Source organism: Phodopus roborovskii, unplaced genomic scaffold, assembly GCF_943737965.1.
Source record: "Phodopus roborovskii unplaced genomic scaffold, PHOROB, whole genome shotgun sequence".
NCBI lineage: Eukaryota > Metazoa > Chordata > Mammalia > Rodentia > Cricetidae > Phodopus > Phodopus roborovskii.
Window position 1 is genome coordinate 55999356 of NW_026126511.1, and position 115325 is coordinate 56114680.

The following is a 115325-nucleotide window of genomic DNA, read 5'->3' on the forward strand; positions in this document are numbered from 1 at the left end:
ACAGCCATTCTATTATTATAGGGTTGTAAACTCAATATAGTTTTCATTTGCATTTCCTGATAACTGAAGATGAACACTTTTCATTTATTTATTGGCTATGCATGCTTATTCTGAAAACTGTTCAATTCATTTGCCATTTGTTGACTAGTTAACTTGAGGAGTTGGTATTCATTTTTTTGAAATTTTTTGATGTATTCTGGATACTAATCCCTGTTAGACAGATGATTAACAAAGATTTTCCCCCTCTGTACGATTTTACTCTTTTTTGTCTTTCTTTTGTTGTCCAAAAAGCTTTAACAAAAGTTTTATTCATTTCAGGGCTGGATAGAAGGCTTAGTAGTTAAAATCATAGGCTGCTCTTCCAGACAACAATTCCCAGTGCTCACATGGCATCTAATAATCACCTGTAACTCCAGTCCCAGGGGATCTAATGCTCTTTCCTAACCTCTGAGCACACTGCACAAACATGGTGCACATGTGTACAGGCAGGCAGAACACCCATATATATGAAATAAAAATAAATTAAGACTTGTTTGAAAAAAAAAAAAAAAGAGTTGTTTGGATGCTCTGGAGAAGCAACCAGTGCTCACAACTGTTGAACCATCTCTCCAGCCCCAAAAAGCTTCTTAAATTTCTTGCAGTCCCATTTGTCAATTCTTTTTTCTTTCCTTTTTTGGTTTTTGAGACAGGGTTTCTCTGTAGCTTTGGAGCCTGTCCTGGAACTCGCTCTGTAGACCAGGCTGGTCTCGAACTCACAGAGATCTGCCTGCCTCTGCCTCCCGAGTGCTAGGATTAATGGCTTACATTAATTTTTTTTAATCCATTTGGAATTTATTATTTTACTGGGTGAAACATAGGGACCTATTAGCATTCTCCTACATGTAGACATTTTTTCCCCAGAACCACTTGTTGAAGAGACTCTCTTCTATGTATTTTTGTATCTTTGTCAAGAATGAGATGGCAAAAAAAAAAAAAAAAAAAAAAAAAAAAGAATGAGATGGCTACAGCTGTGTGAACTTGGTCTCTATCCATTATGTCTGTTTATGCCAGCACCATACCATTTAAATTATTGTGCCTCTGTAGTTATAACTTAAAATCAGATATTGTGATACCTCTAACATTGCTCTTTTTGGTCAGTATAGCCTAGGTGATTCAAAGTCCTTGGATCATTCTCTTTCTTTTGGTTAGTCTGGCAAAGTATTTGAAACATACCAATTCAAAGAAACAACTTTTCTTTTATTGATTGTATTATTCTTTTTGTTTGTTTGTTTGTTTTTTGAGACAGGGTTTCTCTGTGTAGCTTTGGAGGCTATCCTGGAACTCACTCTGTAGATCAGGCTGGACTCTAACTCACAGAGATCTGCCTGCCTCTGTCTCCATTGTGCTGGGATCAAAGGTGTGCATCACCAACACCCAGCAACTGTATTATTCTTTTAGCCTCCACTTTATTAATTTCTTCCTTTTTGTTATTATTTCTTTCTATACTAATTGTGGGTTTAGAGAAGATCACTTAGACATGTATTCAAGTGTACAGAGAGTCTTTGTTATCCAGTCAGTGACTGCATTGTGTGCACACTGGGTGCTCGGGATCCCAGTGTACCCCCAAGCCTTCCTCAGGGTAAGCTTTAAGTGCAAAAATCACATCCTGGGTTGGTACACTTTAGTTAACAAGAACAATTAATCAGAATCAGAACTACAGAAGGCAAGAGGTAAGTTAGTACATTTAGAGACTTTTTCAGAATATGAGCTTTAATGGATTATATATTGTACAGGGTTGTTTTGGCTATCCTGAGTCTTTTGTTTTTTTCATATAAAGTTAAATATTGTTCTTTTAAGGTGTGTGAAGAATTGTGCTGAGATTTTGATGGGGAACTGCATTGAATCTGTAGATTGCTTTTGGCAAGATTACCATTTTTACTATGTTGATCCTACCTATCCAAGAGCATGGGAGATCTTTCTATTTTCTGATATCTTCTTTAATGTCTTTCTTTAAAGACTCAAAGTTCTTATTATATAGGTCTTCCACTTGTTTAGTTAGTGTTACCCCAAGACATTTTATGTTGTTTGTGGCTATTGTAAAAGATGGTATTTCTCTGATTTCTTTCTCAGCCCCTTTATCATCTATATATAGTAAGGCTATTGATTTTCCTGAGTTAATCTTGTATCCTATCACTTTGCTGAAGATGTTTATCAGCTGCAGGATCTCCCTGGTAGAGTTTTTCATGTCACTTATGTAAACTATCATATCATCTGCAGATAGTGACAGTTTGACTTCTTCCTTTCCAATTTGTATCCCCTTGATCCCTTTTGTTTTCTTATTGTTCTAGATAGAACTTCAAGTACAATATTGAAGAGATATGGAGAGAGTGGACAGCCTACAGAATGGATATGAATACAGAATCTATCTACTTGCTGCATACCAAAAACACACCTCAACTTCAAAGACAGACATTATGTTACGAGCAGTTTCCCGACAGCCTGGTACCAGAACCTTGTCAGTCCCAAAATAACACATAGAGAGGCTGTATTAGATATAAAGCTGTTGGCCAATGGCTAGAGCTTCTTATTGGTTAGCTCTGTCTTAAATATTACCCCATTTCTATCAATCTAAGTGTTTCCACGTGGTCTTTGCTTACCAGGAATGCCAGCTCTGCATCTCCTTTGCCTGCTATATCTCTGCAGAGAGGAGAGCGTTTTCTGGTTTGTCCCTGCTTATATTCTGATTATGCCCAGCTATGTCAGTTCTTGCCTGTCTGTACAGGCCTCCAGACCTCTATGGTTAGCTAGTGGCAGTATCTACCATGCTATGTCACTTCCTGTTTAACCAATCAGTGTAGATTCACTTTGAAATCACAGAGATTTGCTTGCCTCTGCCTCCTGAGTGCTGGAATTAAAGGTGTGCCACCACACTCAGCTACTCTCTCTTTCTATTTTTTTAAACCACTTTATCCTATTTCTTTTTCTTTCCCAAGTCTACATATATTTTAAAATACACTGTAAACCTTTAGAGGTTTTTCTTTATCTTAATCTGTCTTTACTGTAAATCTTTATCTTTTTCTGGCCACAGTCTTTTATCTGCTAAACAACATTGTTTTTCAATATAGCAGGAGTACATTTACTGCCAGCAGTGAGAGCTGTGCTCACCATCTTGGTCTAAGCTGCCATCAAGCAGCATGCTGCTGGCTTGGAGCCTTGGTCACTGCCACTGCTAGCTGCTCATACACATCATTGAGTTGTTAGCAGGGACTCTTTAAAGAGCCCTGTGGTTTTTTGTTGCTTATGCTGATTCAGGAAGACTCCCTTAAAGGAACTACTCGAGTCTCTGCTTGTCTCTAGCAAAACAGAGCCCACCTAAGAAAAAAATGCTGCTACCAAGAAGCCTTGTTTGTCTCTGTTATTTTGTTTTTGAAAATCCTTTCTTAAGCTTTTGTTAAGTTTTAAGTGGAAGTTCTTAGTACCCACATTGTATGAGCCATTTTGTTACGAGATGTTTCTGTCATGCTTCCTCACTTCCTGCCTAGCCAATCAGTGTTTTATTCATCAACCAATAAGACAAACATATATACATCCCCATCAACGTTACCTCAGAGTTAAGGGTTGGGAAAAGATTTTCCAATCAAATGAACAATCCTAATATCTAATAAATTAGACTTTAAACTAAAATCAATCAAAAGAGATGAAGAAGGTCATTTCTTATTCCTCATAAGAGAAATCCATCAAGATGAAGTCTCAGTTCTGAACATCTATGCCCCAAATACAAAGGCACCCACATTCTTAAAAGAAACATTACTAAAACTCAAATCCCACATAAAACCTCACACACTTATAGTGGGAGATTTCAACACCCCATGCTCAACACTAGACAGGTCAACCAGACAGAAATTTAACAAAGAAACAAAGGAACTAACAGAAGTTATGAGCCAATTGGGTTTAACAGACATTTATAGAACATTCCATCCAAACACAAAAGAATACACCTTCTTCTCAGCACCACATGGAGCCTTCTCTAAAATAGACCACATACTCGGCAATAGGTACAAAAAAATTGGAATAGTCCCCTGTATCTTATCAGACCACCATGCTCTAAAGTTAGAATTCAACAACACAAATTGCAGAAACCCTACGAACTTATGGAAATTAAACAATGTGCAATTGCACCATTCCTGGGTCAAGGAAGAAATAAAGAAAGAAATTAATGACTTCCTAGAATTCAATAAGAATGAAGACACAACATACCCAAATTCATGGGACATTTTGAAAGCAGTACTAAGAGGAAAGTTCATAGCATTAAGTGCCCACATGTAGAAATTGGAGAATAGTCACATTAGAGAAATAATAGCACAACTAGAACAAAAAGAAGCAAATTCACCCTAGAGTAGACTCTAGGAAATAATCAAATTGAGGGTTGAAATCAATAAAGTAGAAACATAGAAAACAATACAAAGAATCAATGTAAGGAAGAGTTTCTTCCTCGAGAATCAAGAAGACAGACAAAACTTTATCCACACTAACCAAAAGGCAGAGAGAGAACATACAAATTAACAAGATCAGAAATGAAAAGAGGGACATAACAATGAACACTGAGGAAATCAAGAGAATCTTTGGGTCATACTTTGAAAACCTGTACTCCACAACATTTGAAAATTCAATGGAAATGAACAAATTTCTGGATAGATATCACTTACCAAAATTAAATTCAGAACAGATAAGCAATTTAAATAAATCTATAACCCCTAATGAAATAAAAGCAGTCATCAAAAGTCTCCCAACCAATAAAAAGCCCAGGGCCAGATGGTGAATTCTACCAGACATTCAAAGAACAGCTAATACCTTCTTCTCAGCACCACATGGAGCCTTCTCTAAAATAGACCACATACTCGGCAATAGGTACAAAAAAATTGGAATAGTCCCCTGTACCTTATCTTAACTTAGTACAGTTACCTTAGTACCCAAGCCACACAAAGCCACAACTAAGAAAGAGAACTACAGACCAATATCCCTCATGAACATTGATACAAAAATACTCAATAAAATACTAGCAAATCGAATCCAAGAACACATCAGAGAAATCATCCACCTTGATCAAATAGGCTTCATCCCAGGAATGCAGGGATGATTCAACATACAAAAATCCATCAATGTAATGGAAAAAGCCACATGATCATCTTCCTAGATGCTGAAAAAGGCCTTTGACAAAATCCAATACCCCTTCATGATTAAAGTATTGGAGAGATTAGGGATAACAAGAACATAACTAAACATAATAAAAAACAATATACAGCAAACCAACAGCCAGCATCAAATTAAATGGAGAGAAACTCAATGTTATTCCTCTAAAATCAGGAACAAGACAAGGCTGTCCACTCTCTCCATATCTCTTCAATATGGATTAGGTCTTTTAGTTTTGGCAGGTGGTGATGAGGAACCTGTCTATCTTCATCTTAGGCTTAAAAATGATCTTAAAGACAAAGTAGGTTCATTCCTGTTTATAAATAAAGCTGTGTTTCTCAAAGATTGTGCTATTCCCAACTGTAACCTTCACTACAAATGTTTCTGTACTGCCTGTTGCAGGAATGGCAATCATGTCTTTGTTTCAAAAAGTTGCTTATAACTATGACTACCTTGTTATAGCTACCTTGCAACCACATCTCTGCCAGTTAAAGACTTAGAAGACAGGGAGTGGGAGTAGGGGGAGTGGAGATCTGAAGTACAGCAGGTAGCTGTGGAGAAATCTCAAGCACCACACATAGGGTCAGGAGTTAAAGGATGGCCTTTATTGGGGGTGAGAAACATCAACACCACAGACCAGACGTATAGAGGAAAAGATCCTCTGCAAAATAGAGGGGAGACATGGAATGCTGAAAATCAGTCTCTTCTCAAGGGCTGGGGGTTTTGTCGTAATTAAAAATAAATAAATAAATAAAACACACCTCAAAGAGAAGTCACACCATACAACAGGGCTCACATAGGAGGTTTATTGGAAGAGGAGAGAAAAGGGGCAGAGAGGGTGATGGGAGGATGGATAGAGACAGGTCCCAGGGGACAAGAGTAGGGAGAGTGAGAGAGAGATTCAGAAAGAAAACAAAAACAAACGGGTAACATATGTGTACATTAGTGCTCTTAGCAACTAAGGACAAATCCTGCCAGGTCCCCAAGGGCAGACCAGTACAGATGCCTGAATAGTAACAAGGTTTTAAAGTCTCTGAAGGGGTTTTCCTCTCTTAATTCGGTTTAAAGAAAGCTATGGTGGCCAGGAACTATGGTGTGACTTGTCCTGAATAGACCTTGAACTTGCTGAGTTGGCCCATCAACAACAGGAGGCCTGCTAGTGGAAGACAAAAGCCTAAAGAGCCCTTGTTTTGGTTTGTTTTTGCAGATAGGTTTTCTCTGTATATTAGCCCTAGCTGTCCTGGAACTAGCTCTGTAGACCAGGCTGGCACCAAACTCAGAAAGATCCACCTGCCTCTTCTTTGTGCTGGGATTAAAGACCTGTGTGCCACCACCTCCTGGCTATTCTTTTTTACTTTTTTGTTTTGTTTTGTAAGACAGGGTTTCCCTGTGTAACAGTCCTGCTTGTCCTGGAACTCACTCTGTAGACCAGGATGGCCTCAAACTCACAGAGATCTGCCTGCCTTTGCCTCCAGTACCACTGCCCAGCTCATTTCAGTTTTTGAGACAGGGTTTCTCTGTGTAGCCTTGGGTGTCCTGGAACTTACTATGTAGACCAGGCTGGCCTTGAATTCAAAGATTCCCCAGCCTCTGCCTCTGGAGTTCTGGGATAAAAGGCATGTGCCACTCACTTGTCCACAGTGTTTGTTTTAAGGTAACAGCCTTTTGTCTCAAGTGAGGAGGGCAGGGAAGTAGATGGCCATCTTGGAAATTTGACACCTTTATTACCTTGTTATGTCCCCTCTTCCTATTTGTCTGCTTCTCTAGTTGTCTAACTCCTAGTCTCTAGGGACAATAAATAATAGTGAAAGAGAACAAAATAAACCCAGGGAAGCAAAGCAATTTTTCTTTCTTTCCTTCCTTCCTTCCTTCTTTCTTTCTTTCTTTCTTTCTTTCTTTCTTTCTGCAATACTATTTCTAAAGTCAGTATTTGTTCCTTGGTCCAGAAGGAGATGGAAAAACTGCTGTTCCCACAGCCTGGTGTTTTTCAGCTGACTTGGTGTTGGGAGCAGCCATTCTCTCTTAAGTCAAAACAGGTTAAACCAGAAATGGCTGTTTCCAGGCTGAACCCAGTTCTGCCTTTCCTAACAGGGTGGGAGGTCCTAACTAAATTCCTGTGAGCACTTGGCAAGCAAGGAGTGAGGAGACATCTTCAAGCTTCTCCAGCCCCTGAGCCTGAGGACCCTCGGTGGATGGATGGATGCCAGTCTATTGCTTTTAATTGGCGACTGTGATTCGTTTAATTGTAAATAAATTACTGATAAAGACTTATAACTGGCATTTGCTCATTCTCCACATAGCTCCTATCTTGTTCTGTCGGTCTCCACTCTTCCTTCTGTTAATCCATCAGTCAACAAAGATTAAGACCACTACCACTGTTTAAAGCCAAATTTGAGGCAAGCTTTAATTAAATAATGGCCAGGTTCATCTCTGGGTTGTCAGAAATGGCCCAAGTCATGACTTGCGGGGGGCTTAAAGTATTTCCTATCAGATCCAATCAGGGGCAAGCATACATCCTGACATTCTTCCTGCTTGTGAATCTCCTACCCACATGTGATCGAGCACATCCGGTGCAGATGGGTCAAGCACACTTGTTTGGGGGAGTGAAAACATGTGGCATCTTATCTCTCATAAACAACAGCCTCCAGCATTTCAGGAACTATCTGTCCTTGGGCATGGGGCTTACAGATCAGAGGCATTTTTGTTTCATGGATTGCTTAGGCAGGGTAACTAAAACTGTAACTTTGGCTCTCACACTTCCTCTGCATAGCTGATTTCTATCTGTTCACACTCAGTCCTACTTCCAGGCAGCCACCATTCTGATTTTTGAATATGAATACTTTAAATATCTTATAAGGATGAAACCTTACAGTACTTATTCTTTTGTGATGCATAGTTCATTTAATGTGGCATCTTCAAGTTTCATCGTGCAACAGGGTCAGAATGCCCCCCTTTTTTAAATGGGTAAATATTGATCCATTGTATGCATATATCACATTCTGTGGGTTGACTTATCCACCTCTAAATAGAGAGAGACTCAGTCACAGCCACATTTTATCTAATGCGAATAGCAGTGGTACTGTGAACACATTTGTGAAGATACTAATATCATCCAGGTACATCTGGTCCAGTCCCTGGCCAAGAGTGCGCATGGCAAGCGGTACCCTGGCTCTGTATGCAAGTGCAAAGGGTCCTTTAAGAGACAAGCTCTGCCTATTCCTGTTCTCTTTCTGCTTTTCCTCTGAAGAAGCAGGCAGGTCTCTGTCTCTTTTTCTCTTTTCTCTCCCATCCCTTCTCTTTTCCCACTCTCTTCCCTTCCCCCAATAAAACTTCCCAAATTAAGTTCTGCCTGCATGGCATATTTGTCTCTCAACTGCCATGGGGCTTTCCACCAAGGTCCCACCCACTGCACATCATAATTTTGATACCAGACCCCAATTCCAAATATGGTAGTTTCCCTTTTCCTACCACCCAGGCCAGGGGAACCCTCCTGGGGACTGACTGGCACTTATTTTACTCACATGCCCACAAGTCCTAGGAGACACATTATCAGGTTGGATTGAAACTTTTCCAACTACTAACAAGAGAGCTCAAACAGTCTCTGACCTTCTCCAGGAATTTCCCCCCAATTTAGGATTCCTGCCTCTCTCCATTCTGACAATGACCCTATATTCGCCTCCCAAATTTCCCAAACCTTATCTAAAGCTCTCAACATCTCTTGGCATTTTCATATCCCATACCACTCCTGGTGCTCAGAAAAGAGAACAAACTAACTGCTCCTTAAAAATATTCTTGTTAAAACGTCACAGGAACAGCTGGGTGGTGGTGGTACACACCTTTATTCCCAGCACTCGAGATGGTGAGTTAGGCAGAACTCTTGTTAGTTTAAGGCCAGCCTGGTCTACATACAGAGTGAGTTCCAGGACAGCCAGGAGTATTTCACAGAGAAACCCTGTTTTGAAAAACAACAACAACAACAAAAAACCAAAAAAAAAAAAAAAAAAAAAAAAAACAAGAAAACAAAAACAAACAAAGAACCACAGGAACTTCACTTGACTGTATAAAACTCTTGCCTCTGGGACTCTCCCCAAATGACCCCTTTAAATCTCACCCTTCAAACTCATATATGGGGGTTCTAACCCCCAGTCTCTCATCTGAACCCTCACCTCTCCCTGATCACCTGCTCGAACTCTTACATTATCTCCTCTGTTCCTCCATATGGAAGTTTACTGACTACTCCCTACCTTGACCATGTGCCGACCCCTGCCCATGTCCAATCAACATTGGGAACCAGATCCTTCTCTTTCCCTCAGACCAACACCCCTCATTCCTTTTCCCTAAATGGCAGAGCCCCTTTAAGGTAATTCTTGTAACCCCCACAGCTGCTAAGCTTGAGGGCCTTCCCCATTGGATTCACCTATCTTACCTCAAACCTTTTACTCCTCTACATCAGGATAATCTCTCCTCATATACAGTGACTCAAACAGGGCCCCATCCCCTTAAGTTCCAGAGGATACCAAACCAATTGCTTTGTCTCCAATTCCAGAAGAAAGAGGTCTCACCCCACAACCATGCTCAACTTTACTGGATTGGGAACCCGATATGTTTTCCTTCTTGACTCTCCTCCAAATTCTCCTGTTTCTCTACTGAACATACTCTGCTTCATCAATTTCCCCTTTGTGTCTCAATGACATCTTCAAATTTCTAATTAACTACTCAGCTGTTGTTACAGGGACCACCATTAGCCACACATCCAGAGGTGCAAAGACTATCAGACATGCCCAGGCAGTAACAAACAGTAATACTCCAGAGATATTCATACCTCCCAGACTTGAAAGGGAGACTCAAAAAACAGATCTTAATATAACATGTTTATTATTGATTGCCCTCAGCAATTAACCACCTGTATCTTTTGAATGTTAAGGTGATACCACAATGATGGAAAAGGAACAGGTGCCTTAAGATTTGTTTCAGGTAGAAATTAGAAAGTTGGGACTGCATAAATGGCTCAGAGGTTAAGAGTACTGACCGCTCTTCCAGAAGTCCTGAGTTCGGTTCCAAGCAACCAACATGTTGGCTCACAACCATCTCTCTTCTGGCTTGTAGACATACATGCAGGCACAATACTGTATGCATACTAAATAAACCTTTTTAAAAAATTAGAAATTTGGGGGCTGGAGAGATGGCTCAGAGGTTAAGAGCACTGGTTACTCTTCCAAAGGTCCTGAGTTCAATTCCCAGCAACCACATGGTGGCTCACAGCCATCTGTAATCGGGTCTGGTGCCCTCTTCTGGTGTTGAAGCAGACATGTAAGCAGAGCATTGTAAACACAATAAATAAATCTTTAAAAAAACAAAAAATAGAAATTTGAATTGATTTCTCTATCTATCTAGCTATATATATGTCAGATATACACAACACACACACACACACACACACACACACACACACACACACACACACACATATATATATATATATAATAAACTATTAACCCAATTCTAGCAGAGTACTAAATCCTCCACTCCAATTTATTATCATAACAACAAGCTCAGGGTTGTAAATTCCCTTTGGTTGTTTCTTAATGTGTCTAAAACTTATCTATTTATAAACTTAAAAATTCTTGTAAGCTCCAGGGAACCTAATTGGCAACTCAAACAACATCTTGTCGGGTGCAAGTGGTTTCTATGATTCCACAGAGCTCAAACAACAGGAAAGACAACCAGCCACTTCAGGACAAGCCCTATACAGGATGACCAATGCCTACCAAGTCAGCTTGAAGCAGTTTTGAGAGACCCGATGCCCAAATTCCTAGTCATCTGCTTAACCTCTCACTTTTTATAATAAACAAAAGGGTAGAATGTTACCATTCACAGCATGTCTGGGGTCCCACGGCTGTGCATGCTGCCATCAGGATTCAGGCAAAATGCCTAGGCATGGGAAGGCCTTACATAATCTGTGGGCATGTGCACCATGGCCATGTAATCTATACATGGTGTGGCTACATAAGCCCCCATAGGCATGCACTGAGCAACCTTTAAAAGCAGACATGCCTGCCCCACTGTCTGTCTGCCATGTCTCTTCCAGGCAGACCTGCACACCCTCCCTTCTTCCCTTTCCCCATCTCCCCACTCTTTACTAATGAAACTGTTAAAGTGGGGTTTGTTGTATGTCTTGTGGTCCATTGTCATGTACAGTAAATAACAGACACCTCCTTGTGCCTCCGCTTGCAGTTCTTTTTGGTATGCATAGAGAAGAGGAATTGCCTGTACTAATTTAAATTTTTAAATTTTATTTATGTTTGTTTGTTTAATACAGGGTTTCTCTGTGTAACCCTGGTTGTCCTGGAGCTCCCTCTGTAGACCCGGCTAGCCTGGAACTCAGAGATCTGCTTAGTTTTACCTTCCCAGTGCTAGGATTAATGGCATGGACATCACCTTTTAACTTTATTTTTAATGTGTTGAAGAAAAGTCATGCTGCATGAACTCACAGCTTCTGAGCAGTATGTGTGGCCTATGTGGTCTGTACCATATAAGGCTTTTAATGTTTTTTTCTGGGACTCCTGAATTTGCAAATGAGCGAGTCTCTGATACTTATGTCTTCTCTTGAGCTCTTTTTTCCTCTTTGTCACAGCTCTGAAGTGGTAGGTTTTATGTATCTCATTATATTTTTGCTATATTTTATGATTACCCCTTAGAAGACTGTCTTCTAATGAAAGACAGAAAGGAGTAAGATCTTGATAGGAGGGAAATGGATAGCTGAGGGGAGCAGAGGGAGGGGAATTGTAAGCAGGATATATTATGTAAGGGAAAATCTAGTTTTGATAAAAGGAGGGGAAAAAAATTAAAGAAGGCTAGCCATGCTGTTTTTCACAGATGATGCCCCATTTTACCTTCTTACAGCCAACACACAAGAGTTCCCATTTCTCTACAACCACACCAAAACTTATTTCATAACTTACATATATAACATACTTGTACTACTATGTGTGTGTAAAATAGAATATTTAAAAATGTTTTATTTTATGGGTGTAGGTTTTTTGCTCACATATATTTCTGTGCATCGCATGCCTGCTGTGCCCATGGAGGCAGAGGAGGGCATTAGATCTCCCAGAATTAGAGTTACAGAAGATAGTGAGTCACCATATGCATGCTGGAAATCCTGCAAGAGCAGTTAGTGCCCTTAACTGCTGAGCCATCTTTCTAGCCACCCAGAACGTTTTGATTGGTGACTGATGTCATATACGAACACAGTCCCTAAGATTATAATGAAGCTGAGAACATTCTATCATCGATGACTCCACAGCTGTGTTGTTCACTGTTATATAACCCACACTTTGGTAGTGATGTAAAACATGTAAAAACATTCTACACTGCTATTCACATACAAGTACAGCATAAAATTGTCTACAGCACATAATACTTGGTAAGAATAATAAACTTGACAAAAAAGATAAGGTTACCAGTTTATTTACAACACTACATGTTTTTGTTTTGAATTTACCACATGTATTTATTTTATGTATGTTTGTCCTTGCATGCCATGGAACATGCGTGGAAATCAAAAGACAACTTTCCTGAGTTGTTTCTCCGATTCTACAATGTAGAGGATTGAACTCAAGCTGTTAGACTGGGCAGCCAGCACTGTTATCAGCTGAGCCACCACACCAGGACAGTACTTGTTGCTTTAAGAGATAAATTTAAAAAAATAAAAGATTTATTTATTATGTATATAGCGTTCTGCACGCCAGAAGAGGGCACCAGATCTCATCATAGATAGTTGTGAGCCACCATGTGGTTGCTGGGAATTGAACTCAGGACGTCTGGAAGAGCAGCCAGTGCTCTTAACCTCTGAACCATCTCTCCAGCACTAAGAAATAAATTTTATTGTTTGGTTTTGCTTTTTATTTTCTTACAGTGCTGAGAATTAAACTAAGGGCCTCACAAATGCTAGGCCAGTGTTCTAACACTGATTAATCCTCAGGTTCCATACTTTTTCTTCTTCTTCCTCCTCCTCATTCTCTCCTTCTTCTTCTTTTTCTTCTCCTCCTCCTTCTTTTTCTTTTGTTTGATGTTTCAATTTTTCAAGACAGAGTTTCTCTGTGGCTTTGGAGCCTGTCCTGGTACTAGCTCTGTAGACCAGGCTGGCCTTGAACTCATGCAGATCTGCCTGCCTCTGCCTCCCGAGTGCTGGGGCTAAAGGTGTGCACCACCACTGCCTGGCTCTTCTGCGTCTTCTTATTCTGTATTTTTTATTTTTGCTTCATTGGTTTTTTAGAATAGATCTCATTAAGTAGATCTGACTGGCCTTGAATTTGTAGCAATTCTCCTGCCTCAGCCACCCATGTTCTAGGATTTCTACTTATATATAAGAAAAGTTTAGTGAACCAGACATGGTGGCTCACACCTTTAATCCTAGCACTCTGGAGGCAGAAACAGGTAGATCTCTGTGAGTGGTAAACCAGCATGTTCTACAAAGTGAGTTCCGGACCAGCCAGGGCAAATGGTGAGAACCCATTCCAAATAAATAAATAAAATAAAATAAAAGTAAAATGAAATTTGCTGTAAAACCATGTGCAGTATTGCACCAATAGCTACCTCATACATATTTGCTGGTGCCTCCTGATTGTATCATGGCTCTTTAGCCAGGCAGAGTGCTAGACATTTTGGACACAGAAAAGGAGGATCCCAAGTGTGGATATCTAATGACTTTGATGCCAGCCTGTGCTACACAAGAGCTTGTCTCAAAATATTTACATAAATGACTAAAATTGAATCCTCAAGAAGTTATTGAATTATACAGTGTATGTTTTTATTTTAATTATGTGTATAGTGGGGGAGGGGTGTGGTAGATACATCCACATAAGTGTGGGTACTGGGGAGACCAAAGGAAGGTATTGAAGCACCTGGAGCAGGAGATACAAAAGGCTGTGAGCTTGCCACTATGGTTAGATATGGTTACTGGGAACTGAATTTGGCAAGGGCAGTGTGTGCTCTTAATCGCTGAGCTAACTCTCCAGCCCCTCTTCCCTTGTATGTTAACATGTAACCTATGATGTTCATACAATGACAATATCACCTGACCTTGCATATCTCTGAATGTTTCTCTGTAGTGAAGCTCTTCCCTCCAATTGGCCATAACCTGATTTGCAGCTATTCTAACTCACATGTGATATGGACTATTATAATTCTTTCCTGAGAATGAGATGGGGTGTGGCTTGTGAGACACCCAGGAGGCCTTCAATAGGTCTTTAACAGGAGACACTATAGAGGTTGCTCTCATGTATGGCTAACCAGATTTAGGAGGGTGAATAACGACCCACAAAAGATATCAGACTTAGTCCCTGGAATAGGCCAATGTTTTCCACTGAGTCAGAGATAAATGTGATTAAATTCAGGGCATTGAGTTAGGGAGAAAGTAGGATATGGAGTCTTGGCTGTCCTAACATTCATCATGGGAGTTGGGGATTTAGCTCAGAGATAGAGCATTTGCTTAGGGGTTAGGTCCTCAAGTTATGAAAACAAACAAACAAACAAAAAACTATGTATGCATGATGGTCCCAATTCCCAGCATTTGGAAGGAAGAGGCAGATGCATCTCTGTAAGTTCAAGGTTAACCTTGTCTACAAAGACAGTTCTAGGACAGCAAGGGCTGTTACACAAAGAAACTCTGTCTCAAAAAAACAAAAATAAAGAAAAAAGCAGAACAAAGAACTGAGTCAATGACTACCAGCAGGCTTTATTTTGATAAGGTCCATCTTAATTCTCTTCAACTTAAGTGATTATTCATTTCTCCATGCAATTATTTACATTTTCCAAAAAGTACACACATGGTTTTGTTTAACCATCACTTCCTAAATTCTGTTTTAGATTTTGATGAAAATTCATGCTTTCTGCAGTACAATTGGCTCTTGATATTCACAGGTTTTTGCATCTGTGGATTCAACTATACCAAATGGAAAACAGAAAAAGCAATGTACCTATACAAAATTTATGCAGACTTTCCATGAGGTTATTCCTTAATCAACACAGTATATTAACTGTTTTCATAGCATTTACATTGTACTGGATATTATAAGTCATTTAGAGATGATTCAAAGTATATAGGACAATGTGCATAAGTTCATTGCCTGCCATTTTTACTTCAGGGCATAGAGTGGACTTTATTTCACAAATCAGGACCTAGATTCAATCTCTCACAGACATGGAGGGATAGATGACAGCCTGTGAAAAATAAACTCATTTTTAAAGGTCTTCTTTGGGGCTTGGAGAAAGAGAGTTCAGTGGTTATGACGAGCATTTGCTGCTCTTCCACAGAACCTAAAATTGGTTTCCAGCATCCACTAATGGCAGCTCACAACTATCTGTAGGTGATCTGATGTTCTCTTTGGATCCCAGTGGGAACCATGCATGTGTACAAATCCACACACAGAAACATAGCCATATACATAATTAAAAATAAAATAACAAAGGACCCAAGTTCAATTCACAGTACCCTCATTAGGCAGCTCACAATGACCTACAACAAGAGCTCCAGAAGAGTTACACCCTCTTTTGGCTTCTCTGTTGGCCTTTTGGATAAAATTTTTGCCAGGAAGGTTGATCCAATCATACTTATGCTGGAACCAGCGCATGGCCTCCTCTTTGCTCATTCTGTGTTTGACCCCAATGCAGCATGTCCTGCGTTTCTTGTCTGTGATGCTGAAACCTGGCCTACCCAGAACCACATAGAAGTCAAGGCCATAGAGCCCAATGCTTGGGTCATATTTGATGCCCAGATCAATGTGTTCTTGAAACCCAAAGCCAAAGTTTCCAGTATCTGAGGAATTATTTTTCCGTAATTCATATTCCTGTACCTTCAGGCCTTTCTCCCGAATTTTTTCTGCCTTGGCTCCATGAACAGTGCAGTGAACAGCAATCTTTTCATTTCTTCTGATGCCAAAGGTCCTGACATTGTATCTAGCTTTGGAAAACACAGGTGTCTGACCTGTGAGCTGCTCCAACACCTCGGCTGCCCGGGTCAATCTGTCTCTGCTCTCCCCAACACAGGCAGAGCTTGCGGATGCACAGTTCCCGCATGGGGTTCTCCATTTCACCTTGATCTTGCAACATGATGGGGAACAGAAAGAGAGCACACACGCACAATTTTAATAATATAATATTTTTTAAAAAAAATGTTGGATATGGAGGCACATGCCTTTAATCCCAACACCTGGGAGGCAGAGGCAGGCAGAGCTCTGTGAGTTCAAGACCAGCCTACTCAACATAACAAAATCCAGGACAGCCAGAGCAATACAGTGAGACCTTGAATAACAAAACTTAAAAGGATGAATTTATGTATTGTGTATGGGTATTTTTCCTGCATGTATGTCTGCACACCTCAATTACACAGAACTCCTAGAGGCCAGTAACAGGTGTCAGATCCTTTGATGCTATGTTACAGATAGTTTTGAGCTGCCATGCCGGTGCTGGGAACTGGAACTTACTCCTATGCAAAAGCAACAAATATTTTTAACTGATAAGCCATCTGTCCATTCCCTACAAATAATATCTTTTTTGTTGTTGTTTTTTTGTTTTCAAGACAGGATTTCTCTGTGTAGCCTTGGCTGCCCTGGAACTCACTCTAGACCAGGCTGGCCTGGAACTCAGAGATCCCCCTGCTAGTTTCTACACCCCCCACCTCTTTTAGCCTGGTGTATTCCACTCACTAGTTAATTTAGCACCTGGGTGGTTCAGGCAAGAATATCAAAAATTTCAGACCATCCTGGACTGCACAGTGAGAGCTTGTCCCCAAAACCAAACAAATCTTTTCCTCTATCTTACATGGTCTGACATTTGGACATGGTTGTAAAGATTTGTTGGAGATTTATTTTTTATTTGAATAGGACCTCTTGATGTATCTGGACTGTCTTGGAAAGGGATTTGCTTTTAGTTATCCTATTTGGAATTGTTTTTCCATTCTGAATTCTATCATTCATTCACTCTAGAAAACTCTCATCTTTTTATTTCAGTACTGCCTGACATCAACTCCAGTCTGGAATGTCTAATAAACATAACCTCGCAACTTCTTGTCTGTGCATTACCTTAACTACTATCTTTTAATTTTTCTAACATTTCAGTATTTTATTGATAAAAAGACATTTTTAGGCAAGACCTCCTTACTTGGCACAGGGTTGGCCTCAGTCTTCCAGTTTCCTTCTTCAGTCTCTAAGAGTCTGGGTTACAAACCTGTGCCACTATACCTGGAGCTTATTGTGAAAAATTTACCATATACATTTTAAAATTATTTTTGTCTTTTGTCTTGAACTCTCAATCTTTCTGCTTCACTATCTCAAGTGCTGTTGTTATAGACATGCACCATCACACAGCTCCAAGACTCTAAATGCAGATTGCTAATAGGATGTTCAATCTAATTGAGCTGTATCATATTCTGTAGCTCTTTTAGGATCTTTGTGACTTTTAAAAAATTTTGTGATTTTATTTGCTTTGCTTTTTGAAACTGGGTGTCATTATGGAGCACTGGTGAGCCTGGAACACATTGTGTAGGCCAGCTTACCCTCAAACTCACAGAAGTATGTCTGACTCCGCCTACTGAGTGCTGGAAATTAAGAAGTGTGCCACCATCTGACAGTAAACTTATTTATTTGGTTTTTCGAGACAGGTTTCCCTGTGTAACTTTGGAGCCTGTCCTGAAACTAGCTCTTGTAGACCAGGCTGGTCTCAAACTCATAGAGATCTGCCTGCCTCTCCCTTCCAAGTGCTGGGACTATGAAAGTAACAATTATTGATAATGAAAAGAACTTTGTTACAGTTTCTCAAAACTCCATTATCCTTTGAACATTCTCTCCAAAACCTGTATTAAATTCTATCTGCTGCTGAGATTGCCCAGGAAATCAACACTGAGAAATGACTGTGTCATGAGCATTCTAACATTTTAATTGACATTATGGTGAAATTCTGGGAGTCAAGCATCTATTGCTGGAGTGGATTCATTATAAAAGTGAGTTTCCAGAGTACTGTTCCTGGTCTCTTTATCTAGCACTATGACACTTCAAGAGTTGCTCACCAGATGTGGCCCCCTGCTGAAGTAAGTAAAACCACTAGTCAAACTCCAGAAGTCGTCATTCTTTTCATTACTAGGGAAAACATGAACAGTACTAATGCTAAAAAATTGTGGAGATGGGGCTTCAGAAAACACATGACTTGTAGTTACCAAACCTAACATTTAATCTGGTCAAATTTAAGGAGCCCTTTTGTATCAACTCAGTGTACCTATAGTTTCATATTTCCAAGTTCCTAACAGAAAAAAGGATGGCTATCATCTTCAGCAGCCATGAGATGTTATTATGATTAACACATTTCCTAATAGTCATTGAAGACAAACTAATGCTGTTGATGCTGGGAATGTTCACAAAGTAAAATGTTATGCAATATAAAAGCTTACTCAACTCTCCTCAGCTCTCACATCGACCCATGGACAAGAACAGGACATAGGTTTATCTGCTTGCCATCGAATAAATGTGCTTTAAAAAATTATTTTACATATTGATCCCTTCTCCCTCCCTTCCTCTCCACCCCCCCCCCACACACACACACTCAGGGAGGGCTCAACAAAATCTGTCAAGTCATTTGGAGTAGGGACTAGGCCCTCCCTCCTGCCTCCAGGTTAAGGGAGTATCCCTCCATGGGGAATGTGCTCCTAAAGCAGTGCAGTGTCCTGGTTCTACTGTCAGAGGTCACTTAGACTGCCCAGGCCTTCTGAGACCCATGTTCAGGGGGGTCTGAGTTGTTCCAATGCTGGATTCCCAGCTATCAGTCTGAAATCCATTAGCTCCCCCTTGTTCGGGTCAGCTGTCTGTTTCTGTACCTGGTTTTGTCCTCCCTCTCTACATCTGGATTCCAGTTCAGTTCAGTGTTTAGCTCTGGGTGTCTGCTTCTGTTTCCATCAGCTACTAGATGAGGGCTCCATGATAGTGGATAAGTTAGCCATCGATCTCATTATCAGGGAAGGGTTTAAGGTAGCCTTTCCACTGTTGCTCAGATTGTTAGTTGGATTCAGTCTTGTAGGTCTCTGGACGTTTCTCTAGATTCAGTTTTCTCTTTAAAGCTATAATGGTATCATTTATGCTATCTTTTTTTTCTTTTCTCATCTATTCCTCCTGACTCAATCTTCGTAGACGAATAAATGCCTTTATTGTACTTCAGAAGAAGAAATAAAGGGGGATGGACTTGTGTTTTAAACGCTGAAATTTTTTTTCTTTTTTGGTAATTTGTATGCTTTATGGATGTGGCCTGCATGCATGCACACAACTATGTGTGTAGGTAGGCCAGAAGAGGGCACTGGCTCTCCTGGAACTGGAGTTGATGACAGTTAGAAAGTGCCACACAAGGCTGCAAATCCTGGACTCTAAGAACAGTGTGCACTTTTTTTTTTTTTTTTTTTTTTTTTTTTTCTTTTTTGGTTTTTCGAGGCAGGGTTTCTCTAAGGCAAAAACAAAAGTGGTGAAATCCTTACAATCCCATTATTCCAGAGGCAAGAAAAGGATCTAGAGTTCAAGGGCAGACTATGTTAGATAAACACTATCTAAAGAGAAAAAGAATCATATATTTTCGCACATAATATATATATCAACTTGGTCTATCATCAACTACTTCGATGCAACACAACAGTATCAGTTGTAATCCCGCTAACAACCGCCAGGGCGAGGCGCATCTCGTAGGTCTTCACTGGAGTCCTGGAAATCCGGCACCATGACATCCACCGAAGATGCAGGTGTAGACGAGGAACAAAAGACCCTCGTGCCTCCCTCCCCAGGCTCCGCTCAGAAGGCGTCCGGCGGGGCTCCCGGGCGAGAGTCGCTGCCCACGGGGCACGACGGGCAGGAGGGGCGAAGGGCGCGCGGTGGCCCGAGGCCCCGTCAACGTAGAGGACAGACGCCGGGCAGGCCCGGGAGCGCGCGCTCTGCCGGGCACCGACGGCCGAGCCCGCTCAGCCCGGGACCCGGGGCGCGAGCCCGCTAGGGGGCCCGCGGCTTCCGGCGGCTGCTCCTGGGCCCCCGCACCGTCGTGCGGCCCCGCGGCAACCTAGGCGCGCACGCCCTTAGCAGCCGAGCGCATGGCCGATGGCAGAGCGAGGTCGGGGTTGTCCCGGGCCAAGTTTCCCGGCCCCACGGGGTGCGGTTCTGATGGGCACCAAGTTCTCCCAACAGATCCCACAAAATGGAGGACGACGTCTCCTCCCGCCGCAGCCATGGCGGAGGTGGGGGGCCATTCCCACGGGCGAGGCAAGGTGGAAGCGCCCGCACGGCCGCCAGTGCCCTGCAGCCACGGCCCGTCCCGTCCCCTCGGCCCGCCGCAGGCACTGCGGGGCTCGGCCGTCTCCCGGGCCGTGGGGGCCTGGACAGGGAGGACGCTGGGGCCTCGAGGCCGCGTCTGTCCTCGGACAGAGTCGCGGGGGACCGCGGCGACCGTCTGGAGGCCAAGGCCCGGTGTCCCGATCCCGGCCCCGCGGGAAGCCTCGACGGAGATCCCCCCGCCCCGAGGCCGAACCGCGATCCGTACTGCGGGCCTCGCCACTCGGGCTCCTGACCCGGGCGGACCCGGCGAGTGGGGGCGGGGCGGGGCGGGGCGGGGGCACCGAGGGAGGGAGGGAGGGCTAAGCCCGAGGCTGGCGGCAGGGGGAGGGAACGGCAGGCCCGAGGGCGTGGCGCACGTTTGACGGACAGTCTGTCTGACTACCTCACCGAGGAGGGTCCTGAAAGAAGGCCGACTGAGCCAATGGACATGCCCGAGGCGTTCCGGGCCGCCTTCGGCAGCAGCCAATGAGCGTGCGGAGGGCGGGGCGTGCCCGGGCTCCGCCGCGCCGCCGCCTCCTCTACCTCCTCCTCACCAGCGCTAAAGCCGGGACTGGACCGAGCGGAGTTGTGCGTGTCGCCGAAGGGGGTGGGCCGGGGGAGGGGAGGTCCGCTCCGCGGAGCTGCAGCCAGAACCGGGTGAGGCTTATCCCCGCTGTCTTTCCTGTCGAGGGCCGCGGAGAGTGGGGGTGACTGGGAGCAGCGCAGCCTCGGGAGGAGGAGGCGGAGATGGGTGAGGGCAGCCTCGGGAGCCTCCCACCGACCCGGGCTCAGCAGCCCGAGGTGGCCGTTGTCGCCGCTGCCGCATCGGGGCCTCGGGGGGCGTTAGCGACCACGCCCATATCCCGGGCGTCTTCGCGTGTGGCCCTAGGGTTGAGGGAGCGCGCCGGCGCGGCGGGTGGGCTGGGTGGGGCGGACGCTGGGGCGGGTGGCGCGGGGCACGCAGGGCGGGGGCGGCGGCCACCCGAGGTCGCGGTAGGTCGCGGGGTGTTTTCCTTATGGTGCAGGCGGGTGAGAGGCCCGTTAGCCCTCCCGCCTGGTGGCTGCCCCCCCATATGCCGGATCGAGACCCCAAGTTTTCGGTGAAGGGACCGCTTTAGTCCTGCGACGTTTTCTCTTTCGCTGTTCTCCGCGGAGCTTCTAATCTTAGGTGAGGCAATTTCTCAAGATTGACTTGGTGCCAGTCGCGGGCCTCCGAGTCGTAGGAACCTTAGGTCCCGGGCAGGTGCTTGCAGCAATTGGGACCAGTTATCGAACCGCTTACCACTTTTTGGTACAGTGGTGGCGGTGACGCAGAATGGGCTCGGGAGAAATAGGAATCCCTTACTGGTTTGGAGGACGTGTTTATACTACTGCTGAGCTGTGCACTCTAATTCTGAAACTGGAAAGATTGATCTTGGTCTACTGTAGTTTTTTAATAGTTGATCCCTATTTGTTTGGTTGCTGGAAAAGCTCGGGAATGTCTTCGCCTTGTTTTATTTCCCCGCTGGTGTTCAGGGTTAATGCTACCTCCTCGATTCGCTATTGGTGCTAAAGGGATTTTTGTTTTGTTTTTTCCTCTTATTCTAGGACTTTCAAGCCATCTGCTGAAATATTTGGCAGAAGTAAGGAAAACATCTCCAACGTGAGTCATTTTGCATAGCTTTCTTGTTTAAGCTTATTAGGATTGACTGTGTTCCATATGAGGTTTGCTTTTCTGTTATGTCAAAAATTTGCCATTTGAGTGGTTTCTGCCCGGAAAGTCGAGTCAGTGACACCTGTGGGTACCACTAACATTGTTTTTTTCTCTTTCTTTTTTTTCTAGAACTCCTAAATAGGACTAAGCTTCAATTCATTAAAATCCTGTGCACTTAACATTTTTGTCTTCCTTTCCAACAGATAATTTCTTTATGTTGCATTTTTTAAACTACTAATTATTATTTAAAGTAAGATTTAAAATAAATATTAAATACCTAAAACTTACTGACAAATGTTTTAAGATTGAGGAAGAGCGAATTACAGTTCTTTTTGTTTTTAAAAGATTTTCTTTTACTTGTGTAGGTGTTTTGCTGCATGTATACATGTTTTGCTGCTCGAATGCAGTAATTAAGACGACCAGAAGAGGGCAGTGGATCCTTTGGCACTAGGCAGCAGGTTGGGAGCTACACTGGAAGTGTGGGGACTTAAACCCTGATCCCTTGGAAGAGCAGCCAGTTCTCTTAACCACTGAGCCGACTCTCCAGCCCCTGTGATTTCTCATATAGTACTTCTTAGCCATATCTTTTTTATAATTGAGAGAGAGAGAGACTTGGATTTGCTGGAGCTGGAGTTACAGGTATTTGTGAGTGGTACCATTTGGATGCTGGAATCTGAGCAAATGTTCTTATCTGCTGAGCCATCTTTCCAGCACCATCAAATGTACCTTTTTAAAGTCAGGGTAGTGTCAGACTGTAGAATTCTGTCTAGGTTTTAAGAATGGAGATTTGAAGCCAGGCATTGGTGGTGCATGCCTTTCATCCCAGCACTCAGGATACAGAGGCAGGAGGACCTCTGAGCTCAAGGCCAGCCTAGTCTACAGAGCAAATTCCAGGACAGACTGGGTTATACATAGAAACCCTGTTGGGAGCTGGGTGTTGGTGGTGCACACCTTTACTCCCAGTGCTTGGGAGGCAGAGGTAGGCGGATCTCTGAGTTTGAGACCAGCTTGGTCTGCACATCGAATTTCAGGACAGGCTCCAAAGCAATACAGAGAAACCCTGTCTCGAAAAACAAAAAACCAAAACAAAAATCCCTGTTGGGATGTGGTAGGGGAGTTGAAGGAGGTTGGGGAGATGGCTCAGCAGTTAAAAATATTTATTATTCTTGCAGAAGGCCTGGGTTTGAGTCCCAGCATTCAAATGGCAGCTCATAATAGTTTGTAACTCCCAATTCCAGGGGATTTGATTTTTCTGACCGACACAGTCCCCTGGGCACCAGACACTCACAAATAAATATTTAAAAAATCATACAACTAAATACGATTAAATGAACATTTAAAAGAACAAACACTTTAAAACAGTGGGTTGTGGTGATACACGCCTTTAATCCTAGCAGTTAGGAGTCAGAGACAGGTGAATATCTTAATTTGAGGTCAGGGATACACAGAGAAACCCTGTCTCAAAAAGAAAAAAATACAATGGTTTTGATAGAGGTTTGCCAGAGGTGTTGTGATCCACATGTTGCCCCCACTTTAGAAGTTCAAAGCCATGGGGCTAGAGAAATGGGTCTGCCATTAAGAACACTTGCACTTGAATATTAGTATCCACATGGTGCCTTACAACCACCATTGACTCCCTTCAGTGGATCTGATGCCCTCTTGTGACATCTGAGGCACACTAGATGTGCCTGTGATGTACATACATGTAGGCAGAATACTCACACATTGAATAAATCTAAAACAAATTTTTTTTAAGTTCAAAACCTCTTTAAAAATCTAAAATTTGGTAGCTAAAGAGATACTGCAGTGGTTAAGAGAAGTCAGATTGGTGGCTGTAGAGATGGCTCAGTGGTTAAGAGCCGTGGTTGCTCTTTCAGAGAACTTAGGTTCAATTCTCAGCACCCACATGACAGTGAACAACTGTCTGTCACTCTAGTTCTAGGGGATCTGACACTTCCATACAGAGACATACCTGCAGGCAAAACATCAATTCACATGAGATAAAAATAAATTATTTTTTTAAAAAGAGTAATGAATTGGGGATTTAGCTCAGTGGTAGAGCGCTTACCTAGCAAGCATAAGGCCCTGGGTTTGGACCTCAGTTTGCAATGGTGGGAGGGGTTATAAGTGGGGTTCAACTCCCAGCATTCATGTGGTGACTCAGAACTGTTTGTAACTCCAGGTTCAGGATATTGGGCACCAGGCCTACAGGTAGTGCATAGATGTTCATGCAGCAAAACACCCATGTAGGTTAATAATAAGTTTTAAGATACCTAAAATAAGTAAAGTCCACAGAATTTCTCAAGTGGGTACTCATAAATAAAACATAGTTACATGTTTATTATTCCAAGAGAGAAGAACCAGGCACAGTTACAATCTGATCAGAGCAAAATCAGAATTGGACAGTATAAATAAATAGTTCAGTCTGGCACCTGGAACTTGACTCATGATCTTTTGGGCTCCAGAGAACTTTGGACAGCCTTACTTCTGCAGCTCTGCCATTTGCACACACAGGGCTGTCTCCTGACTCAAGCCTGCTCCACTTCACAGCTGTGTCTGTCTTTGATCCACAGTCTTGAACTCTCCAGTATGCTGGGGTCTTTATTGCAACTAAGGCTACCTCTTCATCCATGTCCATTCTTAGGTTCGTGATGCCAAGCCTCAGTTTCTCTCTGTGATCTCAAGTACTTTTACATATTAAGTTCAGCTGTCAGCATGAGATGGAGCCTTGACCCCTCTGGATCACAACTTCTGTGTGCTGACCCTGAGGAAATACATTCCAGATTTCTTTTGTTATTGTTTGCTTTTTTTCAAGACAGGGTTTCTCTTTGTAGTCCTGACTGTCCTGGAACTCTGTAGCCCAGGCTATGCTCAATAAACTCAGAGATCCGCCTGCCACTGCCTCCCAAATTTGGAATCAGAGGCATGCACCACACACTTTCCAGATGCTTTCTTAGTGATGCTGGTCTCTTGTTAGTCACAGCTGACTTTTCAGCTCCAGCTAAGTCACAGATTCAAATAAGTCACAAGTCAGGCCTCTGTCAACTGGAGTTTTCTTCACACTCTTACATTTTACAGACTATCATGAAGGGAAGTTGGGGCAGGAACCTAAAAGCAGAAACTGAAGCTACTTGTTTGATTACTTCCCATGCCATCTGACTGTCTTCTATAACCCAACACCACCTGCCCCTAGGCTATCACCACTCACATTGGACTGGGCCTTCCTACATTATTCAGCAACCAAGGAAATGCCCAGCAGGCTTGCCTACAAACCAGTTTGATGGAGGATGTTTACCAATTTTGTTAATTAAAAGAAGTCATACAAATCACTACATAGCAAAGTAAACTGACTCAAAGTCTAAACAGCTCAATGAAAACTATTGAATGAAATGAGAACATGACTACTTCAAGGTGCGGTTAAAGAGAAGGTTTTTATTGTAGATATGAGGATAGTGAAGTCAGAGGCATCTGGAGTAGTCCAAAGCAAGGAGAGAGAGTAGTAGACTAAACATGGCCTTACGAATGGACCAAGCCATGGGGTTGGAGAGGGCAAGAGGGCACATAGCTAGAATGGCAAGGTTCCATAGGAATGGGAACCTGGGTAAGGGGAAGTGAGGTAAAGTAGGGTAGGGGCAGGGTGAGAAGAGTGGAGAGGAGCCCTGTGCATGGAGGTCAGCAGACATTTTTGGTATGCTAAGAGGCATCACTTGTTAGGCAGTTGTCCAGAGTTTCTTTTGAACATGACAACTTGAGATGTAATTTTAAATATTTGCATATCCATTATGCATTTAGAGACTTAGAGGACGTTTTCATTTTATGGTCTTTTTCTTTTCTTTTTTTTTTTTTTTGAGACAAGATCTCTTTATCCTGGAAGTTGCTAAGCCAGTAGTTTCTTAACCTTCCTAATCCTGCCACTCATTTTTTTGTTTGTTTTGAGACAGTATCTGCAGTCCTGGCTCTTCTGAAGCTTGAGGTGTGGACAGGCTGGCCTTGAACTCACAGAGATCCATTTGCCTCTGCCTCCTGATCCACACCCATCTCTGACTAGTTTTTTAGTGTCAGTTTTTATTATGTTGAAATAAGTCAGAATATTCCTTTTTAGCCTTTTAAAACACATATTACTATTTATCATCTATATCTAGGTATACTATTAATTGAAAGATACTACTATTTGCAGGTAAATTTTTCTGTTGTAAAAATAAAATTAGAGAACAGTAAGCCATCAAGATTTAAAATATCTAGGGCTGGAGGTGTAGCTCAGTTGTACAGAACTTAACTAGCCTCAATCTTGGAACATACTAAGCTATAATCTTTATATCCAGAAAATGTAATTCAATGAGATGTAGTAACTTGCTCAGTGTACCATAAGTGGTCAGATCGTAACATTTCTCTTTTGAACAGTATATTGAATGATTTTATGTCAGCTTGATACATGCTAGAATCACCAGTTAGTTGGGGACCTAAATTAAAAACAAATGTTTCAGCTGGGCAGTGGTGGTACACGCCTTTAGTCCCAGAACTTGGGAGACAGAGCAGGTGGATCTCTGTTGAGTTCAAGACCAGCCTGGTCTACAAGAGCTAGTTCCAGGACAGGCTCCAAAGCCACAGAGAAGCCCTGTCTGGAAAAAAAAATGTCTCTTAGCTAAGCTATGGTGGCACAGGCCTTTAATCTCAGCACTTGGGAGGCAGAGGCAGGAGGATCTCTGTGAGTTAAAAGACTGCCTGGTCTACAGAGTAAGTTCCAGGACCATCAGTGCTACACAGAGAAACCCTGTTTCAAAAATAAAGAAGAGAAGAAAAGGCTTTTGTCTGACTTAAGGATGTAAGTAAGGACTTAAGTAAGTTTTCTGAGGTGGTGAGCAGGGCAAACAAGAAAAATTTAAAGATAAAATTGCATTTTGGTATTTGGAGAGTATTTGGGAGAAAAAAATTGACAGCATGAGAGAAATAGGAGTTACAGTATTACACTAGTCAATATGAGCGTCTGGTATGGTAATTTAATATGTAAAGACGGTATGATAATTATGTAAGGACTTCGAGTTGTTGGTATTTAGTGGATTTTTTTCTTTTTAATTTTGGTTTCAGTTTTTTTGAGACAGGGTCTCTGTAGTTCTGTTTGTCCTGGAACTTTCTGTGTAGACCAGGCTGGCCTCAAACTTTGAGGTCCCCTTGCCTCTGCTTCTGCCTCACTAGTGCTGAGCACTGGCTGCTCTTCCAGAGGTTCTGTGTTCAATACCCAGCAACCACATGTGGCTCACAACCATCTACAATAGGTTCATAGGTTCTGATGCTGTCTTCTGGCCTGCAGCTATACATGCAGAGGACACACACACACAAATTAATAAATTAGAAAAACAATTTTTTTTTAAAAAAGGCTTGTACAATGGTACACGATAGATACAGTTTTTGTTTGTTTGTTTATGTTTGTTGGTTTGTTTTAACACGTATCTATGTGGACATATACAGTTGTGGATACAGATCCCTGTGGAGTCAAGAAGAGGGTATTTAATACCCTGGAGCTGAAGTTATGTGCAGTTGTGAGTCTCTTGGTATGGGTGCTGGAAACTGAATTCAGGTCTTATATAAGAGAACAATAGACCTTCCTAACTGCCAAGCAATCTCTCCAGCCCAAATTTGTTATTTTAAATTTAAAGAAAGTATATGCTATTTTTTGTTGTGAGTGGAGAGTAGTATAAAGTGAGCATAGTTACTACCAAACTACATAGTTTCCATCAAACTCCATAACGAAGTGGAATTTAACAAAGTGGTTAACAGGAAATCAGAATGAGTATCACATAAATGGTTTTCTGAAATTGCTTCTGTAAATGGAAATACCCTCTTTGTTTTCTGTCTGTTACAGATTCTTTGGCTTGGATAAATCTTCAGTGGGACGATTAGTTGACTGTACAGGCTCATGCTTTCCTAGGAAATTGGGCCATGGCAGCTCATCTCACAGATGTGGATTCATTTGCTGGTCCCACTAGTTCTTTAGTCAGTGCATCTAGGAACTCACCTGTGGAAGATGATGATGTTGTGTTTGTTGAATCAATACAGCCTCCAGTTTGTGCTCCAGCAAGAGATGAGGAAAGAAACTTTGTATTTTCATCTTCAAAACATGAAAATCCACAAGGAAATTATTTCATAATTCCTCCTTCTTTAAGAGATTTGACTTCTCAGAAGGGAAATACATATGAAACAATTGTTATTGATGATGAAGGGGACACAGAAACAAATGGAGGGGAGGAGAAAACTCCTACCAATTTTACTGATTGGGGACTTCTGGGAAACAAAGATAGTACCAAAAATTTGGATTTCTTCATTTCCAGTGTATCAAGAAGTAAGGTAAATTCGGGAATGGGTACTAATGGTATCGCTACAGATTGACTCTATTAATACTAATGTTACAACTGTAGAAGCAGGTGTAAGTCCTGAATGCTGGGTGAGATAGGAACTTAATGATCATATATCACTGTAGAGTACCAGCTTGGGAGATGTTGCTCAAGGGTTTGGTGTTAATGTACAAACATACACCCCATGTTTAACTTCACAGACCAAGACTGGAGTAGGACCTTTTAATCCTGGTAGGGTGGATGTAGCAGATGCACTCCAGAATGGAAGATTTGCAGTACACCACAATCCTGGTATGCAGTAAGTTGTATGAAATTTCTGTGTGAATCTGTACATACGTTCCTGGAGGCCAGAGCTGTCTTCTTCTGTTGATCTCTACCTTATTTTATCTATCTATCTATCTATCTATCTTCTATCTATCTGTGTTAATTTTTTCTTTACATTCCAATCCCAGTTTCCCAGACCCCTCTTCTCTGGATCCCCTAGGATCCCAGACCCCTCCTTGGAAGTCTAAGTCTGTCCCATCATCTCGTTGAGGCAGGACCAAGGCTCCTCCCTTCCTCCCTACTCCCCACACCCCTGTGTCTAGGCTGAGAAAGGTATCCATATAGAATGGGCTCCATGTAGTCAGTTTGTGCATTAGAGTTAATGTTGGACCCACTGCCAGTGTCCTCATATATTGCTCTCATATATTGTCCCAATCACACCATTTTCACCTATATTCAGGGAGTCTAGTTCAGTCTATGCAGGTTCCCCAGTTGTAGACCTGAATCAGTGATCTCTCACTAGCTGGAGTCAGCTGATTCTGTGGGTTTCCCCATCATTTGTCTTGACTCTGTTGTTCATATTATCTCTCCTCCCTCACTTGGATTGTGCTCCAGGAGCTTGGCCCAATTGTTTGTTGTGGATTTCTGCATCTTCTTCCATCTGTTTCTGGATGGAAGAGGGTTCTAGCTTCTCAGGGATTGTGGATTGTAGGCTGGGTATGTTTTGCTTTATGTCTGGTATCCACTTATGAATCCACATGCTCATTCTGGGTCTGGATTACCTCAATCAGGATGGTTTTTGCTAGTTCTGTCCATTTGCCAGCAAATTTTATAATGTTATTGTTTCTTTTACTATTGAGTAGTACTCCACTGTGTAAATGTACCACATTTTCTTTATCCATTCTTTGGTTGAGGGGCATCTAGGTTTTTCCAAGTTCTGGCTATTATGAATAATGTTGCTATGAACATAGTTGAGCAAATGTCCTTGTGGTGTGAGGTATATATGCCTTTGGGTATATGCCCAAAAGTGGTATTGCAGGGTCATGAGCTAGGATGGCTTCTGATTTTCTGAGAAATTGCCATATTGATTTCCACAGTGGCTGAACAAGTTTGCACTCCCACCAGCAGTGGAGGAGTATTCTCCTTTCTCCCATCCTTTCCAGCATAAGCTGTCACTGATGTTTCTATTATAGCCATTCTGATCAGTGTAAGATGGTATTTCATCTACCTTATTTCTTTTTTTTTTTTTTTTTTTTTAAACTGACCCTGATGCTCACCAGTTCAGCTAGATTGGTTATCTGGCAAGTCCCAGGTATCCTTTTTTTTTTTTTTTTTTTTTTTTTTTCTGTTTACCCAACACTGAAATTATAGATGCATGATGTTTTTTTCTCTGTGTATTCCTGGCATCCTGGCACTCACTCTGTAGACTAGGCTGGCCTCAAATTCACAGAGATCTGCCTGTCTCTGCCTCCTGAGTGTTCTGGTTAAAGGAATGCACCACCACTGCCTAGCCATTAGCTGACATATTTAAAGACAGGGTGTCTAGAACTCAGCCAGTCATCTTGTCTCCGCAGCACTTGGGATCGCAGGCATGCAAAACCATACCCAGCTAAATGTTCTATTTAGGAATTTAAATATTTACATTCTAAAAATGGGCATACATGCATTAAGTATATGCCAAACCTAAAGTGATTTTTTTTTTCAGATAAATTACTATCTTAGGCAATATAAGGATATCTTAGTTTCCTAATTATGTATAGATATGCTTCCCTTAAGTATCAGTGAGTCCACAACTGTTTTGAGAGTTGTGATTTTATTTCTCCCATAGTATTAATAATGACAAATCTTGTAAAGATTACTGTTTTAGTTCTGCTGCTGCCTAAATCTGGTTTGTATCTGAATTAAAGTTAGCAAAGAAAGTTTAACCCCAGAGTATAACGTCTATTTACAGTTGAATATGTATTTCACTTATTCCTTATGTCACTGGGGAATTAGGTATAATTTCAGTATATAACAGGAAAAAAAAGCAATCCAGAGGGATGGGAATTTTACCTAGCAGGTATATCCCTAGCACTACAGAGAAATAACAACAAACCCATAGAGCTTATTGTACTTGCATAATCTAGTAAATTCAGGAGACAGATTTTGTCTTAGGAGTTTGACAGTAGTTGATGGTTTGCCACATGTTTTTATTTCCTGATTAAAAAGAAATTCCTTAGAATGCAAATGAAGTAGTTGTATTAGTTCCTTTTTAAAAGTAGTTGTTATTAAATACCTTGAAGCAGCTTGAGGTAGGAGGGACATATTTTGGCTCATAGTTTGAGGGACTACAGTCCACTGCAGCAGGGAAAGATGACAGGCATTCCCAAAGCTGGAGGAACCAGTGGCAGCTGCCAGTAACACTTTCCTTTAGAGGTAGTCTTGCCCAGGGTAGCCTCAAACTTGGGGTCATCCTACTGTTTATTTCCATCACACTATGATTATAGGTTACACCACTACACAGGATAATACTTGCTTGGCACCACAGAGAGCTTGAGCTTGAACCAAGCTAGTTCCCCTAACCCCTGTCTCTACCAGGTAGGCCCTGTATCCACCAGCTGGAGATAGCTGTTGAAACAAATGAACTCATGGGAAATATTTCATAGCCAGTCACACAGGAGAGGAATCCTGGATTGTCAAAGTTATTTTTGCCTTAACCATGTGCTTATGAATCTCTTAAAGTTTTAAATTCAAATGTGTCCTAATGTGTACTTTTATTTATTCCATAACTTTTTCTTAATGTGTTTCATTTTTTAAGATTCTTGGATCTCCCAATCAGCATCATTTCCTCGTAATCAGAAACAGCAAGAGATGGATTCTTTATCACCAGTGGCCTCACTTCCTAAACAGAATTTCCAGCCCTCAAACCAACATCTTAATAAACCTGCTAAAATCACTTGTGCAAACTGCAAAAATCCTCTACAAAAGGGACAGACGGCTTATCAACGAAAAGGATCGGCTCATCTCTTCTGTACAACCACCTGCCTTTCTTCTTTTTCTCATAAGCGTACTCGAAAGACACGGAATGTAACATGTAAAAAGTAAGCAGACCTCAACATTTCTCCATGTGGTTTAGTGCTACCAGTATTAATAAATACCGTGATATAAATGTAATCTAGACTTGTCGTAGATGCTACAGAGATGTTTTCAACTTTTAAGATTGTGTTATTCTAGAACTATGGGCTCATCTATACTGCAAGATTTTGTTTGTTGCTTGTTTGTTTTATTTTCCAGTTCCCCTATATACTATAGTTTAACAGAAGAATGTATGGAGGTACAGAAGTATAGTACCCTTCTCTTGGGTGCTACATTTGTCTTTCCCTTTTTACATGCGGGTTTTATTTTGGTCTACATTTTGTGTGTGTGCATCTGTGTGTCTGGGTGTGTGGTATGCTCATGAATAGGCCATTGGAATTGGTCCTTTCCTTCTACAATGTGGGTTCCAGGGATGGAACCTAGGTCATAAAGCTTGACAGTAAATGCCTTTTCTTTTTGTGCCATCTCTTCAGGCCCACTACCAACATTTTTTTAAGATTTATTTTTATGGGGCTTGAGGTATGGCTCAATGCTGTAGAGTACTGGCTGCTCTTGATTATTCCAGCATCCAGTCCCGGGGGATCCAACACCGTCTTCTGGCCCCTGTGGGCATTGCACCCATATGGTAAAAACAGACATACATGCAGACAAAATAACCATATACGTAAAATAAAAGTAAAGGCAAAAAATATTCAAGTTATGTGTGTTTGTGTGTAGGTACATGTGAGTACAGGTGCACCAAAGTCAGAGGTGTTATGTCACCCTGTAGCTGGGGTTGCAAGGCGGTATTGAGCTGCCTCTTGTAGGCTAGGCACCAAGCTCAGGTTTTCTATAAGAACAGTACATGCACCAATGAGCCATGTGGTTAGCACCATTGGAGTTGTTTCTTCCAGCATATTTTGTTTTGCCTATGTCTATGAAAGTATACTCTGTACATGCTTGGTACCCTCAGAGGCCTGAAGAAGATGCTGGGTTCACTGGAACTGGAGTTAAGGAGAGTTGTAAGCCACCATGTGGGTGTTAGGAACCAAATCTGGGTCGTCTGCAAGAGCAACCAGTTCTTTTTTTTTTTTTTTTTTTTTTTTTTTTGGGGGGGGGGGGTGCAGGTTTCGAGACACGTTTTTTGGATCCCTGGCTGTCCTAGAACTCACTCTGTAGATGAAGCTGGCCTTAAACTCAGATCCACCTGCATCTACCTCCTGAGTGCTGGGATCAAAGGTGTGTGCCCCCACCACCCAGTGCAGCTTATGCCCTAACACTAAGCTGTGTCTAGCCCCAGCTACCAGCATTTTTTAATCCTTCTTGAATTCTATGAACCTTAGTGCATTTCTGATGTTACAAAAAATTTTCTCCTGTATTATTTAGGAAATAGTGGAAGTAAGGTTGAGAGTGGATTTTAAAGTACAGTAATCTTAAGACATTCCTTTCTCTCTTATATTCCAGAGATTCTCCTGTGAAGACAGCAACCATGATTCCTCCAGTGGGGTCAAGCAAGTCCTTACCAGAACTTTATAGTGCATCTCTGTCTCCCTGTGAATACTCCCAGAGTCTCAGAAAAGAAGTTTTTACTAAGTCAAGATGTATAATGTGTAATAAATTAGGAGAGGTCTGGCTTTTTATACTACTATATTTAGGCTCCTAAGAATAATGCTGAGTTTTAAATATCAGTGTAAACTATGCCAACTATATAATGTCCATATTCTAAATTCTCAGGTTGGAAGAACTAATAAGATGTTAGAATTCTGTTTATTGAAATAATTTACCAATGAGTGGTGGTGCACATGTTTAATCCCAGAGAAGTAGGGGCAGGCAGATCTCTGTTAACTTAAGGCTAACCAGGTGTATATACATTGAGTTCCAGGACAGCCAAGGCTATATAAAAGTGAGACCTTGTCTCTCCCACCCCTCAGAAAATACTCATTTTCATAGTGTAGAAAGTACATGTCTGTTTATGTGGAATTAGTTATAATCAGTAATTTCAGGACAGTGAAAGAAGCAACATCCTATAAGAATGTGTGGGACAAATAGTTTAGTGCATGTTCAAGAGAAGAGAGATATTATTCAGGCAGTAATTTCTTTACATTGCCCTTGGTAACTCAGTCTGATGTTGGGTAACTCTGGGGGCCATTCAAATAAGACATACATTTACTTCAGTCATAGCTGTAGACCCACCTTACTGCTAGATGTATAGACACCATTCTAAGTATGGATAATGATTCCTTTCATCCTTCTCCCAAGTATTGTAAGGAAGGATCCACATACTGTAGGGCAGTAAATTGTATAATACTGTCTTAAGAAATTTTGTTTTCTTTTAGGTTCGACATGAAATCAGTGTTAACAATGTAACACATAAACTGTGTAGTAACAATTGCTTTAATGAGTACAGATTTACTAATGGTCTAATAATGAACTGCTGTGAACAATGTGGCAAGTATATGCCCAAAAATACTGGACACAGGGTCCTGATTACAGGTCAGCAAAAGAGCTTCTGCAGTCAGAATTGTGCCACTGAATATAAAGAGGTAATTCATTGTTTCATTTGTTCCTACAATGTTATTTTACCTACATGGCTGCTTTGCCTGCATGTTAGTCTGTGTATCACATGCATCCTTTATGCCCTCAGAGGCTAGTTCCTCTGGAACTATAGTTACAGACAGATGTGAGCCACCATGTGAGTTTAGGAATGTAAATCAGATCCCCTGGAAGAGCAGGCCAGTGTTCTTAATTGCTTAATTTCTCCAACCCCCAATTCTCTCTCCTCTTCCCCTTTGCTAATGTGTGCACACACATGCACATGCATGTTTCTGTGAGTGCAAGTGACTATAGGTGAAAGTTGGAAGACAGGAAGACAACCTGGGGTATCTGTCCTTGCCTTCTAGTTTGAGATAACATCTCATTATTTAATCCTGTGCACCAGGCTATCTGGCCTTAAAGCTTCTGGTGGTTCTCTTGTTGCCATCTCCCATTGTGCTGCAGAATACTCAGATTCGGAGCCCATGTCGGTTTAATACCTGTTATGATGGCACACGCCAGCACTAGGGAGTCAGGGGCAGGTGGATCTCTGTGAGGGGGAAGCCACTCTGTTCCACTTAGCAAGTTAGATCAGACCTTGTCGCAGAGATCTGGCAAAATAATATTATTAAATTTATTTTCTTTAACAATTACATAAATATCTGGGTGGTGGTGAATACCTTTAATGTCAACACTCGGGCAGCAGAGGCAGGTGGATCTCTGTGAGTTCAGAATGAGTTCCAAGACAGTCAAAGCCACACAGAGAAACCCTGTTTGAAAAACAAAATGAAATAAACAAACAAAAAATTTATAAATGAATATAGTGCATATATGTAATATATTTCATTACTCTAATTCCCTTATTTCCACTTTGTCAACTTCCCTGCCTCAAATCCCTTTCCTACATTCATGTTTGTATTAATTACTTTTTGTTATTGTTATAAAACACCATGACTAAGGCAACTAGAGAAGAAAGGGCTTATGTATTTGGGGCTTATGATTCCAGAGAGATAATAATAGTTCATGATGGTGAGTGAAGTGGAGATAGCTGGTGCGGTAGGTGAGTGCTCACATCTGATTCACAAACAGGAAGTTGAGAGAGCACTGGAAATGGTGGGAGTACTGTAACCTCAAAGCCTTTTTGCAGGGATATACTTCCTCTAGCAAGGCCACACCTCCAAATTCGACCCCAAACAGCCACCAACCAGGGACAACTATTTAAATGCCTGAGATTTACCATGGATATCTCTCTCATACAAACCACCACAATGTCTTTGTGTTATAACTCACTGAATTTATCTAGGGTTGCATGTGTTTAGAATAGGACACTTAATGTTCTGTGACTGTATGCACTCAAGAGTGCGTGCATCCACATACATGTGTGCATATGTGAATACACCTGTACATAAACACATTAGTAAAAATAATAAAGAACATAAGGTTTGAAGAAAAGAAAGCAAGATGGGGAAGTATGTGTAATCAAAATAGGCCTCAGCTGCATATACAAATCTGAATATACAAAGTGATTAGTAGCAGGTCTTCAGAGAAGAGCAGTAGAGAAACTTTAGCAGTACGTGGACATTTTAAGCAGAAGGCTTCCCTGGTATACAGACAGTCCTAGGTTAAGTCCCTGATGGCACCCCATACTGTCATTAATTGCTTATCACTGAATAATGAGTAGAATTCATAAAATATAAGCTGTCTTTTTTTTTTTTTTTTAATAAGGAGCCAGAAAGGTGGCTTAGTGATTAAGAGCATTTGCTGTTTTCCCAGAGGACACAAGTTCAATTCCCAGCACCCACATCAGGTGGATTACTACCACTTGTAACTCCAACACCAAGGCATCTGACATCAGGAGGCAGAGACAGGCAGATACCTGAGTTCAAGGCCAGCCCAGTCTACAAATCAGCCAAGACTGTTACACTGAAACACTGTCTTGAAAAAACAGAAAGAAAAGTAAATGAAGAATATTGAACTGAAATCAGAGATCCTTGTTACATACATGTATTTATGTACATGTGTAAATAGGGTTGTGGCAATTTTGCCATTAAATTGCTTTTGGGGGGATGGGTGTGCTGGGGAGGTAACTCAGAACTTTAGAGTACTTGTTGTTCTTTCAGGGGACTCATTTGATTCATAGTATCCACATGGTGGCTTAAAAAACCATCTATAACTCAAGTTCCAGGGGATCTCATCTGGCCTCTCTGGGCACCAGGCATGCACATACTCATCCATGGAGGCAAAATACCATCTGTGTAAAGTAAATAAGCCTTTAAAAAAAAAAAGAGGAAAAAACTGGGTGAGATAATACCTTTAATCACAACAGAGGTAGGCAGATCTATGTAGATTCAAGACAGCCAGGCCATATAGTGACATCTTGCTTTGAAGGGTAGGGATATATATAATTTTACAGTTTATTTTGAGGCAGGGTTTCTCTGTGTAACAGCCCTGGCTGTCCTGGAACTTGCTATGTAGTCCCGGCTGGTCTGGAACTCGAGATCTGCCGTTCCTGCTTCCTGAGTGTTGGACTAGAGGCACGAGGTACCATTTGCCTGGCTTTAGAGACATTTTCTTAATTGTGGTTCCCTCCCCTTAGATGACTTTAGCTTGTGCTAAGTTGTTATAAAACTAACCAGCACACCAGCCAGCCTGCCTTCTTGCCTCCTTGCCTGCCTGCCCGTCCCCATCCTTTCTTCCCATCTGTTCTTTCTTTTTTAGTTAAGGTCTTATTATGTATCTGGCTGGCCTGGAACTCTGGGTGAACTAAACCAAGCTAGCATCTGCCTGCCTCTTCCTCCTCTAAGTGCTAGGATATAAGGTGTTTAGTGTCATTGCCAGGTTACACTTGATTTTTTGTTTGTTTGCTTTGTTTTCTAGACAGGGTTTCTTTTTGTATCCTTGGCTGTCCTGGAACTCACTCTAGACCAGGCTGGATTCACAGAGATCCATCTGCCTCTGCCTCCCAAATGCTGGGATTAAAGGCATGTGCTGTCACTACCACCTGGCTTTATACTTAGTTTTGTTTGTTTGGTTTTTTTTTAATTGCCATTTGAATTTATTTCATTGAATGGTTATGTGAACATAACATTTATATATGATATATACCTTGTATGTATGGATGATGTGTTAAGAATGTCAGACAAATTGCCAAACTGCTTTCCCAATTCAACTTACATTGTTAAATTTCCATCAGAGCTTTAGCAAAATTCTAATTTTTTGCTGTGTCACTATGATGTTTCCAATTGTCACTGTCAGTTGCAGCCATCCTGCTAGGTACGCTATGCCTAGTTTTGTTTCTTATATTTTAAGAGTATGAGTGGCTTCATGTACACTGAGTGCGTGCTTGGTATGTTTTATTTCTTTGAAAGCTAACAATAAGCCATTGCCTGGTCTTATTTCTGTATTTCAATTTTTAAAATGCCAATAAAATTGTAATTTCTATTCACAGATAATGGAAACAAAATCAAAAACAGCACTTTTACAAAACAGAAAAAGGAATGCTGTCAGAGAAGAAAAGGAAAGAAAATTTCATGAATCAAGTACACTTTCAGAAAAAATAGGAGAAATACCAGAAAAAAAGGAAAAGATTTCAGAGATAATGAAAGCTGCAACACAATGTAACCTAGATCCATGCCTGGAGGAGAAGCTTATAAACTCACCCCCTGTGACAGTGGTACCTGATAAACCTGATGTAGTTCAAGAGCAATTGGGAGACAAGGATTCAGAAGATTCTGGGATGTCAGGTGTGCTATCTTCAGATCCAGGTTCATGGCCCCGAATACTGAATATGAAACAACGTGATATTCTTGTCAAAAATGATCCACCTCAAATAAGAAATTTTAATTTTCCAAAAGACAGCACGGGGAGGAAGTTTTCAGAAGCATACTACACACGGATTCTTCCAAGTGGTGAGAAGACCACGAGGTCCTGGCTACTCTATTCAGCCTCCAAAGACTCAGTGTTTTGCCTATATTGTAGACTCTTTGGGGAAGGAAAAAATCAACTGAGAAATGAAAATGGGTGCAAAGATTGGCAGCATTTGTCACATATTCTTAGTAAACATGAAGAAAGTGAAATGCACATCAACAATAGTGTTAAGTATTCAAAATTAAAATCCAACATGAAAAGTAAAACTGATGAAGGGATAGAGCATAGATTGTATGAAGATGGGGAAGATGGTGTGCTACTATTGTATACATAATGTCCTGTCTGCTCCAGACATGATAGTCAGTGTCTGCGTTACCCAGAGAAGTTTTGTGCCAGGAGCCACTATCATTACATTGTGGCACTTAAGTGGAGGAACTTAGAGGAGTATGTGTTACCAATATGTCTAATAGCAAATAAATAGTAAAAAATGCTGTTCTGGATGAAAAAATAATTGGAGTGAGTAGTCATTTTTGCAGATTTTAGTAAAGACGGTTTGAGTTTTGTCACTATGTAGGGCCTCACCTTGTAAAGTTGTTCTTAGATGACTTCCACTTTGTGGCCTGAGAACCAGAGACAACAAAATACATATATAATAAGCATTTTTAACATTGTTAGAGAAAATATATTCAGGCTGGGAGTGGGGGCACATGCCCTTCATCCCAGTACTCAGGAGGCAGAGGCAGGTGGATCTCTGTGAGATTGAGGCCAACCTCATCTACAGAGCAAATTCTGGGAAAGCCAGGGCTACACAGAGAAACCCTGTCTTGAAAAACCAAAAATGAAAATATATTCAAGCAACCTAAGAACGAACAGAATAGGATCTGAAATTACAGATGTTTGCTTATAAACCAAATTTCGTTTTTCTTTCTTTAAAACATTTTTCTATTTGTGCAAATCAGTGCATTTGTTACAGTAAATAAAGGTAATTTGAATTTTATTTGCTTTATATTTGTTTTCAATTTAATATGTGCATGTTTTAGCTTTTGTTATGAGAATTATAATTACTAAGATTACATAGATATTTTTATGTATGAATATAAGAAACATTAAAAAGGTAGGTAGGGGCAGTGGTGGTACACACCTTCAACCCCAGCACTTGGGAGGCACAGGTAGGTAGATCTCTGAGTGCAAGGCCAGCCTGGTCTACAAAGAAGTTCTAGGACTCGACAAAATAATAGTGTGTGTGTGTGTGTGTGTGTGTGTGTGTTTAACTTTTCAGTGTTATACTTAACTTTTTCCTATGAAAGTATACTCCATGTATAAAAAAATAATAGTTTGTTGGGTTTTTTTAGACTTAATTCACTATTCTTTTCTTGTATGAAAACTCTTATGTGGTAGCCACAGCTTGATCTTGGGATGTGGGTTTTCACAAGATGCTCAGTGAATTCCTGATAAGGATACTTGGTGAATACAGTCTTTTCCCAGAGGTTGGGGGTCAGGTAGCTATAGATCTTGGATATAGCATCATCTGTGGCCTTGGCAAAGTTGCCCAAGGTGGCAATGTGGCCCCTGGCTGTTGTGTAGCAGTCATCAACACTGGCCATTATCAGAAGCTTCTTGGGCACAGGAGCAGAGATGATGCCAGTGGCTTTGGAGTCAGGGATGAGACATACTAGTGGGCTACAGCAGTTTGTCACTTTGCATGGAACAGTGTGGGGCTTGCCAGGGTTTTTCCTGCAATCTTTTTGCCTCTCTGCATAGGGGCAATGTAAAGGGGCCAACATGATGGACCCTCGGATGGCAGTGGATACTTTCTTAGAGCACTTAAGCCCAAGACCAACATGACAATTGTCTCTAATAGTAACAAAAGCCTTGAACCTGGTCTGCTGACCAGCCAGAGTCTGCTTCTGCACTGGAATGATCTTTAGGACCTCATCCTTTAGGAATGAGCCAAGGAAAACGTCATCTCAGATTCCTTAATGGGCAGGGAGAACAGTTAGGTCTCCTCCAAGGATTTAAGTAGTAAGTAAGCTTTCTTGTTGGAACTGCCAGTCCACAAATAACACAAAGACTTATTGATTATGAAAACTTGGCCTTAGTTTAGGCTTTTTTTTTAATTAGTTCTTATAACTTAGCCTATTTCTATTAATCTACATTCCATCACATGTTACCTTTCCTCTGTCCTGTATGTTCAACCTGTTCCAAATCCCATTGTCATCTCTTACACCCCTAGATTCATCTGCCAGAAATCCTGCCTCTCCTCTCCTGCCTAGCTACTGGCCTTTTAGATACCTTCAGGAGATTACTCTAGTCCTGGGGGAACTTTAAGTAACATGAGTTGTTAACCCAGTCTGGGGTGGGCTTTTTGGTGACATAGCTGCCTTCAAGTCACCCATGCTCCTGTAACTAAACCTGAATCCATATTGCTGTAGATAGCTCTCTATAAATTCATTGGCTTACTAAATTTGAATTTGCTCTATCATTTCTTTGGTCTATCATTGATACCCTATATGGAGTAAGTAGTTTGACACCATGTTTCAAAAGTAGAACACAGGAAAGACACCCAAGGTTGACCTCTGGCCTCTACATAAACACACATATACCCGCACACACATACATACAAACACAATGACCTGTTCCTTTACTTGGTATGAATGAAGGGGCTGAATACAAGGAAGGCATGATTATATTTTCAACAACATAAATTTTCAGTTGTGATGGTTAAGTGTTGTCAGTATGACAAAATCTAGATCACCTGGGAGGTGGGCCACTTAGCATGTTAGTTGGGGTAGGAAGACCCAGCTTTTTGTTTGTTTCAACACAGTGTTTCTCCGTACAGCCTTGGCTGTACTCTGAGGCCAGGCTGGTCTGGAACTCATAGAGATCCACCTGCCTTTGCCTCCTGAGCTTGGATTAAAGGGGTGCACCACTGCCAAGGTTGGAATGAGCTTTTATGAGTTAGAATTTTTGTCAAAGAAGGAAACAAATTGGTCTTACACTTGAGAGATCAAGGATGGTCTTGAACACAGAGAATGTCTGCCTCTGTCTCCCCAGTGCTGAGAATTAAGGCATGTGCCACCATGGTTATTTACTTTTGTAGCCCAGCCAGAGTGGATATTTTCTTTGTCTTCTATGTTGCCTGCAAAAGTATGAACCTCCTAACTCAGCCAAGCTTCTCAGTGCTGATTACAGATGTGTAATCTGTAATCACACCAGGCTGTTTGTAGAGAGATTCACAGGAAAAGCAGTCCTCAGAGGAAACAAGCTGTATTTAAAGCAGGAGGATAGATGGACAGGGAAAATTAAGGCTGGAGGATTTTGTTAACAGTGTTTAAAGACTGTTGGCTTTGGAGCACCCAGAAGGGGTGGAGGAAACTGTTGGGGGATTATAATCTAGGAGGTTCAAATTTGGATAGTGACTAAGGGAATTAAATAAATGATTAATTAGACTTGATTTAACTTTATTTTTGGATAGTTTTGGATATCTTTTTGGTTGATAGTTTTATTTTTATGTGTATGGGTGCTTTGCCTGCGTGTATATTTGTGCACCATATGCATGCCTAGTATTTGAGGTTACAACAGTGTCAGACCCCAATACTGGAATTGCAGACAGTTGTGAGCTGCTGTGTAGGTGTGCTTTGAATCAACCCTATGTCCTATGGAAGAGCAGCCAGTGCTCTAAATCACTGAGCCACCTTTCTGGCTTTGTTTGTCTTTTGAGACAGGGTCTAACTTTGTAGTCAAGCTAATCTATACCTCACTATGCAGCCCCGGCTGTCCTCAGCGGTCCTCTCATCTCACTCAGCCTTCCAAGTGCTAGGAGGGCAACTGTGGGACCCCAAGCTCGAACTGACTCTTCCATTATACAATTCTGTCAGTTTTGACAAGCATTTGCTTTGATAGTTGTATAGTCACTACTACTAGACAAAGTTTTATCTTGTGAGAGCCAAAGTTACGTTTTAAGTTTTAATTACTATATCTAAGAGATCCATGAAACAAAAACCACCTCTGATCCGCAAGCCCCATGCCCAAGGACAGACAGTTCCTGAAATGCTGGAGGCTGTTTTTTTTTTTTTTTTTTAATGGGAGATAACAAACCATGTTTTTACTCCCCTAAACAACTTTGTTTGACCTATCTGTACTGGATGTGCTTGATCACATTCAGGTAGGAGGTTCACAGGCAGGAAATACAACAGAATGTATGTGGTTTTTGTTTTTTTTTAAAGACAGAGTTTCTCTGTATTGTTTTGGAGGCTGTCCTAGAACTAGCTCTGTAGATCAGCCTGCCACTGCCTCCCGAGTGCTGGGATTAAAGGTATGAACTAGCCACGCCTGGTCCAGGATGTATGTTTGCCCCTGATTGGACATGATGGGACAATGAATTCATGCAATGAATTATGGGTTTTGCTTCTTAAACCCCTGCCATACTTGATTTTGGGCCATTTCCCCGGAACGTAGGTATGGACCTGGCCAGATCCCATCCACCTGGCCAGTATTTAATTAATCAAAGTTGGCTTTTCTTGATTAGTGGGATTAACGATAATTCAAAAATTCAGTTTGTTTTAGTCCTTGCTGGCCAGGAACTCACAGCAATCCCCCTGCCTCTGTTTCTCCAGTGCTGGGATTAAAGGCATGTGCCACCACACTGAGCAAGTGTGGCTTTTTGAGCCACTGTGCTACTTGTACCAGTAGTTTATTTCTGAGTAGTATTTCACCGCACTTACATTCTATGTAGGCTTCTTTCCTCTCCCCAAATACACTCCCATTTTTGGGAATGGCCTTTCTGGTTTGTTGTTTTTGTTTTTTTGATACAGGGTTTCTTTGTGCAGCCCTGCTTGGCCTCTGATTCCTGGGTGCTGGGACTAAAGGCATGTGCCACCACCACCCAGTGACTTTTTATTTCTTAATAAACTTTCTCTGTTTCTGTTACTGTTAGAAACACAGTTCGATTCCCAGCAGTTGGGTGACAGAGGCAGGTAGATCTATGAGTTCCAGGCCAGGTTGGTCTACATAGCAAGTTCCAGAACAGCCAGGTCTACTTAGTGTAAGACCAATTTGTTTCCTTCTTTGACAAAAATTCTAACTCATAAAAGTTCATTCCCAGCAACCACATGGTGATGCACAACCATCTATAATGAGATCTGGTGTTCTCTTCTGGGCCTGCAGGCATACATGCGGATAGAACACTGTGTAAGTAATAAATCTTAAAAAAAAAAAAAAAAGATTCTATGTGAACATCATTTTTATTTTACTCGGGTAAATATTTAAGAATAGGTTACAGGGGAATGTGAGGGGAAGGAATAGGAGGGTAGGAGGGAGGAGGAACTGTGTTCAGGTTATAGAATAAATTTAATTAGTAAATAATAACAATACTAATCAAAGAAGAGGTTTCAAATTTTTACTATCCCCCCACCCACCGACAGGGTTTCTCTGTGGCTTTGGAGGCTGTGCTGGAACTAGCTCTGTAGACCAGGATGTTCTCAAACTCACAGAGATCTGCCTGCTTCTGCCTCCCAAGTGCCGGGGCTAAAGGCATGTGCCACTGCCTGGTTGACCATGTAGCTTCAAATAAAAAAAAATTTTTATATAAGCATGAATGTTTTGTCTGTATGTATGTGTACCATGTGTATGCCTGGTGCCCAGGACCCGGTGTCAGATCCATGCTACCGGATTGTGAGTAGCCATGTGGATGATGGAAGCCGGGTCCTCTGAAACAATACCTGGTACCCTTAACCACTGAGCCATCTCTCCAGCTCTTGAGTTTCATATTGTAAAAAATATTGACTTTAATGAGAAACTGCTGGATTCCTTGTAGAGTGGCATTTGAGGCTAGTTACTTGGAGGATTCAACTTGCATGTGCCAGGAACTGTATGAATAGGGTTGAGTTGAGAGATTCAGAACTGCTCACAAATCTTTTGTGCTCCCTGAATCCTTACAGAATTAGTTTGTGATACTTAAGTCTGTGATCCATAGAAGTCCATGGTCTGACTGAACTAATTTGTATTTTGTTTTCTTTTTTGAGACAGGTTTTTTCTGTGTAGCCTTGGCTGTCTTAGAACATGCTCTGTAGAACAGGCTGGATTTGAACTCATAGAGTTCCACCTGTCTCTGCCTCCCCAGTGCTGGGACCAGGCTCTGATTATACTAATTTTATAAGCTATTCCATGGAGTTCTTCTCTGAAGTCAGTACTGAACAACACACTGGCATGGTGGTGCAAGCCTTTAACCACAGCGCAAAGAGCAAGTAAAGAAACCTTGCCTCAAAAAGAAAATAAAGCAAGCAACTCGCCACTTTCCCCCCACAACAGAACAAAACCTAAACACAATTGTTTCAGAAAACTGGATAGTAGGGCTTCTGACATGGTCAGTGCTGGCATGTGTAAAGGCTCAGGTTCAGTTCCCAATTCTGAAAAAATAAAATTGGATTGCTTATTTAGGAAATGATTTTTAACAATTTCATTATTTTTGTCAGGCTTTTTGCTTCCCAAGTGCTAGCTAGTATTATAGATGTGAACTACCATACCTGTCAAATGGTGTTTTCAATTGGTTGGAAATATTATTTTATTTATTTTTTTGATTTTGTTTCTTGAGAGAGAGTTTCTCTGTGTAGCACCGACTGTCCTGGAATTTGTTCTGTAGACTAGGCTGGTCTCAAACTCACAAAGATCTGCCCGATTCTGTCTCCTCAGTGCTGGGATTAAAGGTGAGAGCCACCACCACCTGGCTGGAAATATTGTTTGTAAAAACCCCTGCTTTGAAGAACCCACAACAACAAAACAATATATGTAAATTTTGTCATGCATGGTGGAGCATGCCTTTAATCTCAGCACAGGTGGATCTCTGAGTTCGAGGCCAGGCTGTTCTAAAGAAGCAAGGACAGCCAGGGCTATAGAAACCCTGTCTCAAGAAAAATATACCACCTTGCTGTGTAGCCTAAGCTGACCTTGAACTCCGTATCCTTATTCCCTAGTCTACCCAGTGCTGAAAACATGCAAGTTTTCCTTTTCCCTTTCAATGATAATTACCATAATGTTTAAAAGGGTAAATTCAGTCCCTAAATTACTGTATTTTCACACCGTACTGCAAAGGTATAATTTGTCCCTTACATGCAGTGTCTGACCTGGGTGTCCCAGGGCTGAGGCCGGGGAATCAAAAGTTCAAGGCCAGCCTCGGATCCGGCTGCAAAAAAGCAAAAAACAAAAACAACCCTCTCCCTCAAAAGTCTCCACTATCTTGGGATCCCATGTCCTAAGAAGACTGGACCGTACCGCACGCCTCGCCACAGTGTGCGCACGCGCCGAACTTGCAAACGGTCCGCGAGTGCGGAATTTGCGCAGGCGCTTTGCGGAGGGGCGGGACTCCAGTCCGCGTCGCTTCCAACTGCAGTTTGAAGCAGCGCCATTTTGAGCTTTCGGCCACCGCCGGCGTGGTCCGGGGAGGCAGGGCTCCCCTCCTCTACCTGGCTTCCCTTGCTCGGTTTCCATAGATACATGTGGGGACGTGTGTACTCTGAGGTCTAGGCCGCATCCAGCATCCGAGGCGAGCTCGCTAAGATGATGTTAAGAGGAAACCTGAAGCAAGTACGCATTGAGAAAAACCCGGCTCGCCTTCGCGCCCTGGAGTCGGCGGCTGGTGAGGGCGAGCCGGTGCCCGCGGCGGCCATGGCGCTGACACTACCCGGGGAACAGGCGCCGCCACCCGCGCCTTCGGAGGAGCACGCGGACGAGGAGATGGGCTTCACCATCGACATCAAGAGTTTCCTCAAGCCGGGCGAGAAGACGTACACGCAGCGCTGCCGCCTCTTCGTGGGTAACCTGCCCACCGACATCACGGAGGAGGACTTCAAGAGGCTCTTTGAGCGCTACGGCGAGCCCAGCGAGGTCTTCATCAACCGCGACCGAGGCTTCGGCTTCATCCGCCTGGTGAGTCTGCGGCGAGGCGCGGGGAAACAAAAAGGCTTCGCGGGGGCTGCGGCTTGGCGTGAGGGCCCCGCAGCGCTTCAGCTCCCCACTAGCCTCGGGGTAGTGGCTGCGAGCGAGCGAGCGTCCGGGTACCGCAGGGGGGCGGGGTCAGGAGGGCGGGCGGCTTTTGCGGTGACAGTCCAGAACGAAAGTGTTGTCACGAGGTGAATTGGGGGGGGGGTATGAACTTGATGAGAAATTTAGGCAGCGGACTTGTTCCTTAAAAGAATGATCCAAATCACCCTTTTGCTTTCAAGGGGAATGTGCGTTGAAGGGCAGGGGATGTAGCTCAGTGGTAGAACGCTGGCCTAGCACCCTCAAGGCCCAGGGTTCCATCCCTAGCATATTAACAAGTAATCCTCCTGCGCTCTTCCTCTCTACACTGCCTGCTGTCCACCCTAAGCTACCCAGGTCCGCGAAATCCTGACAGTAACTGGGGGCAAGGATGGGTGCTACGCTGTATTTGATTTAACCTAGCATTAGAATATTATCCTACACCTTCTTTATCTAAGTAAAGGAAAAAAAAATCCCAGTACGTTGGGCAAGTATTATGCGTAGTTGGTTTGAAGCAGTTTTATTACTCTGTGTGTGTGTGAGAGAGAGAGATACATGCATGCCATAGCATTTGTAGCATATGTCTTAGAAGTTAGCACAATTCTAGAGGGTTTGAGTCCATGATCATCATGGTGATGAGCATGGCAGCAAGCAGGCCTGTGTATGCATGGGGCTGGAGCAGTAGCTGACAACTTGAATCTTGATCCAGAAGCAGGAGGCAGAGAGAGCCAACTACCACACTAACAAACATTTGTACAGGGGGACGTTATAAATAGAAGTGGTTTTGTTTTTGTTGTTTATTTTTCGAGACTGGTTTTCTCTGTATTGTTTTGGAGCCTGCCCAGGAACTCGCTCTGTAGACCAGGCTGGCCTCAAATTCAGAGATCCACCTGCCTCTGCCTCCCTAGTGCTGAGACTAAAGACTGCACCACCAATGCCCAGTTGGATTTTGTTATTTTTATGATAAGACCTTTGCATCTGATCTTTGTCCCAACCGGTCCCTGTCCCTCCCCCCCCCCCCCCCCCCCCGCCCCCAGGCAGAGTTTCTCTATAACCCTGGCTCTTCTGGAAGTTACTCTGTTGACCATGCTGTCCTTGAACTCAGATTTGCTTGTCTGTGTCTCCCAAGTGCTGGGATTAAAGGCTTGCATCACCACTGCCCAGCTTATATCTGATATAGTAATTGCAATTTGTATAAGTTTTTATCTGTTTTGAGACAGAGCCTCAGTATATATCCCAGATTGGTTGGAACTCAGGGTCCTCTGACCTTGGCTTTGTGTGTACTGGAGTTACAGATGGGCTATTGAGAAGGCTTCTGGAAGCTTTCTATTGGAACTCTTTAAAAAAATTTTTTTTTGGTACTTGTATTTGTGCACGAGTGTCTGTGTGTTGGTATATGGACATGAGTGTGGTACTTTCTAAGGCTAAAGGCTGGAAGGGTAGCATGCCTATGGAACTTGAGCTTTGGGCTGTTGTGAGCTGCCTGCCATGAGTATAGTGAGCTGAACCTGGGTCTTCTGTAAGAACAGTACATTACATACATATACAGATGATGAACTATCTCTTCAGCTCATCTAATGGGATTCTGACTTTAAAAATTTCTTTAAAGTGTTTTTTTTTTTTTAATATTTTTTTATATTATGTTCATTGGTGTTTTGGCATGGTGTTGGGATCCCCGGTACTGGAATTACAGTTATGTGTTGCCATGTGGGTACTGAGAATTGTACCCTAGACTTCTGGAAAAGCACTCTGTTCTTAACCATTGAGTCAACTTTTCAGCTCCAACTTTCAAAATTTTATTCTTTATGTGGATTTAATATATAGAGAAAATTGATTATAACTTATTGTATTTGTAGGACAGATACTTGAATATGTAAGTGGCTTCAAGAGAAGGATAAATTCAAGGTCCTAATGAGGCATGGAAATTTTCTTAGAATTAATGTTAAACATTTAGTACATGTTGCAAATGTAAATACATTTACTTACAACATTTTAGTTAATTTTATGTTTATGAGGTTTTGCCTGCATGTGTGCCTGAAACAGTCATTGGATTCCCTGGGGCTGGAGTTAAAGACAGTTGCAAGCTGCCTTGTAGGTGCTGGGAATTAAACCAGGGTCTTAGGGAAGAAGAGTCAGTGCCATTAACTATTGAGCTGTCTCTCTAGCCCTAAATACACACACAGCTTGTCTTTTTTTTTTTTTTTTTCTCTCTCTTTGAGATTGGGTTTCTCTGCATTGTTTTGAAGCCTGTCCTGGAACTCACTCTGTAGACCAGGCTGGTCTCAGACTCACAGAGATCTGCTTGCCTCTGCCTCCCGAGTACTGGGACTAAAGGCCTGTGCCACCAACACCCAGCCACAGCTTGTCTTGTGATAAATTTTTTTTTCATCCCTTGGAGACAGGGTCTATGCAGCTTTGGCTGCCATAGAACTCACCCTGCAGACTAATTTGCTCCAATATCACAGACCTACCTACCTCTACCACCTAGGAGACAGGAGTTAAAAGTGTGCACGACCACAGTGGGCTGTTTATATATACTTTTGAGATAGAGTCTGAGTTACTGGCCAACCTGAGGCTACAGAGAGTCTATCTCAAAAAAGTAGCTCAGATTGGCCACTACCTCATTATTTAGCCTGGTCTTCTGGCAGCCGTCCTGCCTCAGTCTCCTGGGCCCTGAATTTACAGGTGTAAGCCTCCATATCAGGCTTCCACTCACTTAAGAATAATTTCTGGAATTAGGAAGTAGGTATCTGGAAGTAGGAAATGGGGGGTGGTTGAAAGATTGCTCAACAGTTCAGAAAACTGACTGGTCCTCCAGAGGTCCTGAATTTAATTCACAGTAGAGCACTCATATACATAAAACACATAAATAAATAAGTTTTTTAAAAAAATAGGAAATAAACAGGCTGCCCTTTGCTCCTTTAGGACATACTTTGTAAGCTGGGCTTGGTGGCACACACCTTTTAATTCTAGCTCTAGCTCTGTGGAGGCAGAGCTGGGTGGATCTCTGTGGGTTCCAGGCTAGCCTACTCTACAAAAGAGAGAGAGAGAGAGAGAGAGAGAGAGAGAGAGAGAGAGAGAGAGAGAGAGAGAGAATGTACTCTTTTAAACCTGGCACCTAATATTTTTTTTTTGTGTAGGGATAGGAAGACCTCTTATGAAAACTAGGAGGTTAGTTATAGAAATTTACTTTAGGTGTCATCAGTGTCTCTCTCTAGAAGTACTTTTAAAAATGTATAATCATTTTCAACTTTATTTTTCTTTTATGTGTGCTTGTGTTTTGCTTGCATGTATGTGTCCACCATGTGTGTGCCTAGTGCCTATGAGGACAGAAGGTATTGGATCTATTGTAGCTAGAGATGGTGGCAAGCTGTTGTGTAGGTTCTGGGAACCAAATTCAGATCCTCTATAAGAGCAACAAGCACTCCTAACTGCTGAGCTATCTTTTCAGCTCCTAGAAATACTTTTATAAGAAAGTATTTTTGTTACTTCTAATTAGTTATATGTGTGTATATACATGTGTACAATAGTATACATGTAGAGGTCAGAGGACATCCTGAAGGAATCATTTCTCCCCTTCCATTCTGTGGGTCCCAGGGATACAATTTAGGTTGTCAGGCTTGATAGCAAGTCTCTTTACTTGCTGATCTATCTTTATAGCCCATAGAAATACTTTTTATTTGGTAATTTTTTTTTAAATGTATGGAGACAGGGTCTCACTATGTAAACCTGTGTAGCCTAAAACACAGAAATCTACCTGCCATTACCTCCCATGAGTATTAAGATTAAAGATGTCATGTCCAACCTTTTTGTTTTGTTTTGCTTTGATTTTCGAGGCAGGGTTTCTCTCTGTGTAACCATCCTTGCTGTCCTGGAGCTCTCTGTAGACCAGCTAGCCTCAAACTTTCAGAGATATACCTACTTCTGCCTCCCCAGTGTTGGGATTAAACCACCCCCTGGTTAATTTTGTAATTTTTGATACACAAATTTCTTTTATATTTCTTTTTGAGATAGGGATCGGTATAGATCAACTTGGCCTCAAACTCAGCCGGTAATGCAGACTGATCTTGATTTCCTGATGGTCCTCTTGTTTGACGTTTTCTGGGGAACTGAACAAGCATCTTTCTTTATGTTTGCTCTTAAGGTGTGCCTGAATGTATGTATGTCTGGACATCATGTGTGTGCAGTGCCCATGGAGGACAGAAGAGGGAGTCAGACAGATCCCCTGGGACTGGAATCATAGATGGTTGTAAGCATCTACAGGCGTGTTGGGAATTGATCACAGGTTCTCTAGAAGAGTAGTCAGTCCTTTTATCCTCTGAGCCTTCATTCCAGCCCTTTACCTCTAATTTATCAAAAAACCAAACTGCATGATCATACACACACACAACCATAATAACTTGTGGGCGTTGGTTTTCTCCTTGACCTTTTAAGTTCTGGGGATTGCACTCAGGTTGGCTGTCCTGAAAGCATTTACCTGCTGAGCCATTTCACTCAGCTCTAGTAAGTAGGACTTAAAAAGGATAGTAAGATTTTTTTCTGACGGCAGAAACATTGTGTTCCAAACATTGAATGTTTTGCCAAAAGCAGAAATGTGCTTGATGTATCCAGGTGTGCTCATGGTGGTGTAGTCTATTACAACACTTGTTTGAGGTCAGCATGGTCTACATACCATGTTCCAGGACAGCCAGAGCTATGTAGAGAGACTCTATGTCAAAAAAAAAAAAAACCAACCAAACAAACAAAAAACAAATTTACTAGGTGTAAAATTGAGCATTCCCCTCCCCAAATGAAATGACAGAATAGCAGGAGCTGCCCTTTGGAAACATTCTTCAATCTTCCCGTTCTTCCCAAGCCACATTCACGTTCTTACTCCCAAACATTTCCCTTTGCTCTGAAGCAGTTTGTTTATTACAAAGAATTTTTAGTAGAGTTGCAAATGTCCTCATACTCACCATGTAGATTTTACAATGAAGTTCTGCCAAATTTTTAATTCTATTATCTGTTCACCAGTTGATGACCTTTAATATTCCAGTTTGCTTGCCATTAACTAGAGTCCAGTATTACTTGTTTAGGGTACTTGTATGTATGTGTATGCACACACAGTGAAAGGCTTTTTTGTTTGTTTGGTTTTTGGGGTTTTAAGTTTGAATATTGAACCAAGGGCCTTCTGCATATGTAGGTAAGTACTCTATCACTGAGTTTAATCCTGTCCTTCAAAAACATATATTTTAAGTGTATTAGTTGGTGAGTTTTCACACATGGATATATCTAATTAATATAAACCCTTTTATAAAGTATAGATCATGATTATTGTCTTAAAGAATTTCTCTTATGTTCCCCTTATGTTCCTTTCTGTTCCCAATTCCCTGACAGCATTTTAATTCAGTGCTGTTAGATTATATTACACATTGAATAACAAAGTACTTGACTCTCTTTAGATATTTTTGTTTTCTGCTTTTAGTACTGTTGAATTAAGAGATAAGCATGACTTGTCGTTGTTTTTGTTTTGTAGATGTGTGCGGTACTGGGAAATTCAACTGAAGGCTTTGCATATGCTTAGCAAGTGTTCTCCCACTGAGCTATATCAGCTGCTAAAATGTTTAGGTTATTATTCTTATCATTTATTTTTGTTTTATTTGAGACAGAATTTCTTTGTGTAGCCCTGGCTATCCTGGAACTCACTCTGAAGACTAGGTTGGCTTTGAATTCAGACATCCACCTGCGTTTGCCTCCTGAGTGCTGGGATTAAAGCTGTGAGCCACCATACTAACAGATGTATTACTGTATGATTTTTTTTTTTTTTATTTTTTGGGTTTTTTTTTGAGACAGGTTTTCTCTGTATTGCTTTGAAATCTGTCCTGGAACTAGCTCTGTGGACCAGGCTGGCCTTGAACTCACAGAGGTCCTCCTGCCTCTGACTCCCTGAGTGCTGGGATTGAAGTTGTGAGTCACCAACACCAGGCTTGGATGTATTATTTTTAATTATGTGTATTTGTATATATCTTTGGGGGCCGGGTGTGTATGAATGCAGGTGTCCATGGCATCCAAAAGGAGGAGTTGGATTTCCTGGAGCTGAAGTTAGAGGCAATTGTGATCCATCGTGGTGTAGTAATGGCAATTGAACTCCTATGCAAGAACCGTACACATGCTTAAAATTTGAACCGTTTCTAGCCCAGGTGTGTGTGTGTGTGTGTGTGTGTGTGTGTGTGTGTGTGTGTGTGTGTGTGTGTGTGTGTGTATTTGAATTTGTGATCCTCTTGCTTCAGTCTCTTGAGTAGAGTAGTGGAGATTACAGACCTTTACCACTAAGACAAGGTACAAAATGTTTTTTGTATCTTTGAATAGGTTAGCTTAATTTCTGCTTTTATAAAAGTACTGTTATAGATAGGGTTTTGCAGAAGAACAGTAATTTTTATTCTGAACATTTATCTACATTTAGGAGACCTTTTTGTTTTTTTTTTTTTTTTTTGTGTTTGTAAATGTTTTGAGCATGTAAACTTGGTGCAAATGTAGATGTCACAGGACAACTTGTAGGAGTTAATTCTGGGGATTGAATCCAGGTCATCAGGCTTGGTGGCATTACCTTACCTGCTGGGCTGTTTTGCTGGCCTGCCTGCCTCCCTCCCTCCCTCCCTCCCTCCCTCCCTCCCTCCCTGCCTCCCTCCCTTCCTCCCTCCCTCCCTTCCTCCCTCCCTTCCTCCCTTTAAGTTTATTTCGTTTTACCCCAGCTGCAGTTTCCCCTCCCTCTTTTCCTCCCAGCCCCTCCCTCACCTTTACTATTATTTAAAAAAAAAATTGGATTTTTTATTTTAATTTATATGTGCCCGGTGTAAATATATTTCTTTTTTCTTTTTTGTTTTCTGAGACAGGATTTCTCTGTGTAACAGTTCTGGCTGTCCTGGAACTTGCTTTGTAGACCAGGCTGGCCTTGAACCCACTAAGATGTGCCTGCCTCTGTCTCCCAAGTGCTGGGAATAAAGGCATGAGCTACCGTTCCCCGGCTCAGATAGGTTTCTTTTTCTTTTTCTTTTCTTTTTTAGTTGTTTTTTATTTTTTTCCAGACAGGGTTTCTCTGTGTAGCTTTGTAGACTAGGCTGGCCTTGAACTCACAGATTCACCTGCCTCTGCCTCAAGTGCTGGCCTCACAGGTGTGTGCTACTACCACCCGCAGATTTGTTTTTTATATTGAAAGATCTTTGAGATTTTTTTTGAGTTTTCAAAGAGCACATTTCTATTAAATTTGTCATTTTTTCATTATGTATACTTGTCTCATCCCAAAAGAGTGAATCTCCAAGTAGGAAGTTTCTCTTTCAATTTTTTTAAGATTTATTTTATTATGTATACAGTGTTCTGCCTGCATGTATGCCTGAATGACAGAAGAGGGCACCAGATCTCATTATAGATGGTTGTGAGCCACCATGTGGTTACAGAGAATTGAACTCAGGACCTCTGAGTTCTTATCTTTGAGCCATCTCTCCCAACCTCACTTGCAAATTTTTTGTTAAATACATTTGTATGTGTGCATGTAGAGGTCAGAGAACACCTTTGGGAGTCTGTTCTCTTTTACCTTTTGTGGGTTCTGGGAATCAAACATCAGTCAGTTTTCTTGGTGGTTAACTGCCTTTATCTGGTGACCCGTCTTACAGGCCGAGTTTTTGTTTGTTTGAGAGATAGGATCTCATTGGGAATCAAGTAACTGGAACAGTTCTTGGCTTCCTGTTAAAAAGCAAGTGTGTAGCCAGGTTGTGGTGGCTCATGTTTTTATTTTAACCCCAACACTCAAGAAGCAGAGGCAGGCCCATCTCTGATTTTGAGGCCAGCCTGTTCTACATAGTGAGTTCCAGGACAGCCAGGGTTTCTTAAAGAAACCAAACCAACCAAAACCCTCACAAGACTTAATGGTAGTGTTTGCAGATAATATGGATTAGGCTGGCAATGGGAATTTGATGTCATATCCACCAGGCATGGTAGCTCATATTTGTATCTCAATATTTACAAAGTAGAAGCAGGGATGGAGGTGGAAGGAGTGACTTTGAGGCCTGTCTAGACTCGATAGGGAAGCTGTCTCTAAAAATAAAGCCCATAAATAAATGAACCAATAAACCAATGTCAAAAATACTAAGGTGTGAGGCTGGGTGGTGGTGGCAAATGTTTTTAATCCCAGCACTAGGGAGGCAGAAGCAGGTGGATCTTTGAATTGGAGGCCAGCCTGGTCTACAGAACGAGTTACATGACTGGCTCCATAGCTACAGGGAAACCTTGTCTTAAAAAAGAAACAAACAAAAAAATTGAAGTATGTATAAAGAGATTATTATTATTATTGTTTTAGGTTTTTTTTTTTTTTTTTTTTTTTTTTTTTGAGACAGAATTTCTCTGTAGCTTTTGAGGTTGTCTTAGAACTCACAAAGTAAACCAGGCTGGCCTTGAACTCAATGATTTGCCTGGCTCTGTCTCCCAAGCTCTGGGATCAAAGGTGTGCAACACACACACCCCAGCTGATTTTTTTTTTTTTTTTAGCTTAAAATGTTACAGTGATGTTTTGAATACCTATTAAAAGGCATGTGATGCCCAAGTTAATAGATAAAAGGGACCTTCTTATCTGTTTCTCATTGTTAGAGCCAAATTTTTTTTTTTTTTTTTTTGTTATTTAACTTAAAAAAATGACTTTTTCTCTCAAAAAGGAATCTAGAACACTGGCTGAAATTGCAAAAGCAGAGCTGGATGGCACCATACTGAAGAGCAGACCTCTCCGAATTCGCTTTGCTACACATGGAGCAGCCCTCACTGTCAAGAACCTTTCTCCAGTTGTTTCTAATGAGCTTCTAGAGCAAGCATTTTCCCAGTTTGGTCCAGTAGAGAAAGCTGTTGTGGTTGTGGATGATCGTGGTAGAGCTACAGGAAAAGGTTTTGTAGAATTTGCAGCAAAACCTCCTGCACGAAAGGCTCTGGAGAGATGTGGTGATGGGGCCTTCTTGCTAACAACGTAAGTTTGTTATATTTTATCTTGTTCCTGTCCAGTTAAATATGGAGTGTCTGTTTGGAATTCTGGTGTTGATTGCTTTTGCATTTTACTTTATTAGTTTTTTTTTTTGAGACAAGATCTTGATGTGTGGATGGCTCAGAGCTCCCTATGGAGACAGGCTGGTCTCTGGCTCATGAGTGAAGAGATTAAAGGTGTCTATGTACCACCTGGCCTGGCTTTTTTTTTTTTTTTTTTTTTTTTTCTTTAAGGCAAGTGTTTTTTGGTTTTTTGTTTTGTTTTTTTTTCTTTTTTTTTTTTTGTTTTTAAATGTAGTCTACATATGTTGGCTTCTTTGCATCAGTCCTTCTACCTCAGCCTCCTGAGTGCTGGGTTTACAAGTAAGTGTGTGCCATTATGCATTGTTTGTTCTGGAATATTTTTTTTGTAGTTCTACCATGTTTGCATTTGGTAAGTAGATACTGAATAATAATTTTTTGTTTGTATTATTCACTGGTACTCATAAAGTAATCCTTTAAGAAATTTTAGCTTTCTTGAGATATAATTTTCTTTTCTTTTTTCTCGAGACAGGGTTTCTCTATGTAATAGCTGTGGCTGTCCTGGAACTCACTTTCTAGGCCAGGCTGCCTTTGAACTCACAGAGATAGATCCATCTGCTTCTGCCTCATGAGTTCTGGAATCAAAGTCGTGTGCCACCACCACCCAGCAAGGTATAATTTTCTTATGCCAAAAACATTTTGTTTTAATGTAGAATGGAATGAATTTACATTTTTTTTGTTTTGGGTACAGTCTTTTAATTAATTGTTTTATTATGTAGACAGTGTTTTGTCTGCATGTATGCCTGCATGCCAGAAGAGGGTACTAGGTCACACTCTAGGTGGTTGTGAGCCACTGTGTGGTTGCCTGGAATTGAACTCAGGAGGACCTCTGGAAGAGCAGCTAGTGCTCTTAACCACTGAGGTATCTCTTCAGCCCTGGGAACAGACTTTTAATTTGCTTTATGGTCTAGGCTGGCCTGGAACTCTCCATATGAATAACACACCTTGAATTTTTAATCCTCCTCACACAGTTTCCCAAGCCCTAGAATTAAAGGCATGAGTGGTGCCTGGCTGGCTCCATGAAGTATGTTTTTATTGTTTTTTTGAGACATAGTCTTGCTGTGTAGGCTAGGCTTACCATGTAGCTGAGGATGACTTAGACCTCATTGTAATGGCTGGGATTACCAGGTGTGTCCACTTTCTATGCCTAGTCTGGGGATGAATTGCTGATTGTTCAGCTTCCAGACTTATTTTACAGAGTGGTCATATCACTTCTCTTTCCTCATTCCCACCAGTCCTCCCCCCCCCAAGGACAGGGTTTCTCTTGAGTTTTCTTTTTTTTTTCTTTTTTCTCTTGAGTTTTAGAGCCTGTCCTGGAACTCATTCTGTAGACCAGGCTGGCCTGCAACTCACAGAGATCCACCTGATTAAAGGTATGCTCTACTACTGCCCAGCAACAACTTTGTATTTCACTGAAAGTTAAATTAGATTTTTTTCCCCCTGATGCCTAATAAATATCTTTTTGTGTGCTTCTTTTGGTTAGTTTTATCTTCTCAAGAACCATGAAAATTTTTGCCCCTCCCCCTTTTTTCCAAGTTGGGTGGTTTGTTTCTTTTCCTAAATTACATAATCTAGGTACACATCAGTATTGTAAATAATTTCTTTTCGTCTGTGGCTTGCATTTTTCTTTTGTTTTGAAACAGGGTCTCACTATATACTCTTTATGTAGACCAGGTTAGCTTCCTAACTCCCAGAGATCCACGTGCCTGTGCAGAATTAAAGATGTGTGCCCCCATGTCCAGCTTGTGGCTGGTGCTTTGGGAAGGATATGCAGTGCTGGGAATGGCACCCAGAGCTTTGTACTTGGTAGATGAGCTGTCTACTTGAGCTATCCCAGTCATGTAGTGTGCATTTTAATTTTCTTTTAAAGTCATTTGTTTTTAAGTTTTACTTTTAAGTATGTATATGCATTGATATACGTACATGTGTGACTTAGGTTACCCTTGGAGGCTAGAGGTGTCAGGTGTCAGATTCCTCTCAACCTGGAGTTTTAGGTATTTGTGAACTACCAAATATGAGTACTAGAAACTGAACTCCTGTCTTTTGCAAAACCAATATATTCTCTTAACCACTGAGCCATCTTTCTAGAGCTGTGGTTTCTCAACCTGTGGGTTGTAATCCTTTTGGGGTTACATATCAGATATCCTGAGTATCAGATATTTACAGTATGATTCATAAGAGTAGAAGAATTAGAGTTATAAAGTAGCAACAAAATTTTATGGTGGGGGATCACCACAACATGAGCATCAAAGGGTCTCAGCATTAGGAAGGCTGAGAACCACTGCTCTAGTTACACATTTTACTTTTTAAAAAGTGATTTTCAAAGAATAGTGTAAGGAGTAAGGTTTTTCCTGCTGCCGCTGGTCTTGTCCTGCCGCAGCACCAGCCCCAATTAACACACTGAGACTCTGTATTAGATATAATGCTGTTGGCCAGTTACTTGTTTCTTATCAGCTAGCTCTGTCTTAAGTATTAACCCATTTCTGTTAATCTATGTGCTTTCATCTTACTGGGGACCCATAGGGCAGGCGTCTGGTCTCCCCAGTCTCTCCATGTTGACTCCTCCTTACTACTTCCTCTTTTCTCCTTGTCTCCTAGTCCCTCCTATCATCCTTTCCTATTGGCCAACAGTGTTTTATTCATTAACCAGTATGAGAAACACATATACAGAATGACATCTCCCATCAGAACAGTAGTAGCTGCAGTTACTGGTGCTCGTGTGCCATCTGATGGGGGTTTTGGAAATTGAACTAGGGTCCTCTGGAAGAGCAGCAGTACTTACTTAACTGCTGACTCATATCTCTGCTCTCCTATGACTTTTTAAAAATTGAGCCCTGCACTGTTTATTTTCCACAATAGAATACTTTTCAAATTGCTAACAAACAATGCATTTGGTAGAAAAATGGGGTTGGTGTAGCCTTACATAATCATGACTCCCACCTGTCTGAGGTTCCGAACGCCTTTAATCCCAGCACTTGGGAGGCAGAGGCAGGTAGATCTCTTGTGAGTTCGAGGCCAGCCTGGTCTACAAGAGCTTGTTCCAGGACAACTAGGGCTACACAGAGAAACACTGTCACACACACACACGCGCGCGCGCACACGCACACACGAAAAGAAAAAAAAATCTTCCATGTTATGGGGTATGTGTGCACGCACACGTGTATGTGTAAACATAACAATATTAATCAGTGTTGGGTGTCTTCCTTGGGAGTTAAGCACTTTGTTTTTTTAGACAAGGCCTCACTGGTGACTGAGGCCCACTACTATGATTAGCTATACTAGCAGGCCAGTGAGCTCTGAGTATATTCTCTTCTGAATATATTCTCATGTCTGCCTTTCCAACTCTACAGTCACAGGTGCCTGCCCCACTTGGGTTTTTACTTGGATGCTGGGGGTTGAGCTCAAATACTTGTATGGCAAGCACTTTACTGACTGAGCCATGTTCCTTGCCTTGTAACTCCAGGGTTAACATTGATTGGGTACTTCAATTGTTTTTTTCAGTCATTTTCTCTACATGTTCTTGTATTTGCTAAAATGAATAAAATTAGTAATTGTTCCTATAAGCAGAATTTAAGTCAAGATTTAAAAAACTTTTGTCAATACCCAAGATGGAATTGAAGTAAAAAAACAAAACAAAACAGTGAGATAATAGATAAAAGAAGCTTACATAAGGAGTGGTGAGCATAATAAAACCACAGATGTAACATATTAGCATACTTCCCATTAATGATAAAATGGGACAGTCCCTTAAGTACTTATTCTGTACCACATATTCTGCACTCTTTGTTATGTGATCGTGGGCCTTGCAACCTTTGTTCGTTTGTTCCTGTGTCTATTTTGGAACAACAAAAGGGAGGGTTAGGGGAACATTGTAAATTTTTGTCAGGTTTGTTACTCTCTAGTGTTACCTATTATTGAGTGCCCATATTCCATGATAAAGGTTTCATTTATAGTATCTGACATGTTTGGTTTGTTCCCTTTCTCACTATTTAACCCTGGAATTTGCTATGTAGATTAGGGTAGCATTGAACTTACAGATAACCACCTGACTTGTATCTTGTGTCTGACATGTTTTCAAATAGAGAACTAACATTTCTTTCTAAACGTACTCTTTCCTTTGGCTTCATTTAGTTAACCTTGTCTTTTCTGAATTGTATGATGTGTTGTGAGAGAGTCTTAGTACATTTTTCTTCTTGAGTCCCTTTAAAAATTTTTTTTGAATGGGGCTAGAGAGATGGCTCAGCAGGTAAGGGCACTTGTGCAATCTTGCAGAAGACTCAGGTTTAGTTAGTTCCCGTATGTGCATGGCAGCTCATAACCATCCCTAACTCCCAATTCCAGGAACTCTGGTATCTTCTTGACTTGATGCGCACCAGGTATACATGTAATGTATCCATATACATGCAAGCAAAACACTATACACATTAAAAAAAATTATTTTGTTTTTTACATGGATTTGGCCTTTTGCTATTCAAACAATATGAGTATTTCAATTTTTGTTGATCTTTTATCCTGGAACTCATTCTAGCTCAGGCTAAGTTGTACTTTGAGAAAGCTTCTGCATCATAGTCTCTAGTACTGAGGATTATAGGTATATCATAGTAACCATTGAGAAACTTTTTTTTTTTTTAAATGTACATTGGTATTTTGCCAGAATTTATGTCTGTGTGAAGGCATTAGATCCCCTGGAACTGAAATCACAGACCATTGTGAGCTGCCATGTGGGTGTTGGGAATTGTACCTGGGGTCCTCTGGAGGAACAGCTGTTACCCTAACTGCTTAGACATCTCTGCAGCCTGAGAAATCATTTTTTGGGGGGTGGGTGGAGGCATTGTTGGTGGATGGGGGAGTTGAGACAGGGTTTCTCTGAGTAGCCCTGGCTGTTCTGGAACTCAAGCAGTAGACCAGGCTGCCTCAAACTCAAGAGATCCGCCTGCCTCTGCCTTTTCCAAGTGCTGGGATTAAAGGTATGAGCCACCACCACCCAGCAAGAAATCATTTTTTTTTTTTTTCTTTTTCTTTATTTCTTTTGTTTTTTGGGACAGGGTTTCTCTGTATTGTTTTGGAGCCTGTCCTGGCACTCACTGGCCTTGAATTCCCCCCCCCCCCTCGTTCTTCTGTAACCCACTTGCCATGTTTTGTTTTGTTTTTTCCTTCCAAGGCAGGGTTTCTCTGTGGGTTTGGATCCTGTCCTGGCACTTGCTCTGTAGACCAGGATGGCTTCGAATTCACAGACATCCACCTGCCTCTGCCTCCCAAGTGCTAGGATTAAAGGTGTGCGCCACCAACATCTAGCACCATGTATTTTGAAATGACTCTGAATTTAGGTTTCTTCTGTTTCTACTTTTTGAGCCCTGAGTTTATAAACACCATATGCAATTTTATTTCATTCAGGGAATGGAACCCAAGGTTGTATGTATAATAGGCAAATACTCTATCAACTGAGCAATATCTCTGACCCATTTTATGTGTTATCTCTAGTTAGGGTTTCATCTCAAATATTAACAGCTTGACTTGTATTTCTTTAAGCATCACTGTTCTAAAGGCAATATAGTTTTGTTTTTTTTATTTTTGAGACAGAGTTTCTCTGTGTAGTGAGCTGATAGCAAGAAAATTACAATATTTTATCATCTGTTCTGCTTACTCCACTCTTACTTTACTCTCTCCCTTCTGTTTTACTTAAGGGCATAGTAATGTAAGAGGTGTTTCTGGGCATATCTATCAGTTTATCAGCATCCATCCTGCACTCTCCCTCCCTCTTCAATTCCTAATTTGTTCATTGAGTGTCCTGTGTTTTCTACGTGTGTGTGTGTGTGTGTGTGTGTGTGTGTAAGTGTAAGAGAGAGAGAGATAGGTCTCATTTTAGGTTTTAGGCTCATTTTTTGTCTTATTTGATATAAAGACATGTAGCCCATGTTGGCTTAGAACATGCTCTACATGCTCTGTAGCTCAAGGATCACATGAACAACCCTCCTCCCCCATTACTACCTCACAAGAATAGTATTTCTGGCTCTTAGCTATGGGTAGAGCTCCAAGATCTGCCCAGTGGAAGCCAGCAGACAGTGTGGACCTCTCCAGCCTTTCCCCAAGTCTCTGAATAAAGTGCTTTGACCACTTTGACCCCCCAAGAATAGTATATCTGTACTACCACAATGAGATGGGCTTTTTTTGGTTTTTGTTTTTTCCTCCTCAAGACAGGGTTTCTCTATGTAGTCCTGACTGTCATGGAACTCTGTGTGGATCAGGCTGGCTTCGAACTCACAGAGATCTCTTTGCCTCTGCCTTCTAAGTGCTAGAATTAAAGGCCTGCACCAACATTGGCTAGCTTTTTTTTTTTTTTTTTTTTTTTGAACAGAGGGAACATGTATTTATTAAGGAAGATTGAGCATTGTGAAGAATGTGAGGGAGGGTTTCCTGTAATAGAATTAAAAAATTATTAAATGGATGTTTTGTGGTTGTCTATATGTTGTGTGTTTACTGCTGAGAAGGCAGAAGAAGGTGTTGGATCTCCTAGAATTGGAGTTGTTGATTTTGAGCTGCCATTTGGATTCTGGGAATTGAACCTGGGTCTTCTGGAAGAGGATCTTAACCACTGAGCCATTTCTCTAGCATTGCTGTAGAATTTATAAAGACCATAGGCAGATATGGTTGTTTGAAGTGGTAGGATTGAGATAATGAGGCCATATACATAAATATGGATTAGATAACACCTATGTATGTGCTGGCGATTGAACCCATAACCTCCTTCGCAATTGTGTTGCTTGTTATTTGAGACAAGATCTCACTTTGGTGCAGGAAGACCTGGGACTCACTGTCTCTAAGGCTTTCATTCATCCTGCCCTATCCTCTGTAGTGCTGCCATTAATAGATACAAGCTATTGTCTTAGTTTGGTTTTAGTTGCTTCCATAAAAAAAGCTGTGATTAAAAGCAGCTTGGGGGATAAAAGGTTTATTTCAGCTTAGATTTGTGGTCCATCATAAGGAGAAGTCGGGGAAGGAACTTGAGACAGGATGTGAAGCAGAGACCATGGAGGAGGAGCTCTTTATTTGCTGTCTTGGTTTATTCAGTTTGCTTTTTTTTTCCCCCTCCGAGACAGGGTTCTCTGTAGTGTAAGGAGTAGGGTTTTCTCCGCCCACCATTGGTCTTGTCCCGCCGCCGCCGCCGCGCCAGCCCCAAATACACAGATATTATGCTGTTGGCTCGGTTACTTGTTTCTTATCGGCTAGCTCTGTCTTAATTATTAACCCATTTCTATGTATTTCCATGTGGTCTTACCAGCGAGAAGCGGCTGGCGGTTCTGCCTTCTCCAGACTCTCCTTCTTGACTCCTTACTACTTCCTCTTTCCTCCTTGTCTCCTAGTCCCTCCTATCTTGCTTTCCTATTGCCCAACAGTGCTTTATTCATTAACCAGTATGAGAAACATATACATAATGGCATCTCCTATCATCTCTTTTCTGTCTAAATAAAAAGGTTTTAACCTTAACATAGCAAAATATATCACACAACAGTTATCAAATAAGAATCACAGTTAACACTATTTAGTCCATTAACATTTAGCAAGATTTAAGAAACTTTCTATCTATCCTATCTTTGTGAGTCTAAAGTCTAAGTAACTTATCTTTAATCCTAACTAAGGAAAACTATAACTATTTGTCTTCAACTTCTTCAAAGACCACAGAAGGATAATATATAAACTCTAGAAATGACAGAGACATCTTGCATTGTCAGTCACCTGAAGTTCTTCTGTAATCTTCCATCTTCAGCCCATAGCCATAGTGTGTCTGGCAGACTCTTCAGCAAAGCAAGAAACTTTAAACTGTCTTCTTGTATTGGCAGTTTGTCAGTCACTTTTCTCTGTGTCCTGCAGACTGTCTGGCAGACTCTTCCATGAAGCAGGAACTCTGTAGTAATGTCCATCTTGAATCAGCAGTCACTTTTCTGTGGGTCCTACGTGTTCAGTTTATACAGCATAAAGTCAAACAGTCCAGACTAGAGTAGTATCTTGTCCAAATGGCTAGTCTTGCCATATTGAAAGGAAACTACATGAAGAATTTCTTCATTGTCCATCTTCCTTTCTGACTCAGATGGTGTTGCCAGGAGCAATTGTGCCTCATTGTCAAGAAAAACCCTAAACCATTTTAAATGCCATATTCTGTAGGTCTTTGAAAGGTTTGAAGAATGCCTATCTATCTCAAATACATGCCTGTATATCTAGAAATCTTAACTAAGTTAACTATAATATCTGACTATCATAGATAATATCTATAATCTGTACTACATTATACATTACATTTCTAAATGAGCTATATAACGACAATACCTAAACAAGAGGAGAAATATACATATCACAAAATTAACCTTAAATTGTATCAATAAATGAAAATCCATTCCAAAACAAAGTAATCAATAAATAAAATCCATTCCAAAACAAAGTATTCATATCTATACCATAATCCCCTTTTTACCTTTTAAAAAGAATTGGCTGTGATCATTAATCATTTATAACCAAGCCCATTTAAATGAAAATAAACATTATAAACAATATTTGGGAATTTGGGCGTTGTTCTTTCCAAATTACTTCCTGCTGATAGGGGGCGCTGTCATGGGGAAACCTAAGAAGATGGCTGTAGTTTGCAAGGCTCCCTTGTCCAAGCTTTTTGAATGTTGGATCACCAGGAACTCTGTTTCAGGGGGTCTGGCTTGCTCAAACCACATTAGTCTGGAAGGAATCCACAGCTTTTTATTTTCTGTGGAAACAAAAATAGAAATTCTTTTCCCCAGTAACTTGTCCTTGAACTTAAATGCTGGAGTCAAAGCATTTTTAAAATATATAAATTGAATTAATTCAGCAGCATTTCTTTTATCAGTTGTTGTTATTATTTCCTCAGCAGTCAAACAATTTAAAGACAACAGAATAGCATATAGCATGCACAGTTTTTCTGTGCTTTCCATCTTTACGTGGCTTTTTTATTACTCTTTTTTACTTTTTATTTTTTTTTTATTTTTTCTGACAGGGTTTCTCTGTGTAACTCTTATCTGTCCTGGAATTTACTCTGCATACCAGGTTTACTTTGCAAATCACAGAGATCTGCTTGCCTCTGTCTGTTGAGTGCTGGGATTAAAGGCATGTGCCTACACACCCAGCTGTTCTCTGTCTTTTTAAAACCATTTTTTTAAAATTCTCTCCCAAGCCTATGTATTTTTTTAAAACACACTATAAACTTTTAGCGCTTTTTCTTAATAGGAATCTGTCTTTACTGTAAATCTTTATCTTTTTCTGGCCACGAGTCTTTTATCTGGTAAACAACAACATTGCTAAAATGAAATTCATAGTTGTTTCTGCGGCGGTTTTACCAAACATGTCCGCAGCTATATTACCGCCAGCACTGAGAGCTGTGGTCACCACCTTGGTCTGCTTCCTGCCATCCAGCAAGGATGCTGCCGGCTTGGAGATGTGGTCACTGCCATTGCCATCTCTCATACACACCAATAAACTGTTAGCAGGGTTATTTAAAAGCCTTGCGGTTTTTTGCCGCTTAAGCTGAGTCAGGAATCCTCCCTTAAAGGAGCCGCACAATCTGCATGTCTCTCGCAAGTCAGAGTCCAACCGAGAAAAATGCTGTTAGTAAGAAGCCTTGCTTGTTTCTGTTCTTTTGTTTATAAAACCCTTTTTTAAGCTTTTGTTAAATTTTAAGTATAAGTTCTTATTAGCCATGTGGGCGCCATATGTAAGGAGTAAGGTTTTTCCTCCCACCGCTGGCTTGTCCTGCTGCCGCGCCAGCCCCAATTAACACACTGAGACTCTGTATTTGATATAATTCTGTTGGCCTGTTACTTGTATCTTATCGGCTAGCTCTGTCTTAAGTATTAACCCATTTCTGTTAATCTAATATTTCCACGTGGTCTTACTGGGGAAAGGGGCCAGTGTCTTGTCTCCCCAGTCTCTCCATCTTGACTCCTCCTTGTCTCCTAATCCCTCCTATCTTGCTTTCCTATTGGCCAACAGTGCTTTATTCATTAACCAATATGAGAAACATATATACATAATGGCATCTCCTATCACTGTAGCTTTGGAGTCTATTCTGGAACTCACTCTGTAGACCAGGCTGGCCTCAAATTCACTCTGCCTCCTAAGTGCTGGGATTAAAGGCGTGTGCCACTGACACCCAGCTTCAGTTTGCTTCTTTAGACATACAAAGACCACCTGCCCAGGGATGGTACGTCCCACAGTGGGCTGGGCCCTTACACGTAATCAAGAAATCTCTCAGGCTTGTCCATAATGTCTGAGGACATTTTCTTATTTTTATTTTTTATATTTTTTCTTTGTTTACCTCTCTCTGTTTGTATCTCCTTTTGTTATTCTTTTCTTGACGACATTTTCTAAGTTGGGATTCTGTGTCAGTTACGTTTCTGTTGCTGTGATAAAACACTTATGACCAAGGTGACTTAGAAAAAGTTGCAGAGGAAACTGAGTTCCCTGATGGTAGATTAAAGAAGTTTGAAGTGAGCTGCTTGAGCAAGAAGCTCATATTTTGAGCTGCAAGCACAAAGCAGACAGAACATATACTGAGAACTGGGCAAGTTGTTAACTCAGAGCTCCCCAGTGACCTACTTCTAGCAAGGCCATACCTCCCAAGCTGCTCCAAACACTACTACCAGCTAGGGACCAAGTATTCAAATGCCAAAGACTGTACAGGAGTTTTCGCGTTTAAACCACTACAGATGACTCCAGCTTGTGTCAAGTTGACAAAATAACAAACCAGTACAGCTACCGTGCCTGCCTGGTTTGACCCAGATATTAAACATTAATTAACTAATTTTTTAGCAGAGTCTCACTATAGGTCTGTCTGTCATGGAACTCATTATGTGGGTCAGGCTGGCCTTAACCTCACAGATCCTTCTGCCTTCCTAGTACTGGGATTGTAGGTGTATGCCACTAAGCTTTATTTTTATCTATGAATATGATTCTTAGACAAGTTTTCAAGTAAATATTTTTATTATAAATTTTAGGAGAGAATGTTAATTGTAGTCTTGAAATTAATTTTTATTAATGCCTTTATACTTATCTAGAACACCTCGTCCAGTTATTGTAGAACCCATGGAGCAGTTTGATGATGAAGATGGCTTACCAGAGAAGCTAATGCAGAAAACTCAACAATACCATAAGTAAGATTTGATTAATAAAGATATTTTAGATATGTATTGTTTAGGGTATATTGCTTTTTTTTTTATAAAGTACTATTAGAATGTAATTTGGTTAATAGAGTGCCTACATGGAATGTTCTTTTTATTTAAAAAACCCATCTATTTAATATTATATGTATATGCCTAAGGGTATATGTATGCATAACGTGTGCAGGAGCCCATAGAAGTCAGAAGAAGCATTGGAGCTCTTGGAACTGGAGTTGCAGGTGGTTGTGAGCATACTTACGAGAGCCAAACATGGGTCCTTTTCAAGAGTAGTAATTGTTCTCAACTGCTGAGCCATCTCTCTAGTCACATTATTTCCTCTTATACATTGATAAAACATGCTAATTTTACTTTAAAGTTTCTACTTTTTATATATTTAATTCCTGTTTTTGTTTGTTTTGTTTTTTGAGACTTGTTTCTCAATTGCTTTGGTACTTGTCCTGGAACTCGCTCTGTAGACCAAGTTGGCCTTGAACTCACAGAGATTCACCTGCCTCTGCCTCCCGAGTGCATGGAATAAAGGCTTGCACCAGCACTGGCCAGTCTTCTTTGGGTTTTGAAATTTCACTTTGTAGTTATGGCTGGTTCAGATTTGCTTGTGGGTATGTACACATTCATCAGGCGCCAGTGGAGGCAACAAGAGTCCTGGAGCTGGAATAGAGGCTTAGTTGTTGAGCTGCCTGCCCGACTCGGTGCTAGGGACGAAACTCTAGTCCTCTAGAACAGTGGAATGTTTCTTTGTGTAGCTTTGTAGTTCAGGCTGGCCTTGAACTCAGAGGAATCCGCCTGCCTCTGCCTCGTGAGTTAGTTTAAAAGCATGTGCCACCACCGCCCAGCTCAGTGAATGTTCTTAACTGCTCAACCATTTCTTTCCTTTATTTTTTTCTTGTGATTATTTTGTTTTTCAGTTCGGATTTTACTGTGTAGCCCTAGATGTGCTGGAACTCACTGTATAGATCAGGCTGACTTCAAACTCATAGATATCTGTTTATCTCTGTTTCAGGATAGCTGGAAGTAAATTTGTGCTTCAATGCCTCTTAGTTTTCTTGTCTTTGTTTTTTCCCTTTCCCAACTTGAGACAGGGTCTTGAATTCACATAGAACTACATGCCTATGCATCTAACTTCCTCTCCTTTCTTATCCCCCAAGTACCCTCCCTTAACCAAATCATGTGCCTTAATCTCTCTAATACTGACCTAAATTCTTGGTCCCTGTATACAATTCTTAATTACCTCTTTTTGCTCTGTGATCACTTTCAGCATCAGTTCATCTTCCCTTTCCCTTTAATTCTGAGTAAAATGAAAATTCCAGTTTTAAGGTTTCTATAAGTGACATGAGAATTGTGCTATGCTTAATACTTTTTTATTTTTTAATTTTTTCAAGACCGTTTACTGTGTAGCTATGAACCCTGTCCTGGAATTATCTCTGTAGAACAGGATGGCCTCAAACTCACAGAGATCCACCTGCCTCTGTCTCTCCAGTGCCGTGTGCCACTGCTGGCTTGCCTACTATTAATTCTTTTAACAGAAACTACTCATAGTTGAGAATGATTGGAAGCTTCATTTGAATTTCAGGTGTATTTACTTTTTTTTTGAGACATGGTCTCACTTTGTAGGCCAAGCTGATCTTGAACTTATGTAGATCCTCTTGGCTCTGCCTCTTGAGTGCTAGTATTAAAGGCATGCACCACCACCATAGGCCCATTTTTGCTTTTCATTTAGTCATTTGTTTGCACATTTATTATTTGACTTTTGAAAATATGTACATACATGTTTTTATATATGTATTTATATGCATAATTTAATTATATGCCATAAATTATATATTTTAGTAATTATATATCTGAGATAACAGCAGTTGACTGATAATGATATCTTATAATAGCATGGCTATTAAATATGTAACTATAGATAGAGTAGTTTGTTATCTTTAGCCCAGCTACTTGACTTGGTACATAACACCATTTTTATTACTAAGAAAATCTGATACTTAGAGCTCATTGAGTTTGTATATTGCGCGTTTTAGTATGTGTGGAAGTTGAATGAAAACAAAGTTTTTATGGGAGGTATTAATAATAACATAGGTTAGAGCACTATATTTTGTAAAGTTTGAATCATGGTTTCTTTACTTGTTGGACACTTGTGAAGTTTCATAAATTCATGTATATAGAATCTTCCATGACACTGTCATGAGATAATGTAGAATGCCTCATTGTTCAGGCCATAAATATTATAAATGTCCACTGAGTGATTGCTGTTATATTCTTTAGTGTTTTTTTACCTCTTAAGTTACATTTTTGTATGTTTTAAATGTTAATATAGGGAAAGAGAACAGCCACCACGGTTTGCTCAACCTGGGACATTTGAATTTGAATATGCATCTCGATGGAAGGCTCTTGATGAAATGGAAAAGCAGCAACGTGAACAGGTTGATAGAAACATCAGAGAAGCCAAAGAGAAACTGGAGGCAGAGATGGAAGCAGCTAGACATGAACACCAGTTAATGTTAATGAGGCAAGGTAAAGAGATGTGCCACTGACATGCATTAGCATTTTGTTGTTAGTTGTGTTTCTGGAGAGAAGATCTTGATATGTAGACAGATCAGGCTGGCCTTGGATTTACAAAGTTTTGCTTGTGTGTATTAGTATACACGTGTCAATTAGGAGTTGAAGAAACAAAGTCATAACTCAGTATATTAGTTAAAATTTTTCCCAGAGAACTTTTTTGGTTGTTTTAGAGACACAGTCTTTAATCTTTTTTTGTTTATTTGTTTTTCTTTTTTGTTTTGTTTTGGTTTTTGAGACAGGATTTCTCTGTGTAGCTTTTGAGCCTGTCCTTGAACTCGCTCTGTAGACCAGGCTGGCCTCTAACTCACAGACATCCACCTGTCTCTGTCTCCCAAGACCTGGGATTAAAGGTGTGAGCCACCTCTGCCTGGCTACTTCCTATAATTTGAAGCTCATTATCTTTAAGGTTATTACTATACATCAAAAGAACACCAAAGTGGAGCTATGATTTTTGTTGAATGGGAGAGCACTTTTTTTTAGACTACACAAGGCTGTGGATTTGTTTCAAAGTTGGACCTCAAAGTTAGGGAAGGAAGGCTGTTTGACCCTATCTCAGAAAACCCATAAAAAATTAAGATTAAAAACAAAAGGGTAGCTAGAGAGATGTCTTAGCAGTGAAGAGGGTGAAAGCTGCTCTTCCAGAAGACCAGTACCTATAGCTTACTGGAACTGTTAAGTCCAGTTCCAGGGGATCTAATGTTCTCTTCCGGCCTCCTTGGTTACCAGCAATTCATGTTGTACATACATATTTGCAGCTAAAATATACATATAAGATAAAAATAAATCCTTGAACAAAAGTAGCAAGGAAACAGTAGAACCAGTATTTCCTTAGCTCTTATATGTGCCAGTAATAGACATTCCTCTTTTGGATGTGAAAACATAGAAAAGGAAGGTTAAAAAAATACTAATATGTAGTAATATTTTATAGATCTAATGAGACGTCAAGAAGAACTTAGACGTTTGGAAGAACTTAGAAACCAAGAATTGCAGAAACGGAAACAAATACAGCTGAGGTAAATTAATACCTATCATAAATGTATTTAAGTTGATGTTTTGTTGATAAAATTCCCATATCATTCATTCAAGTTGTGAAAATGCTAAAAATATAGAAGAAAACTTTTTTTGTCCATACATGGAAAATTACAATTGTGATTCTTTACCTGGTTAAGAGTACTTTGATTGCATATTCTTTGGAGTTAAGAATTGCATTTAATTTATTGTGAAAATGCTCAGCAATTTGCCAGACTGTTTTGCCCAGAGATAGCAATTTGCCCAGAGACTGCTGTTTTGCTTGCTTTTGTTTTGAAACAGGCTCTTACTATGTAACCTGGACTGAGTTGTCACTGCTGTTGTCTTCCAGGTTGGCTTCAAAGTCTAGAACTTGCAGCCTTCCTTTCCCCAAATCCCACTGTGCTCATGTTTATGTAGTACCTGGGCTCTTGTGTGGTAGACAGACACTACCAACTGAGCCACATCCCCTGCTTAGGGCATGGGGATTAAAATCAGGGACTTTTCTAAGCTTCAAAAAGTGTAAGTTACTGTTTTCAACAAAGTTATGATGGATGAAACAAACTTTGAAATTTTTGTTTCGAGAATTTTTTTTGCTTTCAAAGTACCATATGAAAGTTGTAAAGGGCCAGAGAAATAGCTCAGGGGTTAAGAGCTCTAATTTCTCTTCCAGAGTACACAGGTTCAATACCCACATGGGAGCTCACAACTGTGTAAATCTAGTTCCAGGGGATCCTATACCCTCACATAGACATACATGCAGGCAAAGAGCATCACCAGGTTGAGAACTACTCTTAACTTTCAATGCACCTCAGAGTTTGAGAACTATTAAAGTTCTTTTCCTACTTCAGGAGAACACTTCACAGTTTCTTTTATGTAAACAATGTGGGTTTTTTTTTTTTTTTTTTTTTTTGGTATGTTTGTTTGTTGTTTTTATATGAACAGGTTCAGATCTTTTCAGTTTGCAAAAGGACAGAAACTTTTTTCAGTATTTAAAACCTTATTTGAATCAATTTGTCAGCTAGGTTTTTTGCATAGTAATGTATCTTATAGATACTGCTTCACACCCTCCCCCTAAGACAACAAAGCAAAATGAAATAGAGTATGGAGAAAACCCTGATTGTGACATAAAATATAACACCTGAATCTGATAGAACTGAATAACATAGTCACAGTGAAAAGTCATTTGGAACCTAAGTAATCTTTTGTTTGTTTGTATAGTTGGTTGGTTTGAAACAAGGTCTCATGTAGTTCAGGCTGGTCTCAAACATAGCCCAAGCTGGTCTTAACTTACTATGTAGCTGCAGCTGGCCTTGAAAAAGAATGATCTACAATAAGCTGAAATTTGTAGACAATAGAATATTTGCCATACACTGTAGAAGAATGAAGTATCGAGCCAGGAGAAGACATAGAAGGGATCGTACATGCTTGTTGTTAAGTAAAATAACACAATCTGAAAAGGTCAGGTATTGTATGATTCCAATAGCTATACTATGGAAATAGCAAGCTAGGGAGATGGGAAGATCAGTGATTGTCAGAGGTTAATGAGTGGAGATGAAGATGTGTGAAATTGTTTTAAAGATTATTTATTTATATGTGTATATGAGAGTGCTTGCATGTATGCAGTGGAAGCCAGAAACAAGCATCCGATTCCCTGAAAACTGGAGTTAGAGGTGGTTGTAAGTCTCCATGTGGGTTCTGTGAACCCAGGTCCTCCACAAAAAGCAGCAAGTGCTCTTAACCTCTTAGTCATCTCTTCAGGAAATCAGATTTGTAGGACAGTAAAACTGCTTTGTAGGACAGTACATTTTATCTTTCTTCAAACCTGCATCATGTGCACCAAAACTGAGCCATAACAGAAACATTGAACTCCAGATGATGATGTGTCATTGGGGTTCCTGGATTTTAACAAATGTCTCACTCTAGTGGACTTGTTAACAGTAAATTGTGTGGCTTTGGGTGTGGGAGGAAATATTGGGGAATACAGTCTACCACTCAATTTTCTTAAGAAACTCAAAAAATGAAAAAAGAAAACACACACAAACTCTTAAAAAAAAAAGTTACACACACGGGCGAACAACGAAAAGCCAAACATTCTACTCTACTTTTAAAGGTATAGGCTAGCACTTCTGCACTACTTTGTCTATGTACTCTATGTGTGTGCATGTGTGGGTGGAGGGCATACATATTTGAATGTGTGCAGAGTCTATATACTACAGGCTGCCTAACCTGCTTTAGTTTTTCAATTGCTGAGACTACAGGTGTGCACTCCCACACCCATCATTGTGTATTTTTTATTAAGTGAACGTTTTAGGAACTGTAGTATGAGACCCAGGTTATTATTGCTGGAGAATGAAGAAAAATAAATGCTGTATGCTGGATTGATTAGACCATTACTATGAGGTCAGAGGGTGCTTTTAGGTTTTTCGAGTCATGGTTTTTCTAGCTTTGGAGGCTGTCCTGGAACTCAATAAGTAGATCAGGCTGGCCTTAACACTCACAAGAGCTCTGCCTTCCTCTGCTTTCCAAGTGCTGCAATCAAAGGCATTCGCCACCACCGCCTGGCTGAGGTCAGAGGATTTTAGTATTGATCGGTAGATGCAAAGGTATAAAGATGTGATTAAACTAATGTTTTCATGGCACTATTCACTGAATGGCCCTAGAAGCAGTGTGTCAGGAATAGTGAGCACACCTACTTTTCACATTCTTGATGTGCCATTCTGTAGTAAAACAAAGCTAGGTTTTTGAACAAATCTATCAATGGTAAGGAAGTACTGAAAACAAGGATAGATTTTGTCAGATGATAGAACTTCTCACGGTCAACAGTTTCACCAAAAGGGAGAGAGGAAGAGCAGTTGAGACACAAGACACTGAGATCACTAGCTTTCAAACCATAGAACAAAATTCCTATTAGTTCTATACTGCTAAAAATATTGGGCAGTTAAATGCATAATGGAAAAAGAGCAACTCCTTGCAGTAGAATTTTGTTTGTCAAGTTAAAAAAAAAAAAGATAAAAGAAATTAAGTCACTGATAAGTAAATAGTATAGTAAGCATCGAAAAGACATTTTTTTGTTTTTGAGGTAGTGTCTCACTGTGTAATCCATGAAGGTACTCTTGCTTCAATCTCCCTATGACTAGCTGTCCAGCTGTCCTTTGCCATATCCAGAAGATATTTATTGATCAGTATGAAAGTGGGCAAACTTTAAATAACAAGACTTTTGCATAGTGTTAATACAAATAAAATTTAGATCATTAACAGTTTATGTGGTGAGTGCCTGAAAGATAACTCAGAGGTTTAAAGTACTGGCTGCTGTTTCAGTGGACCTAGGTTCCTTTCTGAAACTTAAATGGCAGCTAACAACCATCTATAACTTCAGATATAGAGGAGCCAGTTCTTCTGGCCTCCTCAGACACTACATGCCTGTGGTGCACAGACATATATTTAAAAATAATTATTTTAATTGTATATTATGTTGGAGAGATGACTCAGTGGTAAAGATGGTGTACTCTCAAAGTTTTTTTTAAATTATTTTTTAGATTTTATTTAATGTGTATGGGTATTTTGCCTACATGTTTATATATCATATATATGTATGAAATGCCCTTAGATGCAGGAAGAGGGAATCAAACTCTTTGGGGCTGGATTTACAAATGGTTGTGTTGCCATGTTGGTGTTGGGAATAGTTTTCTGGAAGAGTGGCTAGTGCTCTTAAGTGCTGAGCTGTCTGTCTCTCTGGTCTGAGTGTACTGCTCTGTAGAAGACCCCAGATTGATTCCCAGCACCTACCCACATCAGGCAACTCACAACCTCTAGCATGCTGTGGCCTTTATGGGCATCTGCACTCACATACCCACACATAGACAATCACTACATATGAAGTTTTGTATTAAGGTCAAGTGGGAAAGTAGTAAATTTAAAGTAGAGAAACCTAATAGCACTATAACTAAATGTCAAAATTTTCCATTATCGTAAAGAGATAGTTCATATCATGCTTCTGTTTATATTTCTCAGTAAGGATATAGTATATGATATCTCCTCTGACATTCTTGCCAAATATGCATAACCTCACTCTTGTCAGGAGTGCTTGTGTACATGAACTTGCCATGATGAACTTGTAGAGGTCAGTGAATAAGTTGTTGAAGTTTTCTGTTTTACCACAAGTGAGGCCAGGAATTAAACTTGAGTTACCAGGAAGCAAGCACTTTTACACCCTGAACAGACTCAGTGGTCCTCAGTTTTCTTTAAAAAGAAGTCAAAGTGGGCTGCAGAGGTAGTGGAGTGGTTAGGAGCCATGTCCTCCTGCAGAAATCCTGCAATCAGCTACTAGCGCTCACATGGTGGCTCAGAGTTCTCTTTAACTTCAGTTTCTTCGTATCTGATATCTCTCTTTGCCTCTTCAGGCATGCATAGGCTATATATCTTTACACATAATACACACAGACAAGAACTCATACACATTGGGTTATTACCCAAAATGTTGGGTTTTTTGTTGTTTTAACTTTTTTTTTTTTTTTTTTTTTTTTTTTTGTCTTTGTGTAGTAGCCCTGCCTGTGTTGGTCTTGTTCTGTAGTCCAGGCTCTGCCTCTGCTTTCCAAGTGCTAGGATCAAAGATGTGTGTGACCACACTTGACTAAAAGTAAAAACCTCTTTTTTCCTCTAACAGTGTTTTTCCGTGTATGTAGCCTTGGGTCTGTCCGGAAGTCTCTGTAGGTGAGGCTGGCCTTGAACTCAAAGGTCCTTATCCTCTGCCTCCTGAGTGCTGGGGTGCTGGGATTAAAGGTGTGTGCCATCAACAACTGGCATCTTTAATCCCTGTACTTCTACTTCAAGATGGAAGGCAAACATAGCAGAATATGGACTCTTGGGACGTGCAGTAATCTGGAGGGTACAGTAGGAAGAGAGAACTAAAAGACCCAGTCTAAACAAGGTAAAAGGTCAGAGACTCCCCAAAAGTTATTCTGACCTCCAGGTGTCAGCTGTGGAATACATGGACACAAACAAATACAAAGTTAAAACAAAACAAAACACTCACAAAACAAAAGTAGTAGTGGCACATGTTTGTAATCCTATTACTCTAAGCAAATTACTCCCTGAGAGGTAGCAACAACACTGTGAGTCTGAGGGTGACCTGAATTAATAAAAGTCTCAAAAATAAATAATAGATAAAGAACACAGTCACTTGTGAGCTTCTATCATGTGGCCTTGCAGCCTGCATGCTTTTCTCTTCAGACTTACGTATTTATATGCATGTGTTTCTGTGTATGTGCATGTGACTTTCCACAGAAGCTAGATTAGGGCTTCAGATCCCTGGAGTTGTGAGCACCCAACATGGGTGCTAGGAATCTAATTCTGGTCCTCTGTAAGAGCAATAACATTCTTATTTGTCAGGCCATCTCTGCAGCCCGTCTGTGTTTTCTGAGTACTTTTTGTTTCCTTTCTGTTTCCTTTCTGTCTTGAGATACGTGGTCAGAGCATAGACATGCTTTCCCTGACACTCTCTTCCATTTCTTCTGAGGCTCTACTTAGACCCTTTCAACTATGCTGCTGATTGCCCACTCATCTGCCTGCCTTCCTTTATTGAGAAAACTGCTTGCTCTCTTGGCAGTATGTCTCCATTTCCTTCTTACTAGCAACTGAAAATAGCCTCTTTGCCCTATTTTTGAAATCTTAATAAAATTGTCCTTGATATTAAAATACAGAGGCTAGTTCTTTTTCTTTTGTTTCTTTTTTGTTTGTTTTTAGAGACAGGATTTTTCTGCATAGCTTTGGAGCCTGTCTTGGAACTCACTTTTTAGTTCAGGGTAGCCTCGAATTCACAGAGATCCATTTGCCTCTGCCTCCTTAGTGCTGGGATTTAAGGTATACCACCACTGCCTGGCTCAAAAATGGGGGCTAGTTCTTAAAAGACACTGAACTGTGAGAGATTGAAGAGAAATAATCACATTACCAAGATGTTTCAGTGGTAAAGAAGTTTGTTAAGCCTGGTGACTTGAGTTTAAACCCTGGAAATCATTCAGTGTTAAGAACCAGTTCTCACAGGTTGTCCTGTCTTTGACTTGTCAGATGTAGTACATATCTACCCCACCCCCAATATATAAATGTAAAATAGGAGAGATAATAATCAGATGCAGTATAGAATTCTATTAAGGCCTTAAAATACAGGGAAGATAAAGATAGGGACACTGATGAAAGTTGAATCAAAGATTTTATTTACTTTGTGGCATGATGAAGTTTATGAAGGAGCTCTAATTTTGGAGCCCACCTGATGGAAGAAGATGATGACACTTCTGTAACTTGTTACTCTGATTTCCTATGCACACACACAGATATATAAGTAAGATTTTAAAAATTGTAACCATTACAAAAACACAAAAATGTTGATGCTAACAATATCCCTTTGTTCATTCCTTCTTGATTGCATGGTGGTTATTTGTAATGCCAATACTAAGCAAGGTTGGATGAAGTCTGTTGTTGTAAGTTTTCTATAATTGTAAGAACATTAGAAAAAACTATTTCATTGTTGTATAAGGAGTAAGGTAGTGGACAAAAGAAATAAACTCTGCCTTTATGAAAACTTAAAGTGTCCAGTTGTGGTGGTGCACACCTTTAGTCCTATCAGTCAGGGAAAGAGGCAGGTATATCTCTCTGAGTTGGAGGACAGCCAGGGCTACCCAGGGAAACCCTGTCTCCAAAAATCAACCAAAAAAAAAAAAAAAAAAAAGAAAAAAGAAAGAAAGAAGAGAAAAGGAATATGGTGATTTTTATATCTGGGGAGATGGCTCAGTGAATAAAGTACTTGCTGTGCAGGCCTGAGATACTCAGTTTTTTAACCTCAGTACCTACTAAAGCTGCCCAGGTTTAGTAGCCTTCCTGTAATCTTGGTGTGCAGAAATTAGAAACAGGGCATGAGTTAATATGTTGAGTTGTCTATAGTGTTTGAATTTATGGATTCTGTATTAAACAAGAGACCCTGCCACTCAATAGATAGAATTGAGAGATCCTAAGGAAGATATCAGATGTCATCATTTGTCCTGCAAATGCACCTTCTCTCATTGTTGGGATTACAGATGTATACTTGGTGCACTCATCTTTTTTGAGTGTTGGGGATCTGATTCATACCAACCTATAATGAGATCTGGTATCCTCTTCTGACCTGCATGCATACATTTAGGCATAATGCATAGGGGCTGGAGAGATGGTTCAGTGGTTAAGAATACTAGCTGGTCTTTCAGAAGTCCTGAATTCAATTCCCAGCAGCCACATGATGGGTCATAACCATCTGCAATGAGATCTGGTGCCCTCTTCTGGCCTTCAAGCATACATGCAGACAGATCACTGCATACATAACAAACAAATAATATATATATATATATAATATATATATATATATATTATATATATATATTTTTTTAAGTGCAAGAATGGCCAGGTAATGGTGGTACACACCTTTAGTTCCAGTAATGGGAGGCAGAGGCAGGCAGATCTATGTGAGTTTGAGAGTTCAGCCTGGTCTATAAAGAGGACAGCCAGAAAACAAGTGAGAAAAACTCTCTCAAAACAGTGTCTCAAAAAACAAACATAAATGAAAAACCAAATAAAATTAAAAAAGAAAGTTTTCTTTGTGTTTTCCTTAGTATATGAATATGAAATCTGTGTGTTTGGGTGTGTGGGTAGGGAGATATGTGTCAGTGTGAGTACTTTTTTTTTTTTAACAAAGATTGATGTTCTTATTTTATGTATTTGGGTGTTTTATCTGCATGTATGCCTACATATCAGAAGAAGTCATGGGATCCCACGGGACTACAATTACACATAATTGCGAGCTGCTATATGGTTGCTGGAAGTTAAATTTGGGACCCCTGGAAGAGCAGTAGCTGGTGTTAACTGCTGAGACTTCTCTCCAGCCTGAGTGTGAATGCATTTAAGTCATGGTGTGCCTGTGGAGGACAGAGGACAATCTTGAGTGTCTGCCCATGCCTTCCATCTTTTCTGGGATAGAAGCTCTTTTGTTTTTGTTGTTTATGATTGTGTATAACAGGCGACCTAGCTCTTGCTTCTGGGGATTCTCTTGTCTCTGCCTCTTAAGTCACTGTAGGAGCACTGGAATTAGACCAATGCCACCTTGAACAAGTGGCTCTTTACCCACTAAGCCGCCATCCTATCAAACTGAAAGTATTATTTTAACAGTAAAACTTGAATATGTTAATGATGTCTATGGAAGAAGTTAACCCACTTGTCTGACTTTGTCACTATAGCTTGCTTGTTTTGTTGTCAAGGTCTAGCTTTGAGTCCAGGCACCTTTGAACTGACTATGTAGCCCAGGCTATTCTCAAGCTCTTGGAACTTCCTGTTTTACTGAGTGCTGGGATTATAGGTTTGCACCTGCATGCTTAGCTTTCCTCCTCTTTTTTTTTTTTTTTTTTTTTTTTTTTGGAAAGACAAGGCTTCTTTGTGTAGCCTTTACTGCCTTACTGTAGCCCAGGCTGGCCTTGAACTCACAGAGATCTGCCTTTTGAGTATTGGGATTAAAATCATGCACCACCACCCGACTTCCCTTTTTTCTTAAGGTTTATGTTGTTTACTTTGTAAATGAGTATAATAGATTAAGACTTTGGACAGATAACAATCTGAAAAAGATAAGATGACTAGAAATCTAGGAAGTTTGCTCTTTTTCTTCTAAAGATTTAGGTATGTCTGTCTATGTAGATGTGGAGTGAAAAAAAGAGAATATGAATATGAATGTAAGTGCCTCTTGAGACCAGAAGAGGACATTGGATTTCTTTGAGCTAGAGGTACAGGCAGTTGTGATCCACTCTATATGGATGCTGAGAGCTGAACTCATATCTTTTGCAAGAGCAGGAAATGCTCTTAACTTCTGAGCCATCTCTCCCGCCCTAGAAATTTTGTCATGAGAGTTTACCCACTAGCAGTGGAAGAAATGCTTTAGTAATCATATATTTTTGTGGCTAAAATTGTTCATAAACTATTCGGTGGTATCTTGCAGTTTGAGAAGTTTTCGAAGGTTTTTTAGGGTGGTTTGGTACTGCTGTAGGATCACTAGCTATTTTCTCTCTCTGTCTCTGTGTGTTTGTTTGTTTTTTTTTTTTTTTTGGGACACGGCTGGGAACTTTATTTTTAGATCAGGTTGGCCTTGAGTGCTTGGCTGCTGCCATTGTTTTTACGTAGTTTTACTGTTTAATCCTCTACTTAAATTACTGTTTTACTTGTATGGGTGTATGATACAAATATTTCAGTTTGATTTGATTTAATGCCAATACTGCATGAAAATATTACTTTAGTATTGTCATGTTTACTGTCTTCATGATTGTATTATTATTATTATTATTAATTATTTATTTTTTGGGTTTTTTGTTTGTTTGTTTGTTTTGTTTTGGATACAGGGTTTTTCTGTATTGCTTTGGAGCCTGTCCTGGAACTCACTCTGTAGACCAGGCTATCCTTGAACTCAGAGACCCACCTGCCTTTGCCTCCCTAGTGCTGGGATTAAAGGTGTGTCCCACCAACACCTGGTGATTATTGTTATTATACACATACAAAATAGTGATGTTTGCTTCCTCTTAATGTCACTATTTTTCATTTTTTAAGGATTATTTGTTATGTATACAGTGTTCTGCTTACATGTATGCCTACAATCCACAAGAGGGCACCAGATCTCATTATAGATGGTTGTGAGCCACCATGTGGTAGTTGGGAATTGAACTCAGAACCTCAGGAAGAGCAGCTGGTGTTCTTAACATCTGAACCATCTCACCAGCCCCAAATATTTTTCTTTTTTAAAAATGTTTTTTGGCTGGGTGGTAGTGGTAGTGCATGTGTTTAAACCCAGCGCTCGGAAGGCAGAGACAAGCAAATCTCCATGAGTTTGAGGTCAGCCAGGTACACAGAGCAAGTGTCAGGACAGCCAGGTCTACAAGCAGCCTTGTCAGTGGTATATGTGTGTGTCTATGTAATTTTATGTGTTTTAGTATTTTGCCTGCATGTATGTATGCACGTATGTATGTGAGCCACATGTACACTTGGTACCTGTGGAGGTCAGAGGCTGATGTGGGACCCCTGGAACTGTAGTTTACAGATGATTGTGAGCCACTCTGTAGGTGCTGAAAGTCGAACTTGGGTTTACTGTAAGAGCTTTGGATGCACTTAACTGCTGAGTTATCTCTCTAGACATAGTAAATGTTTCTTGAAAAGGATAAAATAGTAATACTATGTTAGGTCTTGATATCTATGTAGTGTAGTGTTATTCACTGTTTTGTATATAGTTTTGTATTAAGCCTAAATCTTTTCTTTAGACTAAAAGGGGAATTGTAGTGAGATAGTCCGTCGGTGGCACTGACCACGCCCATTGGGGGGGTGGAGCAATGGGCGGAGTGACCTGTGGAAGGAGGTCGGAGGGGAGCCAGGAAAGGCTCTCTTTTTGGTGTGACTCAGGCAGGAGAGGATCGGGTTGAATTTCCTGGTGTTCATCTGTCTAGGCTGTAAGTTATTTCTCCCTGAATAAACATCTATTCGGCCTATTTGTTTATCCTGGTCCTTATTTAACCGCGTTAATCTAGTTCAACTGCTTTGCTACTGTGTTCCCAAAGTAGACAGTAAATGAATGATTGCAGGGTTTGTATTGGCTATTCTAGGGATTTTCCCTAGTGGGTTGATGAACATAGAGAAAAAAGGATTTATAATACCAGCTATGCAGCATTTGTTTTGTTGGTTCTTTGTGGTGATATATTTTTAGTTCCTTATTTGAAAGTTTATTAGCATATTTTAGTTATATATAAAGCACACTTCATTATAACATTTTTACCTGTGTATATTATATTTTAGACATATTTAACCCCATTACTCTTTCTTGTTGCACTTTTTATTCCCACTGTTTTCCTCTCTCCTTTTTTCTCCCTTCTTCCATCCTCCCCTCATGCTGGACTGAATCTTTCTCTTGGTTCATTCTTTGCATGTGTTAGACCAGTCTTCTACCACTCTTGTGCTATATCTCTTGTCCTTGATTTCTTCAGACATCTCATCTCCATGCTGGTCCATGCTAGACTTACATTGTGGTCCTGTGTCTCAGTGCTGCACTGATGAGAACACAGGGCTGTGCTACCTACCAAGTTGGCTGGAGTCCTTGATAGAAGTTTAGGCACATGTTGTGACTGTGACCTGCAGCTGTTCTTTGATTTGGAGACTTGTAACAAAATAGGTGAAATCTAGGATGTTCTTAGCCACAAATTTCGAATATGTTATGTAATTTAAAGATATTATATCATTTTTTTTTCTTTCATGAATTAAGTACCTAGTGGCTCAAATGTCATAGTGCTGAGACTTGTTAAAAAATGTTTTCAGACATGAAGAAGAACATCGTCGTCGTGAAGAAGAAATGATCCGACACAGAGAACAGGAGGAACTGAGGAGGCAGCAGGAGGGCTTTAAACCAAACTATATGGAAAATGTAAGTAAAATACAAGTCTACAAAGCAGTGATTTCATAGATTGCATGTATGCTGGGTATTTAGAAGTTTTTACACTTTATTTAATAGTATATTTTCTGATTCCTGAATTTTTTTATGGTTGTTAGACCAGTGGTTTTTGTTAATGTTTTGTCAGTGGTACATTCATTTGTCAGTGGTAATACTCATAATTTACAAATGATTGTTATAGTTCTTCTAGTTGATTGATAAGAAAGAATACATGCTTTTTCCAATAAGATACCTCGATACATGCATCAGCTCTACCTGATGTTGGCATTGTACCATTGTAATTATTTTCGAATGTTGCAGATATATCCAGTGTCCAACCATAACACCTCTAAACATAGAACTTAATCTTTTACCTTGTACATTTCCTTTTCTGAATTATTTTGGACAAAATATTTAGCTTCATCCAATTTTGTTAATCATATGTTAATATTAAGCTCACATGTGCAAGTCTCCTATGAATTGATCTGTAGAGTGGGCTTTTCCTGTTGTCTGATGTATTCCCATTAGCTGTAGTCTATAGGCACTTCCCTCCTCTTCCTTCCTTTTCACACAGTGTACCATTATGTAAACTAGAGCAACTCATCTATGGGATTTTCCTGTCTCTGAATTTCCTTCACAGAAATTGAGGTTTAAATCTTTGAACATTATTTATTAGGGACTGGGAGCTTGTGTGTTTGGAGGTCAGAGGACAACCTTCTTACACCTTATGTAATTCTAGAGATAAAACTCCAATCTTGCTCAGCAAATGCCTTCTCCAGGCTTCAAAAATACTAAATTCTCTTAAGTTTCTAATGATGATTAAACAACAGTTTCTCTGTTCACTTGAATTCTGAAAAATATCCATTGTCGTTTTTTCTTCTATTGTCAAAAGCCATAATACTATAAAAAGTAAAACTTAATCTAGTAGGTTTCTGGGGCTGAAAGTATTAAGTCTTTGGTGCCTATTTCAAATCTCTGTTATCATTCTTTTGTATCTGGTAATGGTTACTTTTTGTTTTTGATTTTTGTTTTTAATACAATGAATAAATACATAGTAAAAAAAATCTTGAAGTAACAAGAAGTGTTGGACTTACTATGAACTAAGTATTTTTTTCATGGAAATTACATGGTATTTAAATTCAGTTAGAAAAATTTCTGTAATTGTGCTATTACCAAATTAACCAATGAAAATTTTAAAGCCTTTTGAATTTTTATTTATTAATTTCTAGCTTTACCTTTTAATTGGATACTAAGCATTTTGTGTCTTCTTTTAAACCGCCATCTCAGTTTTGAACATCAGTCTTGGGACTTAATAATGTAAAGACACTGTGTACTAATAAAAGGAAGTGGACTTTAGCATATTTCCAGGCTAATTTACTCTTCAAATAATAATCATATGTAAGCTATATAAGATCCATTTCTTACAGAATTTCCACTGAGGATTAAGAAATTTTACCTACTTTGTTTACCTGAATATTTACTAAAGTGTTCTTTCATAGTAAAATAGGTAAATACTAACTTTCTTGGTATTTTTCCTGATATGAACTTTACATATTTTATAACGAACATAGTTTTAGTGCTGTCTTTAATGTACTTGAAAGAAAGGATTAAGTAAAATACTATATTTCTAAACTTTATCATTTAATTTCTAAATTAAGTTGGTCATATCATAAATGCAGTTCCAGACTGTTTTTGAAATTCCATTTTTGGCTTAGTGGAAATTATTATAGTTATTACTAATATATCTATATGGATGTTAATGATGAATGACTACCTTTTACTTTTCTACCATAGAACTTATTTGAAAGCATTGCTTCATTTTAAAATTGAATTATGAATTCCTTAATTTTACTAAGGGTAAAATTTGTGGGTTTGGGTGGACATGGGCAATAGGCAGCCAGGTGTTGAGTTCAGGGCCAGCTTTGGGGATCTGGGGCGCTTTCACCATGGGTGTATGTTTCTGTGTGAATGTTTGGCATGTGTGTAAGGGTTAGGATTCTTTTGAGCTTAAGTTACAAGCTGTTGTGAAGTGCCTGAAGTGGTTTTTTTAGGATCTGAACTCTGGTTCTCTGGTGAAACTGTAAGGACTCTTAACTGCTGAGCCATCTCATTGGCCTAAATTCCTAAGAAAAAAATCATTTTCTTTCCGAAATTTTTTAAATTGCTAAAATTTACAGGTATTTAATAAACTTTGGGAATGAATTATTCATAAAATAAATACTAAGGCTGGTTTATTAGCATTTCTAAAGTAGATTGTTTATTATTATTTCAAAAGATTATTTTACTAGACTAGAATTAGATATTATGTTAAAACATTTAGATAATTTTCAAGTTGTTAGTATGTTTTGCATGCTTAAAGCCACATAATAAAAATCTGATTAGAACAGCAAATTATAGTCTGTGACCACTGCCCTTTTCCAATACTTTCAAACCTTAAAGATGAACATGCTACTTGTGTTTTTAAAAGATTTGGGCGGGTATTTCTATATGGGTGAGTGTGTCACAATACTTTGTTGCCAAGCCTGAAGACTTAGGTTCACTGGGAGCAACTCTGAGAAAGGAGGTAACCAACTTTCAGAGGTGTCCTCTGACCTTAACGTATGCTTTGTGGCACGTGAACAAAAAGACACCTAAAGATTGTTGGGGAGCTGACTTAGAGAGTACAATATTGGCTGTACAAGTGTGAGGACTTCAGATCTGATGCATGGCTAGGCATGCCTGTTACCCTAGCAGGATCTCCAAGGTTAGCTGGCCAGGTGAGCACCAGGTTCAGTGAGAGGGAGTTTTTCTCAAAAACTAAGTTTGAGAAGTAATTGAGGAAGACAGTTAAATTTCCAGGCCTTTCCATGGCATTGTGCATGTGTTGAAGAGTTGGGGGTGGTGGCATATACTGAGCACTTTGGTGGTGAAAGCATGATGGTTGCTGCAACTTCAGGAATACCCTGTCTCAAAACATAAATAAAAGTAAAAGCTTGTGGGTTAGGCAGTGGTAGCTTATGCCTTTAATCACAGTACTCTGGACACAAAGGCAGCCTGGTCTACAGAGCTGTCTACAGAGCTTGGGAGGCAAAGGCAGCTGGTGTCAAAAAAAAAAAAAAAAAGTAAAATAGTTACTGATTAAAAAGAAAAAAAGCTGGGTTGATGAGATGGCTCAGCAAGTAAAAGTGACATTTGCGTTGAAGTCAGATGACCTTAATTATATTCTCTAGGACTATTTAATAGGTTAGAACCAGCTTCCAAAAGTTGTCTTTCCAAGTGTTTAAGCATGTACACACTTATACATAGTGTATGAATGATCAAGAATAGGAGTAAAAATGGAAGAACTATACTAAGAGACGAATTCTGATTCATTTAAAATGCTTGAATTATGTTGAAGCATAGGTTGGAATGTTTGAAATTTATTCTCTCTCTCTTTTTTTTTTTTTTTTCTCTCTCTCTCTTTTTTGATACAAGGTTTCTCTGTGTAACCTTGGTTGTCCTGGAACTCTGTAGATCAGGATGCTCTCAAACTCAGAGATCCTTCTGCCTCTGCCTTCCCTGGGATTAAAAATGCGTTCACAACCACCTCTGGGTGTTGTTTTGTTTTGTTTGAGACAGCATCACACACTGTAAAGCAGGCTGCCATGGAACTCCCAGAGATCGGCCTGTTTCTGCTTCTGGAGTGCTGGGATTAAAGGAGTGCACCATGCCCTGCTATTTAAAACCTTTTCATAGATAAAAACTATAAGATCAAGGTTTTCTCTCATTTTCGTGTCATTTTTAGCTTTATAATGTTTTCTGTAAATAAACCAAATATTAAAAGAAGTATTACATTAATCTCAATAATTTTATGTTAACATGTTAAGAGGAGTGTTTTAGTTTCTGTATTCATGTTCTTGGAAATTGTGTCTGGTGAAAATTATTAAACAGTTTTAATTCCTTTTTATTCTTTTAAAGCTTTGAAATTAGGCTATTTTGTGTTCTCTTTTTCACTGATGAGTTTTAAGGAAGGAGTCTAATGGTAAGTTAACCTCTCCTGAGTAATAAATAATTGGATTGTCATAGTAGGTTTGTGTAAGGTGCTGCCTCTCAGTTTGTCAGCATGACGTATATATCTTAATTCTTAGTTAATAAATTGTAGCATAGGGTGAGGGATAGCAGTTATCATATTCAGACATTTTTGTCAGTCTTTAACAATTATTTTTTGACATGCATATTTTTGGAATTCCAGCGATTTTTAAATTGTCATTCTTATTTTATACTTAATTTCTTCTTACAGTGTCAGACTCTTTGATAATAGCTGTTGAAAGTATAAATTAAATATGATAGTTTTCAGTCTTCTAATATGTTTTACTTACCACTACCGTGTGTGTGTGTGTGTGTGTGTGTGTGTGTGTGTGTGTGTGTGTGAATGTGTTTGAGTATGTATGTACATTAAATTTTTTAAAAAAAATTTCATATGTACTTGTGTCTTGCCTGCTTGTATGTATATGTATCATGTGAGTGCCTGGTGCCCATGGATATCAGAAGATGGTTTTGAATTCCCTGAAATTGGAGTTAAAGGCAGTTTTGACTTAGCACATGGGTACTAGGAATTGAGTCCAGGTTTTTTGGAAGAGCTGCCAGGGTTCTTAACCAGTCAGTCATCTCTCCAGTCCCTATATATAGGCTTTATACTGTCTTAATTATAGTTATCAGTTTAAAATATATTTGACCATGGTATGAATAGTATTTAGGTTAAAATTTCTGCTATGATAGATGTACAGTATTTGAAGTTTATGAGATTATTTTTTTATAGCTGGCTTGTGACTTTTCATATTTGGTCACTTTGTTATAAGAATTTTGAGCAGACAAATAGGGTAGGATACCAGTTTTTTATTTTTTTGAAACAATTTATATAGTTGCAGATTTTATTATGAACAGTTCCTTTTTCTGTCATAGTAAATACTAATGCTTGCTTTTCATTAAAGAAAGGGATATCATTTTAGATATGTTCTAGATACTCTACATTAAGTTAAATGTATACATGACTTGGCACTATATGAGTTCTGGAAATGAATTTTCTTCCTTCCTCTGTCTCTCTTTGTCTCTGTCTCTCTTTCTTCTCTCCACCCCTCTCTCCTTTCTCCTTTTCTCTTTCCTTTCTTTCCTTGAAACAATGTCTCATTATGTAGCTCTGACTGCCCTGGAACTCACTTTGTAGACCAGACTGGCCTAGAGTTCAGAGATCCACCTGTCTCTGCCTCTGTAGTGCTGGGATGTACATGTAGGGCACATGACCCATTGTGCCCAGCTCTCCCTGGAATTTTCAATAAATGAACACAATGAACTTGGAAATTGTATTGCTATGATAAATATTTATTCAAGTTGTGTTCCTTTGTCAGCAGACTTCCTTTGTCAAGGCTTGGAAACAGGGCTGAGGATGAAGCTCGGCCAAAGAGTGGTTATCCTAACATGCATAAAAGTCTTGAGTTCCACCCTATACTGCACAAACCTGCATAATGGTACAGCTTTGTAGTCTCAGCACTGGTGAGGTAGAGGCAAGAGGATCAAGAAGTTGAAGGTCACTATTGGCAGTACACCCGGTTGGTCAGCCTAGGGTAATAACAAAAAAAAAAAAAAAAAAACCCAGAAATGAGTAGTAGCATACCCCTAGCAACAAAGAAGCAAATAAATAAATAAAACTAGTATAAATAGTTGTGGGAGGAATAAAATATAGACAGTGATTTTTATTTATTAAGAATGTTGTTTTTCAAATTAGTTGGGAAGAATTATGGTTTTTTTTTGGTTTGTTTGTTTTATTTTTGGGACAGGCTTTCAGAAACTAGCTCTGTCTGTCCTGGCACTCATTCTGTAGACCAGGCTGGCCTTGAACTCAAGAGATTCTCCTTCCTCTGCCTCCTGGTGCTGAGATTTAAGGTGTTCGCCACCATGCTTGGCCAGCTAGGAAGAACTGTTACAAGTACTACCTTGTATCAAGTCTTTCTCTGTCCACCAGCCAGCTCCCAAATGACATGGAGACTTTTTACTAATTACGAAAGCTTAGCCTGTAGCTTAGGCTTGTTCCTAACTATGTCTTATAACTTAAATAACCCATTTATGTAAATCTACGTTCTATCATGAGGCGTTACCTTTCTTCCATCTTGTACCTCCTGTTTCCTCTCATCTCCTGTGCCTAGATTCTCTTTCTCTGGAAATCTTTTCTATACCTGATGCCTAGCGATTGGCCGTTCAGCTTTTTATTATGTCAGTCACAACACATACATCTCTACACAGTGTACAAATATCCCACACCATCCTATGGATGGTAGCTCAAGCCTATAACCCCATGTTTTTGGGAGGCTGAAGCTTGTGGATTACAAATTCAAAGCTAACCTCGGAAATACAGTTTAGTTGCAGATTGCATAACATTCCTTTTTTGTTTGTTTGTTTTTTGTTTTTCGAGATAGGGTTACTCAGTAGCTCTGAAGGCTGTCCTGGAACTCTCTTGTAGACCAGGCTGGTCTTGAACTCAAAGACCTGCCTTTGTCTCCCAAGTGCTGGGACTTAAAGGCATGGCCAGACTGCATAACATTCTTAAGGTTTACAGTCCTACCTAGTACTTCATACACAGAGCAAATCCCTATACCTTTTTTTTGGGGGGGGGTGTTTTTTGTTTGTTTTAGAGACAGGGCTTTGCTGTATATAACCTGGATTGGCCTGGAACTTGCCATTTAGACCAGGTGGGCCTAAAGTCAGAGGAAATTGGGATTAAGAGTGTGCATACCATTGTACCTAGTAAATCCCTGCATTTTAAACTTAGAAATAATTTTGTGTTTGTTTGGTTAGAGATGATTCTTCCATTGTGTACTTGGGCAAAGTGTTTTGTAGTAATTTGGGACGCATCCATGAAACTATTGAAAAAATACTTGAGATCCACCAAAATTTTAATCAGTAGGTTTATGTTTGAAGCATAGCTCTGGATTTTAAAATGTTGGACATCTTATTAACTATTTTAGTGAAGCTCAAGATGCACTTAAATGTATTGAAATCACTGTGGTGTAGTTCAAGTTTTTAAGCAGTAAATGGACTTGAGGAAACAAGGGAAAGAGTTGGGAATTATTCATATATACAGTTTAAACCATACAGCATTTTGTATGAGTAGTGCTTTGTGGATTTGGATGTCAACCTTGAATTGGCCTTTCATACTATATGTATGCAGGAGGTGCAGTCTCAAGTAGTAGTACTGTTTTTAGTGATTTCATCTGGACCAGGGTCAGCAGCCTAGAGGTGGCCATGTTCATTGACATGCTTTCTGTTTTTGTAAATAAAGTTGAAACATTTTTGTTAGTTTGTTGACATCTACCTTGCCTTACAGAGGCTAAGTTGAGTAGTTTTGAACATTAATATATATATCAAAGTGTATGCCAAGCAAAGCCTAAAATATTTATTACTTGGCCCTGTTTGCTGTTTCCTGGTCTAAAGTCTGTGATAATTGGGGGAATCTTAAAAAACAAAAGGTTCAGATTATCCAAACTCAATAGTTATAAATTACAATGCCAATTAATTAATTTGTATGTTTCCTTTCCAGTGTTTTTAGAAGGCCCACTGAACAGATCTGCTTGTATCGTAAGATCCAAGGTTCCTGAGGCTTCCAAATTAGGTTCATGATAGTCTTGTTTATAAGTCAAAGCAAGAGTTAAAGAAGCCACTGCTAAAGTGATGCTGCCAAATGCATTTCGTTTTCATCAATAGAGATTCAAACCATTTTTCTTTTTAATGTTGGTTCCTCTTGGTAGTAATGTCAATTTTGCTGTGTTGTTGATACCTCCATTTCAATTTGTGTGTGTGTTTTATATAGGTGTTTTCCATTACTGCCTTGATTTAATTATAAAATTGCTTTGTCTGGTGACACGTGCAGAATAAAATAGAAGGTTTGGGCATAATAAAAGTCATTAATTGGAGCTAGCAAGGAGAAATGACATATTTCTTATTAATGACAAGGTTGGTAGGTACATATTTTCTGAAATGATTTGTATGCATATATTTTTAGAAAAGTTGTGATTTTGTATTTTCCACACAGCTTATCCTTCTTTCCTTCTAAATTACTTAATGAGTAATTGGTTGGCTTGCAATAGAAGGTTTTCTTTTTTCAGAGAAGTGGAGAGGTGTCAAGCAGCTGACCATTCAGAGGACATATTTTACAAGTAGAGTTTCTATGGCATTTCATTCTGTGGGAATAGTTGAAGGGGTTGCACTTGATTTGGACTTGGATATGACTTGCCGGTCATCTGGTCGACAGACTTGACCATGTTGATAAAAATCTAAAACAAATGAAATAGTGATATTGTAATGGTCTTAAATGTAATATTTTATTTGTAACCAAGTTGAGTTATTACACTTTTACTTACTTAAGTGGTCTTTCTGTAAGCTACAGAGTTGTAAAAAAAAGTGTATACATTGTGTTTAGATATTTTTTTTTTTTTTTTTTTTTTTTTACTGAGTTACACTACAGGACGACAGGGAGTCTAGGTTGTTGGGGAACATAATTGAAACAGACTTCTGACTGTTAAGACTCTTGATATTTACTCATGTTATTGAGAATGTTCTTTAGGATTTTGATGATAAGATATATTTGAATTGAAAGTAGTGGTCAGGGGGGCTGGAGAGATGGCTCACCTGTTAAGAGCACTGGCTGTTCTGCCAGGTCAGAACTCAGTTCCTAGCACCATATGGCAGACTCACTCACTGCCTGCTTTAACTCCATCCCAGGGCATCCAGTGCTCTCTTCTGGCCTCCAAGAGCACAGCATATATGGGTACACAGACATAGGTGTAGGAAAAACATCCAATAAAAAAAATGTTGGTCATTTTTATTTAAATACTTAATTCTTTAATTATACTAAAATATAAATAATTAAATACTGTAATAGTAGCTTATTACAAGTTTCCATACAAATTGGAGCTAATAGATATAGTGTTCTAAGTTGCGTTTTAGACGGGGGGGGGGGGCATCTTCCAATGTAAGTCCTGGCTGTCCTCAAACTTAGAGAACTGCCTGCTTCTTCCTCCCAAATGTTAGTGTTAAATGCATGTGCCATCATGCCTAGTTATTAAATTACTTGTAAAAATAAAAGACATAAAATTGCCTCTTTTAAAAGAATCACATGGTCAGTCTAATGAACATAGGTTTCTTTGCTCTATGATTCATACATAAAAGTTATTTTTTTCTGGGGCCTGGAGAGAAGGCTTAGTGCTTAAGAGCACTGACTACTCTTCCAGAGGAACTGGGTTCAATTTCTAGCACCCACATGGCAGCCAACAATTCTCTGTAACTCCACGATCTGATATCTTCACACAGACATACAAGCAAGCAAAACACCAATTCACATAAAAAAAAAAAGATGTAAAAGATTAAAAAGAATTTTTTATGAACATATCTAATGAAAGTTATTAGAATATCTTATTTATAACTTACTCACTTTTCTATCGAGGGACAACTTGGTGTTTCAGAGGGGTTCATAATAGACATTCTTGTATATCCTCTCTCTCTCTCTCTCCCCCTTCCCCTCCCTCCCTCCCATTCCTGGAGATTGTCCATAGTATAGATTCTGTATGAATATAGTTTGTATGTTACCTCTGACTCTTCATCTCAGCTGTAATCCTTTTCATTTTTGTGTAGTTTTTAGTGCCTACAAATTACATTCTAATTTTAAAACTTTTCCTTAATGGTGTGCTGTGTATTTAGAGGTCAGAGTTTGTGTATTTGTAATATTATAATTCGATTTTTTTGTGTGTATTTTCCCCATCCCCAATATGCCAGTGTAGGCCATAGGGGCTCAAGTTTGTAATCCTAGTACTTTCAGGATAAAGCAAGAGGACCACAAGTTTGAGGCCACTCTGAGGGAGATATTGTAGATTAAGAGATAGGTAAGTACGTAGATAATCTGCAGCCATAGTTTTAACTGTACTTTGAGTCACTGTGCCTTGGTATAGTATATCTTAGATTAAGTTACTTGGTAGGTTGTTAGAAAAACACAGGATGGCACTGAGATAACTACTAGACACCTTTAGAAATTTTCATAACAGAACCACATAATGAATAATTTTGTAAATACTGTCATTATGTGTGTGTTTGGTTTTCAGCATACATATCTTTTTTGTTTGTCCTTCTTGATAGGGTTTCTCTGTAGCTTTGGAGCCTGTCCTGGAAGTCACTCTGTGTACCAGGCTGGCCTCCAATTCACAAAGATCAGCCTGTCTCTGCCTCCTGAGTGCTGGGATTATAGGCGTGTGCCACTGCCGCCCAGCCCATACCTGTGTTTTCAATGAGAGGATTCTCTGCACTTAAAATGAAGACTGGTTTCCATTAAAGGAAGAATTTTCCATTTAGGGGAACATTCCACATTATTTTCTGTGCTATAGGAATTTTGGTACAGAGTATACAGGGGAGGACCTTTTAAGAGGTACAGCTAAAATGTTCTTAAGGGTTTAAAGAAACATTCCCTACTGGGAAGTGTTTGTTACTGGGGAGAGTTTGCTTTCAGTGTTTACTTCAAAAATTTCATCGATAAATTTGGTTTATTATTCTGCTGTGTTGTAGGTGAACTGTATGTCTTTTTCATTTGAAATGGTAAGTTTAAAAATTTTTGGTTTGGAATGATAAAAATCTTACTTTTAACAGATATTTACTTTTAGTAAGTGGAGAAGAGAATCAGCATTGGAGAATAGAAGTGGTTGAGGTAAACGTACTTGGAAGTACTGTTAATATCAATAGAGTAATTAACACTGGTTTAGTAAGTAATTTGAATTATTAACATATTTAAGAAAGGCATATTTAGCTTCTTCTGCTCTCTGATTTTAGAGCCATTTTGCAGCAGTTATTTTACTTGGTGATTATATTTTTAAAATCTTTAATATTTAGAGAGCATGAAGCTATGTAGTATCACCGAAATGTCAAAAATTCCAAATTAAACTAGATAAATGAACATTTTAATATTAACCGCTAGCACTGTAAACTGTGGTTTATAAGCAAACTCTACTGGTGATATGCTTAAGTGAGATGATTGATAACTAATGTTTTCAAAGACTTTGAAAAGTTTGCTTTTCGTCCTATGTCTTTTGTATTTTAAATTGTTTTTTGGTTGTAAAGATAACCATATTTTATGTAAGTTTACTTCTTTTCCTATTATTTACATTTTTTTGCATCATCAACATTGATACGATTTTAACAATAGCTTCTGATATAATTTCAAATTTGATATAAGTGATTTTTATTTAGTACTTGCAATCTAAAAATTATATAAACTTTACCTACTTAGAAAAATATATTTGCCAATGTATCAGTGCTTTATACAAAACTATTGGTATCATTTAAACAGCAGACTACCAGATAAAGTTTTTCCTTTTCATGACACGTGTATGTAATATTTCATAACGTTGGGCAATATAATGCATTCTTCTTCCATTGCTTTTTTATTTTCATGGGACCAATTTCAGATTGTCTCTTGTACAGTTTATCTTTTGTTCTTTGGCTCATCATTTATTACTTGACATGGCCAATCATACTAGGCACATTAATGTTTGTAAGAAAACATACTGGGCTAGGTGGTGGGCAGCACACACCTTTAATCCCAGCACTAGGGAAGCAGAGGCAGGCGGGTCTGTTAAGAGCTAGCCGATGTCATTGCTCATATCCTTAGTAGTTTGGTTTAATAAACAAAACTAAACTAAACCAATTTTGAAAAATTATTAAGTATTGCTGATATATTCTTGCAGCTGGAAGCATCTTTTCAGTGGCGCATGGCTGTAATCCCAGGATTTAGGCTGAGACAGAGAGATAGATCAAGAGTTTTCATGAACACCCTATCTCAGGAAACAAAACAAAACCAGGATTTCTTTTCAGAAAATTTAGTATGACTGTTGAAAGTTATAATCATGAATGCACTTTCTCAGGTAAATGCATTAAAAATATTCTCAACTCAATGTGTTCAAATACTAATTTATCTATAATGTGTGTTTCCTTTTGTTTGCTGATAACCTGTTGAATTATATACGGTTATGTGCGATTCACTCTCAAAAAAATACCATGTATTAAAAAGCAGCCATTAGCCAGGTGGTGGTGGCACACGCTTTTAATCCTAGCACTTGGGAGGTAGTGGTAGGCGTCTCTCTGGGAGTTCGAGGCCAGCCTGGTCTACAAAAACTACACAGAGAAACCCTGTCTAAAAAATAATCTTTTTTTAAAAAAAAAGCAGCTATTGTTTTTGCTGCATTTTAATCCTTAAAATCTCCTTGCTTGTTGTTACTTTGATTTCTGATTGGGCAATGAGCAATTTTTTTTTTAAATGACATAGCATAAACTTAAAAATTGATTATTAAGTTTTTTTTTTTTTTGGAAGGTTAGGTATCCTCTCTACCTTTTGCTCTTCTGGCTCTCATTTTCCCTCCTTGCTTTCGTTCTTTTTATTTTGTAGGCTCTAAAAGTAGTTTTAAATTCCTAACAACACTGAAGAGAGCCTCGTCTACTGGATCCTGTACTATCATAACACGTTTAGCCGGTAGATTATTGTCCATTTCATTTGTTACAGTTATGAGGTATGGCAAGTGTATATTGACTTTACTTTCCTGGTATTGGGCAGAGTATTTTCACACCCCCACATACCCCTAACCTTCTGCTCTACTTTTAGTCTTCCCTTTTTATCTTTTATAATCCTCATTCTTCTTAGTGTGCTTTTGCTTTGTTGTTCCTAGAATGTCATATTTAGAGTAATACAGTATGCAGTCTCTTTTACATTGGCATTTTTCATTTACGATTTAAATTTTTTTTAGCATTGAAAAATAATTGTTTTCCTCAATTTAACATAATTTATTTGAAGAACTCTTTATTGACTTCAAGTTTTAGCTGCTATTAACATTCATGGATAGTTTTTGTTTGGACAGTGTTCATTGCCCTTCGGTAAATTCAAGGAGGTGATTTGGACCATGTGGTAAGAGTAAAGAGTTATGTTATCACCAGACCTTTTTTCACAGTGTTTATACTATTTTTTTGCATTGCCACCAACAATGATCAATGATTCTTCCTGTTCTTATATGTGCTAGCATTTAGTAGTGTCACTGATTATCGAACTTTGCTATTTGAATACTTCCTTTCATTTGTCTTTCTTTTTTCTCTCTTTTGCTGTTTGAATACTTTCTTTTCTCCTTTTCCTCTTCTTTGTCTTCTATTTTTATTTTATGTGTATGAATGTTTTGCACTTATGTATGCCTGGTGCCTGGGGAGGCCAGAAGAAGGTATTGGATCCACTGGAACTGGAATTATGAATGGTTTGAAGCCACCATGTGGGTTCTGGGATTAAACTTGTGTTCTTGGCAGGAGCTCTTAACCACTGAGTCATCTTTCTAGCCTCTTTTAAGTTTTTGATTTTCTAATGACGTGATACAAATTTCACTTAGTGATGATAAAACTGAGAACTATTACCTGGAGTGTATGTATTTTAGAGTGTATGTATTCAAATTGGAGGCAGAAAGTCTAGGTTATATACCAGGAATTTACATTTCATCAGATATTTACTCCTCTAATTGTGAATTATATGGAGTTTTAGATGTTGTTTTCAATTATACAAGTGTTAAATTAGCTAGGGTGTCAATGCTTGAGCCTGAACTCCTGCACTTGTGAGACTGATTCTTGCTTGCTTTTATGTGAGGCCTATCTGGGTCAGGGTGAGGTTAACCTGACAAGTTTTTTCTTGTCGGGAGCAACCAGTCTCTGTGAAACTTTTCCTATTGTTACCTGGTTAATAGTTTTTGTGCTATTATTTGCACCTAGGAAGTGTTAGCTAACATTTTTGCTTGCTGACAATATTTATTTATTGTGTTTCATGAAAATTTCACCAGTTACATAAATTTCCTTACTAAAGCAGAGAAATGATATATGTGATCAGTGTATTTATAAATTTATATTTAGAAATATTTATTGATATGCTTGAATAATTGTAAAAACCATTAAACAGCCACACCATTCATTTGTTTATGTGAAACATCAACATATATTTAAAATCATACTTACAACTGGAATATCTTAGGAAAAGTATTATCTGATGCCAGTAGTGGCGATTTTACCATGCTTTGAGAATAGATTAATGTATGTTGTTGTTTTTCCCCCGCCTTCATTTTATTTGCTTATTTATTTTTAGTTTTTTAAAACAGGGTTTCTCTGGGTAACAAACAGCCTTGGCTGTCCTGAAACTCACTCTGTAGACCAGGCTGGCCTGGTGTGAATTGCTCTTTCAAAGGACCTGTGTTCAATTCCTGATATTCATGTCAGGTGCCTCAGAACCACCCATAACTCCAGCTCTAGGAGATGTGGTGCTTCTGGCCTCCTCTGGCACTCTCACACATGAAGTGTATGCACTTGTGTGATACACATGTGATAAAAGATAACATAGGGGCTTGAGAGATGGCTGAGCAGTGAAGAGCATTGGCAGCTCCTGGAGAGGACCAGGAGTTCTCAGCACCCACATGGTGGTTCAAAATTGTAACTTCAGTTTAATATGGTCTTATACTCTTCTGTTCTCTGTGGTTACCAGGTAAGCAAGTGTTGTTGTATATATGTAGGCAAAATACCTCTACATAAAATAGTAATAGATAAATATCTACCCCCAAAAGAATTCTTTTAAGTGATATTAGTGGCATAATGTGCCTGTATTCCATCACTTGAGATTTGAAGGCATGAGTGTCTGAAATTCAAGGCCAGCCTCAGCTACTTAGTAATGTCCAGTCTAGCTCTTCTAAATGAGACCTTATTTCAAAACAAACAAAAAGATGTACAAGAACAGTGCAGTCAGTATCAATCTTTCTGACATCTAGATCCCTTGATACTATTAAAATTCACTGAAGACCTGACGGAGCCTTTTAGTTTTATTAGTATTTGCCATTTTACATACAACCAGTTTGTAAAAGCTGTCAAGATTGTAGAGGTTGAGTTCAGTGCTAATTGTAGTTGCTGCTCTTGTAGAGGCCCATGTTTGAGTCCTAGCACCTTTAGCTGGTGGCCTACAACCACCCATAACACCCTTTTCTGGCTGCCGTGGGCATGGCCACACATGACACACAAATAGAAATATTATAAAGTCAATTTAAAAAATCTAAATGTCTATGTATGGAATGTAGTGTCTACATCTTATGTCTTTAATGTTTAGTAGTTTTTTGAAGTGTAAAGCAAATGGTAAGTTTGCAAATATGTTTAATATTCTGCCATATCATATAATTATCTTCTCTTGCTTGTTTTTGTATTTATTCCATGAAACTGCCCATGAAGCCAAATGTGGTTGTGTATACCTTTATTCCTAGCACTTGGGAGGCAGAGGTAGGTGGGTCCCGGAGTTAAGGCCATCCTGGTCTACATATCAAGTTCCCAGCCAGCCAGAGCTACACAGTGAGACTTTATATTCCCACCCCCCTCCCACACACACACAAAAAGAAATTTAAGAAAATTCTTACATAGGTAATACTGGAATGGTCATATCTTAGAAATGCTTTTGCTCTAAAACCTCTTGGTCTACTTTGAACTTGGAGGGGGGAGCATTTCATCATGAAAAATTTAACACATCATTATTGCCCTTTTAAGCAAATCATCTAATTGTTACTCTCTTTTAAGCAGAAACTGTATTTCCCAATATCATGTCAGCAGTCAGATGGTGAAGTCATAGGTAAAAGTGTTACTGTGTGTGGAAAGTGGTTTGTTTACTACATGACCCAATCACATAGGAACTGTTTTTGAAATAACCACCCTCCTTTATAATGTAGCAGCAGCGCTATCCATATGTGTTCTGTTTAGTCGTTCAGGGTAATAAAATGCATGTAGCTGATGATGGGTATAATAAAATTAGTTGATTTTTGCTGCTTTATTCAGATATTCATAATCCTACTTTAAGTTAGATGTATGTCATCAATATAGTAGTTAATAGTACATGGTGGGTTCAGGTCTCCTGATATGTGTTAATCACCAAGATTTTCTTATAACCACAGTTTTTGCCCTGTTTGAATGTCTTGAATGTTTATATTGTGAAAATGCTTGATAAGATCTCGGTATTACAATTTAGTATTAGGACTTTCAGTGTTTACTAAAAGAGAAATTTTGTTAGTTTGTGTACTTTCTTAAAGGACATACTCTTTTTAAGTAGTACTCCATAAGCTGCTACCCTGGAATGTGCTTCTTTATTTATGTACTTGGTTCTGGAAAACAGTTGTACTTCTTGTCATTTGTTAATTTATAATTCTTTTATTCGAAAGCTATAGTCTTGCAGTGAAGTTATGTTTTTTGTTTGTTTGTTTTTTTAACTGTCAGGATTGTTGAAAGAATTAGCAGATTTTTAAAAAAAAACGACAATTCAGTCATTTTCTCTTAGTATTGCCTTGAGCAAGTTATTTACTACTGCTATAGAGGGATGGCTTTAGAAATAGGCTGGGGTGGTAGTTCAGTTGGGAAAGTGTCTGTCATCCAAGACCACAGAACCCATCTACAAAGACAGGTATCGTAGTCAGACATGGTTATGTGAACCTATAACTCCAAACTTGGTGCCTGTGTGGGGGATGAGCATTGGGGCCCAGTTTTTGCAGTTCCAACCTTTTTCACTGGATGAATTTGAGGTTCAGTGAGAGAATCTGTCTCAAAATAAAAAGCTGGGCCTGGAGCTATGGTGTGTGTGTGTGTTTAATCCCAGGAACTCATGAAGCATCACTAATATCTTTTTAAAAAGTTACCTTTTTGACTTTTTAAAATATGTTAAAAGCTATGTATGCCTGAGGCTGTTGTTCAGATCTTGCCTATCCTCCTGCTTGAGGCCCTGAATTTGATCTTTAGCATTATTAAAAGAAAATTTTTGTTATGAGAAGGGTCTCTTGACTTTTGGGTTGGCACACAGTTGTGAATTCTTTAAGGTGGTGTGGATAGGCAATACTCTGAGTCTCACTTTCAGGTTTTAAAATCACTATGCTATAATCTTTGCTTCTTTTTCATTTTAGTTGAAGTATATGACAGTAGATTTGGAAAGTAACAGTAGCCTGAAGTCATGAAATGAATACCTAATGAATACTTAGTATGTTTAGAGTGTTTTTCCATATGACACTTAATTGGTCATCATTTCGAATTTTCGATCTTCCTTTTTTCATTTTTGAGACAGAATCTTATGTAGACCTGGCTTGCTGTACCTCACAGAGATAGCCTCTGCCTCGTGGGAGTCCTGGGATGAAAGGCATGTTCATGTCCAGCTTCAGTCTAACACTTTCCCTATGTTAATTATAGTGTCTATTAATAAACAAGTTTTATGAGAAGACAAAAAAAGTGCTTCTAATGATGTTGAAAAGGAGCTTTTTAAAGGTGTGGTATTTACATTTTCTAAGATGTGACAAAACATTTCTTTTGGTTGTATTATAGCTTTGTTCATTTTGCATTATTTTATTAATGCTTTATTAAAATAGTGGGTACGACCTTCCCCTCCTCATACCTGTCCGTCCAACCATGGACTCTGTGTTTGGTAGAGAGGTACTTTGCTACTAAGTCCTACACCCAGTCACTCTGGGATATCTTTTAAAGAGGTCACTTATTACTTAATGCCATTTATTCTTTTATTGTAGCGTTTTAGGTCCTTGGTTTTGTGTGCTGTTTTCTCCAGTGTTATATCATCATTAAACATTGAGCTTAAAACAACAATTACTTTTGCTTTTTGAAATATTCATTGATACTTTTGTCTCAGAGTACTTTTCATGCTTTCAACACTTAGTATTTTGGTTGAAGTGGTATTACAATGTCATTGTTAGTAATTTCACTGGCTTAATTTTGAAGTAACTGGTAGGTAGTAAATGATTCTTATGAAGTAGCTACTGTAATGAAACTTCAAAAGTTACTAATTTATATGACCTGCCTCTTGTGTTACAATTAACTTCTACAGTGCATCATTTCAGAACTTGGCAAAGAGAAACAATTATTCATGTTTTAAATAAAACCACTGTTTTATTTAAAGGAAAGCAATATTACATAAAACTTTTCATAACTGCTTGTGCAGACTGACTTAGGTGTGTCTGTAGACCAGAGGTGGGATAATACCTGGTTAGTTAAATAAAAATGCAAGATTCATTTTTTAATTTTATATAATGAAAACTGCCTATAATTTTAAGACTTAGTAACCTGGAAATTAATTATAATTGGCCTTATTACTGCTAGGTTTTTCTTTGATGAAAGGTCTAAGGAAGTTTCTTTGGAGTAACAGCATTAAAGAGCTGTTAAGAGTTTATGTTGTCTAGTTCATTTTTAATCTGTTCTTCCTGCATCAACTGGATATTCTAAGCACTTAATGCCTTGGATGCTTGAAGGATTTTTGTTGTTTTATTTTTTCCTTTGTTTCCTCTCTTCTAGTAGTCTTGTTAAGTAAATAATGGAAATTTTCAGAACATTAATGGAAAGTGATATCCCAACTCACTCTTTTCTGTTTGATTTTTAGATGGGAAATGTCAAGTCATAAGATGGATAGGTTGACTCTGACAACTATGTTTACTTACAGAGAGAACAGGAAATGAGAATGGGTGATATGGGTCCCCGTGGAGCAATAAACATGGGAGGTAGGGATTTGAAGCAAAAGCCTTATGTAACTTAACGTATTTGTGATTATTTTGGGGACTGTCCTGTTTGTGGTATTTATATGCCGAAAAACTGAAATATGAAACCAATTATGAAGGTGATACCTCTTTATTTAATAAATGTAGTAAAAAGTATCCTAGGAATATTTTACAGCTATAAGATGGTTTGATGGCTTCAGTGAAAGAAGCCTCTAAACTTGAGTTTGATACAAGCAAAGTCTAATCATTGGGAGATGTACAATGCTGTTATTGCACAAATCAAGTTTCATTTTAACTCAGTTTCTGAGTTTTATTTTCAATTCAATATATAACATTTTAGAGTTTCTAGTTTTAGTTTGTTGTGTTTTGTTTTGTGATTGAGACTTTTATTTACAAAATATTTTAAATGTTTTCCTTGGCTACAGTATTCACATGGAAGTATTTCTTCAGTCTTCTATGATGTGTCGAGCAAACGAGGTGTCTTACACGTCTGTAGAAGAGTTAAACTTTTTAAGAAAGTAGTTATATTAAAAATTTCACTATTGTGTAGTTGTAGAGAAATAGTATCAAATAAATAAGCTGAGGGAAAAATGTATGGATTTCATGGCTCTTATTAATAAACTTAAATTTTGAAGTGGCATACTTCAACCTTTGGCCAATGAATTAATTACCTTTTATATATTCACTTATATTGTCCCACAGAAACTTGTCATGAAATTAAAACTTGTGTAGTTCATATTTACATGTTGTTTGAACAGTTACACTATTAAACAGATAATGTACAGCAGACTAATATATTCTTAAAATATGTAGTGTATGAGATAAAATAAAACTTACGAGGAATGTATCATATTTTCTGTGGTTAGCCATGAAAAAATACTTGTAATTCCAGGTCTTTTACTCTTACTCAGATAATCTAGAATAGTTCATTACTATCTTTTTGGCCACTTTTCTTGCCTACCAACATGTGACTTAGTATTTGTGGTATGCAAAGGAAGCGAGAAACATGGCCTTTGCCCCATGGACCTATCTATGTAGTTAGCACATGGACACGTGGATTCGTTAGTTATAACATTTCTAAGTTGAACCTTTGTATATGGTGGTGATGAGGCTCAGTAATTTTTTTCCTAATATCTTATGGGTAATAGATTTTTAAGGACAGATTATTTAAGGAAGATTATTAAGTACAATTTCAAAGGCAATTTGAATTAACCTCAGATTCAAACTTTGAATATAAAAGCATAAGCATTTTTCTTTTCCTTGATTAATACCTTTATGAGAAGAATATGCTTTTGTATTCCTTAATTAAGGAGAAATTTACAGTTTTACAACATTTATTAGAAAACCGTAATATGCCTTTTAGCAGTTGCTCTCTTGAAGTCTGGCCCAGTGTTTGACCTGATGGTTTATTGCAGTTCTTATCTTGTTGAATTGTTGATTTGTTAAGACTCTCTTTGCATGTCAGGTTTTGTAAATGGCTAGGGTTGTAGCTCAGTGGTTATGCTCAAAGCCCTGTATTTGCAAGCACACAAGTCCTATTGTTATTGATACTTTGGCAGCATCATTTTTGATGTAGTACAAGTGAACATACTAGATAATGCCAGCATTTTCTTAGATCTGTATGGGAGAGACAGGACTGAAAATAAGAGTCTATATCACTGATAGCTGGGAGTATTTTTATTTACATATTCCAATTTGTCTTATTGTCTAAACTTTCAAATTAAGGTAAACATTTGTATACTAATAAAGAAAAGAGAGTTGGCCATAGTGACTCACACCTATAGTTCTGGCATCAAAGAGACTGAAGCAGGAGCATGTGACAGCAAGCCTCTTAGGTTACAAACAAAACTTGTCACTCATCTACCCTCCTCTTAAAAAATGAGGGGAAAGCAAATACCTTGAATCTGTTCATTTCAGGTAAAATTGAACTGAGAGGGCTTGTAGATGTTACCATCTACCTTTCATTCTTGCTATATATTCATTTATAGCCATATTGAAAATGGAGAAATTGTTAGCTTAAAGTGTTGATTAGAGTATGTTGGGATTAAGCAAATTCTTTCCTTTGAAATTGCTTGTTCCTTGATATACAGTTCAAAGAGCAATAGCATGTGATGCCATGGATTCGTAAGGAGTGTGACTTTCTCTTGCTCTTTAGTCTTGACACTGTAGAATGTTCAGTTACCTTAGGTATTGTGCCATGGACTTACTGTATACTTAAGAAACTCTTGAGTATGTGAAAATTGGCCCATATAACAAAATAGTAGAATAAATCTCTATTGGCATATTTTTTTTTTTGGTTTTAGATTTTTATGATAAATGTGTGCACTTAAAAAAATAATTCCTTGAAATATTTTGAGACTACCATACATGCTGGAGTACAGTTCAGTTAATATTGTATTATGACAGGTAGATATCTTGATGACCAAATTAGAAGTCTGATTACTTTCCTTCTCAGAATTTCACTTGTTGGATGTACCACATAGTCATTTTATCTGTTTGGATGTAACTATGTTTTAAAACATGGTTTCATCTTTTTATGATTTTTTTCTTGTTTAGATTATATTTTTTAGTATAAAAAACATTCTTTGATAACTTTTGAAAATATGTAATAATTATATAAAAGCCAAGGGATTAGTTTACATCTATCTTTGTGTACCCTGGAGTAATTTTTCCCTTTTAAGATTTATTTTTATTTGCTAGTATTTTTAGCTGTGACTTTAAGGAAAACGAGTGTGGTTTTTGAGTTCCAATCCTTTACTATTTATTAAAGTTGGGAGAAAATAAAATCATTAAAGGCCATTTTCTTTAAGCTACACTTAATATTTCTGATTTTTGCAACTTTGAATATCTTAGTCTCAATTGCTCTAAAAATTGACAGTGGCCTTATTTATTTCTTATAGATTTATTTTAATAATGAGAATTTACTGTGTATATGATGCTGTCTTTTTGATGGTGTGGTGTTCATTCTCAAGAAAGAAAAATAATTTTGATGATAGTTTTGTGTATAGATTTGTATGAGTTGTAAAATTTTTAATGTTCACTAAACTAAGATAGGACAGCTCTAAGTGTAGATTGTTTTGCATAGATGCATTTAGCCCAGCACCTGCTGGTACCCAAGGGCCTCCTCCAATGATGGGTATGAATATGAACAACAGAGGAACTATACCTGGCCCACCAATGGGCCCTGGTCCTGCCATGGGACCAGAAGGAGCTGCAAATATGGGAACTCCAATGATACCAGATAATGGCGCAGTGGTAACGTATTACTAAAATTACTTTGATTATATTTCATGACCAAACATTTTTCTGCCCCAAAGGTAACTTCACACTTTATATAACTGGGTATCATAATTTTTGGCTTTCAGATTTACAGCCAGCAAAGAGAAAACAATTTTGTTAAGTTTTAATTTATTTGAGAGAATTTTTAAGTGGCCAGATGTTATGCTAGTATTGCCATCACTCCATACTCTGCTACCTCAGTATAGAGCAAATACAAGTGCCACTATAGGTATTCTTCAATGCTTTTAATTTATATCTTTTAATGTGTGAACAAAATGCTAAGTGTTAATGATTGTGCTTTTTCTGTGTGGACTATTTACCTTTGGAAACAAAACTCTGCTGTATGGAAATACAGGTTTAAGTTTTGATGAAAACATGTTGCAGTTATTTATTTCAAACCATTTCACTGAAAAATAGCACCAAGGGTTTGTTTTTTCAAAAACATTCTAAAGGTATACTGTTATCTTCTTCATAGAAGTATTAATTACTTTTATTATTAAATTTAAAATACAGAGGTTTTTTTTTGTTTGTTTGTTTTTTTACTTTGATCCAAGAGTGTGAAGATATCTTTGTATGGGTAAAACATGAAAATTGATTTTTCTCAGTTGTAATGTCTGTCATCTTTGCATACTAGTTAGCAGGACAGGTGCCTCTTACAAATGCATTTCTGAGGCTTTTCTAGTAGGAAAACGTTTTCTCCTGTAATGCTTATTGATAGTTGTTTTAAAAAATGAAATTGGTGACTAGATTTCAAAAAGGGTGTTTGGTTTTGGGATTACTATACCAAAGAGTAGAGTTCCATTGATGATTAAGAAGAGAAGTACAGTAGCAGTTACCCTAGACATGCCATCATTTTTACACCTAAGGTGATCAGAAAGAGTAAAAGGAATACATTGTGCTTTGCAGAACTGAAGCATACCCTGGTTTTGTTCATTTTAAATTGTATTGTACAGGGAGGTAAAAAAGCAGGGTCATAGTATCTGGGACAGACAGGTGGCACATAAAGTAGTCGATGCATTTGGTATTTTAGGAGAGGTTGCATTTTTACAGTGTGACCCCTTTAAGTTTCTTTCACATGTAACTGTTAGCAGTAACATAGACATAATTGACCTATATTCCTACATATTTTCTTAAAATTGTAAATTTAAATGTCATCTTTGCGGTTTTGTTTTTTTTTTTTACACTTACACTTAAAATTCTGTTTATCATTTGAAATTAACTATTAAGTTTCACAGAATAAATGATTTAGATGTTTAATAGGCTCTTAATTTTTCATGTTATTAAAACAGTTCTTGAAATTTAATCTTGTTTCCTTAACAAGTCTTTAGAGGAAAGCACTTCATATGTCTCCATATTAAATCCCAGTTTTTTTGTGTTGTTCATGTTAATGCTTTGTATCTTAAAAGCATTGATACTTGAGTTTATAGAATGTTTACTTTTAAAATCAGTATGATCCTGCTCCTCAGGTTTACATGTCTGTTTTCTCTCTAAAAATATCTTTCTTGCCAGGCCCGATGGCACATGCTTGCTTATATTGTAGTCCTAGCACCTGGGAGGTAATCGTAGAGGCAAAGAACTATGAGTTAGAGGCCAGCTTGGGCTATAAACAGAGACTCTATCTCAAAGCAAAAAAGTGATCAGAGCACTGACTAGGCATAAGGAAGCATTTGCTTATGTCAGAATCAGTTCTTGTCACCAATGGAGTATGGCATTAGCAATTTGTAAATCTTCAGATGCTTGTTTATTATTATTTATTTTTTTTAAAAAAACAAAAAACAGGAACTAATTAAAATGCTCCTTTCTTCCTTCTATGTTTGATCCTGACTCTGCTGGACTTTCTGCTGAACTTCCTGACACCACCACTTGGGATTTTGCCAATTTTTCTTGTCACTTATATTTTGGCGTGTTCCAAATGGACTTTACTATATGTCATTATAGCACAATGATAGGTTTCCTCAAGGACCTCCATCCCAAATGGGTTCTCCTATGGGAAATAGAACAGGTTCTGAAACCCCACAGGCACCAATGAGTGGTGTAGGTCCTGTGAGTGGAGGTCCTGGTGGCTTTGGTAGAGGAAGTCAAGGGGGCAACTTTGAAGGCCCTAACAAGCGTCGGAGATACTAAATATTCTTTCATTCCTGACTATTTAGAAAAATGATTTCAGTGGTATGCCTTTACACTTTTGTCTGTTACCTGGGGAGGGGGGTATTGTTAATGTACGTAGAGTGAAGTTTTTTTTTGTAAAACTTAAGGTTTTTTTTTTTTTTTTTTGTATTTTCTTTATTCATAACATTTGTAGGTTAAATTAGTGATAAAGATGCCTATCATTGTGAATGTTGAAATGTGTTGTGATCTCAGCTAAGGATAACTATGCCACATTATTATTAAATCTATGTAGTTACTTAATCTCAATAAAGAAATGATTTTGCCTAATTTAAAAATGTTCTAAGTGGTATTCCCTTATGATCTAATAAATCTTGCTGTGGTTGCTTTAGCTAATCCTACCCATTTAAAAGTGGAAATGGTTTTGCTTTTCTGTTTGTTTCAGTAACCCCGAAGTCAGACTATTAGTGAAAGTTGATGTCAATGGGAATAAATAGTGTAGTGTATTTGTGGGTGGGAGGCATGGGGGTTCATATACATACTGTGTAAAATTAGAATTGTTGCTTACATTTCAAATAGCTTCTGAATATTCATATATTCTGAGAAAGGATATCTTTGTTCTGTGCTGATTTTTTTCCAAATAAATCTTTTGAATCTTTAAAAAAATGTTTGAAGGTAAATCTCTCTTGATTATTAAATAATTATAAAAAAATGAAAGTAAACCTCTCTTGCTTATTTAGGATCAGCATCTACATTCCCCCCAATTGTCACTTTCAGAGTTAATATTAAGCTATTAAACCAGCCAGCCAAGCAGACAATGTTGTTAGAATGGCAGCAGAACTCTGGTTTGATCTTTTCCTGGACAGGCAGTTAGCCACATAAGCATTTCTTCTTGTTTTCTAGAAGCATTTTAAAAGATAGCATGATTCTGCTGTGTTGGAAATACTTCCTTTTTTGCTTATTCTATCCAGTAAACCATGTCTGATGCTAGTACTGTTCTTTTCAAGGAATATTGTTCAAATGCTGCCATTCCCCCACTCTCCCAATTTGATAGGGCAGCAACATCTGATTTGTTTCTTTTAGTAAATAACATTTTTGAATTTTCATGGTATTTGGGAGAAACTGATGCTATATTGTGTTCATCCCATTTAACATATCTAGTTGGCCATTGATCATAGCAGGTATGTCACAGAACACCTCTGAAAAGTAGCGTGTTCTGGGGTAGATGATATTTATGTAAATAGTTCCTGCCTGGTTTTGATGGAAGGTATGTCTTGGAAAGATGACTTCAGTCAAATCTAAATCCTACATAAACACAATTGGTTGTAAAGTATGATTAAGCTGTAATCTTTTATACCAATGGTATTTCATTTTGTTGTTTCCTGTTTCTATTCCTTTCAGATACAGCAACGGGGTGGAAGTATTGTTTAAAAACTTGGAATATCCAGAAGCTTTGTTTTTATCAATTAACTTGAAATAATGATTTGGAAATTGTAACGTAATAGCCAGACTAATTTTCATTACATTTTTTATGAGTGTTAATTTGATGGGGAGTGGAGCTTGTTTTAACTTGTAACATTAATTTTGGAATGAATGAGTTCTTAATTGCAATTTTAAAGTTTTGGGGTTTTTTTTTTTTTTTTTTTCCCATCCAGTATTTTTAACTGTCTTTCTGATAGTGTCCTCCAGCAATTTTTACCACTGTATTTGATTTAATCTTGAATTAAGATTCTGAAATGCTTAACCTTTTGTTAATACGAAGCTGCCTTTGTCCAAGGCTGTGAAACTGTTTCATGAATTGTCCTAGTCTCCTGAGAACCTAGTGTCCAGGCTCAACTCTAGCGCAAGAAAGTCTACACAACCTTCCCTACATCAAGGAAACCCTGTTCCAGTACTCACAAGGGTTCCCTGAGAAGAGTCAGCTTCTGAGTGGCAGTCAAGCGGAACACCCATGAACTTGTAGTTACCCAGTTGTTAGTGGGTTTTGTGCTAAAGCTGTTTTGTTCAGTTTTTTTCTCATTAATTAGCATAACACAGATGATTTGAATATCATTTACTTAAATCTGGTAGTAAAAATTTAGTAAAGAAAATAGTTTGAGCTTTTCTAGTTTAGTGTGAAGTTGTCAAATGTGCTATCATGATTCTTTCCAGCAAAAGGTATCTTTATATAACTTTAATATTATAATACTACAGTCTTATTTCTTTTTGTGTCCTGAAATAATCACATGTAAAGTTTTAATTCAGGATGCATGTGCTAATTGTAGTTAGTATTCATAAAATAAAGGAGCACCCAATTTTAAATGGTTTTATTGGAATTTCCTGCTTTTATTTTGTAATTAAACACATCAATTCTCATCTTGACAGATTGATTTAAAAAAAAAAAAAGCTTGGATTATCTTTCTTTTGTAAATTTTATTCTTTGATATTTTGGGGGTATTTCTGTAATTGTGTTTAGCACCAAACATTCAGTGAAATTTCTTTTTATTTATTTATTTTTTTAATGTCAGTATATTTGGGAGATTATCTTAGCTGTGATTGGCATTTACTAGCAATAGGATTGAAGGACAAGGCTTTGGCTCTTTTCTCTCAAACACTAAATTATAACTTAAAGGTTTATTTAGAAATATTTGTTGAATATTAGAGTAACCTGTTATTTACATTTAAATTATATATTAATTGCTAAGTATCACTGTGATTGTCTTAATAGGAAGCTAAATTTAAGTATCACTGTGATTGTCTTAATAGGAAGCTAAATTAAGGTATAACATAGATTATTAATGAGGGAAAAGGTGCAACTCTGTTATTCAAATGAATGAGGTTTTGTGAAGTAATGTGATCAGATATGTGGTTAAAACTTTAAAAAGTATTGAAATTCAATGTCAGCTGGTAGTAGCCAAAAATAAAAACTCTTCATCATTTGTTTGCCTCTCTAGAGATGGTGGGACCTGGGAATTGCAGCCAGTAAATGAGGTAGATCAAAGTCTCACACAGTAGCCTGCTTTATTCAGAGCATGAGACAATTTATACACCAATGGTTGAGAGGGGTCATCTGAGTTGTGTGTACAGTCACAAGAACAAGCCACATGTGGCACAAACATGTTTTTTTGTAGAGGTATATAAATACATAACAATAGCCAGTTGTAATCTGAAATAAACTTATTCTGCTACACCTGGGAGGGGCACAAAAACACATTCCAAGAAGAACACCATGTTTTTGAAGAAACTGAGGTCACAAGATTGTTTTGCTTTCTTGGCATTTTTTTCTTACAAGCACTCAGAATTCTCACATGACTTCATTCTTGAACTTTGTTCCTACAATTCTTAGCTGCACAGCTGGTTCCAGAAAGACCAGTTTTTTTTTTTCTGTATTCAAGACAGGATTTCTCTGCAACTTTGGAGCCTGTCCTGGAACTTGCTCTGTAGACCAGGTTGGCCTCGAACTCACAAAGATACACCTGCCTCTGCCTCCTAAGTGCTGGGACTAAAGGTGTGTACCACCTCGGCCTTGCTTGGGGGATACATTAAACTTTTATGTCAATACAAAATATGTGGGTTATATCACCTAGGGTAAATGGAGGAAGCTTCCCAAAGAATCTACTGGAGGTTAAATGTTTTCTGTATACTAATTTTGTTAGGACCTCGAAGATATTAAAATATAATCTTAAGTCTGACAGGATGTCTTCTTGAATAAAGGCACTTGCTACCAAGCAAGCCTTATGTTTTAAGGACCAGCATTATCAGCATCCACATGGTGTTAGGGGAGGGCCAGCTCTGGCTCTGGCAAGTAGTCTCTGACTGTATGTGCCACACACATGGAAGTATATAAGATTTAATCCCCCCCACACACCCCCATGAAGAAACCTAAACTTAATGCAACTCAAAAACCAAAATCCTGTGAAGTGTAATCCCAGTCCTCAGGATGCTGAAGACAGGAGGCCTGCTTTAAGCCAGGTCCCTGGGAGCATGGTTTCATTGTTGCTCTTTATTAGGTGGATGTTTGCCTATCTATCCTAGGCTCTGGGATCAATCTTTAGAACCAGTGGAATAAAGGGAAACAATTCTATCAAGAAAAGCAGAGGGTATTTATCTTTTGGATACAAAAGTTATTGTTTCCCTGTGTTTACTTTCTAGCTAGAAATTTGTAGGCAAGGTTTTTTGTTTTGGTTTTTTTTTGGGGGTGGGGTGGGTAAATGGATGTAGCTAACACTTTACATACATCTCCTAAAAATACATTTTTAGTCCAACTTTATACAGTGTATTAATTTTTGTATGTCAAAATATTTCATTATGAAATATTTTACGTGCACAAAAATTGGAAGTTATGGTTTTGTTCTTCTGGATTTTTCATGACAGGGTTTCTCTGTATTACTTTGGAACCTGTCCTGGAACTAGCTCTGTAGACCAGGTTGGCCTGGAATTCACAGGGATCTGCTTGCCTCTGCCTCCCAAGTGCTGGGATTAACGGTGTGTGCCATCAATGTCCAGCTGGAAGTTATGTTCTTGTTTAAATAACAAACACTGTTTCTGTGTCTCATAATCATAATAGCTTTTTGTTGTGGGGGTAGTTTCTTGATTACTAAATAATAAAGCTTTATCTGGACAGTGGTGGTGCATGCTTTTAATCCCCAGGAGGCATATACTGGTGGATCTGTGTGTGTTTGAGGCCTGCTTGGTCTACAGAGCAAGTTCCAGAACAGACAGGACTATACAGAGAAATTCTATTTCAAAAAACCAAATAAATAAACAAATGAATTAATTTATTAAACCTTTAAACTTTGAAGACACTTAAAACTCTTGGGACTGTTGACTTTATTGTTTCTGTAAAACTACATCTAGATTGTGACTACCTCTCAAAGTTTCTCTTCATTGTTTATTTACATGGTGAAGTTAATGCCGTGTTTTCTATTGTATTTTGTTTTCATTTTGAAGAACAGAAATAACCTGTTATTTCCAGATCTGGTTTGTCGAAATTTTCAGTGTAGCAAGTATTGAGATACACATGCACAATGAAAAAATATCCCTGCAGACATATTGTTAAATAACTTGAAATAACTGTTGTTGGAAAAGTAGAAGTGTGAGAGATAACCCTGTCAATTAAAGAAGGCCAAATCAGATTTGTTCATTTGTTCATTTTTTTAAGGTGTGTCTTTCTGTTTTAAAAAGCAGCTACTAGGTGTTAGGGAGATGTATCAGTGGTTAAGAGCACTGGCTTCTCAGAACGGACCTGGACCGAGTCCCAGCATCCACATGGTATTTCATAACTACCTATAACTATTCCCAGGGATCTAGTGTCCCCTTCAGACCTCTGCAGTCACCAGGTACACAAGGCATACAGACATACATACACATTAAATAAGATAAAGCAAATAATTCAGTCAGTAGGAAAATGTCTAGCCCTTTCTTAACTGTCATGCATAAGCGGTTGTGAGAGTGATGAAGACTTCAGCATTGATAATCATACCAAATCTTTTTCTGGCTCATATTGTGAAAGACAAAGTCACATATTAAAATTAATTTATTTATGTATTGAACATCATACTTCAGAAGCTGCTACATTCATTCGTTGTTCCTTGCTTTTGTCCTTACTGGGTCTTTGAAATAATTATTCTGCATTCTAGCCTACATGAAGAAATGTAGCTTTTATTTCATCTACCAGCTAAATAAGACTTTGCATGTTTTGGGTTTTCAAAAAACTTTAAGTTCTATGCCTATAACTTTGCTGTATTTGACTTTGGGTTACTTTTAACTTTCTTTTGCTTTTGTAAATGAGTTTTGCAAGATACCTAATCTCATTACAAATATATAAAGTGCACATTTTGGCAGAGTAATTGGAGCTCATTTTTTGGAGGGTATTTTCAATTAGATAATTATTTCTCAGACTTAGATTTGAGTGTTAACTGATGTTTATGAATGAGAAATACTAAGCTGAGTCTCAAAATATTCTGTAATTGTTAGTAATTTCCAAACTTTTTAATGTTGGTAGTAGCAATAATTTCTGTAGACTTTTCTTAATGTCTGTTAATTCTTGGAACTGGTTAGAAAATTTTACATATAACTGATCTTTAATATTTTCAGATTATTACAATTTGTTATTCAATAATTTAGCAGAATGAAAATGATCATTGAAATAATTGTCTACACATGATGTTTTCTCAGCCAAACAGTGTCTGGGCTGTGGGGTGCTAGAAAAATGGCTCAGCCATTAAGGTCACTGGCTGCCCTTGCAGAGGCCCCACTTGCCAGCCCACATTCAACTGTCATGTCAGTTCCAGGGGATCTGTTGCCTTCTGGCCTCTGTGGGCACCAGACTGTAGGTGGTATACAGACACGTGCAGATGAAGCACTACCTACCTAAAAACAAGTATCTCTTTAAAAGGATTCTGTGAGTCAGCAGCCGTGATCATCCCTCTAAATCAGTGTTTCTTGGATCTCTAGAGTAGTTGAGAACCCTGTGTGGCTCTGTCAACACAGATTCTGGTTTCTCCCACCTCACTTTCTGATTTTCAGTTTTATCCTATGGGATAATGTTAGACTTTGTTACTCAGGTACAGAGCTGGCAGGTGGAACGCATGGCATACACCTGTTTCCGGATTTGATCCCTGGCATCATCTAAAAGGAGGTAGGGTAGCATTTTAGGCTGTATAATTTTTAAAATTTCTTTTGGTCATAGCCTAATGGCCTAGTATATTGTAGGTTGTTTAAGATTCCTATCCTCTGCCAATCTACTCCCCACTAAGTAATTTCAGCTATTGACAGCATGCATTGCTGAGTCTGTCGTTCCGATTAGGGAACGTCCCAGCTCCTGATTGCTTCTTACCTACAGTACCATGTTTGTTATACTTTTTTGAACTTCTGTTTTACTATGTTCATAAACTTTTCTGTTGTTGGGTTTTAGTTTGTTTTGTTTCTCAAGACAGAGTTTCTCTGTGTAGCCCTGGCTGTCCTGGAAATCATTCTGTTTCCAACTCACAGACATCTGCCTGCCTCTGTCTCCCCAGTGCTGGGGTTAAAGGTGTGTGTCTGGCTACAAACTTTCTTAATATAAATAAAAAGTACATTTTTGTGAGGTGGTAGCAACAAGTAGACCTGTAGCTTCCTTGAGCTTGATTTGGTGGTCCGCCAATCTAGCTAACTTGGCACGCTCCAAGTCATGTGAGAGACCCTGTCTTGGGGTTGGGGAAAGAGGTGGACAGCATCTGAAGTAGTTCTTTTGTCTCCATGCACATGTGCTCCTGCATCTAAATAAGTGCATTTGGAAACTCTCATTAAGAATTTACTTCCTTATGATTAGAATTCTCACCTGCACCAGTGTTAGTGTCGAAACAGCCAGGGAGTCAGCTTTGGTGTTGGTGTGTTCACACTTACTTAGTAGCAGCTCTAGAGTTTGCTTACATCCTGGTAAACATGTCAGTAATGTTAGCATTTGGCTGTATTAGTAACGTATTCTAAACAATCTTGTTTTCTGGCCTTTCTTTATTAGTCATGTTAGAAAATACGGAATTTAAGAGGAAAATAAAATTTCTGAGGCCAACAAAGATGTCTACCCAATATATCTACATGTTTAAAGTTAATGCAGAATTATGTATATTAAATTTTTAAATTAGTTTGTAATGACAGCCCCTGGTTACTAAATTGGGGATAGTTTGTCTCAAAAATGAAAGCTGGCCAGATAGGGCCTATATCTCTGGAGGCAGAGTGCTCTGAGTTCAAGGTCAGCCTGGGCTATCTTGTTTGAAAACAAATAAAAAATTAAGACTTTTTGTGAGCATTGTAATTTCAGTTGCATTTACATCAATTTGTACTAAGATGGTCAATGTAGGAAACGTGTTTTCGTTTGGAATCCAGGTACTTGCCTTGCCTTTCAAAGATCACCTTTACGTAGAATTTTAGTGCCTGAAAAGTTTCTCTAAGAAGTTTAAATTGTTGAAGCGTTTTGTGATTTTCTTTTTCCTTACTAAAGAAGCATTTGGCTTGGTGATGATCTGCAGTCAAGAAGTCGTCATCCTCCTTGTATATATAACTAGCCTTTTCAACAACAGCAACAACAACAAAAGACTTTTAAATTTTTTGTATGTGAATGTTTGGCTTGCATGAGTATCTGTGCACCATGTTTGTGCCTGAAACCTGTGGATTTCAGAGCATGCATTGGATTCCTTGGAACTGGTGTTATACCATGTAGGTGCTAGAAACAGAACCCAGGTCCTCTGAAACAGCAGCCATTCATTTTTAACATTATGGCAAATACGGCAATTGCATGCTTTTCCTGTGTTTGTCTGTCAAAAGTCAATTTCTTGCTCATGGGAATCTCAGGACTAAGATATAAGTCTCTCCTATGCAAATATGGCTTACTAATGAACCTGTTTCTAGTTGTTATTTTCAAATAAGAAGAAAATCTATTTCTAAATCTAGTATGTTATACAGATACTGAATTCCTTGACACATTAAACAGTGAATTGTCTGTTGGTAATCTTTATTTAAGAAGCAATTGAGTCCTATTACACTAAAATGAGTTGAACTCTCCAAAAGTCTCTTTTACTTTCAGACACAAGAATTAAGTAGAATGGGGGCACTACTGGAGGTCAAACCTAGGTACTTCATGTGTACTCTCATGTGTGACATTTTAAAAAGCAAATAGCATGAATATCATCATGTTTGCCCATGTTACTTACAGCAACCCAAAACTGCTTACTGTTAAGCATTGAAGCTTTATATTTTATCTGTTATGTTCCTGGTACTTAGTTTATGCATAGTAATTAGCTGGGAAATTAACATTGTTGCTTAACTCTGTGTTGTTATATGTCAAGATTTGTTTGACGCCATTACAGTTTTCTAAAAAGGAAAGGAAAATTTAAAACATGGAAAATGACATGTAATGATAATCTTAATTATTGTCTTGAAATAAAATTGTGTTTAATTTGCTAATTGGGTCACAGGGAATAGGTAGGGGTGAAATAAACTAAGCCTTAGGGTTTCATACCTCCTTTGAGACTGCTCTGTGAGTTCAGTATTCATGTGGTGTTGGGAACTGTGTCTCTAATAATGTGTGTTGCTTTGGAATATTGGACTAGTGGAATAGAAAGATAACCTGTCACAAGTTGCTGTTTATGCTTTTATAAGTTGGTATACCATTAAGTCTATGTAAGTGCTTTAGCACTATCTGAAATTCTTAGTTCAGAACTGACCCCCACACCTGCTCTATTGCACCTTACAGCCTAGCTGCACTGGTTCCCCCTGTGGGGTAGGGGGGATCTATAGGCCAGTGCTTTCCCAGGGACCCCATGGGTGTGTTGTAGTTGAGAACAAAAAATGTCAAAGGAAGAAGCAATGAAGCTGCCCTTTTTCAGGTACGAGAGATTGGAAAGTTCTGGAAAGAAAGAAACCAGTGCAGGTAGAGTGAGTTGTAACTGGGCAAGGTGGTGCTTACTTGAGCTGCACTGTCCAGTGGTGTCCTGTGTGGGTGTTGAGTATTTGGACCGAGTGAGTCTGTGAGACCAGATTTTTAAATCTGTTTTTGCACCTTCACTTTTCATATTCAAGGTTGTTTGTTTTATTTTGTTTTGTTTTTAAGAAAATTAAGGGTTTGAATTAGATGTAGAAAGGCCAATATCAATAAAAATGCAAAGTAGCATATTTTAGTTATGTGTTTGGGGTGATAATTGAATCTTTGGGGCTCAATCAAACTATTCAGGTAGTCTTTATCTCTTTTTTTTTTTTGGAGACTTGATATGTTTGTGTTCTAGATTTGCCTAACACAGTGGCTCTGCCTGATTTTTAT

General features: G+C 39.1%; 2 protein-coding genes and 2 pseudogenes across 2 annotated transcripts; 2 read left to right on the forward strand and 2 right to left on the reverse strand.

Moving 5' to 3' along the window:
- Nucleotides 1-15650: 15650 nt before the first annotated feature.
- Nucleotides 15651-16281, reverse strand: LOC127230060 (60S ribosomal protein L11-like; annotated as a pseudogene).
- Nucleotides 16282-28057: 11776 nt separating this feature from the next.
- Nucleotides 28058-39264, forward strand: Zmym5 (zinc finger MYM-type containing 5). Its single transcript, XM_051195623.1, has 6 exons — nucleotides 28058-28539; nucleotides 28748-28838; nucleotides 31609-31891; nucleotides 33330-33492; nucleotides 34202-34408; nucleotides 37846-39264. The coding sequence occupies exons 1-6, from the start codon at nucleotides 28135-28137 to the stop codon at nucleotides 38596-38598; spliced, it is 1902 nt and encodes a 633-aa protein (XP_051051580.1). The 5' UTR covers nucleotides 28058-28134; the 3' UTR covers nucleotides 38599-39264.
- A 298-nt stretch (nucleotides 39265-39562) lies between these two features.
- Nucleotides 39563-45667, reverse strand: LOC127230061 (40S ribosomal protein S2-like; annotated as a pseudogene).
- Nucleotides 45639-105888, forward strand: Pspc1 (paraspeckle component 1). Its single transcript, XM_051195624.1, has 9 exons — nucleotides 45639-46187; nucleotides 54965-55266; nucleotides 66434-66529; nucleotides 68874-69070; nucleotides 70047-70131; nucleotides 81485-81590; nucleotides 100114-100171; nucleotides 103254-103423; nucleotides 105386-105888. The coding sequence occupies exons 1-9, from the start codon at nucleotides 45819-45821 to the stop codon at nucleotides 105569-105571; spliced, it is 1569 nt and encodes a 522-aa protein (XP_051051581.1). The 5' UTR covers nucleotides 45639-45818; the 3' UTR covers nucleotides 105572-105888.
- The last annotated feature ends 9437 nt before the right edge of the window (nucleotides 105889-115325 follow it).

What these genes read in the sequence shown, in the direction of transcription:
- Pspc1 (XM_051195624.1), top strand. Translation starts at nt 45,819, where the DNA reads ATGATGTTAAGAGGAAACCTGAAGCAAGTACGCATTGAGAAAAACCCG. An exon ending in GGGGCCTTCTTGCTAACAAC is followed by an intron (nt 55,267 to 66,433) that starts GTAAGTTTGTTA and finishes ATACTTATCTAG; the next exon opens with AACACCTCGTCCAGTTATTG. An exon ending in AACCAAACTATATGGAAAAT is followed by an intron (nt 81,591 to 100,113) that starts GTAAGTAAAATA and finishes GTTTACTTACAG; the next exon opens with AGAGAACAGGAAATGAGAAT.
- Zmym5 (XM_051195623.1), top strand. Translation starts at nt 28,135, where the DNA reads ATGGCAGCTCATCTCACAGATGTGGATTCATTTGCTGGTCCCACTAGT. An exon ending in CCAGTGTATCAAGAAGTAAG is followed by an intron (nt 28,540 to 28,747) that starts GTAAATTCGGGA and finishes TTAACTTCACAG; the next exon opens with ACCAAGACTGGAGTAGGACC. An exon ending in GTGCCACTGAATATAAAGAG is followed by an intron (nt 34,409 to 37,845) that starts GTAATTCATTGT and finishes TTCTATTCACAG; the next exon opens with ATAATGGAAACAAAATCAAA.